The sequence below is a fragment of the Capricornis sumatraensis genome, chromosome 21 (assembly GCF_032405125.1).
Source record: "Capricornis sumatraensis isolate serow.1 chromosome 21, serow.2, whole genome shotgun sequence".
Classification (NCBI taxonomy): Eukaryota; Metazoa; Chordata; class Mammalia; order Artiodactyla; family Bovidae; genus Capricornis; species Capricornis sumatraensis.
This window is the reverse complement of record NC_091089.1, coordinates 64,132,825-64,275,568: the sequence shown is the minus strand read 5'-3', so window position 1 is coordinate 64,275,568 and position 142,744 is coordinate 64,132,825. Positions and strand designations below refer to the sequence as shown.

At 47.6% G+C, this 142,744-nt stretch overlaps 3 protein-coding genes across 3 annotated transcripts in view; 2 read left to right on the top strand and 1 right to left on the bottom strand.

The window, feature by feature from the left end:
* The window catches only part of SERPINB5 (serpin family B member 5), a 14,815-nt gene extending 10,461 nt beyond the window's left edge, over nucleotides 1–4,354 (bottom strand). The window contains exons 1-2 of the mRNA XM_068993961.1: nucleotides 4,187–4,354; nucleotides 2,008–2,145 (exon numbers count right to left, since the gene is read on the bottom strand). Coding sequence (XP_068850062.1) covers nucleotides 2,008–2,145; nucleotides 4,187–4,354 — 306 coding nt within the window. The remainder of the gene's footprint in view (nucleotides 1–2,007; nucleotides 2,146–4,186) is intronic.
* Nucleotides 4,355–50,279: 45,925 nt separating this feature from the next.
* Nucleotides 50,280–82,152, top strand: VPS4B (vacuolar protein sorting 4 homolog B). Its single transcript, XM_068993644.1, has 11 exons — nucleotides 50,280–50,498; nucleotides 61,921–62,032; nucleotides 63,278–63,434; nucleotides 65,922–65,989; nucleotides 70,927–71,046; nucleotides 73,435–73,591; nucleotides 74,004–74,152; nucleotides 74,531–74,612; nucleotides 75,099–75,318; nucleotides 78,798–78,938; nucleotides 80,507–82,152. The coding sequence occupies exons 1-11, from the start codon at nucleotides 50,472–50,474 to the stop codon at nucleotides 80,606–80,608; spliced, it is 1,335 nt and encodes a 444-aa protein (XP_068849745.1). The 5' UTR covers nucleotides 50,280–50,471; the 3' UTR covers nucleotides 80,609–82,152.
* Nucleotides 82,153–102,162: 20,010 nt separating this feature from the next.
* KDSR (3-ketodihydrosphingosine reductase) lies at nucleotides 102,163–140,029 on the top strand. Its single transcript, XM_068993778.1, has 10 exons — nucleotides 102,163–102,273; nucleotides 108,321–108,410; nucleotides 110,452–110,508; nucleotides 114,816–114,881; nucleotides 115,073–115,168; nucleotides 121,011–121,202; nucleotides 129,040–129,123; nucleotides 131,988–132,071; nucleotides 135,496–135,597; nucleotides 139,103–140,029. The coding sequence occupies exons 1-10, from the start codon at nucleotides 102,166–102,168 to the stop codon at nucleotides 139,220–139,222; spliced, it is 999 nt and encodes a 332-aa protein (XP_068849879.1). The 5' UTR covers nucleotides 102,163–102,165; the 3' UTR covers nucleotides 139,223–140,029.
* The last annotated feature ends 2,715 nt before the right edge of the window (nucleotides 140,030–142,744 follow it).

The window sequence follows — 142,744 nt, the reverse complement described above, 5'->3', positions numbered from 1 at the left end:
CCATCAGTTTCTTTCTTTGGGGAGAAAAGAAACATTACGGTCAAGGCGCACAGCAATTATATGAATTCCAATTTCAGAAACGCAAAGGTGAACATTTATATATGATGCTTTAGAATGGAAGAAATGCACGGAAAAGGGAACTCTATGAGAAGAAAAACCTAACCCACACTGAAATAAAGATTGTAAAGATGCTTGCTACTCAAAGTCTGGTCCAAGGACCAAGATGGGCAACGTCACCTGGGGCCTTGTTAAAAGCGCAGAATCTCAGGACTTCCCCAGTGGTCCAGCAGCTAAGACTCCACGCTCCCCGTGCAGAGGGTCTGGGTTCAGTCCCTGGTCAGGGAACTGGGCTGACATGCAGCAACTAAAGCCCAGCGCAGCCAAGTAAATTTTTAAATATTTAGGGAAAAAGGCAGAATCTCAGGCCCCACCCTAGACCTACTGAATCAGAATCTGAATTTTTAACAAGATTCCCAGATGACTCACCTGCACATTAAAGTCTGAAACAGTGTTGCAAAGAACAGAGCAGTGTTTCTAATTACAATGCTTCTTAAAGATGCAAAAGCTTAAACCCCATCCCTGCTGATCTTGATTCAAGTGACCCAAAGCCGAGGATACACATTTTCAACACCAGGCAGTTGTGACGCAATTGGCCCTCCACAGACCACACTTGTGTGTACTGTTACTAGTAAATCTGTAGATGACATACAACCCGCAGAAGCAATGGAAAGCACTCTTTTAAAAAATTGCTTGCAACTCCTGGTTTGAAATAATTCGAAACGTTGAATGGAAGTTCAACCAAACTAAACACAGACTGATTAAATGCCATGTCACTTCACTTCTGAGTACAGGACTTCCTGGATTTTTTCCAGAGCAGTCAGAGCCTTAGCCAGTTGGATTCTGTTCATTGCAACCCAACCCTGGGACTAAGAGTTACCATTTACTGACAGAGCTTAGAACATTCCAGAGACCTTGGGAGAGGAAGGGCCTCCACTGTCTTCGCTGCCAGCAGCAGAATGTGTTTAAGCATCCTGAAGGACCAGGGAGGTTTTAAATGTTTTCATTCTTGGGCCTCAACTCACATCTCAATATCTCTTTAATTCTCCCAGGTTATTTTGGGAGAAGGCTGTGTGTGTGTGTCTTTAAGCAACAAAAAGAAACTCTCAACAGTATCTAGCGATCTACATCCTCAGAAGATCCTTGCCAGAATAACAAACCCTTACCTGAAGACAGGAAAACTAGGGCAAAATATTTAACTGGGAGTCAAGAGTCAGAAAGCTTGAAATTCTGACCATCCAAACACAAACTGAACTCGATATTACTAAAGTAGAGAATGAGCATCTCTGTAGTTGAGGAAGTTGGCTACGTGTTTCAAGTGGAGACTTTTAAAATATTATGATACACTCTGGATCAAATTTAAGGATATTTCAGTGTTCTTTATATGATTCCTCCAAGAAACAGCTAGAATTACCACCACAGCCTTGTATGGACACCCACCTGACCAGCCTGGTAAAACAAACAAAGCTAGTCCATGGCTGATGAAAACTGTCACTTCACACAATCATTATTTTTCTTACTGACTTTGGGAAACATCAGAAGAACACTGTGTGCATGAACAAGCAAGGTAAAGAGCCTAAAATCTCCCCAGGTCACCTGCCCTGACGCTGAAGGAGAAAGAGGTTTAAATTACGGGCTGTCTTACATCTACAGAGATGCATTTGTTAGAGAGTTAATAACCCCATTTTCCACCTCTCTCAGTGAGGAAGCTAAGCCAAAGGGTAGGGTGTGTCGGTGTTTGAGAGGGAAAAGGAAGCTCATGGCTCCTCTGTATTGTAAGTTAAAATATGTGACTGCAATTGATTCCCACTGTATTCAACCTCTCCCCTGGGATTAATTTATTTTAAATAAACCATAAATGAGCATCTAGAAAAAGTCGTTGGTCTAACCATGAGAAAATGTTACCCCTGGTAAACAGCTGAATCTTACTAATTCCATTGAGCCACTTACTGTAGAAAGATTCAGAGATTTTTCTACGTAGAGCCGTTTGATTAATTTCAGGGAGTAAAAGGAACTCAGCTTGTTGACATCCGATGTTACTGTTTGAAATCCAAAGGGCACATCTTTGACATTTTCAAAATGAAGAACCTGTGAAGAAAAAAATCCCCATCACCCATGAAGCGCTGCCTGCTCCCTGGCAGTGGACACACGGTGATGGCCAGCCTCCTGGGGATGGGGCCTGACCGTCTGACACAGACCACGTGCTCTGTAGTTCCCAGAAGGCACGGCTGCTCAACCTTAGCGCTGCTGGCAGTTCAGACGGGGTAATTCTAGGGGGAGGGGCGCAGGGGGCAGTGCTAGGGCACCCCGACACCCCGGACGCCAGTAGCATGCCTTCTTCCACCGTGGCAACAGAGGTGCCCCCGGTCATTGCTGAGTGTCCCTGAGAGGGTGAGAGGGAACGGGCAGACTGTCCCCAGGTGAGAAACACCGGCATAAAGGTACTCGTCTCTTGCTTTAACTACAAGGAAAATTTGCCCTTTCTTCAGAATGATGCCTCTATGCTTTTCTCCAAACTTGGAAAAGATGAAAGTAGGTTAAAATTTCTACCCAATTCAAAGACAAGAAGAGAGACATTAATGCCAAGAGACAATCACTAGGCAAGTGTCAGATTCCAGGGTACAGGTGTCTCCAGAGTTCCTTCGGTGTCCTAACTAGTGCCAAATGTGCTGATGTCATTTAAGGTAGGCAGCTCCGTGCCATCTACGGCCTACGGTTTAGTAGTCTGGCCTTTCATCCCAGCCTGTACCTACTAGAAATGTCTTGCCCAACTCTCAGAACTTCACTCTCTGCTCTGCAAAATGGGCTGACAACACCTAGCTGTCTAAATGGCTGTGAGGGTTACAGACACTATCTGTAAAACATCTAAAATATTATATGGATTCAAAATGTTAACAGTTATTTTTATAGTAATAAGCCACTTAAAACCAGGATGCTATTTCCTGGAAGGCTTAAAGCCTTTTATTTTATCCCTAACTTTTTGGTTCCAACCAATAACCCAGCATCTTCTCGGCTCCATGGTGCCCAAAACATGACATCAGGATAAAGTGCTTCTCTCCCCATCCTGACCTGATGCCACACTTCGGGTGACATCACTTATGGGCACGCTGCACCCATGAGTCACACAGCCTCAGCCCTGCAGGGTCGAAGTGGCTGGTCCAAAGTGGTACATGACTGTCATGCCTACTGAACAGCAAACAGATCAGAAAGCTAAAGAACCCAGGTAACCGCTGTAGGAGCACAACAGCAAGCGCAGAAAGGGCCTTTACTCTCACCCAGGAGCAGGCGCAGGACCAGAAGTGCTCTCTTCCGTCTCTTCTCTAATGGTAGGTGAGGGATGAGGAGAGGGAGGTGGGGTAAGGGTGGTGCGGTGGGAGAAAGAGAGATGAAGAGATGAAGCTCCTCTCCCCACAAAGGAAGTTTCCTCTTCAAGTCCCACTCAATCTCAAGCGTAAAATCCCCATTGAAAGAAGCATGGATACATGCTATCTATCCAGTAGGGACATAGAATAGGGCGGAATAAACTCTAAGATACAGTGGAGCCTGCGTGCTAATATAAAGCACGAGGCTCTAAATAAAGTCTGTGCCTAAGACAGAGGGTACAGGCATACGCCCTTCCTGGTCGGGTATCTGCAGCGGAGCATTAACAAAATTGCAGTGGAACATTAACAAAAATCCTTTTGATTGACACTTACATTCTAACAGGTAGAAAGATGTCACATGACTTGTCAAAGGCCACTTGCTAGTGGAAATGCTTTGATTGTCTAGTTAATCCCTGGGTTCTCCTCACAACACAGTGCCTGTTCTAAACGTGGGTTGCAGGCCAGACTAATGAGCTTTCACATTTAGAAAGTAAATTGCTGCTAAGTAGCTTTAGCCGTGTCCGACTCTGTGCAACCCCAGAGACAGCAGCCCACCAGGCTCCCCCGTCCCTGGGATTCTCCAGGCAAGAACACTGGAGTGGGCTGCCATGTCCTTCTCCAAAAGCAAACTGAGAGAGTACTAAAAGTGGGAAAACACTCAGCCCTGAGCAAACCTGACCACAGAGCCTCAGTGCCTTTCCCCAGGCACTGCCGGTGCGTCTTATTACTCTTTCCTACTCAAAGCAGAGGCAAGCTACGGGCCTTACCTGTCCAATTTCATCTGCTGTGTCCCCTTTGGCACCGACTTGAGCAAGTGACAGAGAGGTGGACAGACAGATAGGAGAGAAGAGGATGTTGTCCGCCGGCTCCTTTTCACACAGCTGTTTGTACAGGTCAACTGCAAAAGCAGAATTCGCCAGTCGCAGGGCCTCCATTGTGGGCCTGGAACAAAGGACAAGAGAGAGGTTATTTCCAAAGCATCTTTCGAGTGTCCTCGACTGCATCCGGGCAACGCAGTAAGAATTCAAGTCAAAGCCACGGGCTAGGGCGGAAGAGAGGCAAGGGCCTCCGGTAAACGCGAACCTAAAGCCAGCGGTGACGAAGCTCCTGCCTGCACGGCCTGAGGTCTGAGTGTCCAGATGCGAGGCCCTCTCTCGGGACAGCTCTGCCCTGAACCTCTGAATCCAGGCCCACTCGGCTACAATGACCACTGTCAGGAGTGGGATCAGTGTAACTGATTAGATTAACTGTCAGTCGGGACACCTCTTCTCTGCATGTAGTCAGGACAATCGGCAACACTGAGGAAAATCAGTTTATTTATCTATATTGTTTCCATTAGGATTTAGGTTAAACCATATAAAATTGAATTTTTTGTAGATTTCCAAAACAGTCAAGTCACAGCAGTTCTGTGTGATTTCAGTTAAAGAGAGAGAAGGCAGCTTCAGCTAAAAATATGGAGCCCAGGGCTCAGTGGTAAAGAATCTGCCTGCAGTGAAGCAGACCCAGTTCAGTCCCTGGGTTGGGAAGATCCCCTGGAGAAGGGGATGGCAACCCTCTCCAGTGTTCTTGCCTGGAGAATCCCATGGACAGAGGAGCCTGATGGGCTGCCGTCCACGGGGTCTCCGAAAGAGTCAGACACGACTGAGAGACTCAGTGACAGAAATGGGGACCGCAGCAGTGGCCTCCTTGGTCTCGCCTGAGAACCTCATTGCTCTGAAGCTGAGCTTCCCCACAGATCCCCTGGCAGCCCGAAGGTCCTTTCACGGGGTCCATGAGGTTGAAACTATTTTCATAATAGTGCTTAGACACCACTTCCTCTCACTGTTAATCTCTCACAAATGCACAGTGGAGTTTTCCAGAGACTTTGGTGGTGGTGGTGGTGGTATAGTCGCTCAGTCGTTTATGAAGCCAAATGTTAAAGAGATTTGCAGAAATGAAAAATGATGCTACTCTTCTCTTTGTATTATTTCACTTTAGAAAAGTTATTTTTCATAAACGTATGTTATCCATGGTACTATGTAATGGTTCCATTATTGTTAATGAGTTTTTCAGAATTTTTTCAGCTTTAATTTCTAACATATCAATAGATATAAGCAACATTTAAAAAAAAAAACTCTTTGGGATTCTCAGTTATTTTTAGGAGTGTAAAGAGATCTGGAGGTTAAAGTTTGACAACCGCTGTGCTACTGAAAGGTCTGTCTGTCTAGTCCTAGAGCAGCAGATATTGCCTGATGAAGCCTGAAGGCTCCCGGGTAAATCCAGCGGTCAGGGCATAGTCCCTTCTAGAAGCCAAGCTGAGCTGCATGAGCCCCTCAGCTCTGCCTGACCCCAGGATGGCACGTAAGGGGCATCATTACCCGTGGATGACCATCCCACGGGTCGAGGTTTGAAGCATTCCCCCAAGGCACTCGAGCACTGTGCAGCCGTGTATTCAGACAGCAAGAGCGAACACGACATTGACGGTCCTCGGGTAGGAAGCGCTCCCTGGCCTCAGACGAAGCATCGCCGCTCGAGACAGAGGGCTTCCGTCAGTCAGGAGCCAAGGACGCGTTAGAGTCGAATGCATGAACAGGATCTCAACTGTGTACCTTATCCCTGAGCAGAATTTCAAAATGCCAAGGCAAGAGACTAAGATCAAGGAGCGTGCCCCGGGTCTCCACACAGTCCTTCAGAATTCTCCCTTTTATGAGACATGTGGCTTGTGTATAGGGCAGACCTCAAAAGATCATAATGAATCTCAGTTATAAGTTTATTAGCAAAAAGAAACACTTTTCTGTTCCCCCGTTCATGCTCACTGATCTTCTCCAGTGACTGCTTTCTCCCATGTCCGATAAGCACAGCCAAGCGACCTCAGCGTTTCCATTATGAACCTATGATAAGGTAACTGGGGCTTCCCTGGAGATCCAGGGACTAAGATTCCGAGCTCCCAGCGCAGGGGCCCGGGTTTGGTCTCTGGTCAGGGATTTAGATCCCACGTGTGGCAAGTGAGACCAACCGCAGCCAAATAAATAAATAAAAATAGACATTAAAAACATTAAAAAAAAAAAAAAAGGTAACCTGAAGTCAGGCCAGGGACCTTATATTTCTTTAAGGCCTAGTACCTTACTCTCTCTCCTCTGGGGAGGGCGGGGGCCGTGAAAAGAGAGTGAACTCTCGGGGGAAGAGGACCCCCGGGAGGAGGGCAGAGGGCAGTGAGACGCACAGAAGCACACGTCCCTCACAGGGAAATTTAAAGGTCTGGGGAATCCCAAACTTTCAGGACAAGAAGCCCGGCTTTTTCCAACAGCGAATTTAACAATAATACTGAGCTTATCTGTGACTAAAATTCAACAGGAGCTATTTCTCTCCAAATAGAAAAGGCTATTTCTTCACCCAGTAGAGAAACCTAAACCCAAATGCCTGCAAACTTCTCAAACAACGGAAGCCCTAACCACACAATACGAAAACACACCAACTACTTGTGTTTGTTAAAACATGCCTGTTTCTTCCAGGCATATATTTCCAACCAGCTAAGAGAAGAAAGCCGAATAATTTTGCATCGTTTGTAACAAACTTTAAAGCGTGATGTCCTTTGTGTGCTTAAAGCCTTGGAGTAACCTGCTGAGGAGGTGTGACTGCAGACATCTAAGTGCGGATCCCACAAGTGGATCAAAGGGTGAGGAAGCATCTTTCATTCATCCATTAAGGCGTTATGAGAGTGTTTCATCCAAATGGCTCTAAGTGAATATAAGGTCATGGTGGCTTTAAGCACAGTTAATTACACAACATAGTTAACACTGTGTTGCAATCCAAGGCTTAGATTCAGTCCCTGTTGGAGAATGTAAATCAGGACACACTTAACATCTAAGTTGGCCACAGAGACAAGTAATCAGTCAAGTGGTGCCTGGTAAATCTGATCAGTTGCTTGGTAATTAGCTCAAAGTGACCTAAAAACACTGTAAAGCTTCCTGGTCTGAGATAGTTCAAGGGAAGAATTTGGTCACAGACAATGGCTACCTCCTTGTGCTGCAAGTTGAAGCGTTTCAACAAATCTCGGCAACTTTAGCAAAGCATGCACGAGAAAATGGGTCCGGTTCCTAAGCAGACCATCTTGCAAGAGCAAATGCTGTGAAAATTAGAACTACCGTACGGCCCAGCAATCACAGTACTGGGCATATACCCTGAGAAAACCATAATTCAAAAATGGACATGTACTCCAATGTCCGTTGCAGCACTATTTATTAATACAATAGCCAGGACATGGAAGCAACTTAAGCGTCTATCAACAGATGAATGGGTAAAGAAGATGTGGTGCACCATGGAATATCACTCAGCCACGAAAAGGAGCAAAACTGAATCACTTTAGACGTGTGGATGGACCCAGAGTCTGCCATGCAGAGTGAAGCAAGTCAGAAAGAGAAAAACAAGTATCGTATATTAACGCATGTGTGTGAAATCATGATGGTGAAATCTAGATTCATCTGGTACAAACCAATCTAGTTCCAGGCGGGAATAGACATACAAATGGAGAACAATGTGTGGACCAGGGTGCTGCGGGGCAGGCAGGACGAGCTGGGAGATTAAGCTTGATGCAGGCACACTACCGTGGATAAAACGGATAGGTCAGAACCTGCTGAATCACACTGGGAGCTCAGCCTGGGGCTCTGAGGGATCCAGAGGGCTGGGACTGGGGGAGAGGGATGGGAGGGAGGCCCAAGAGGGAGGCGATATGCACAGCAGAAACTTATACAACTTTGTAAAGCAACTATACTCCAGAAAAAAATAAATAAAAACATCAAACCAAAAAGAAAATTATGGATACAAGAATAGAGATTAGCAATTCCTACACGGTAAATTTACATATCGAATGACCTGGTCAGAGTGCTAAAGTCTCTGCAGAGTCTTCATTTTGTTATTCCATTATTACAGAGCTAATGTCTTTCATTTTCATGAAAACCTAATGATTAGAACAAGGAGAATTTCATTCACAGTTTCAACATGGAAGACACGACATCCTCTAGTCACTTAAAAGTTTAAAAGACACTTATTTTAATCAGAGAAGCGTGAGAGAGGAGTTAAAGTAGTAATGCAAATACAATAAGCAACAGAAAGCTCTAGGAGCATCATTGTGAAGCTGCTGTTTTGTTTTTATTATTTGCAATACGTCCTAAAGTCATAGACGTTTAAAGGCAGACAAGGTCCTGGTTTGGATTTAATCTGGCCCCACCTCTTCATTTTAAAGGTGAGGGAAGGGAGGGACACAGAGATAAAGTGATTCTCCCAGGCCACCCACGCAGGGAGTGAGAGTGGTCAGACCAGACCCGGCACTTACTTCTGAGCTCCTGGTTCCCAACCACACCTATCACCTTCCTTCTCAGTAATTGCGTCTTTGCTGGCTCGCTCAGGAGCCTTTAGAGTTCCAAAAACCCTCCATGTCTTGGATTACCCACATCAAGATACCTTACATGTTTTCTTCTTCTTTTTTTTTACTTACATGATTTCTTTCTTTTTTATCAAAACAAAAGTCCTCCTCCCCCCCGATTTTCCAACTGGAAGAAACTCTTGTTCTCTACCATTAGTGTTGAAACTATCGACATTACAGTGCTTTCATTTAATAAGTTTCAACGGAGCACCTAGCAGGGTGTGTCAGCACAGCGCTAGACATGAGTAATTCAGGTTTCTGCCTCTGAAGAGCTGACACCTAATGACATGATGCATCTGCAGGCACAATGGGTGTTTTGACAGGGGGCACAAGTTACCATGCAGCTCTTAGGCGAGACGGTGCACTCCTAGTAGAAATCTCAGCGAGGCCTCCTCAGAGACAGCAACATCTGATAAGGCACTCTAACGGGGGGTCCTGAGGAGCAAGGAGGAGCGAGCCATGCTCCCAGGCGGATCAGAGAGAACTGAGTTCAGAGACGGCAGTGAAAGGGGTCCTGAACCAACGGAGACGCGCGCACTGGGGAGTGAGGACAGGCAGGGGACTCGCTCCTCAGACTCACAGCTGCTCATCGGCCCCTGCACGATTTCTAACACTTCTGATGCATCTAAGCCAATATTCCCCCAGACTTCTCATCTGTAGACCATCTGGGTGAGATAAAGGTCCTTTGGTGGAGACAGGCCTTAGGCAAAGCTTGAGAAATTTTGCCTGTTGGAACAACTATAATGGAATGTCTAGAAACACAGTATCAGGACTTCCCTGGTCCCATGGTTAAGACTCCGAGCTCCCAAGGCAGGGACACAGGTTCGGTCCCCGCGCGGGGAACTAAGATCCCATATGCCGCACAGTGTGGCTAAAAAATACATAAAAAATAAAAACATGGTCTCTGCTTTTTGCTTTCCAACCTCACAAGGAAAGAAGTTAGAGAAAGAAAACTAAGAAAACAGGAGGTCTCACAGCTTCTTCCATGTGAAAGAATAGTGTGAGTCTGGATGAAACGAGTAAGTAACCTGACAAGCGCTTGTTAGCGGGAAAGAACGTGACTCTCAGTGGTAAGGTCGAATGCTTGATTTCCGATGGAGAGGAGCCTCTGCTTGTCACAGATATCCTGAACCATCACATTTGCTCCCACCTGTTTAGAAGCCTGATCTTTACCGTCAAGCCATCTGTCTGCTGCCTAACCATAAACTAGAGCCAGACTCTCCACATCAGGACGACCAAGACTGCCGAGACTTCACACCCTCACACTGAACCCGCAGACCAGAAGGACCGAAGTGGCAGAGCTCGGGTGCTAGGAAGCAAAGGTATAAACTTGCCAACTCATATGGAGAATCCTTTCTTCAGACAAGCTTCCGTCTCTAGGCCCAGCCAGGAACCTATCAAACACTTACATATACTGGCGGGACCAAGGTTTGGAGGCACCCAGCTCTACTCAAACCCTCTTCCGTGATGTGGGGGTGGCAGAGCTGTTAAGAAAACTCCTGGTGGGACCTCCCCGGCTGCCCAGTGGTTAAGACTCTGCACTTTCAATACAAGGGCCATGGGTTCAACCCTGCTCTGAAAACGAAAATCCCACACGCCAAAGGGCGCGGCCAAAAAATGAAAAGAAAATTCATGGTGACCTGGAAGAGACCACGAGCTGTGAGTCTGACGGCTTGGATTCCACTTCGTCCTGCCCTGTATCGGCAGAGGGACCCACAAGACAGGGGATGGGGACCCGAAGGGTGTGTCAGAGCCCCCAGTTCTGTTCATCTGAGCCTGACCTGATTAGGAGCCTAGAGAACAGCCTGGCCTGTTAACCGCTCTTTAGTGTGAGTGACAGGCTTGAAGAAAACCATCAACACAGTAGCTTCCCTGAGGAAGAAACTATGAGCCAACCTGTTCGAAAAGTCGCCCAGGAACACACGCTGGAAATATGTGATTCGCTTCAAGTATCTTGAAACCCAGATAAGGAGAGAGACTACTTCCAGCCCTGAAGAACGCAGGTGCAAATAAACGGACAGCAACTGCATGCTTTAAAATGCGCAGAAGAGCGATTCCGAAGTCTGAACCTCCCCGCTCAGCGCCAGCCAGGAAGGCGCCCCGACGCTCCCGTGCGTCTCCGCTTCCTCAGGTTAGGGCGCCACACCCTCTCTGGAACCCGCGCCGCAAAACATTCTGAGCTCCAAAGCAGGGCTGAGAACGTCCTCAGAAATAACTCTCCCTCGTAGATCACTCTTTCCCGCCCGCTCCCCTCCCCATATACACCAAACCTCCCGGCCCTGCCGTTTCTCCATATTCTGACCTTGTACGCGGCATGCCTGGCTCCCAAAGGACAGGGCGCAGCAAACGCTGCCCTTGCAGGGATGATGGCCACGCGCAGCCGACAGCCCACCCGCGAAAAGACGCGGTGCTGCCCCCTCTGCACCATTGCAAATCATCTCAAAATGCTACTTTCTTGTAAGACTTGCCCAAAACAGGGACACCACCAAGCCCTGCTACCTGCGCTTTGCTTACCTGAAGTTACAGCACGGTCGGGAAAAGGAAAGCCAGATGCAGACAGACCCGGGCGTGAGAGGAGCTCTGCGGGGCAGGAGCGGCTCACCTGAACTCGCCCGCGGCCACGCCCACCGGGCCCCGCCCCGCCCCTGGGGCCCCGCCCACCGGGCCCCGCCCCGCCCCCTGGGGCCACGCCACGCCTTTGGGGCCCGCCCACTTCTGCGCCTGCTCTTCTGGCTCCCGCCTCTTGGCAGCTTGTCCACGATTGAAAAGAATGATTCAGACTGAAGTTGCTGTTGTCTGCACAGCTTCTGAAGGCCTCCAACGTGCTCAGGCAGGACGGGACTGTCGGTGGATCCTCCCTGAGGCTAACATGCATACTCACAGAAGGGCTACCCTAGCAGGCCACGTGGGGCCGGAAGGTGACATTACATAAAACAGAAGGAATATGTGATGGTCGTGACAGTTCATACTCTTCAAATACGGTGGTGCCGCAGAAAGTACTCTCACCTCCATAGCTCATTCTGCTAGATGCCAGAAAAGAGAAAAGCGATCGCATACAAAACAGACTCTGTGAATACATGCTACTCAGCAAAATTTGTAAGACCGGATTGGGAGAAATGGTTGACGGGCCTCCCGATGAAATACGGCGATTAGGAGTACCCAGCTTTGCTCGAAAATCTCTTTATGTTTTCCAGAGTTTTCTTGCTTTCCGGCCGCTCCTTCTTTTGCTGGGAGCTACTCCCTTCCTAACTGAATCTGTTCTCAGGAAAGGACCTAAATCTGAGCCAATTACTTATCTGCTATGCTCATTTGATGTTCTCTGTTGCTCATTTACCACGTTATCTCATAATCATCTATTTTATTGTACGATCTCCTCTATCTCACTATGAGAATCTTGAAGTAAGGACCAAGCCTCATTCATTTTTGTAATGCCAGCACTTGGTATGGTCTTGATAGCTGTGCAGCCAACTAATGCTTGTCGCCTATATGAATGAGAGTGACTAAGAGTGACTAATAGCTTCCCTTCTCCCCATGCCTTGGGTGTTTTATTATGAACCAGGTCAAAGTCATAAACTAAATGAGTTGAACTCTGAAAGTAGAATTTCAGGCATCAGGGGAACTAGTAGAGGCAAGAAGGTCATTAGAGAGTGATGTTGGCCAGCTACCCCTGGAAAATGACACCGTTGAGCTGTAGTGGGGAAATGTGGGTTTAAGAGTCAAATCATAAATTTGGAAAATGACTCTACCTTACCATTCATTGTCTGAGAAACCTTAGGGAAAGTGCTTAATCTCGTTAGCCTCAGTTTCCTCATCTGTAAAATGAGACACATGGCACATGAACAGACGGTAAATAAGAAGTGTCTGGCGCAGAGCTGGTGATCATAGCTGGTGATCAGCGCTGGTGATCAGCACTTTGCCTATTTATTAGTCAGGCTCAGTATCGGGGAATAATCATAATGACCACAAGGCTGGTGCAGGATATTCACAGTTAGGCTACTGCGGCAATTTACCAAAAGCACCTGCAGCCTGCTTGCTCTGTTGTTGTTCTTTAGTCGCTCAGTCGTGTCCAGCTGTATGTGACCCCATGAACTGTAGCCCACCAGGCTCCTCTGTCCATGGGATTTCCCAGGGAAGAATACTGGAGTGAGTTGCCATTCCCTTCTCCAGGGGATCTTCCCAACCCAGGGATCAAACCCATGTCTCCTTCATTGGCAGGCATGTTCTTCATCACTGAACCACCAGGGAAACCCCCCTGCTTGCTACTGTGACCCAAAGGTTTCAAGAGACTTGCATTTAAATCAGAAATCTTTGTCCACTCTCTCTTTTCAAGTCTAAATTATCTCTACAACACTCCTGTTTGGGGCTTGTCTAACCTCGGCAGAAACTCTTCCAGAGACAGGAATTCAGCAATACCTAGGGAAACCCAAATATAACTCTAATTCTTGGAAATAAATGTTTCTTTAAAAATATTTAGTGGGAAGTTAGATACCCCTGTTTGTGGGGGAAAGTGTTTGTTTTATAACTCCAAAAAGAATCTATAATTTTTTTTTTACTGGCCATACCATACGGCATGAGGGATCAAACCTGTGCCCCCTGCAGTGGAAGAATAGAGTCTTAGCCACTGGACCACCAGAGACATCCCAGTGATCTATAACTTTCTTTACTCTCTTTGATTTGCCACAAAAACCTTGTTGTTGACTTTGTATTTAAAAGAGTAGATGTTAGTGGGGGGTGGAGGGAAGAAATACAGCTTAAAGAAATACCGCATCCATTCATTGTACAATTTTATTGAGCAATAGTTTCCTCTAGCTCAACAAAAATAGTCATCAGCTCAAATATTTAATAACCTAGGAGACTGTTTTGTTGGTGCTTTTTCTTACCTGCAGGTTGAATCATTGCAAGTATTATGAGTTGATTACTCAGCATTCTGTCTGGGGAAAGCCTGCCACACCCAGCCGCTCCCAGAACAGCTCAAAGGAGCTTTGTTACAGCACGCTGAGAATCTCTTTCTCCCTCTTTCGCTTCTCTTCCAAGAAGATGAATTTCAGTCACACATTCTTGAACACTCTCCCCAAATACCTACAGATCATCAAGTGTTGTTTTTTCAAACCGGTCAGTGTGATTTTCACCAATGCCTACGACAGCTCCCCTGTCCAACAGAGGAATAACTTGAGCCTTACCTGCTTCCAAAAGCAAAGCAATCTCACAGAAGTCTTCCCTAGCCACTGAGGACTGATTTCACACAAGGAGAAACTGAGTCAAGGAAGATAAGGCAACTTTACCTCAGAGTTTCTGACTGGAACACACAAAAAGTTTCCAAAAACGCCAGATATACAGTCTTTAACCCTATGTCCATTTCAAGAACTGAATAGCTTAATATGGCTTCATGCTGTTTGTACTGTCATCTTCCAGTGTTTGAGAAACCTAAAATTCCATCTAGGAGAAATTTTATATGAAATGATAACCTGTTTTGAAAAATAATCTACATGAATTCTAATTTATACAAATTTGAGTGAAATTCTTCTAAGAGGCGAACATAAGGGAGGGGGAAAAAAAAAGCTAAGTGAAAAACGATCAGGACTCCAGAGATAAATCACAGATAACCAGGTGGCATAAGCGGCAGATCTGCCTTTGAAATCCATAATATTATGTGGGAGGCATAATCCAAACAGAAATTCAATATCAAACCCCTAGATTTGGTTGATGGATTCAAGAAAACAGAGGAGACAGTGTGGGAAAAAATCCACCTTGGAGCTGATTCTGAGCCGCACTACGCTGCTCACTGGGTATTAATCACTGGCAAAAATTTACCTTCCCTGGACCTCAGAATCCTTTCCAGTAAAGTGGAGAGAGGGGTTGAACCATGGTCACTGTGTTCGTTTTGCATGTAAAGGTCAGAGTGAAAGCCTCCCTTTACCCAACTGAAAAGAGCACAATTACTCTTGAAAATGGGTGGTCTGGAATACATTCAGATGTGACATAAAAGCGAAAAAAAAAAAAATAATCGTCTTAGTTCGTTAGTGACTGGATTTGAACTCCTTAGGGAACAGAGCTGCGTGATCCGCTGGCTTCACACTCAGTAGTTCAGATATCTGTGTATATAAAAGTCTGCGTTTTCTTTTCTTGTATAATCCTTATAGGACAAAAGAAGCAAATGTAAGAATTAAAATGCAACTTTTCCAAGCTATCTAGTAAAAACTAGAATTTCAACACAACTGATAGCAGTGTAGATTGGCCAACTCTTCTGGGAAATAATTTAGCAATATGTTACTTTTTTAATATTCCTCTCATTCAACCCAGTAATATAGCTTTTAGAAATCTTTCTTAAGGAAATAATTACAGATAAGGTCAGTGATTAGTATACAGAAATGTCTATGGTAGAATCCCAGGGATGGGGGAGCCTGGTGGGCTGCCGTCTATGGGGTCGCACAGAGTCGGACATGACTGGAGTGACTTAGCAACAGCAGTATTATTTATAACAGGAAAACTAGAAGCTACCTGAATGTCCGTCAATAGGGAAGTAACGAAATTTTTCCAAGAGTAATGCAAGATCAAGGTGCCCTGTTGTTGTTTAGTCACTAAGTCGTGTCTGACTCTCTGCGACCCCATGGACTGCAGCCCACCAGCTTCCTCTGTCTGTGCAGTTTAGCAGGCTGGAATACTAGAGTGGGTTGCCACTTCCTTCTCCAGGGGAGCTTCTCTACCCAGAGATCGAACCTGAATCTCCTGCTTATCAGGCAGATTCTTTATGACTCTGCCACCAAGGAAGCCCTCAAGTTGTCTAAGAGTAGGTAATATATGTATATATATGCATTTATATATTTGGAAACTTTTTCTTTGTGCTGTAATGCACTTAAGGTTATATGATTTGTATTAAGAGATTACATGAGTGTGTATATGTGTGTTCTTAGAAGACAAAATGCATAAAATAATTTTAGCAATAGTTTAATGAAATTAAAGAGGATTTTTCTTTGTATAGTTTCCTATATCTTCCAAATTTCCTACAGTCGTTGTATATCATTTCTTATGATTAAAGAGTTATGTTTCTTGACAACTTACTTTCCAAAAACTGTCACAACAGGGCCTTTGCATAATAAATCTCCCATCAACCACTACTCTGTTGTGCAAACAGATAGTGTCCATTTTAGTTGTTAATAAAGGGACACCCAGGTTTTTAAAAAAAGAAGAAGCTGTGCTCCTTAAGAAGTTAGAAATTCCTGAGTTTCCCTTGATGACACCTTGGACCACATCACAGACCAGCAGGCTGCCCTGAGCCCTTGAGACGAGCCGGGCCAGGCAGGGCGGGAGCCCGAGGGGCTGCGGCACTGGGGCTCCTCCCACGGGACCCCCGCCCCGGAGGGAGCACGCGTGGGGACGCGCCTAACCCTCTTTCTCCTTCTCCCTCCTCCCGGGCAGCACCGCCCGCGCTGACCCAGCGGCCTCGCTACCGGATGCAACAGAGCCTTCAAGGGGAAGGGGTGCTCCGAAGGAAGTCTGGCCGTGCCCAAGTCCAGATCTCTTGTCTCCACGCGGCCGAAACTAGGCCCACAGTGTTAGATATGCGCAGTGTTCAAAGTGACTGGAGACTTCCCCGGTGGTCCAGGGCCTGGGACTCCAGCTCCCCAGGCAGGGGCGCCTGTTAGATCTGTGGACTAAGGCGCTGAGATCCCTGCACGCTGCTCAGCCAAAACATTAAAAAAAAAAAAAAAGAGTGGTGTAAGGACTTCCCTTCTATTCTGATACTTTGCAGTTCATAGGCTTTTATTGCGTATCCAGCCTTTTCCCCACAGAAATTTCATGTATATTATCTCTCTCAAAGTCAATCATGTACCATGATTCCAATTTTACAAGTGAGGAAAGTGACATTAGAATTTAAGTGAATGCTGATTAGAAACGGAGTGCACCTCACACCCACGTAGACTCCAGAATGTGAGCCTGTTCAAATGCTAAGCCTCCCTCCATTACTAAAAACAATTTTTTTAAATAGACTGGGGTGGGGGGGATGGAATGAATGAAACAAGGAAAATACTTATACATTTATTATCAGCTTCCTTTTCAAAAGCGATTTTGAAGGGGAAGCCCAAAGATTCACGGCAGACACTTGGGTGTTAACACCGTCAAGCCCAATCCCGCCCCTCTCTGCTCAGGGCCGGTCACTGGCGGGGGGTCGCGCCTCGCTCTGTGCTGCCGTCACTCTCCTCGTGGAACATCATGCGTCCTTCCTAGGAGTTTTAGGTCTGCTCTTTTCAAGCTGTTAGCATTCCGGATTGGATGCACATCCTAGCCTTGACCCACTGTTACCAGTCATGACGTCACAGGAAGAGAAGGCGGAGCCTGAGGAGAAGCGGGCCTTTGAGTAGATTTGCGGAAGAAGGCTGTATGAATGGCAAGATCCTTCCCCGTTACCTGCCCATAGCATGGCTTTCAGAGATGAGAAGCCATAACAGCAAGGCTAGCTTTCAGTTAGAAGATAGAAAAGCTAAAAAGGAATGCAGTTCCTTTTACCAAAAAAAACACAAAACAATAAATTCCCCAGGAAAGAATGCTGGAGTGAGTAGCCATTCCCTTCTCCAGGGGATCTTCCCAACTCAGGGATCGAACCCAGGTCTCCTGCATTGTAGGCGGATTCTTTACCATCTGAGCCACCGGGGAAGCCTATTGGCGTATGAGTTGAGAATTAAATAGAAGAAACACGGGGTGTGAATTAAGCTGAGATTTCTTATCCGATAAATGAAATCTGTAGCATCTGTTTCCTGAATAAAAAGTCGGGCCTTCCCTGGGGGCCCAGTGGTTAAGAATCTGCCTTCCAACTCAGGGGGTGCAGGTTCGAAGCCTGGCTGGGGGCCTAAGATCCCATCCCACGTGTCTCCCGCCAAAAAACAAAACAAAAGAGAAAGCAATATTGTAGCAAAGTCAATAAAGGCTTCTAAGAAAAAGGAAAGTCTACAGTCCACAGCCGTGTTAGTGGTTCCTTTGAAGGAGGAGCTAAGTTACCAAGTCGTCATAAAGCTCATTTAGATGGGTTTTAGCTTCAGTTCAGTTCAGTCGCTCAGTCGTGTCCGACTCTTTGCGACCCCATGAATCGCAGCACACCAGGCTCCCCTGTCCATCACCAACTCCTGGAGTTCACCCAAACTTATGTCCATCAAGTTGGTGTTGCCATCCAGTCATCTCATCCTCGGTCGTCCCCTTCTCCTCCTGCCCTCAGTCCCTCCCAGCATCAGAGTCTTTTCCAATGAGTCAACTCTTCGCATGAGGTGGCCAAAGTATTGTAGTTTCAGCTTTAGCATCAGTCCTTTCCATGAACACCCAGGACTGATCTCCTTTAGAATGGACTGGTTGGATCTCCTTGCAGTCCAAGGGACTCTCAAAAGTCTTCTCCAACACGACAGTTCAAAAGCATCAATTCTGTGGTGCTCAGCTTTCTTGCTTAGGAGACTAATAAGACATGTCTAATGTCAGAAAGAAATTTCTGGGTTTCTTCCTTTTGAAAAACATCTTACGTTCTTTTATTCACTCTCTTCCACCATAGACAGCGGTGTTTGCACTAATGAGGCTGTCTAACCCAAGGTCTAAGCAATTATATAGTCTGTTGAGACAGTTAATCTGGGTGGAGAACACAAATTTTGTGTGTTCCAGCTCCAAAGTGTGGGGATTATTATTTTAACTTCAACATCTATACCATGAAAAATCTAAGCACCAACCCCGGCATGAAGAAGACTATTCTGGAGAACTAAATTACATCATCTTTTGCTTGATGGAGTCTCACAATTGCATGTGATCTGTCAACAAGAATAGAGCATATTCAAGTCTAATGAAAACACTATCTTTGCTTAATACAAGAAGTAATCACACACACTAAATACTTCTAAGCCAGAGGGGGAAAAAAGAGGCTCCCTAGGTGGTTCAGTGGCAAAGAATCTGCCTGCAGTGCAGAAGACTCTGGTTCGACCCCTGGGTTGGGAAGATCCCTTGGAGGAGGGAATGGCAACCCGCTCCAGTATTCTTGCCTGGAAAATTCCATGGACAGAGGAGCCGGGTGGGGTAAAATCCAGGATGTCACACACAATTGAACATGACTGAGTGACTGAGCACAGCACAGAGGGAAAAAAAATGATTCACATATCCCAGCCACCAGGATACATCACTGAGGGTCAGCATCTGGCGGAAAGGTTTTGCTCTTGTCGTACTATAGGGATATCCATAGGGGCGAAGTGTGGCAAAGCATTTGTTCTCAGTCATCTGACAAATATTTGCTCATCACCGACTATTCATCAGACTAAAATATCAAATGTTTCGTTGATAATCCCCACGACCCAGACAATTTCCAGTTCTCCACACACCGCACAACTTGTTGTGTCAGGACTGAGTCAGTAGTCTCAGCTCCCCTTTCCTGTGGCTCTCCATGTATCTCTCTTCCTTGGCGTAAAATTTTAAATTAAACCAAACACAAATTATATTCACATCTTTCATGGTGACACCATCTTCGCTGGGAGCAAACTGCTCTCATCGCTTCTTCAAGTTTTCATTTTCTTATCTTTAAAATGAAGTTAATAACACCTACTTCTTGGGGGGGGGTGGGAGAAATAATTAGTGCTGAAATGCTTTGAAGATGAAAATTACCACATTATTCTTTGTGCTTGTTATCTGGCAGAAGATGCTGAATTTTCCCTTTGCTTTGGCATGTTTTTAGGAAAACCAAAGATGAGACTGTACTTAAAGTCTGTATAGTTAATTCTAAACAAGTGAACAAATATATTCTATAGTTGCATTCTTCTGCTGTCTAATAGGATACACTCTCCTAAGCAACTGTTTTGAAAACAGATGAAGGAAGAAGGAACTCAACATTTATTTTTGCTTTTTCTATGCAAATCTCAGATAACCAAATAGTTGGTCATTTTCTCTTTATAGACGTATTCTAGCTAATGAATAAAGAAATTATAAGATTGGAACACCATTTTATAGCCTCTAATAAACGAATACATCCAGGCTATGAGCATCTGTGATTGATTCCATCACGAAAGAGATTTAATCGGGCAGTGTGTATTTCTGGATGGAAGTTTACAGCATTACCTTTGAAGTAGTCTAACCAAAACAAGTAGAACTTGAACATGATCAAGCATCTAAATTTAACTACAAATTTCAGGAAATATAAGAAATAAAGGAGAATTCTGTACCCTAGAGATTCCACCAGCAAAATCCAGGCTCTAAGAAATTCTACAAGCATCTCAACAACTAAACTGCGAGCACAAAGAGTTCAAAGGGGAATCTGTAATGTTATAAATAAATTTGTGAGGTATCAGAAAATCACAATTATTTGAAACATGCTTCACACACATTGTAAATAATGAACATATGAGAAAATTGAGATTTGAAGACTCATCAGATACCAAAGATACTCTTTCAAAACCAATATAATTTCTTCAGGTGTGATTGTTATAGCAGGGTTACAACTTTTTAAAATTCTTCTCAGTCAGAGATACCTACTCATATTTTTACAGATGAAATGAAGGCTCATTATAGTATTTTTCTACTTATGAATATATTTGAAGCACAGTATTCCTTACTAAAGTTTTAAAAAGAAAGAGAGAGGAAGAGTTTAAGAAATACACAGCCTCTAGACACGAGAAGCCCAGGAAACTACCAGATAGAATGAGACAGGCCACTTTGCCAATTAAGGAAAGATTTCAGGTCAAGTAGCATCGGAGTGATCAGCAGAAGTGACAAGAAGAGAGACCAATACTTCTCCCTTTCAGGCAGACTTTCTGGATAAAAACTCACAGGTTATAACTGCTAATTGTGGTTTTAGTCAAAATTATATCTGGTTGTGTTACAACAATGGGAAAAGTCACATGAACACAAACTTACAGGAGGCCTTTATGCACAGAAAGAGTTTTCTAGAATTCTCTGAGACAAATGATTATATACGATGATGAACACAGAGGGAAAACAAAATCTAGGTCTCATCTTGACAATGCTACAGTTAAAATGTTTACCAGTTATAATAGAGCAATTGATGCCATAAACCTATTAATTGCATTATAAACATATGTATGGAAAGATGTAGGCGCAGTGATTACTCGTGAATTCTCAGTATCTTTTCTGATCTAGAGTACATTTGTCAACCTCTAAAATTCTGTCTGTATAAGCTGCGATTTCCTAAGGTATGTGGTACCTTTGGATAATCCTACCTGTAGTCAACATGTCCAGTACTTCATAGTACTAGAAAATGTTCAAATGTGAAAGAAAACTTTAGGATGACGAAGAAGAGCATGCCATAGATTCATAAATATTATACATATTATACATGGTGATGGTGGTGGTGCTTTAGTCGCTCATTCTTTACCCCTGAGCCACCAAGGAGGCCCATCACTCTTCAGTTCAGTCATTCAGTTGTGTCCAACTCTTTGTGACCCCGTGGACCGCAGCACGCCAGGCCTCCCTGTCCATCACCAACTCCTGGAGTTTTACCCAAACTCATGTCCGTTGAGTCGGTGATGCTATCCAATCATCTCATCCTGTGTCGTCCCCTTCTCCTCCTGCCTTCAATCTTTCCCAGCATTGGGGTTTTTTCAAATGAGTCAGCTCTTCGAATCAGGTGGCCAAAGTATTGGAGTTTCAGCTTCAGCATCAGTCCTTCCAATGAACACCCAGGACTGATCTCCTTTAGGATGGACTGGTTTTATCTCCTTGCAGTTCAAGGGACTCTCAAGAGTCTTCTCCAACACCACAGTTCAAAAGCATCAATTCTTTGGCGCTCAGCTTTCTTCATAGTCCGATTCTCACATCCATACATAATTACTGGAAAAACCATAGCCTTGACTAGATGGACCTTTGTTGGCAAAGTAATGTCTCTGCTTTTTGATATGCTATCTAGGTTGGTCATAACTTTTCTTCCAAGGAGTAAGTCTCTTTTGATTTCATGGCTGCAGTCATCATCTGCAGTGATTTTGGAGCCCAAAAAAATAAACTCTGACACTGTTTCCACTGTTTCTCCATCTATTTCCCATGAAGTGATGGGACCAGATGCCATGATCTTCGTTTTCTGAATGTTGAGCTTTAAGCCAACTTTTTCACTCTCCTCTTTCACTTTATCAAGAGACTCTTTAGTTCTTCTTCACTTTCTGCCATAAGGGTGGTGTCATCTGCATATCTGAGGTTATTGAATATTTCTCCCAGCAGTCTTGATTCCAGCTTGTGCTTCTTCCAGCCCAGTGTTTCTCGTGATGTACTCTACATATAAGTTAAATAAGCACGGTGACAATATACAGCCTTGACATACTCCTTTTCCTATTTGGAACCAGTCTGTTGTTCCATGTCCAGTTCTAACTGTTGCTTCCTGACCTGCATACAGGTTTCTCAAGAGGCAGGTCAGGTGGTCTGGTATTCCCAATTCTTTCAGAATTTTCCACAGTTTATTGTGATCCACACAGTCAAACGCTTTGGCATAGTCAATAAAGCAGAAATAGATGTTTTTCTGGAACTCTCTTGCTTTTTCAACGATTCAGCAGATGTTGGCAATTTGATCTCTGGTTCCTCTGCCTTTTCTAAAACCACCTTGAACATCTGGAAGTTCATGGTTCACGTATTGCTGAAGCCTGGCTTGGAGAATTTTGAGCGTTACTTTACTAGTGTGTGAGATGAGTGCAATTGTGCAGTAGTTTGAGCATTCTTTGGCATTTCCTTTCTTTGGGATTGGAATGCAAACTGACCATTTCCAGTCCTGTGGCCACTGCTGAGTTTTCCAAATTTGCTGGCATATTAAGTGCAGCACTTTCACAGCATCATCTTTTAGAATTTGAAATAGCTCAACTGGAATTCTATCACCTCCACTAGCTTTGTTCATAGTGATGCTTTCTAAGGCCCACTTGACTTCACATTCCAGGATGTCTGGCTCTAGGTGAGTGATCACACCATCGTGATTACCTGGGTCATGAAGATCTTTTTTGTACAGTTCTTCTGTGTATTCTTACCACCTCTTCTTAATATTTTCTACTTCTGTTAGGTCCATACCATTTCCGTCTTTTATTGAGCCCATCTTTGCGTGAAATGTTCCCTTGGTATCTCTAATTTTCTTGAAGAGATCTCTAGTCTTTCCCATTCTATTGTTTTCCTCTATCTCTTTGCACTGATCACTGAAGAAGGCTTTCTTATCTCTCCTTGCTATTCTTTGGAACTCTGCATTCAAATGGGTATCTTTCCTTTTCTCCATTGCTTTTCACTTCACTTCTTTTCACAGCTATTTGTAAGGCCTCCTCAGACAGCCATTTTGTTTTTTTGCATTTCTTTTTCTTGGGGATGGTCTTGATCCCTGCCTCCTATACAATGTCATGAACCTCTATCCACAGTTCATCAGGCACTCGTCTATCAGATCTAGGCCCTTAAATCTATTTGTCACTTCCACTGTATAATCATAAGGGATTTAATTTAGGTCGTACCTGAATGGTCTGTATGGATGTGAGAGTTGAACTATAAAGAAAGCTGAGCACTGAAGAACTGATGCTTTTGAACTGTGGTGTTGGAGAAGACTCTTGAGAGTCCTTTGGACTGCAAGGAGATAAAACCAGTCCATCCTAAAGGAGATCAGTCCTGGGTGTTCATTGGAAGGACTGATGTTGAAGCTGAAACTCCAGTACTTTGGCCACCTGATTCGAAGAGCTGACTCATTTGAAAAGACCCTGATGCTGGTAAAGATTGAGGGCAGGAGGAGAAGGGGACAACAGAGGATAAAATAGTTGGATGGCATCACCGATTCAATGGACATTGGTTTGGGTGGACTCCGGGAGTTGGTGATGGACAGGGAGGCCTGGCATGCTGCGGTTCCATGGGGTCATAGAAAGTTGGACACGAATGAGTGGCTGAACTGAACTGAACTGAACTGAATGGTCTAGTGGTTTTCCCTACTTTCTTCAATTTAAGTCTGAATTTGGCAATAAGGAATTCATGATCTGAGCCACAGTCAGCTCCTGGTCTTGATTTTGCTGACTGTAGAGAGCTTCTCCATCTTTGGCTGCAAAGAATATAATCAATCTGATTTTGGTGTTGGCCATCTGGTGATGTCCATGTGTCGAGTCTTCTCTTGTGTTGTTGGAAGCGGGTGTTTGCTGTGACCAGTGTGTTCTCATGGAAAAACTCTATTAGCCTTTGCCCTGCTTCATTCTGTACTCCAAGGCCAAATTTGCCTGTTACTCCAGGTGTTTCTTGACTTCCTGCTTTTGCATTCCAGTCCCCTATAATGAAAAGGACATCTTTTTGGGGGTGTTAGTTCTAAAAAGTCTTGTAGGTCTTCATAGAACCGTTCAACTTCAGCATCTTCAGAGTTACTGCTGGGGCTTAGACTTGGATTATCGTGATATTGAATGGTTTGTCTTGAAAACAAACAAGAGATTATTCTGTTGTTTTTGAGAGTGCATCCAAGTATTGCATTTCGGACTCTTTTGTTGACCATGATGGCTACTCCATTTCTTCTAAGAGGTTCTTGCCCACAGTAGTAGAAATAATGGCCATCTGAGTTAAATTCACCCATCCCAGTCCATTTTAGTTCGCTGATTCCTAAAGTGTCAACGTTCACTCTTGCCATCTCCTTTCTGACCACTTCCAGTTTGCCTTGATTTGTGGACCTGATATTCCAGGTTCCTGTGCAGTTTGCTCCTTACAGCTTCAGACCTTGCTTCTGTCTCCAGTCAGAAGCAACAGCTGGGTGTTGTGGATGTGACTCCGTGCCTGCATTCTCTCTGGAGTCATTTCTCCACTGATCTCCAGTAGCATATTGGGCACCTACCGACCTGGGGAGTTCCTCTTTCAGTGTCCTATCATTTTGCTTTTTCATACTGCTCATGGGGCTCTCAAGGCAAGAATACTGAAGTGGTTTGCCATTCCCTTCTCCAGTGGACCCCATTCTGTCACCTCTCCACCGTGACTCGTCCGTCTTGGGTGTCCCTACATGGCATGGCTTAGTTTCACTGAGTTAGACCAGGCTGTGGTTCGTGTGATCAGATTGGCTAGTTTTCTGTGTCTGTGGTTTCAGTCTGTCTGCCCTCTGATGCCCTCTCTCAGCACCTGTCTTACTGGGATTTCTCTTAAACCTCGGACGTGGTGTACCTCCTCATGGCCACTGCTCCTGACCTTTGACGTGGGGTATCTCCTCTCGGCCGCTCGCCCTTCAGCGCTGCGCATATTATGTATATAGGGTGGCCCATATGATGTATATATACATATACTAATATATAGCCAGAATTGTCTGCCACACAGAGAAGCAGGTGGGCAGAAGGGGCTGCGGTTCACCTGCAGGTTGAGGTTGTCGCTTCAGACCACAGGAAGGGAGAGAGAGGAATTCACACAGGGCATACAGACATCAGTGGGTGACTCAGGTTGCAATTATGCATCACACAAAAGTAGCACTACTCAGTAGCGTTCTAGCGATCATTCAGAGCACGACTGAACAACTTAGAACCTGAAACATTCCCAGTGTTTGGAATAACCCTCATCCCTCTTTCAAACTCAAAGTCTACATTCAAAACCAAAGTTTTTGTGTTATGATCTGGTAACAAAAATGTACCTGTTCAAAACTTATGTGAGTACAGAAAATATACAAGTCCTACATTTAACTGAAAGAGACACAGTGAAGTCACTCAGCCGTGTCCAACTCTTTGTGACCCCGTGGACTGTAGCCTGCCAGGCTCCTCCATCCATGGGATTCTCCAGGCAAGAATACTGGAGTGCTTTGCCATTTCCTTCTCCAGGGGATCTTCCTGACCCAGCGATCAAACCCGGGTCTCCTGCATTGCAGGCAGACACTTTTCCATCTGAGCCCAGGCAAGCCCAGAAGCGCTATATACTGTCCCTCCCCTTACAGGTGAGTCAAGGGAACCATGGGTGGGGCAGTTAATGACAGTGTCCAGAAACTTCAGGCTACTGGGAGCTCTGGGTGAGTCAGCATGAATCTGCCCCAATCAAGGCCAAGTCTCATGAGTGAGGCAGCCACTGACATCACAGGCAAGGCAGAGGCTGGATGACAGCTGTGGTCACACCCCTCAAATTTTGTGCCCGACAAGCTGCGAAACACCACAAAAAAAGGGGACAAGAGATTAAGTATTCTCCCTCAATTTTTATACATGAATTAATGTTCCGCTGAGATTCAGAGCAACTCTGGACCAGAGAAAGCAAGCAGTAACTGTTCCAGACGGCCCCTGCCTGAGATGAGCTGACTGGTGTTCTCAGAAGGGGGTCTCCAGCAAAAGTCACTAGTATGTCTGTGGGGCATCCATACCTCACTCCACATGGTCAAGATGCCCATAAGTTAGCAGCTGACAAGACTGTCCCACTGGTCAGTCACTCATCACATTACATGCACATGACCCACTTAAGCTCGTAATACATTATACATGTCTTATGTGGAAGGACTGATGCTGAAGCTGAAGCTCGAATACTTTGGACACCTGATGCGAAGAGCTGACTCATTGGAAAAGACCCTGATGCTGGGAAAGATTGAAGGCAAGAGGAGAAGGAGACGACAGAGGATGAGATGGTTGGATGGCATCACCGACTCAATGGACAACTTGAGCAAACTCTGGCAGTTGGTGAAGGACGGGGAAGCTCTGGCTGCAGTCCATGGGTTCACAAAGAGTCGGACACAACTTAGTGACTGAACAACATACCTTATATAAAGAATTTGGGTCATCAGTTCATTTTAATTCCAAAATTAAATTTAAAAACTTGTTTTCATTTTTCCACAGCACCTCTCAATGAAAGAAGACTGTAAGATGTATTTCAAGAGATCTTTGAGCTCAGAATCCAGTGCTGGTTTCAAAACTCGTGAGATGCATGATCTTGAATTAATTATACAGCTTTTCTGAACCTTGAACTGAGAACTGAGTATGTGAACCGAGAACTTCCAGATGTTCGATCTGGATTTAAAAAAGGCAGAGGAACCAGAGATCAAATTGCCAACATCTGCTGGATCATAGAAAAAGCATGAATATTCCAGAAAAACACCTACTTCTGCTTCATTGACTAGGCTAAAGTCAAGATTCCTTGAATGTGTGGATCACAACAAACTGTGGAAAATTCTTAAAGAGATGAGAATACCAGACCACCTTACCTGCCTCCTGAGAAATCTGTATGCAGGTCAAGAAGCAACAGTTCAGTTCAGTTCAGTCGCTCGGTCATGTCTGACTCTTTGAGACCCCATGAATTGCAGCACGCCAGACCTCCCTGTCCATCACCAACTCCCGGAGTTCACCCAAACTCATGTCCATCGAGTCAGTGATGCCATCCAACCATCTCATCCTCTGTTGTCCCCTTCTCCTCCTGCCCCAAATCCCTCCTGAGAAATATGTATGCAGGTCAAGAAGCAACAGTTAGAACTGGACATAAAACAAGGGACTGGTTCCAAATTGGGAAACGAGTATGTCAAGGCTGTATATTGTCAGCCTGATTATTTAATTTATATGCAGAGTACGTCATGAGAACTGCTGGCTCAATGAATCGAAAGCTGAAATCAAGATTGCCAAGAGAAATATCAACCTCAGATATGAAGATGACTCCACACTTATGGCAGAAAGTGAAGAGAAACTAAAGCGCCTCTTGTTGAAAGTGAAAGAGGAAAGTGAAAAAGCTGGCTTAAAACTCAACATTCAAAAAACGAAGATCATGGCATCTGGTCCCATCACTTCATACCAAATAGATGAAGAAACAATGGAAACAGTGAGAAACTTTATTTGTTTGGCTCCAAAATCACTGCAGCCATGAAATTAAAAGACACTTGCTCCTTGGAAGAAAAGCTATGACCAACCTAGACAACACATTAAAAAGCAGACCTTACTTTGCCGACAAAGGTCCATCTAGTCAAAGCTGTGGTTTTTCCAGTAGTCATGAATGGATGTGATAGTTGGATTATAAAAAAACTGAGTGCCAAAGAATTGATGCTTTTGAACTGTGGTGTTGGAGAATCTCTCCAAGTATACAATCAAATGCCAACCTCACCACAGACATCCCTTGTTTAACTAGGATCCTCCTCATTCAAGCTACATGTTAGAATTACCTGGGAGCATTTAACAAAGTCAGTTTCCTAGTTATAGTCCCTGAAAATCTGATGTAATTGGTCTGGGGGTGGGGCCCTCGTGTCTACTTTTTAAAAGTTCCCAGAATTATATCTCTTTGTGAACTAGGAGTCAGTGTTAACAGAATCACCAGGTTTGACTGTAAAATGAGGTTTCCAGGGTGGGGCCCTACCCTATGCCTACTGAGTCAGAATTTTGGGAGGAGTCCCCAAATCTCCATCTTTAACAACTTCCCTAGTTAATTAGAATGTCTGAAATTCAAGATCAGAAAGATTGAGATGGAACCAGAGTTTCCCAAATCTGGTTGAATAAAAAACAGCTGTCTGAGCCTCATCCCTAAAAAGATGAATTTTGTATTTTCTCAAGTGTCCTGAGGTTTGGGGATCACTCATCTAGACGTTCAGCACTTCTATCATTCAGATAGAAAAGACCAACTGAGTGACAGTTGACCAAAATCTCTATTCAGGAGGAAGACCTTCCTAGCCCAATTTACCTGTCACATTTCCACGTGAGAGAACAGGCAGGAGACGGTGGCGACTCGGGGAGGGAACGTGGCTCCTCACCTGTGGAGATCCCCACCTTCCCTCTCCTCCTTTGAACGTCTGCCTCTCCAGGTCAAGAAGAGAAAAGACACAAAGGTAATATGTTTATTCAAAAAGAATACATTCACCAGTTTATCCGTGTGAATGCACATGCATGTACATGTATGTGTGTGTGTGTGTGTGTGTGTGTGTGTGTGTACATATTACTTTTGTGTCTCCTGCATGGATTCTTTACCACTGAGTCATCAGGGAAGCCCATTTCACTCTCATGGATAGTTTTTCCTGAGTTGTCAAGTTTCCCCATACTTCATATTCAGTCTTGAGGACTACTGCTTTTTCAGCAGGATAATGCTTTTGTTTCATTATTAAAAATTTAGTGGAACTGCACACATTAGAACAACTGTAAGAAAAATAGTGACAACTCCAAATGCTGATGAGGATGGGGAAAAGCAGATCTCAGACAGTGCTAACAGGAAAGTGAGATGGTACAGCCGCTCTGGAGGATAGTTCGGTCGTTACCTTAAACACTGAAATTACACTTACCATATGAGTTGGCACTCTTGCTATCTGAATCTGTTCCCAATAACGTATGTTCTTACAGATCTTTGCATTCAAATTGTTTCATTGGAAAGGGGAACACCCCTTCAAATGTCTTTTCCAAGAACTTTGAGAAGTTGTTATTTTAATTATTAAGCAATAGTTACTTTAATATTAGTAATAAGACAATGAGCTATTGTCTTATTACTAATATTAAATATATCATATAGGACTAAAAAAGTTCATCTCTTCATTTGGTTGCCTGATAACCATAGGCATTTTAGTTTATATATATATATATATATATATATATATATATATATATATTTCAAAACATTAAATTATGTTTCAAGCCTTCTATAATTCAGAATTTTCCCTATCCAAAGTCAATTTTTTCTTAATAATTCTGAACCTGTGAGGATCTGCTTCTCTCTTTCTCCAAGTCTCCTTCATCTCTCTTACCCCGGTCAGACCACCCCGTCTTAGGCTCCCATAAAGAGTCTAGGACGACTCATTCATTTCCCGGTAAGACAGGATATTCAGCTTTGGGATGCAAATGTGAGCAGGTTCTTTTCCCCGGGACCGGGCACAGTTCCCAGGGAGGCTTGCTCCAGTAAAGGACTGCCCCAACAAGCCCCTGCAAGAGAATTCCAGTTTCCAGGGATGAATGCATTTCTGTTCCACATTCAAGAAGCACGTTTCATCCGGGCGTGGGGCAAGCCCTGCCTGTATTGAATCTTGGCTCAACACAAGGCACTCACACTCTGAATACGGGCAGGGAAGGAGTCAGGGGATAGATTCTTTAAAACATCACATTTCAGGTCCCCGGCCCCGAGGAGTGAAGGCCCGACACTGCACCTTCGAGGAAGGCGAGCGGAGCGCAGGCCGTCAGGACAGCCGCTCGGCCTCAGGGGCGCGTCTCTACCTGCTGATGAGGAATAACGCACGTCGGTATTCATTTCCAGAGACACATTTACATCAGGAACCAGAAGCGGACAGCGTGTTTCCCTGGGGACTCGTTTTCCTAACTTCCGGTCAGACTCAATGATGGCGCCCGTGAGCTCGCTGCCAATGAGTGACGTCACCGCCGCGGCGCTCCTACCGCACGTATTGAAGAGACTTTCCCTCGGCGTGACCTGCTCAGACTTCCAGGGGTTGTGTGCAAACGTGTGGTGTGTGTGTGTGTGTGTGAGAGAGAGAATAATTTTATAAGCTACTAATGCATTTAATTTATTGCCTTTTCAAATATCTAGGCAGTTACTCAGGCTTAAAGGAAAATACGCCTTAATGCCCAAGAAATAATAAGCAATCCCTTTCCAACCACGACACGTTTGAAATAAATCAGTGGGGGAAAAATGAAGAAGAAACTTTTAGAGCCGTGATACAAATGCCTCATAAACATAGGATAAGTTCTGTCCGCTGTGAGTTCCTCCACCTCCATACCAGACACATCCCTTTAAATTCCCCTCAAGTCCAGTATCTGCCTCCGCTGATGGTGCAAACCTCTGCCCACTTCTTCCCGGACTCGCCTCTCTGTCCGGCCTACTGTAGTGCTCCCCTGAGACCCGCGTCCCCCTACCCAGCCCCTGCTACACAGCCCCCTTCAGAATCTCTGCTGTTTGTGAGCAGAGAGGGAGCTTTGTGAGATGTCATTGCTTGGGGCTCCCACCTTCATGATTCCCAGGTGGCTCAGGGGTAAAGAACCCGCCTGCCAAAGCAGGATGTCCCTGGGTGAGAAGATCCCCTGGAGGAGGGCATGGCAACCCACTCCAGTTTTCTTGCCTGGGAAATCCCATGGACAGAGGAGCCTGGCAGGCTATGGTCCATGGGGTCTCAAAAGAGCTGGACACGACTTAGCGACTAAATAAGGACAACAGCCACCCACCCTCATATGCATCTTTCACGTACACTCTCAGGCCCTCCCACCAGCCCCAGCCTGGCCAGAATTAGCGCACAAAGGTGTTGAAAGGAGTAAGGCAGAAAAGATGTGAAAAGAGGACTCACAGAGCAGACCCAGCTCCCGGAGGCCCCACTCCACCCCACCCCCAATAAGGGCTTCAGGCGGCTCAGTGGTAAAGAATCCCCCTGCCAACGCAGGAGACACGGTCGGATCCCTGGGTCGGGAAGACCGCTTGGAGGAGGACATGGCAACACACTCCGGGATTCTTGCTGGAGAATCCCATGGACAGAGGGGCCTTGCGGGCTGCAGCCCATGGGTTCGCAAAGAGTCGGACATGACTGAGTGACTCCAATAAAATAAAAGTCCCTCCCATTTGGGATGGAGGAGGAAGGGGGCCTGGAAAGGAAGCAAGCAGGAAGTGCTCAGTGTGGGAGCCCACCAGCCGACTCTCCCTTGGCAGGTCCTTTGGAGGTGGAGGGAGCTGACATCTTCTGTGAAATTTGAATCCAGGGTCAGGCGGGGCCTGGGCCTCAAACCCGGAGGAGGCCCGGGGACAGCATACTCCGCAGAGAGGCTCTCCCTGAGGTCACCAGGCCCGAGAGAGGAAGGGGCAGGCTGAGAGTGTGTGTGGGCACAGGCGGGCCTCTGAAGTGGTCACCCTCTCCCGGGGCCCCATGCAGCTGGGATACAAAGCCACCGCATCCTAACATGCATCCCAGGGGAAGGAAAGTGGAAGTGTTAGTCGCTCAGTCGTGTCCGACTCTGTGAGACCCCATGGGCTGTGGCCCGCCAGGCTCCTCTGTCCGTGGGATTCTCCAGGCAGAGTCCTGGAGCGGGCTGCGTCTCCAGCAGATCCTCTCTAGTAGAGACCTCCTTCTTCTCAAGGAGATCTTCCCGACCCAGGGATCGAACCCGGGTCTCCTGCATTGCAGGCAGATTCTTTACCATCTGAACCATACAAAACCATCACACCCTAATATCCATCCTGGGGGAAGACAGTGTGCTTGCAAAGATTCTCCTTCACGCAACTGAGTTTGATCTGAATATGACAAAGTTTTACAGTAATGCTTCCTCCAGACTATTGAATGTATTAATAGCTGAATTGATTAATAAGATGCCAGACTATTTTCTTTTCTCTGTATTAGAACTAAATTCAGTTGTCAAAACTGTTAGTTTTAATGCCTGATTTTTGAAAATTCATTGAGTTACGTGACTACTTAACCCCATATCTTCAGCAATTTCCTGGTATGCCTGTTCCAGCTCCACACATTAAATTTCTTGGAATTTTACTTTTCCCCCCCGATACCCCATCCCTTACAGTCTTCTCTAGTGAAAGGTGAATTTCACCTAGTCTGCCTTTTGGGAAGAAGGAAGATGGAAGGAAATGGGTGGGGGAGCGGCTGAAGCTTTTCATAACCATTCAAAACTTGGATATCACTGAGAAAACCAAAACCAAACATAAACTGGAAAAACATTCATTGAAACCTTACTTTGAAAGCTGCACAATATCCATTATATGGAAATATAATTAAGTAATTATTGTTAAGTAATCGCATATTGTTGAATAAATTCCCTCCCTTTTTTCCTAATAGCATCAGGCAGTTGAACAGTTTCATCCAAGCTCCTGGTCTGCAACTCCGACACTTTCCTAGGGCAAAACCCTGTTCTGGGGCCGAGGAAGTGGGCCCTGTTGGGAAAGTCGTGCTCTTCCACTGCAAGCTGTGGCTGCTTCTAATTAGACCCACCAAAAATGCCCCTGAGGACAAAGACTTTTATAATCAATAGTACATTTCATGAGCTTAATTATATGCTTATTTTAATTAGTTAAATTATATGCATTAATTCATTAATTTTATACATGCATCTTACATTTAACTAGCCATCCAGGCTCAGATCCCACAAGAAGAGTAAGGAAAGCCTGCCAAGAAAGTGCTGATGAGCTGTCTCTAGGCTCTTCCCGTGAGTCTGGGCTAGACCTCTGCCACTGACAGCTGCATCACCCTGAGAGCCCACAGAGGTGCTCCAGGTGGAAGGACGGAGAGCCATGCTGCTGTCAAACGGGAGCTCGATGCTGCCCACCTGAGACACAGCCATGTTTAAGCTTTAAAACACTTCTAGCCATGGCCTAGAAGCTGAGCGTTATACTTTACTCAGCGGAAATTTTTAAGACTGGTCCATCTAGTCAAGGCTATGATTTTTCCAGTGGTCATGTATGGATGTGAGTGTTGGACTATAAAGAAAGCTGAGCGCAGAGAATTGATGCTTTTGAACTGTGGTGTTGGAGAAGACTCTTGAGAGTCCCTTGGACTGCAAGGAGATCCAACCAGTCCATCCTGAAGTAAATCAGTCCTGAATATTCATTGGAAGGCTTGATGCCAAAGCTGAAACTCCAATACTTTGGCCACCTGATGCGAAGAGCTGACTCATTGGAAAGAACCCCGATGCTGGGAGGGATTGGGGGCAGGAGGAAAAGGGGACGACAGAGGATGAGATGGTTGGATGGCATCACCGACTCAATGGACACGAGTTTGGGTGCACTCTGGGGGTTGGTGATGGACAGGTCACGGGGTTGCCAGAGTCGGACACAACTGAGCGACTGACCAGCAACAAACCCGGGAGGCAGCACCTCAAGTAAGGCTCCAGGAGGTGAGGGGCGGAGCAGGTTATATGGAGGTTTTGCAACAAAAGGCAGGTAGGCTGAACGTCAAGAGAGCATTATTAATTAAAGAGAGCCGGGTGCCCCAAGTTGAGGAATTTAGCACGCGTGTGGGAGGATGCAGCCGTCTGGGCTCCCTGAATTCATTCCTTCCGTGTGCACCTCCACCGTGCAGGCCAGTTGCCTGTGTTTTTCCACATCTCGAGCTCCCGTGGGGCTCTCTGGAGGGCTGGCTGCAGCCTGAGGAGCGTCCTTCCTGAGTGTCCTTAGGGCTCCCTGGCTCACGTTGGAGGGCTGCAATACCAGTGTGGTGACGTCCTTGTTCACTGATGTGGCGGGAAGTCCTCCATTTCTCAGTACCCAGAGCCAGCCTGTGCTCAGACCCTGCTGCTCCGGTTCCCACAGTGTAAGTTCGGGACGTTTGAAAGCTCTGGATGCGTGCTGTCAAATCACTCTCCAGAGCCTTGTACAGAGCATCATCAACAATGTTCTTGACGGCCAATTTATTCATCTTTGACAGTCCTTTTCTAAACAGCTTTTGGAAAAATTGTGAGATGCCACCCTGAGCTATGAATTATAAATTATGAGACAGCTAATGTCATATCTGTTGTGTTCCTGTCCTTGCTGTTGGAGTTTCTCTGCTCCCACGATGTCTAATTAACAACCCTTAGCCCCACGGGGCTACCGAGCCCCTGAAGTGTGGCTAGGCCAAACTGGGCCGTACCACTAGTGAGAAGACAGTCCAGACTTCAGAGGCTTAGGCTCAGTGAAGGGTAGCTAATCAATTTCTTATATGGATTGCATGCTGAAGTGATAGCGTTTGGGATATATTGGGTTGAACAGGAAATGCATAATTAAAATAAATTTTACTTGTTTGGCTTTACTTTTTTAAAAAATATGGCCACTAGGAAATTTAAAATTAATACTTGGCTCACATTTGTGGATTTTGCATTTTTTCTACTGAACAAACGTTCTTCTGGAATGCATTTTTCATTTGAATTCAGAGAGCGGTAGGCCAAGATTCCTTCACAGCTGATTTCTTTTCTTGTTCCTACCCTGAGGCTACTACCTCAGACAATTTTCAAGGGGGTTACAGTAAAACTGCTTCTTGCTTTTGAAGCCCTGTTTCACAGCTCGCGGAGAAGGAAACGGCGACGCACTCCAGTAGGCCTGCCTGGAGAGTCCCGCGGACGAGCCTGGGGGGCTACAGCCCAGGGGGTCCCAAAGGGTCAAGTGCCGCTGACTAGAGAAAGGAAGAAAGTCGCTCAGAGCCGTGTCCGTCGTGTCCGACTCTTCGGGACCCCCTGGACTGTAGCCCCCCAGGCTCATCCGTGGGAATCCCCAGGCAAGAGCGCTGGAGTGGGTTGCCATTTCCGTCTCCAGGGATCGAACCTGCGCCTCCGGCACTGCGGGCGGATCTTCACCATCCGAGCCCCCGGGGAAGACCACGTGACGCTTTTTTCGCTTCCTTTGCCGCCTCGCGAGTGGAGAGCGGGCAGTTTCTGTGCGTCGCCAGTAGAGGGCGCGCCTGCCACACTTAGACTGGGACCGCGCACAGCCGGGAGCCGCGGTTACTTTGAAAGTGAAAGTGAAGTCGCTCAGTCGTGTCCGACTCTTTGCCACCCCATGGACACCAGGCTCCTCCGTCCATGGGATTTTCTAGGCAAGAGTACTGGAGTGGGTTGCCTTTTCCTTCTCCAACGGCTGGTTAATTGCTTTACAGATACGTTGGTTGAAGCAAGAAAATTAATTCATACTGAACGGGAGAATTTCCTTAAATTTGCAGATGGTCCTGCACTGGGGACTGCTCCAACAGCCAGAAAAATTATTAAAAGGAATAATACTAGTTGAACTCCTTTTATTTTTCTCATAAAGCTTTGAATTTCAATTTTAAAAATAATTTGAATTTCCCTTTCAGACCTCTAGATACTGAAGAGCAAAGTCTGAAATTTTCTGATGTAACTACTTTATTTATAAAGTAGCTTTATCCTTTGTCATTTGTATAAAATATTTACAACAAAAGGATAACTTGGTAGTCAATATTTAATGTCCTGCCATAATGTTCTTAATGGAAGTTACTCTCCTGAAGCTAATTGTCCTCGGGTTCTGCTGCCCCTTGGAACCTCCTGGAAATGTTTGGATAATAAATTACTTTAATATGGTATTGCCATTACTCAGAGTTCTTGCTTGAGAACAACAGCAGCAACAACAACAAAAATCAGACTTTTTGTATTTAAGACGAAGGAGAGGGAATTAGGTGGAAGGGTACTTGGACCAGGAGGGAACTGAAGGGAAGCCCAGAGAATCCAGCTCAGGAATTAAGCAGGAACCAAAGGAGACCAGGGCGTCCCTGGCGGCTCAGATGGTAAAGAACCTGCCTGCAGTGCAGGAGACCGGGGTTCGATCCCTGGATCCGGAAGATCCCCTGGAGAAGGGGTACGCACTACGCACTCCAGTTTTCTCGCCCGGAGAATCCCATGGATGGAGGAGCCTGGTGGGCTGCAGTCCCTGGGGTCACAAAGAGTGGAACATCACTGAAGCAACTTAGCACGCGCACGCACACACACATCTTGTGTGCCAGATACTAATATAATGTTACATGTCAATATATCTCAGTTTTTTAAAAATTCAGAAGAAGTCTTACTGGATTAGCGGGCCCCTAAATCCAAGGTGGGTGGTGTCTTTAGAAGGAAAGGAAAATTTGAGGACAGAGGTTCAGACGTGAAGAGACCACGATGTGAGGCAGAGGCAGAGACTGGAGCGGTTGGTTTGTCCACCAACCGAGGAGCGCCCAGGGGCTTGGACACCCAGACACCTGGAGAGGGGAGAAAGCACCCGCCCCAGGAGCCTTCAGAGGCAGCGTGCTCTGCCAGCACTTAAGATTCTTTTTCTTTTTGATGTGGACCATTTTAAAAGTCTTTATTGAATTTGTTGCAATATTGCTGCTATTTTACGTTTTGAGTTTTTGCCTGCAAGGCATGTGGGATCTTAGCTCTCCGCCCAGGGATCTAACCTGCGCTCCCTGCACTGGAAGGTAAAGTCTTAACCGCTGGACCACCAGGAAGTCCCATCTGCCAGTACCTTGATTGGGGACCTCCAGCCTTCCAGCGCTGTGTTAGCCATCCAGTCGTGTCCAACTCTTTTCAATCCCTAGGACAGTAGCCCACCGGGTTCCTCTGTCCATGGGCTTCTCCAGGCAAGAGTACTGGAGTGGGTAGCCACTCCCTTCTCCAGGAGATCTTCCTGATCCACGGATTTAACCCAGGTCTCCTGCATTGCAGGCAGATTTTTTACCATCTGAGCCACCAGGGAAGCACCCCTCCCACCCCCCACCCCCACCCCCCGCCGCCAGCCTTCCTGGTGCGAGGATAAAATCTGTTGCTTGAAGCCACAAAGTCTGTCCTGTTTTGTCACAGCAGCACACGAAAACACTTAGAAACAAAGGGTGACTTTGGAGCTGGTCCACCAAAAGCCCCGGCCACAGTCTTCTGCTTTGTGCGCTTAGACTTTTGATAAGGTGTCTTTTGAATTATTGATTAATGTCTTTCCATCCATCACAGAAATATCCCAGACATAACAGAGAACCAGGAAGTCTGCAGACTGACTACGTTTGGATTTATTCACGGAAATATGTGAATTAATTTGTGAATAAACTCTTACGTACAATGAGTAAACTCTGGAGATAAACATGACATGACGGCACCGTATACATACCAAACGTGTGTGGACGTGGGGCAGAGGGAGACGGACACCTCACGGGTCCCCGGGGGCTGCCTTCTGCCACGAACATGTTCCACCTAGCACCAACCCAGCTGGCTGTGACTGTCGAGAAAACTGAACTTTACGTGGACACATTATCCAGCCAAGCTCACACATCCAGTATACGACACCCACTTTTCTTCCCTGTGTTAGGCTGAGAAACGTCCATGGCAGAAAGGAGCTCATGGACTGATTGTGCAGTAAGAATCCTCTGTGTAATTTCTGTGCACAGACCACGTGGTTGGCACCGTCCGGTCCCACGCCTGGCCTGAGCTTCCCTTCCTTCGCTGCCGAGGGCCAGCTCGAGAGCCCGTGCCCATCAGGAGGCAGCCTGGCCCAGCCGGGAGCAACCTCTTCTCCCTCCTGCAGCATCTGCTGACGGTAACACTCAGCTCACACTTGTCTCCAGGGACTGTCCACCCCGATCCCTCATGAGAGGAATGGACGATAGACTCTGAGAACAGGAAGCGTGCTTTATGCAAGGAGAGGCCGGGAAAGCCATCGCAGCAAATACGAATCAGTGCTCACTTGTGAGAATCCACAGGAAGTCCCGGGCTCAAGGACAGAGAATGGCAGATGCCCAAAAGTGGGATGAGTGAGCTCACTCGGAGTTGACTCCCGAATCCAACATTGCTGTGTAAAATGTAAAGGGCTTCTAATTTTGCACCTCACGAGATCACTGTTGCTCCAAACAAGATGAAGCAAAGAGGTGAGGTTGCCGGAAAGCTGCCTGCTGTTCTGTTTGTCCCAGAAAGAGGAAGCTGCGTCCGGCAGCACCCAGGGGAGGCGAAAAAGCAGAAGCACAGTGCAAAGGGCAGGCGCCCTGCCGGGGCAGCGCGCAGAGGGGCCTGGGAGGAGAGGTGGGGAGCAGCGCCACGGAGGGGAGAGCCGTCCAGTCCGCACTGCAGCCCTGCAGGTGATTCCGGGGCCTGCTGGAGCCGCCCTAACAGGCATCGAGTGTCAGAAGCAACCGTAAGATCTGAGTGAAGATACCTCAGAGGTGACATCCAATGCTTTGTAAAGTAGTGGGCTCCTCCTGAATCATTTTCCTAAAATTTCATACCTGATCACCATCTCTATTACAAAAGAGAGCGTTATGCTGTCTACCACAGAAACTGTAGGCTGTTATGAAGTCTGTTTTATTTTCCCCAAGGAGTCACGCTACACTTCGGCATCAAGTGGTTCACGGAGGCAAAGGGGAAACACTGCCGTCTGTCGAATGCCCACAGTGGGCCTTAGACATTAGAGGCCCTTATCTCGCTCCTTCGCGGAAACCTCGAGAAGCAGGAATATTAGTCCAGTCTTACAGGTAGGAAAAGGCCAGCTTGGGCCTCCCTGGTGGCTCAGACGGCAAAGCGTCTGCCTGCAGAGCAGGAGACCCGAGTTCCATCCCTGGCTCGGGAAGATCCCCTCCAGGACTCTTGCCTGGAAAATCCCATGGATGGAGGAGCCTAGTAGGCTGCAGTCATGGGATCGCAAAGAGTCGGACACGACGAAGCGACTTCACTTTCACTTTCACTTAAAGGTAAGAAAACTAGGTTTCAGAGCAGTTAAGGGCCTGTCCTCGGGTCTCACCTCAAAACCTCTAATACTTAATGTTACGCCACGGTGCCTCAACAATCTGGCAAGAAACAAAGGTCCATCTGCGAACCGCAGTCATTTCAAGTACGGTATATTTACGCGATGCTTTGAGGGATTGGTTTAAGGCGACAAGAGATTTCAGAGATGGCCTAGCTGACCGTCATCACCATCAAACAAACTAAAAATAACAGAAACAAATAACGGCTCTCCTGGAGCCAGAAAGCAACGGAGGGGCAGAGCTGAGCGCACAGCCGGGGTCTCCTGATGAGATCACACCGAGTCTCATTTCAGCTCCTCTCTTAATGCTAAGAAACGCTAGGAAGCTGTTGAGTGGGAGAGTTGGGGTTAGAACCTCGGGAGTCAAAGCTTAATGCCCAGAGGGAGCTCTTTCTACCACACAATGGTGTGCTGAGACCACAGTAAAAATTACAGCATCTGTTTGGCATTTCTCAAACATATTTGTGTTGTAATACCCATTACTTAGACATCAATGCACAATGCTCACTTTTTTCATTCGGAAAATTTAGAAGGAGCTTGGAGGGTGAGATGCCTTTCAGGTAATAGTCAGCTCAATTTAGATTTGTTGATTCACATATTGTCCACTTGGATCGATTCCATGATACTTTGCACTCTGGGGTCTTTGGAGAAAGCCAATTTCCAAACAAGTTCATGCCTCCATCTCTGTCCAAGGCATGTATTTTCCCTGAGCTGAATCTACTCCTTAGGGGCTGTCACAATACCCCTCTTCTGGAATTGCTCACTGGCACCATGAAGCCACTTTGTTTGGGGTGCATTCCTTGCCTCAGCAGGAGCATATACTTTCTCTTTTAGGGGGAACCTGAGCTTCTCACTTCCACAAAGTCCCGCCGTAAAACAGGTCCTCAAAGGGGAGGAGTGAAAGCTGGACTTGTCAGTCTTTCCGCATCGTCACTTGCTTTAGCACGCACGCTAGCTTGACGTCTCTACCGTAGTGTCAGTAACAACCAGCAAATGCTGACCATCCCACTGTGCGGAAGGCCCTTGTCATCAGCACCCAACCTGCAGCTCTCTCCCATGACTCTCATCGGCCTAAGTGGTCTCGTTGCAGAATCGGTCACAAAATCGCTTCTCAGGTTGCTGCTGCCGCTCAGTTGCTCGGTCGAGTCCAGCTCTTGTGGCCCTGTGGGGGGTAGGCCAGCAGCCTCCTCTGTCCATGGGCTTTTTCAGGCAAGCATACTGGAGTGGGCCGCCATTTCCTTCTCCAGGGCATCTTCCTGACCCAGGGATCGAACCCACATCTCTTTACATCTCCTGCACTGCAGGCAGGTTCTTTACCGGGTGAGCCGAGGGGAGAGACTGCCATTAGCTGTCATTTGTGTGTTACTGACCGTGTTTTACACTGATGAAGGCAAGGCCCTGTTGCACTAGGTTGGGTAAGCCCAGGAACCCTTCAAGGATACCAGGGGTGAAGGATGGAATTTTCTAGTGAAAAACAGCCATTTTGCAACTTCAAAAGCATCACTGGCCAGCAGTTGCCCTTGGGAGTAGATTGTCTGGCACAGAAACCCTCATTTTCCCAGCATGACCTTAGGATGTAACTCGGTAATGAGATCATCTGGCAACCTTGAGCTTTAATACAGTGGAATTAAATAATTGAATTGGCTGTGGATTTTAACCTATCCTCATTCTTCCAAGGTGGAATTTGGCCAACATTATGAATAAATGCTTGAGCTTTCAAGACTCCCACTTTGTAATTATACTTTGAATAATGTTGAAGGACAACTCCCCTCAGTAGCACAAAGCGTATTTTATGAACAAATGTAAATTCCTTCGTCACGTCTAAACTCCCCTCTCCTGGCACAGTTCAGACCAGGAATGATCATGGCAGACAGTCAGCACTTCTCACCACTTGTTTTTAACGCATGACACCTACGTTGTATTTAGGATTCATTTTTCCCTGTGAAGATTGCTCTCTGTTTGTTAACGACTCTGTTTTTCAAACTATACCAGAAGTTTTGGGGAGAAAGGGCCAGGTTTGACTTTTCCTTTGGGTTTATTTCAGCACCAAACCCAGGCCTGCCTGCATAGCGGGAGCGCAGTCGGCAGCAGTTGGTCGGGGGCTGGAAAGCATTGGGGTCAGGGTTAGGTATGCCGCCAACTCTATTGCCTCCTCATTGAGTCTCAGTGAAAAGTGGAGTGGAAGTGTTAGTCACCCAGCTGTATCCAACTCTTTGTGGCCCCACGGACCCACCATGGAATTCTCCAGGCAAGAAGACTGAGCTGAGTAGCCATTCCCTTGTCCAGGGGATCCTCCAGACCCAGGGAGAGAACCTGGGTCTCCTGCGCTGCAGGCTTTCCCTTTACTGTCTGAGCCACCAGGGAAGGCTTTAAAGTCCCAGGGTTCACCTCGGTTGGGTCTTCCCGGATGGCGTTAGTGGTAAAGAACCCGCCTGCCAGTGCAGCAGACTCGGGTCCCATCCCTGGGCCGGGAAGATGCCCTGGAGGAGGAAATGGCACCCTACTCTCGTATTCTTGCCTGGGAAATCCCGTGGGCAGAAGAGCCTGGTGGGCTACAGTCCATGGGGCCGCAAAAAGTCGGACACGCCTGGGCATACGTGTTGCACACGTGCGCTGTATCTATGTCCCACGCATGTAAATAAGCATTCCACCCCGCATGCTCTGGTTCCAAACACCTGCACAATTGCAAGTGGAATTTAACACGAGTGTGAAATGTCTTATCTAGTTAAGGTATGGACCTCAAGAGGCATTGATACAGCAGCTCCCAATAAAGAATTTTTTAGGTTTGACAATTCTTAGTTTTTCATCTCACCATTGAAATGTATCATTCTTGAACCCCTTCTTTAAAATGGATAAATCACAAAGAAGAAAGTCACAAAGAAGCTAACTTTCAATCAAGTTGACCTTTACTCAGGGCTCCCCACTCTCCGCCCAGAATATCCCCCTCACTCAGCGTCCAGACGTCTACCACAGGGCCGCGTGTCGTTCAGCTGGCGATTGAGTCACGCCACAGACACGGGACCACGGCCGATCCCTCTTTCCTGACAGGATGATCTCCCTTCAAACACGCACACAGGTGCAGCATGGGCGCCTTGAAAAGGGAAATGGAGACGGCGCTCAAGGCCCAAACAGGCTTGCTAAAACTGAAAATGATGGGCTTCTGAAAGAGTGAAGAGAGAATGACACCGTTTCCAGCAGCAGAAGGAAAAGAGGCACCACTAAGTGGGCATCATATTGGAACCCTCGCCCATGAAACTTACAATCGCTACTCTAAGAGCGCACCCACTTTCTTTCGCTTCATCCTGTGGCAGAGTTGGTTTGATTTAGCAGTCATGTAGGGCAATGGACAACTAAGTTAGCCCGTAGTTCTTGGGAAATATTGGCGTAGAGAACAAAACGCAGAATCCTTTGCTCATCTAGACAGTCATTCCTTGATGACGGCATTCTTGCTACCTGGAAGTTGGTGCCAGCCGGCGCTGGGTGTTAGGCAAGCTAGTACCTAAATTCTTCTCCTAAAACTAGTCCATGAGAAATAAATGGAAGTTTATTTTTGAACTAAAAATGATTCCACCCCAACAATCTCAGATGGGTGTGTGTTAGTTTGGCAATAGCAAACCTGAGAGATTTTACCTGCTCAAAAGACAACAGGGATGAGTCATGCTGGAGAAGGAGCTCTCAGTGGACAGCAAAAGCTTCTATGTGTAAATCAATTTTGCTGCTAGAATATGTATTGGTCTGCATATTTCTAAGATACAGAGAAGTTGTTCCTTTTTCTAAACCAGATGCTTCCACTCCACACAATTTTCCAAGGCAGTGATCTTTCATGAAGTCTTTCTTTCTAAGCATCCGTCGTTATTCATTCCATCTTTTTTCTTTTTGGTGAGGCATAGTTGATTTACAATATTATATTAGTTTCAGATGCACAGCATAGTGGTTCAGAGGGTTTGCAGGTTATACTCCATTTAAAGTCATTATAAAATAGTGGCCAGACCCACTGTGCTGTGCAGTAGACCCCTGTAGTTTTTTTATGCAGAGCAATTTGCACTTTGGGAACCACTAATTTGTTCTCTGTGTCTGTGTGTGCATGCGTGTGTGCGTCTCTGTGTGTGCATGTGTGCGTGCGTGTGTGCGTGTGCATGCGTGTGTGCGTGTGCATGTATGCGCGTGAGCGTGTGCGTGTGCATGCATGTGTGTGCATGTGTGTGTGTGTGTGTGTTTTCTTGGCTTTGGTAAAGAAAGCTACCATGAGTTTGGCGCAACTGCAGGAAGCTTAAAAGCAGTGTGCATGTGTGCTTACTTGCTCAGTTGTGTCTGACTCTTTGTGACCCCATGGACTGCAGCCCACCAGGCTCATCTGTCCATGAGATACTCCAGGCAAGAGCACTGGAGTGGGCTGCCATCTTCTCCTCCAGGGATCTTCCTGACCAGGGATTGAACCCACATCTCTTACATCTCCTACATTAGCAGCTGGGTTCTTTACTGCAGACGCCGCCTGGGAAGCCCATCTGAGTGCCCACCGTCTGGAGAAGGATCATCCAGCTTGGCCCCTCACCTTTCCTCCTGAGCAGATGCCTTAGAGCACATCCACTGTAGACCAGCCACAGTGAAGAACGGACGCCACCATCCATACGTCCATCCTCAGAGGGCTGACTGACGTTGATGGGCTGGTTCCTAACCCCACTAACAGTGCAGAACCCTCTGTAGCTTCATATGAATAAAACGAACAACAGTCAGTGGGCAGGGGCTGGGCCTCCAGGTGACCAGCACGTTCAGAAAGGTATGCTGCCTGATCCAGCCCGGGAACCCCGATGAGTCACTCCCTTCACGTGGTCAGCTGGTGGCGCCTGTGTCCGGGTCAGGGAGGGAGCAGGTGACTCAGCAGGCAGAAACCCGATCGGGGTGGACGTGAAGAGCGGCCCTCCTCATGCTGTAACAGCTTCAAGCTGTGCTTCCTTTAGGGAGCCCGAGGGAGACGGGTTGTTCCTGGACAGGTTGATGGTGAGAACCTGCAGAAGGGTGAGTCCGTAGATGCCAACTGCCAACCAACCAACCTCCCAAATCGCCAAAGATCATTCACAAGGAGACTTCACTTCATTCAACACACCCTGGCTATGGGCTTCCCCGGGGGGCGCTAGTGATAAAGAACCCGCCGGCCAGTGAAGGAGACATAAAGACAGGCCTTCCATCCCTGGGTCGGGAAGATCCCCTGGAGGAGGGCACGGCAGCCCACTCCAGTATCCTTGCCTGGAGAATCCCATGGACAGAGGAGCCTGGAGGGCTACAGCCCATAGCGTCGCAAAGAGTCGGACACGACTAAAGTGACCTAGCACGCATGCACAGCGATTTGAGCAAATGTTGTGTGTGTGTGGGGGGATCAAGGGCACAGGGCCAGCTCAGTTCAGTCGCTCAGTCGTGTCCAACTCTGTCAGAGGAGGAGGTTATAAAATGAGTAAGGTGATGTCTTAGCGCTTACTGCCCTTACAGTCTAGGAAGGAGGAACACTGTGAAGCCGTCTCGTGGGCAACAATTTTTGAGAATCTGTTATGCTCCAGACACTGTATCCAGCACTTAGCCTCATTACCCGAGGACAATTCAAGGTCCCAAAGTTATGAAAGTTTAAAGAGTTTTTGAAGGTGTCCTGAGCAAGAGACATTGAAACAGGTCCTTTGAATAGGTACGATTTCAACAGGCTGAATGGGTGAAGGCTATCGAGGGACAGAGGGTGTGCTAATCAAAGTCCAAATTAGAGCTGTGCTTCAGGAATGTGGAGTCGCCGTTTGGCTTTGCAGATCCTGTTTCCTGAAACGTCAGGCTGTCGAAGCAGCCTCGTGCTTGGCCTTCCTGTCTCCTCTCTCTCCCTGGTCCCTCCTACAAATACATTTTCATAAAATCAATACAGGTCTCCCCTGCTTTTTGAAAAGTTGTTCTGCACCACTTTGCTTTCATAAAAGATCTGCATTGGTACCTGTTTTTGCTAACTGAAAGAAATCTGAAGAGGAGTTTTACTTTTATGAAAAAAATCAGGGGAAAAAAATACCGTTTACAGTTTGTTTTGCAGTGTATTGTAGAGGTAAGCAGGCTTCCCTTGTGGCTCAAATGGTAAAGAATCTGCCTCCATACAGGAGACCCAGTGTTCAATCCTTGTGTCGGGAAGATCCCCATGGAGAAGGGCATGGCAATCCACTCCAACATTCTTGCCTGGAAAATTCCATGGACAAAGAAGCCTGGCGGGCTACAGCCCATGGGGTCGTAAAGAGCTGGACACAACTGAAGAGACTTAGCACAGCAGCACAGCACATACCGTAATTCTCTTACGTACTCAGTTCAGTTCAGTTCAGTCTCTCAGGTGTGTCTGACTCTTTGCAACCCCATGGACTGCAGCACACCAGGCCTCCCTGTCCCCAGCCAACTCCCAGAGCTTACTCAAACTCATGTCCTTGAGTAGGTGATGCCATCCAACCATCTCATTCTCTGTCGTCCCCTTCTCCTGCCCTCAATCTTTCCCAGCATTGGGGTCTTTTCAAATGAGTCCGTTATTTGCATCAGGTGGCCAAAGTACTGGAGTTTCAGTTTCAGCATCAGACCTTCCAATGAATATTCAAGACTGATCTCCTTTAGGGTGGACTGGTTGGATCTCCTTGCAGCCAAGGGACTCTCAAGAGTCTTCTCCAACACCACAGTTGAAAAGCATCAACTCTTCAGCGCTCAGCTTTCTTTCTAGTCCAGCTCTCACATCCATACACGACCACTGGAGAAACCACAGCCTTGACTAGACGGACCTTTGTTGGGAAAGTCATGTCTCTGCTTTTTAATTCACTGTCTAGATGGGTCATGACTCTTCTTCCAAAGAGCAGGCGTCTTTAATTTCATGGCTGAGGTCACCATCTGCAGGGATTTTAGAGCCCCCCAGAATAAAGCCTATCACTGTTTCCACTGTTTTCCCATCTATTTGCCATGAAGTGATGGGACCAGATGCCATGATCTTTGTTTTCTGAATGTAGAGTTTAAGACGTTTCTTAAGGACATTTCGTATGAACTTCTGGTCATCAAATCTGTGAAGACTTTTCCTCATACCCAGCAACTTTCAACATGAGCTGAGTGTCTTAAAATTTAATTCAGTTCTGACACTGGAGACAGTGTCAGACCCACACATGGAGAGCTCAGCCCCGCAAGACTGCCTTCCTGCGCCGCCCTCTGGCACACACCCTCCTCAGGTGCCAGTCACAAGCCTGGGATGCTACCTGCGCTGCTGGCTGTAGGTCAGATTACAATGACCTCCCTCCTCAGGGTTGATTACTTGCAAAGCAGCTCACAGGACTGAGAAAGACATTTAACTCATTTTCATCAGTTTACTAGAAAAGGTTTGGATAAAGGATACAGCTGAACATCCGGACAGACGAGGTGCACAGGGCAGGGAGTGCGGGAACAAAGGGCAGGGAGTGCGGGAACGGGCGTGGAGGTCCCGAGCCCATCATAGCCCACCACCCTCCCAGCACCTCCACGCGCTCACCAAGCCAGAAGCTCTCTGAAGCCCGTACTTTGGGGATTTTTACGGATGACTCCCCACATCACATGGACATGAGCAATCATTAATTCCACCTTCAGCCCTTCTGCCTTCTTAAGAGAATGGCGGGTGGGGCTGAAATTCCCAAGCTTCGAATCATGGCTTGTACTTCCTGGTGACCAGTCCTCATCCAGGAGCCTACCCAGGGTCACCTCATTGGAACAAAAGACATTTCCATCACCCAGAAAAGTCCAAGGGCTCAGGAGCTCTGTGTCAGGAACAAGGGCACAGTTCAATATGTGTTTTCTATTTATCTCACACATGTAAAAGGAAAAAAGTTTCTATTTTACTAGAAGGTAAGCCCCAAAGAGCAGGACTTTGTAAGGAAACATTTTATCTTAAAATAATATTTACAAGAGAGTTTCAAAACTGAAGAGAATTCCCATGCACGCTTCACTCTATATCTCCTACTGTTAACATCTTAAACAACCGTGGTATTCTCATCAAAACTAAGAAATTAGCACCATTATAACACTATTATCTAAAAGACGTATTTTCATCAATTTTTCCACCGTCTTTTCTGTTTTATAATTTAATCCAGAACCCCATACTGCATTTAGTGGCCAGTCTCCTGAGTCTCACTTCCCAGGTGGCTCAGACGTAAAGAACCCGCCCACCGACGCAGGAGCCGCAGGAGACTTGCACTTGACCCTTGGGGACTTGGACTTGACCCTTGGGCTGGGGAGGCCCCTGGAGGAGGAGATGGGAGCCCACTCCAGCATTCTTGCTTGGAAAATCCCGTGGATAGAGGAGCCTGGCGGACTACTGTCCTTGACATTGCAAAGATTCAGACATGACTGAACGGCTGAGCACACACGCACAGACACAATCCTAAAATCTGTGATGAGTTTCTCACTCTTTCCTTATTTTTTAAGACTTTCACATTTTTGAAGCACACAGGTATTTTGTAAAAGTGTTTTTTTTAAAGAAAAAAAAACCCAAAACTTTGTGTTTTTATGGTACTTTCTCATGATGAGACTGAAGTTTTTAAATATCATAGGTGACACTTTTCTCATTACACATTAGGGAGTACATGGTATCCAAGAGAAATTACTGACTCTTTGGTTCATATCCAGCACATAAAACAGCCTGGCACGTAGTGATACTCAATTGTGGTACTCAAATAAATTCTCTTTTCATTATCACATGTCTGTCCCTTCCACTAAATTGTAAGATCCTAAATGGCAAACACCACATCTTATTCATATTCATAGGTTCCTAACACGCAGTAGACTTGTCTTTAGTGGGAATTTGGTAAACATTGAGGGATTGAATTGAAAGGTAAATTGGAGTCTGGTTGTATCTTTAGGCAAAATCAAGCTTGAAAGCCATTAAGGAACCAGAGGTTGTTCTACGCAGCTCAGTTAAATAGTTTAGTATTTACTAAATGTCTAGGAGGTGCTGCCATTCTAAGGACTGGGTTCGCTATAGTATTTAATCAGTGACTGGAAGGGCACAGAAGGGTGGGAAGAACTGGCAGTCACAGGCAGAGAGGAGTCTTCAGCTTTGAGCCTGGATGATGGAGAGCTGGTGATATTTATTTTGAGGAGCAAACAGAGATGGAAGTTTGGAGTATACGATCAATTTGACTTTTACTGCACTGGATTTTTCCTGTGGGAAAATCCCACAGCTTTTGGAGCTCTCTGGGAGGTAGCTGTCAGTGATGGACAGAGGACAGGGAGGCCTAGAGATTTAAATTTGAAGCCATTTCTATTCTATTTCATCTAGAACCCAGCAAGGAGGTGAGATGCGCAAAGCTTGAGTAGTGAGAGAGAAGAGGGTGTCAGGCTCTGCGGGAACTCTGCCCTTAAGAGTGAGGGGGGAGGAAGTGGAGAGGATAAAGGACATTGGCGCGCTACCCAGAAGGGATTTCAAGAACTGGGTAGTTGCCAGTACTAAATATGAGGCAGGAGGGAAGATCTTTATTTAGGAGACGCCAGATGTTCAGAAAGAACTAGGGAATGAGTGGGAAAGGAAACGCTGCAGTGATTAAACATCTATTTCGCTTTCCTTTGAGAAGCTAGAAAAGGAAGGGGGACAAAAGAAAGAATCGTGACTGCAAACAACAGAATGCTCGGGAAAATTCTTATTTTAGTTCTGCCACTCATCCCTGATTTCCATCGTCCCACGTAAAGCACTTGGCTGCTCAAGCCGTTAACCTTCCCTGTCACAAAAACCGGAATAAATACCATCTGCTCTGACAGCCTCATGGCTTCCAGGGGGCAGGTAAAGAGCATACTCCCAGTGCGGGAGACATAGGGGACGTGGGTTCCATCCCTGGGTCAGGAAGAGCCCCTGGAGGAGGACACAACCCACTCCAGTGTTCTTGCCTGGAGAATCCCATGGACAGAGGAGCCTCGTGGGCTACAGTTCATAAGGTCACAAAGAGCCGGACACGATGGAAGCGACTCAGCAGCAGCAAACAGTTTCACAGGATTTGTTCAGGTGCCACATCCCCACCAATCTACTGGAAACTCCTTGAAAGGAGGGCCTGACACAATTTTCATTAAAATTCTCAGGGCTTCGTCGAGCCATGACAATAACCATTTGGGAAAATGTTTGTTGGATGAAATGTAAAGTGTGAATATTCAGTGCTAACACACCGAGACCTTCCTGTTCACTCATCACTGCGAAATGCGCCTAGGCACGCAGCACTAGCATTGCCCACAATCCTGAGATAGGTGCCATAACTATCCCATTTTGCAGAGGAGCAAATGGTAACCATGACACCACCTTATATCAGAAAGCAAAAAGGAACTAAAGAGCCTCTTGATGAAAGTGAAATTAGAGTGAAAAATCTGGCTTTAAACTCAATATTCACAAAACTAAGATCATGGGATCTTGTCCCTTCACTTCATGGCAACTAAATGGGGCAACAAACAGTGAAAACAATGACGGACTTAATTTTGGGGGGGCTCCAAAATCACTGCAGATAGTGACTACAGCCATGAAATTAAAAGACGCTTGCTCTTTGGAAGAAAAGCTATGACCAACCTAGATAGCATACTAAAAAGCAGAGACATTACTTTGCCAACAAAGGTCCGTCTAGTCAAAGCTACGGTTTTTCCAGATGTATGGGTGAGAATTGGACTATAAAGAAAGCTGAGCACCAAAGAATTGATGCTTCTCAACTGTGGTGTTGGAGAGACTCTTGAGAGTCCCTTGGACTGCAAGGAGATCCAACCAGGCCATCGTAAAGGAAATCAGTCCTGAGTGTTCAACGGAAGGACTGATGCTGAAGCTCAAACTCCAATACTTTGGCCACCTGATGCGAAGAGCTGACTCACTGGAAAAGACCCAGATGCTGGTAAAGACTGAAGGCGAGAGAAGGGGACGACAGAGGATGAGATGGCTGGATGGCATCACCGACTCGATGGACGTGAGTTTGGGTGAACTCCGGGAGTTGGCGATGGACAGGGAGGCCTGGCGTGCTGCAGTCCATGGGGTCGCAGAGTCTGACACAACTAAGCGACTGAACTGGTAACCGGCCCAAAGCCCCCACCAGTGGCTCTTGGAGCTCGGGTGACAGAGCGACAGAGCACGCCCCACGTTCAGTCACGTGAGAGGCGCCAGAGTCAGTAACTCGTCTCAAACTATACCACAGCGGCAAAAGACAGAAGCAGGAACAGCCCTGCACCGCCAGCGGCCCCACTGGCTCAGCGGAGCCGTAGTGCGCCTGCGCGCAGGCTGACTTCCGCCAGGCCTCCGCCGGGTTCAGAGACCCGCGTCCCGGCCTCGCGAGGCCCCGGGCGAGGGCGAGACCGCGACAGTCGGGGACGGGGTGGGGCGCGTGCTGATGACGAAAGCGGAAGTTCTGCGGCAGAGGCGGGGCGCGAGCCCGGCGCGGGGGGCTGGGATCGCGGAAGCCCCGTGGGGAGGGTCGGGCGCTGTCTGAGTGCCGGGTGGTTTCCGAACTAGTTCCCGAGGGAGGCAGCCGCGAGGTTCCAAGGCGCTGGCCTGCGTGCGTTCGGGCCGCTCCGGGTGTGAGTCGACGTCGCTCTGTTGCCTGCCTCCGCCCCAGGCCCTCCCCGGGGAGCCGCCTCGGGTCTCCACCATGGCGTCCACCTCGACCAACCTGCAGGTATCCCCGGCGCGAGAGGGTGGTGGGCAGGGAGGGCGGCCGCGGCCGCGCCCCTCGCGGGGCGGGGAGGGCGATGCCCGCGCCCCGAGCCCGGGGGAGGAGGCCGGCTTTCCGCCTGCTCCCGGGCTCGCCGGAGCTCCCCGCGCTGTAGGACTCCTGACTTTTGTTGAGGCTTTTCTGCCGTGTGTATGTGTGGTCTTTTTCCCTTTTCAAACCAGCCGAGTTTGAACCGAACTGGTTGAAGCTTGAAGGAGAGGCATAGACCCCATCGGTGTAAGGGAGAGAGGAAAGAACGGGACGCACGCAGTGCACTGCCCTGGATCAGATGGAAATAGGAAGGTTGGAGTCCTCTCCTGGTTTCTCAGGCTGCTGTAGCACATCCTTTCTTTCGAGCTGTCAGATGGGTAGAGTCGTGAGCTCAGAATCTGGGGAGTCCGCGAGTTCCTGGACTCTGCGTTCACCTGCGCCGTGATGGCTCCCCAAGTGTGGCATGTAAATAAGATCGTGGAGTAGTTTTTAGCTCCTTTGTTACTTCACCTTTCCACCCCTACTGCAGTGAGTTCCGTGTTTTATTCGTAAAGCACGTGATCCTAATATTTTAGACAGTTGTTCAACCTCTGTGGAATGCAATTCTTTGAGATGAGACATTTTTTAAACAGTGCCTCCAATCCTGGGGTTTCAGTTCAGTCGCTCAGTCGTGTCCGACTCTGTGTGACCCCATGGACTGCAGCACGCCAGGCCTCCCTGTCCATCACCAACTATCCGAGTTTACTCAGACTCATGTCCATTGAGTCGGTGATGCCATCCAACCATCTCATCCTCTGTCGTCCCCTTCTCTCTCCTTCAGTCTTTCCCAGCATTAGGGTCTTTTGCAGTAAGTTGGCTCTTCGCATCAGGTGGCCAAAGTATTGGAGTTTCAGCTTCAACATCAGTCCTTCCAAAGAATATTCAGGACTGATTTCCTTAGGATGGACTGGTTGGATCTCCTTGCAGTCCAAGGGACTCTCGAGAGTCTTCTCCAACACCACACACACAGTTGAGAAGCACCAATATTTCCGCGCTCTTCTTTCTTTATAGTCCAACTCTCACATCCATACATGACTACTGGAAAAACCATAGCTTTGACTAGACGGACCTTTGTTGGCAAAGTAATGTCTCTGCTTTTTAATATGCTGTCTAGGTTGGTCATACCTTTTCTTCCAAGGATCAAGCATCTTTTAATTTTATGGATGCAGTCACCATCTGCAGTGATTTGGAGCCCCCCAAAATAAAGTCTCTCACTGTTTCCATTGTTTCCCCATCTAGTTGCCATGAAGAGATGGGACTGGATGTCATGATCTTCGTTTTGTGAATGTTGAGTTTTAAGCCAACTTTTTCACTCTACTCTTTCACTTTCATCAAGAGGCTCTTTAGTTCCTCTTCACTTTCTGCCATAAGGGTGGTGTCTTCTGCATATCTGAGGTTATTGATATTTCTCCCAGCAATCTTAATTCCAGCTTGGAATTTTGCATGATGTACTCTGAATGTAAGTTAAATAAGCAGGGCGACAATATACAGCTTTGACATACTCCTTTCCCAATTTGGAACCAGTCCGTTTTTCCCTGTCCAGTTCTAAGTGGGGTTTAGAATGTGACTTAACCTCAAGGGCCAGTAGGTAAGTTTGGGACAAAAGAGGGGTATGAATACCTGTATTGAATCCTCCTCTTGGTTTAACAGCTGGAAAGGCATCTGTTGAGTACAGGCACCTAGGATAATTAGCAGAGGGTCTGCTTAGCCCAGAATGGTTGATCCTGAAGAAAGATCACTGAAAGTAGACCAATTTAAATCGAAATCAAATTTTCACCGGAAAGGGGGTGGAGTGCTTGCTTGGGACTTTTATGTTGAAAATCGACCAAAAAGATTATGAAAATAAATGTTTTGTTTCACAAAATATAATTGCAACTGTGACTTATTTCTTAGAGAATGTCATGTGTTGATTTTTATATGTGCATTTTTATCAAGATTTCCTTAAACTAAGATGCAACAATAATGTAACCCCATTCAGAAGGGGTCTTTTTGATAAATGTACTTGGCAAAAGTATTGGTCATTTGATAAAAGTATTGTTCCCTTGAGTGTCAAAGGTGGTTTCTTTTGAAGTGCCCATCTTGTCTTCATCCTTCTTGGTTTGTCAGTTACCTGCATAGTTTTATTCCACCATCTGTAAAACATGTTTTTATTGAAGTTCGTTGCTGTACAGTTTTATACTGGTTTCAGTTGTACACATAGTGATTCCTTTTTCTACAGATTATGCACCACCAAGAGTGTTTACAGGATAACAGCCATGACTTCCTGTGCCCGGCTGTTTCCCTGTTGCTCATCCACCTTATGCATAGTCCACCAGCGTTTCATTTGTCAAGAATCTGCATGTGATTTGGGCTTCCTGCAATATAATCTGCATCTATTTATCCGTGTTTTTTCTTTTGCAAGATTGCAATTTCATTCTATAATTGTTTGCATTATGTTGGAATTAGGCTATGAATGTTCTTCAGTAAATCAGTTTGAGATTGGCCTGTCTTAAAGGCATAGTTGCTGGTGCTAAACAGGAAGAGAGAATGAGCTGTATTTTTACCAGTGGTTGGGTCAGGTGCACATTCTCATTCAACCTTTTCAATCTTCTAATGTAGGAAATTTGGGTGAAGAATATTTAACTGACAAATAATTTTCCGATCAAACAAGGCAAAAGTCCCCATGCTGCTGCTGCTGCTAAGTCGCTTCAGTCGTGTCCGACTCTGTGCAACCCCATAGACGGCAGCCCACCAGCCTCCCCCCGTCCCTGGGATTCTCCAGGCAAGAACACTGGAGTGGCTTGCCATTTCCTTCTCCAGTGCATGAAAGTGAAAGTGAAGTCACTCAGTCGTGTCCGACCCTCAGTGACCCCATGGACTGCAGCCTTCCAGGCTCCTTCATCCATGGGATTTTCCAGGCAAGAGTACTGGAGTGGGGTGCCATTGCCTTCTCCAGAAGTCCCCATAGCCAGATGCTTATAATCAAATGGAGGAATGCAGATAACTAAAGATCAAAATAAAATAATGTAATGATCCTCTAGTGAGGGAGGGCAGAAAGGAAGGGCTTGTGTAACTCTCTGAGGATAAATGAGAACGGTCCCACAGAGGAGGTGACGGTGAGCTTAGATCAAGCGAGATACTGACACTGTCTGCCCGGTGTTTGGTGGGATCTCACTTAGTCCTCAGAACAGCTCTTCAAGGAGAGTATTACTTCAGTTTCTCAGTATAAGAATCCAGGGCTTATTAAGGTTATGATTTACCCAGAGACATACAGTTAGTTTGTTGAAGGTAGTTTTGAATCCAGGCCTATCTGCTTATATGTTGGTGCTTTTTCACGATAAAATCATGCTTTCTTGGACAGGAGAGTAGGAGGCATTCCAGGTAGAGAAAATGAACTTATGCCTTAGTCTAGAGGTGTAATAGACCTCGGAGAGAGTCGGTAGAAACTGCAAGTTCATTGTGCATAGAACTCACGTTTCCTCAGTCCGGAATGTTTGTTTGTTTTTAAGAGTGTCTACATGTTGGGGCATCATAAAAGAAATATATCATCCTTGATTTCCAAGGGCTTATATGCTGATGTGAAAACAGACATAAAGTGACTTGGGGTATTTTGTGACCTTTAGAAGCATGTGCAGGGGGCAGTGGAAATTTAGAGCACACATGGTTAGGTCTCCTAGGCTTGCTGGGGAGGGCTTCCAGCAGGACCACAGTGACTGTGCTGAGTCCTGGAGAAGCTGGAGTTTTACAGGGAGACGCTGGGCACGGTGTCCCGGGTGGGCCGCAGGCTGCACACGCAGGCGCGGAGCCTGAGCCACCTGGGTTGGCCCAGTAGCTTGGCGTGACGGGACCGGAGTGTGCAGGAAGAGGTCGCCCTAGGTCGGCCACGTCCCGAGCAGCAGTGCGCACGCGGGTGACCGGCCCCGTCCTGCTCCACACAGGGAGTCAAGAGAAGCAGGAAGCTCCCGCTTTTGTTCTAGAACAAAACCACTGTGTGTGTACAGGGGCAGCTTGACAGGTGGCAGGCCTGGAAGCACTGAAACCAGCTAGGAGGCAGGCTCTGTCTCTGCGATGGGAGGTGGCGAGGGCCAGACTGGTGCAGTAGCTGTGAGAATCGGGGCAGGCCTGGCGAGAGACCAACCGAAGGGGAAGGGGAGTTGGGCGTGGCTCTCCACTTAACCAGCGAGCTTCTCCCAGATTCCTTGTTGGGGGTCTGAGTGGGTTGGTTCTGGGATTACTGGAAGACGGGGCATCTTTGGGGCCAGACGGGTCCTGAACTTTTGGGGCTTGAAGTGCTTGTGGGGACAGTCGGGTGGAGATGTCCACTGAGCAGTTGGGTTCGTGTGTGTAGAACTTAGACTGGTTGGGGATAAGGATTTGGGGGTTCCTAGCACACAGATGGTAACAGAGGTTGGGGCAGCTTGGAGTTTATGGAATGAGGGGAACAGGAACCAAGGCACAAACCGAGTGGAATAGCAGCGTTAGGAGAGAGAAGGGAGCCCGAGAAGGAGTGGTGACATAGCCGAGAGTGCCACCTGGGAGGACAGAGGAGGCCGCCTCGGGGGTCTGTCTGACGAGGGCTCACCTGGTCACCCGGAACCCGGCGAGTGAGAGCTCGGCCCGTCAGGGAGCAGGAAGACGACAGTGGGAGGAACCGGGAAACCGAGATGCACGCAGGGTCCTCCTTGGGACTTGGCTGTGGAGGTGAAGAGACAGGTAAGTTGTTAGTTACATGGAACCTTAGAATTAGGGAGAGGTGGTGTGTTTTGTTGGTGTTTTGTAGCTGTGAGTCTAAGATAGGACTTACGTACATTTTTATGCTAAGGATTGCTCCCTTTAAAAGGGGGAAAGTTAGGTTGGGGAGGACAGTTGCGCTGATATAATTGAGGGGAATAACTGTCAGAGGCCGAAGCTGGGGTAGGTTCCAGAGCACTGGGGAAAAATCAGTCTTGAAAGACGGGGGCTGGGCCAACTTTCCTCTTGAGAAGGTGGTTCTGGAATTTTCCCAGGGTTGTCTCGCATGCGCGTGTTGTGGTCTCCTACCTTGAAAAGGACGGTCCCAGGAGTCCCCGGCCTCTGTAGCTCCACGTCGATGACTGGATCCGGGCTGACCCCAGCGTCCAGTCAGTCTCCCGCTAGGCTCCGGAAAATAAAAGAGCCGTTGCCACTGATGTGACTCCTGTCCTCGGGAAGCTTGTGTTCTGGGAGGAGAGGACAGGCCAATACCAAACCGACCTGCACAGAAAGAAGCTGCTGGGAGCGTTTTAAACAGAAGAGTGCTGTGTTTGCAAATTGAATTAATTTGGGAATCATTAGCCTAAAGATAATCAGTTTTAATCATTGAGAACAGCTCACTCAGGGAGGTAGTAAGCAAAAGCCCCACCCAAGCCCAGAGGAACCTTAATATCTTTCAGTGTCAAGAAGACGACAGTGTTACAAGAAGAATCAGCAAAGGAAACTGAGCAGGTCTGTCAGAGAGGTAGGAGGACAGCGTAATATTCTCTTGTAGAACATTGTCGAGGGGTCACGATGAAGACAGAGCTGGCCTTTGGATCTGGCTTCACAGAGAACCTTGATATGAGCAGTTTTATTGATGAGATAAGGGACAGGAGCCCAGATAGCCGAAGGGTATGCAGCAAGAAGGAACTGGAGAGAGTAGAGGCTGCTTTGGTGAAGTTTGGGTTCTAAACAGTAGCAGAGAAACTGCCAAGCTGAAGGGGGTATTAGTGTCAGGGCTCTCTAAAGGAGGCTTGTTTGCAGGCACACGGAAATATCTGGTGGAGAGAAGATGTCAGAGATGACAGGTGGAAGCCCCCGTCCTGGTGGAGGTTCTCCATATGGAAGGAGACGGTCAGTGAGTGAGTGTGCCAGGGTGTGAAGGAATAAGCGCAGGACAGGTGGAGAGCTAAGCGTGAGGATGGGGTGCAGCCTTTGAATGGAGCCTCCCTGAGGACGGGCTTCCCTGGTGGTTCAGCTGGTAAAGAATCCGCCTGCAGTGCGTGAGACCTGGGTTTGATCCCTGGGTTAGGAAGATGCCCTGGAGAAGGGACAGGCTCCCCACTCCAGTATTCTGGCCTGGAGAATTCCATGGACTGTATAGTCCATGGGGTCTCTAAGAGTTGGGCACGACTGAGTGACTTTCACTTTCTCTGGGAACTGGTATTTGAACTACGACCTGAGGGAAGAGCGTCCTCAGCAGATGGGCCCGGGTGCACAGGGACCACAGGGTTTCAGCTGAGACCCAGACAGAGCCAGGCCGGCACAGAGCACGACCCAGCACTGGAGACTGATTGTCTCCAGGGGAAACAGCCAAAAGGTGCCCCTCCCTGGTGCTGTACGGGCTTCAGCATCACGTGTAGAGCAGGCTGACCGCTAAGAGGAGGCTAGGCAGTAAGTCTGACAAAAGCGGTAGAGGACCGAGCTAGCGTGGCAGCGATTTTAACTTTGTCTCAAACGCAAAGTGCTAGCAGGGATGAGGATGCAGTGAGGCGCTCAGCAGGAGCAACAGAGGCGCGACCTCAGATCATCTCTGAGTGAAAGTGAGACCCTTGCTGTCCAATGTGGCTGCTGCCTGTGGCAATTCACATGTCACTTAAATTTAAAACTCACTTTTCAGTCACATTAGCCAAAAGTTTCAAGAGCTATATTTTCCTGTACTGGACGATGCAAATACAGAGGTGTACCTCATCAGAAAAAGTTACCATATATGGAACTAGATAATTAAGTCCTGACTATGCAGGCTTCAGCTGGTGTCATTCTGGCCCTAAAAGAGGGCTGACTGATGCGTCCACCCTTTATATCCTGCTGGGCTGACCAGACTTGCAAATTAAGCTTCGAGTTCAACAATCTGAACTTTGAAGCATGTACTGCTGCTCCTAAGTCACTTCAGTCGTGTCCGACTCTGTGCAACCCCACAGACGGCAGCCCAGCAGGCTCTTCCATCCCTGGGATTCTCCAGGCAAGAACACCGGAGTGGGGTGCCATTTCCTCCAATGCATGAAAGTGAAAAGTGAAAGTGAAGCCGCTCAGTCGTGTCTGACGGTTAGCGGCCCCATGGACTGCAGCCCGCCAGGCTCCTCCGTCCCTGGGATTCTCCAGGCAAGAGTACTGGAGTGGGGTGCCATTTCCTCCAATGCATGAAAGTGAAAAGTGAAAGTGAAGCCGCTCAGTCGTGTCTGACGGTTAGCGGCCCCATGGACTGCAGCCCGCCAGGCTCCTCCGTCCCTGGGATTCTCCAGGCAAGAGTACTGGAGTGGGGTGCCATTTCCTCCAATGCATGAAAGTGAAAAGTGAAAGTGAAGCCGCTCAGTCGTGTCTGACGGTTAGCGGCCCCATGGACTGCAGCCCGCCAGGCTCCTCCGTCCCTGGGATTCTCCAGGCGAGAGCACTGGAGTGGGGTGCCATTTCCTCCAATGCATGAAAGTGAAAAGTGAAAGTGAAGCCGCTCAGTCGTGTCTGACGGTTAGCGGCCCCATGGACTGCAGCCCGCCAGGCTCCTCCGTCCATGGGATTCTCCAGGCGAGAGCACGGGAGTGGGTGCCACTGCCTTCTCCGCTACGTGTAGTGCTACGTTTGACCAACTCTGAAACACAGCATTTGTTTTTCTTCCCTCCTGCTACAGCAGCTGGAAGGCCTGTCCCTCCCATTTCTCCCGCCTATATGCAGTCCATGAGCGACTGCTTCCAAACATACTATTTATAGCACATGGTTCGTTTCGGCATTATATGGATGCTTTCTTAGTTGTATCCTCATTTTCGGTGTAGCATGACCATGATCACTTTTTCTGTTGGCTCTTATTTCTGTTGAATGCAGTTTTCCTATCTAAGTTAATCCAGGCGGAATGTCTCAGTGAGCATGCTTTTCTTTATCTGTATGTGTGTGGGCATAGTTTAGAATATTAAAGGTAGCTTTCTTGGTGGAAGCCTCACTCTCAGATGATCATAGACCCACGTGCAGCTGCGAGGAAGAGGAGAGCCTGTGTAGCCGTCTCCCCGTGCCCCCAGTAGCCTGGGTGTTGGCCTCGGCACATTCCACTGTGTTACTCAGATTTCCCCAGTTTTACTTTGTGTGTCTGTCAGAGTTCTGACACACGAGTTACTTCTTGAATCCCCATCCCACAGTCGTGATACCGAAGAGTTCTATCCACAGGGGTCTCTCCTGCTGCCCTTTTATAGCCACAGCCCCTCCTCTTTCTCTTCTCCCTGCATCCCTGCCTCCTGACGATGCTTCCCTGGTTTTGTCATTTGAGGTTACATGAATGGAATCGTGCAGTAGGTAACCTTTCGGGATTGGTTCTTTTCACTTAGCGTACTTGTTCCAAGATTCATCCAAGCAGTGTATATCAGTAGTCCATTCCTTTTTGTTACTGAGCAGTACTTACTCCCTGCTGTGGACGTACCAGAGCTTAGCCATGCAGCCTTTGAAGGACATCCAGAACGTTCAAGTACAATTTTTTGTGTGAACATAGTCTTCCTCTCTCCAGGATTACCGTCCCGGAGTGCAGTTGCTGGTTCATATGGTAGTTACCTGTTTAAATTTGTAAAGAATAAAACCCTCTATTTCTCAGAGCGACTGCACCGTTTTACGTCCCAGCAGTGTAGAAGCGACTCCCTTTGCGTGCTCATTGCCGTGTGGCGGTGTCGCCGCTGTTTCTTTCAGCCGTTCTGGCGCGCGCTCCGTGCTGCCGCCCCGTGGCGTTCAGTCCGCATGTCCCTCGCGGCTGGCGGTGTTGAGCGCCTCTCATGCGCTTAGTCGCCGCCTGTGTGTCCTCTGTGGTGAGACGTCTGTATAGGTCTCCAGCTTGTTTGCTACTTCGGCTGTTTTTACTGTTGGTTTCTGAGAGTTCTTTCTATATTCTGAGTACTGGTCCTTTCCCTAATATGTGGTTTGCAAACCTCTCCCAGTCTAACTTGTCATTTCATCCTTTTAATAGGATATTTTGTAAACCAAAGGTTTTTGATGAGGCCCAGTTTATGATTCCCCCCGCCCTTCGAGGTGTGATTGGTGGATGGCGTGGTATTAGCGTTTCCACCCCCTCCCCCGCCCCGCCCCCGCCTTGAGGTGTGATTGGTGGATGGTGTGGTATTAGCCTCCCGCTCCCTTGAGGTATGATTGGTGGATGGTGTGGTATTAGCGTTCCCCACCACCCCCACCTTGAGGTGTGATTGGTGGATGGCGTTGTGTTAGCGTCCTGCTCCTTGAGGTGTGATTGGTGGATGGCATGGTATTAGGTGTAATTGGTGTATGATGTGGTATTAGCGTCCCGCCCCTTGAGGTGTGATTGGTGGGTGGCATGGTATTAGCGTTTCCCCCGCCCCCGCCTTGAGGTGTGATTGGTGGATGGCGTTGCGTTAGCGTCCCGCCCCTTGAGGTGTGATTGGTGGATGGCGTGGTATTAGCGTTAGCGTCAGGTGTGCGGCGTGGTTCGCTGTTTGTGTGCGCTGTGAGAGGGTCCCCACCGCGAGTCTAGTTAGCATCTGCCACCACATTCCAGAATGTTTTCCCCGGGGTAGGAGCTCTCTGGTAATAGCCATTCAGACGGCTGTGAGGTGACATCCGGCCGTCTTGATCCACGTTTCCCTGACGATCGGCACTCGAGTGCGCCTCTGCATGTACCTGCTGGCCATCTGTATGTTTCTTTGGAACAATGTCTGTTCAGATCCTCTGCCCCTTTTTTTGGTCAAATTGTTTTGATTTTCGCTATTGGTTTGCCGTCCTGACACTAACCCCTTGTCAGACATACGTGGTTTGTAAGTATTTTCTCCCTTTCAGTTGGTCACCTGTTCCTGTTCTTTCTGTTGATTAGTTTCTTTGCTGTTCAGAGCTTTTTTTGGTTGATGTAGTCGCCCTTACTTAGTTTTGCTTTTGTTGCCTTTATGGTGTCAAATCCAAAATATCGTCACCAAGACCAGTGCCAGGGAGCTTCTCACTTGTGTTTTCTTCTGGGAGATGTGTGGTTTTAGGTCTTATGTTCGGATCTTTAATACATTTTGAGCTAATACCTGTATATGGTATAAGATAATGCTTATTTTCATTCTTTTGCATATGACTGTCCAGTTTTCCCAGCATCATTTATTGGAGAGACTATCCTTCCCCTCCCGTGTGTGTTTTGCTTCCTTACAGTAAATTAATTGGCAGTGTATGTGTTGGTTGATGCCTGGTCTCTCTCTTCTGGTCCGTTGATCTGTGCGTCTGTTTTTATTTTTTTCTTTTCATACATTGTGTTTCAGTGTCAAGTCTGAGAACCCTTTGCCTAGCCCTTGAGGGTGAAGATAGCTTTGTTTTGTCTGAAGATTTTATGGTTTAAGTCCATGATCCATTTTGAGTTAGTTTTTGTACAAAGTGCAGGGTTTGGTTTGCGATTTCTCCTCTCTCTCTTTTATTTCGGCTCATGGATGTTCAGTTGCTCTGTAGCCGGTTCTGAGGCCTGTCTCTCTGCCCTTAGCCTGCCTTTCTGTGTCTTGTCAGAGTTCAGTTAGAGGTGTTGGTATGGATCTAATTCCAGTAGTTGTTTGTTGTTTTTTTAATGCTACACAAAGTTGCCTGTTTCATTATAGAATTTCTAAAGTTTCCAGGTCTTGTTTTATTTGTTAAGATTTCCCTGGTTACTCTTTGCTCACTGAACCTTTGAGTTAGTTACAGAGTTAAAAGATTTGGGTACTTTTCAGACTCTTGGTATTTCATTGCTCTGTTGCTTCTGAAGGGCTTTTCCCCCCATTTAAATTTTACTACTGTCATATGCTTTAGACATAAGAGCATTTGATTTTTGAGAATTTCTGTCAATGCTTTTAAGTTGAGTTTTCATCTTACTCTATTATTCCTTACTAGCCCTGAGCTTGACTTTTGTTGAGTGAAAAATTAGGAGATCAGCCCTGGGATTTCTTTGGAAGGAATGATGCTAAAGCTGAAACTCCAGTACTTTGGCCACCTCATGTGAAGAGTTGACTCGTTGGAAAAGACTCTAATGCTGGGAGGGATTTGGGGGCAGGAGGAGAAGGGGACGACCGAGGATGAGATGGCTGGATGGCATCACTGACTTGATGGACCTGAGTCTGAGTGAACTCCGGGAGTTGGTGATGGACAGGGAGGCCCCGTGTGCTGCAATTCATGGGGTCGCAAAGACTCAGACACGACTGAGTGACGGAACTGAACTGAACTGAACTGAAAGTAGTGTTCAGACATCGTTTACCTGTGTAACAAACATAACTTGCATTTTATAAATAGTTACCATTTATAACGTAATGCAGTTGTAATTTAGGGAAAAAAAGATGTGCCTTAAATTTGCTTTTATTTTTAAAGAAAGCTTTCAGTATGATGATTGACTTCTGAGTTATCCTGTGCTTTGATTTTGATGGTGTGGTTTTTGTCTCCCTTCACACAGAAAGCCATAGATCTTGCTAGCAAAGCAGCCCAGGAAGATAAGGCCGGAAACTACGAGGAAGCCCTTCAGCTCTACCAACATGCTGTGCAGTATTTTCTCCACGTGGTGAAATGTAAGGCCGTCGTTTGTTTTGTTATTTTAAAACCAATAAAATAGAAAAGATTATTCATTTCTGTTCCAAGAAACAGAAAAGATTATCCTATTTCATTTATACACATTGAAATACAATCGTAGAAGATTATAAAACATCAATCTGCAAAGAAGTCCCTCCAGCCTCTTGGTAGTTCCTGAGTCCCCAGCCAGCAAGTGTGTTTAACTGCCGCACTCAACACTGTGAGCACCTGAACACACTAAAGTGCCGTCAGCCGATGAGGAAGGGCTTATCTTGCTGCTAATGCACCCAGGTCTGTAATCTGGACTTACTCATTTTCTAAACGTCTCTTTGAAAATAATGTTTTAAAAAGAGGTTGGGAGACGTTTTATTTGTGTAGGTCCAAATTTGTGTTCAGTGTTAACACCGCCGCCAACACCCCACGCCCCCCACCCCCCACCCCCACCCCCGCCAGTCCCCAGCACTGTTCTAGACGGTGGGATAACAGCAGTAAGGAAGAAACAGAGAAAAGAAAAACCTTTGAAACCTAATGCTGAACGTATGTGAAATAAGAAGTTAAAAAAGTGTCTTTCTGTCTGTTACTGTTTTAAATCAAAATTTTAGCAGTTGGGTAATTAAGGATTTTCTTCTGAGCTTCCCTCTTTAATTCTGAGGTTTTTCTGTCAAATTAAAGTGAAACTAAGAATGAGTCATAACCTGATAAGATGGATAGGGCTAATCCCATGAACTGCATATATTGCTGAAGTCTCCTTTCAAACAGCCCTCACTGGGGCCTTTTTGTAATAAAATTACTGTATTGGTGGTACATATAATATCTGGGATTTCTGTCACTGTTTATATTCTGAAATAAAGCTTACGTAGGCGTCAGTGGAAATGGTTAATATTGCTTCACTTTTGTCTTATAATTGGTTTTGTGTGAGATAAGCAGCTTTCAACTGTCTGCAAAGAATGTAAGGGAAGAGTGTGAGTCCCACAGGATATTACAGGATTTCTGCTTATTCTTTAACATAAACCTAAAGTATACTAGTGTCTCGCTCAGAACTTTTTCTGACTCGTACTCACTGTTGAACCCTGCCGGAGGAAGAATCAGAAGAGACTGATCATCATTTGATTACGATGAACCAGAGATGATCTTTTCTCTCTCCTCCAATATAGGTTTTCCTTGTTTGGAAAGTGTGTCTAAGAGTTTAAACCTGTCTGCAAAGAATACTAAAGGAAAGAATCTCTTGCGTTTCCCTTCACTAGATGAAGCACAAGGTGATAGAGCCAAGCAAAGTATCAGGGCCAAGTGTACGGAGTATCTTGACAGAGCGGAGAAGCTGAAGGAGTTCCTGAAGAAGAGAGAGAAGAGGCCCCAGAAGCCGGTGAAGGAGGGGCAGCCGGCCCCCGCCGACGAGAAGGGGTATGCGTCTCAGAGCGAGTCCCGAGAGTGCGGGGGTCTGCGAAGGGAATGGCTGTAGGCTTTAGGAAAGGGTGGCTCCTGGGCCAGGCCTGACCCACCGCCCGCTGTCGAACGCTGTGTGGGGAGGCGGCCCCCTCCCCTCAGTCTCCTGCTGCCTGTGCCTCCTTTTGTGTCAGCGCTGCAGAGCTGAGCGGCTGCGACGAAGGACCGCGTGGCCCACAGAGCCTGAGATGCCGACGGTCTGACTCTTCACAGAAAAACGTTTTCGAGCCCCCAGTTTGCCAAGCTCAGGAGGTGATAGCCGTCAAATCGCCTCCTTGACTGGCTGGTAGCAGAAGCGCTTAGCAGGGATGCTGCCAGTTCTTTCCCTCTGGCCATCGTGTCATGAGGCTTAAAATTGTCAGAGTGGAGCACAGGCTCCTGAGATCATCCCTGTGATCACCAGGGGTCCCTCGAAGGCAGTGCCTGGGGGCCTGCGGCTACTCCCATAGGCAACTGTAAGATCTGAGAGTTGACAGGCTCCTTCGGACTACGTGGGAGAGTTGGAAGAAACTTTTAGTAGACTCAGGATTTTTATATTCTCTGTTCAAGACGTGGTCAGAGAACCAGGAGCTCCTGTGACATCCTAAGAATATTTTATCTTCTCACAGCTCTAGCATTGGCAGGACAAAAATGAGACCCTCGCTGACCTCATAGCTTACCGAATTTCAAAATCAGTTGAACTTCACTGATTTTCTTATGTGAAAATCAGGGCATCTCTTGTAAGTTGAAATGAAACTGCTGGGAAGGATCAGTTGACCTCAGGTCGGTGGGCCCTCAGATCTCACCGAGGCCCCCTTGGCAGCAGAAGCGCCCCCTCCCCTGTGGGCTGAGGCCCTCCTGCTCACGCTTGGAGAGCCTGTGGTGTCCCTGCTGAGGTGACACCCTGGTTCTGTAGTGGATGGCAGGACCCGCTTTAAACTGAGACGGGGTAAAGCAGAGAAGCCATTACTTCCTGGTAACAGAGGTACAGAATGCACGGAGATGAAGGACAGAGGCTCACGGCCCCCGGTCCCCACTGCGGTGTCTCGGGGCTGAGAGGCTGGTGTGCTTCCCGGAGGGAGCGCTCACTGCGCGGGGTCTCGCTGCCTCTGGAAGAGCTCGCTGCAAAACCGGCGCTGAAGGCTGTTTTTGTTGTTTGCCTTTCCTCGTAAAAGCAGCAGTCCTCTTTGGCTGTCTTGCAGTTAGTGAAAACAGGCACTGATATAGGTCTTTTGTGGAAGCACGGTGTCATGAAGCACCTTTGGGAGACCTGTAGCGCGTTCCCTGACAGAATCCGAGGGCCAGGGAGACAAGTTTGGATTCCATATGGCTAGGGGCCTAGGAATGGCGGGTTTTCTTTAACCGAGTACTGTCTGTTGTACAAGAAAGCGTGGTAGAAAGAGGTTAGAGAGTTGGTAGACCCCCAACTCTAAAGTCAAGGTGAGTCAGTTTGGAGTCTCTCCCTCATCCATAAATAACCGCACGATCCTGTGAGAACCACACAGTCCTGTTTTGAGATGAAACCTGCCAAGTTTTTATGTAGTGACATTTTTTTTTAATATTGTAAAAAATGTGTCTTAAAGGCATATTTTTTGCTTTAAAGATTGCAGCGTGTTCTATATGCTAATCCTTATAGTTGAAAGTACATTGTTACTGATTTTTTTCCCTACTGTCAACAACATGGGTGTGATTATCCTTGCAGTCAAATCCCTGAACTCATCTTAAATTATGTCCTCAGAATAAATCCCTAGATATGAAATGTCTGGATTGATCTTGTTCTTAGGGGTCAGTTCATTTTCATCAGAAGTCATCCATCCTTTGGAACCCCCAGACTAAGGTTATCGATCTTTGTACCTTAAATAGTATTCTGGGTTTTTTCTTTCCTAATTAGGGCTTCTTGGTCTGATATGTAGTTGGCCTGGTCCTGATTTTTTAAATTGTTGTTGTTTACCACACTCTTGTAATTCATCTTAAATCTTTTGTGGAAGGAAGTATGGGTCATGCATTTATGAGTTAATATGTGCATAGGTATGTCACGGGAATTTGGAGCTGGTTCCTGACTGCATTCTGGTCTTTGTCTCCATTTTCTGTTCACGATTCCATTCTGATAGGTAATAGGCCGGCTTCCCGCCAATGCATGTTCATCCCTGGGTGGGGAAGATCCCCTGGAGAAGGGAATGGCAGCCCACTGCAGTGTCCTTGCCTGGAGAAGCCCATGGACAGAGGGGCCTGGTGGGCTGCAGTCCATGGGGTTGCAAAGAGCCAGACATGACATCACAGCTAAACAACAACAAATGCCTGCTTCCTGTTTTGTTTAGTATGTTCTTAAAAGTAATAAAATGAGCTAAACTTTTAGTGACTGTCTTATTTTGCTACTTTCATTACAGATATTTCTTTTCCTTCATTTTTAGCCGTATTTTGATAGCAATGAGTGACCATTTGAATGTATTGAATTCTTTTTATTAGGAATGACAGTGACGGGGAAGGAGAATCTGATGATCCCGAAAAAAAGAAACTGCAGAATCAACTTCAAGGTCGCTTTAGATTTCATTTTTAAATTTACTTATTTTTTAAAAATCACAGTGAATTGTCTGTTTGAGTTGGTTTTTCTTTCCCACCTGTACTTAAATGAGGCCCAAGAACTGGCTTTGGCCCCAGTGATCACGTGCTGGCTGTGTTTGAAACCGTTTTTGTAAGATCTCCTCTCTAGGTTCTCATATTGGTTGGTTTTTTCCTAGGCTATTGTTTCATGTTATATCTGCCTTAAAAAGTTTACTCTCTTTCATTTTGTCTTACTCGCCCCGTTATAGAGAGTGTAGCAGTTACAGTGTTAACATACTATGAAATCTGATGGTATTGGAGTTTCCTGTCAGAGGAGCGGATGAATTGAGACTCACACGTGGCTCTCACTGCTGCTGCTGCCGCTGGCCCACTGGCGCTGTCCGTTTCATGGTCCCGCCTGCTCTTCCTCATACATTCCTACCCGGTTTCAGTGTCCCTGTTTCCGCTGCTCTTTCCCCTTAATTTTCACGCCCTCCGCACGGTGAAAGCCCTCTCTCCCTGCTGTAGGGAATGGGATGATGGGAGGGTCTAGACTGTGGCTCCGTTCACATCTGGACTCCACTCCAGGCTGTGCTGGGCTGAAGTCTTAGAGCCTGAGACCCCCCAGTTCTAAAATGCAAGTTAAAAATGCTCTCAGGGCTCTGAAAGGGTTAACGACAGTGTAAAACTACCTAGTATTGCATCTGACCAACACCAGGGACGCAGTAAGCAGCCCCTGTAGAAGGGAGTGGCCGCCCGCTCCCGTGTTCTTGCCTCGAGAATCCCGTGGACGGAGGAGCCTGGTGGGCTACAGTTCACAGGGTCACAAAGAGTCGAGCGCGACCGAGGTGACTTAGCACGCAGAGGAAATAGTAGCTCTATGTATCTAAAAAGGCATCTCATTAATTACTGACTTCTTTAATTCCTGAGGTTTGATTGTTCTTTGATATATTAGAAATGGTTTTTCAAGTTGAGTTTTATGCTCAGTCACTGGTAGCCTGGATTTTATTCACTTGAATCTTGCCAGGCAGAACGTGGGAGAAGGCAGTGGCACCCCACTCCAGTACTCTTGCCTGGAAAATCCCGTGGACGGGGGAGCCTGGTGGGCTGCCGTCTGTGGGGTCGCACAGAGTTGGACACGACTGAAGTGACTTAGCAGCAGCAGGCAGAACGCGTTGTATCTGGGGAGGACAGCCATCCCACAGGGCCAGCCTCAGGGACTGGGGGGGCATTCCTAGCTTGGACACAGCATTAGCCTTGCGGTTCTAGTCTCTCCATTCTGTTAGAGTTTCTGTCTTCCCGACCCCACCGGGATGGATAGGGGAATCCTGTAAGGATAATATTTTAGAAACCCTGCAGTTATCGAGGATGTTTTTATGTGCCAAGATCATCAGCGGTGGGTGTACTCCAAGGGCGGTAACGAGTCCCCACTGCCTCGAGCACAGTGGGCCTGCTTCGTCCTCAGTTAGCTCTCTCGGGCTGCCCCGTGGGCCATGCCAGGTGGCTTTGTTTTACTGGTAAGGCAGAAAGCCTTTTCCTCTCCATTCTTCTGGTTTTGTTCCCCATGTCGCTGGCTCTGCCCCACTGAAGGAAAAATTGGAATTTTTAATATCTTTAATTTTGGAAAAGATACAACCTGGTTTTTAATAAGAAATTTTTTTCTACATTTCCTATCAGTGATGATAAGGCCCAGGGATGTATAAAAATACAGATGCTTAAAACATTTCAATGAGGAAATTTATTTGGAATTTCAGGATGAAATAGAATATAGAGAGAATCCTAGTTTTTCTTATCTGAGAGTCCTTTTTTCCCCATCTTTTAGTTTCATGGTTTGCTGATGGATTTCACTGTAAAACAATCCTTTTTTGAAATCTTTTCTCACTTTTCCTGAAATAGTTTTCCAAATCTTTTACTTCTGTTTTAGGTCATGATATTAAGTGTAATATTTAATTGTTAAAATTAGTGATTTGAGTCTTCTGTTAATTCTGATACTCAATGACTTTGAGGTTAAATAACATGTTAATCTCTGGAGGAGGAAATGGCAGCCCACTCCAGTATTCTTACCTGGGAAATTCCATGAACAGAGGAGCCTGGTGGGCTACAGTCCATGAGCTTACAAGCATTCCGACATGACTGAACAGTTGAGCGTGCACATTCAGAGCATGTTAGTGTGATAGGCAATACCAGAGACGGGACAGATTCGTTCAGTTGGGGATAATCAAATTGTTTGGGTTTTATTTTCTAATAATCCTTCCCTTTTAATTTTAAAAATCATTAATCCATGTCTAGTTCTTAATATTACTTTTATCTAGATGTTTTTTTTAATCACTGGACATTCCAAAGTCACCTAGTTTAAACTTTAAGGAGAAAAGAAGATAAATTATGACATACTTAGAAACTTCATAGCAAAACATTTTAGTTGACAAGATAATGCTTATGTATAAATCTATTTTTGTTTAATAGACACAAAATCCTGTCAGATGACATAATGTTTTTCTCATATAGGGTTACTAATCAGTGGAACATAGAAAAGAAAAAGTGAATTGGGTTTTCCCTTCAGTTGAGTCGCTCAGTCACGTCTCACTTACTTGGAACTCCATGGACTCCAGCACTCCAGGCCTCCCTGTCCATCACCAGTTCCCGGAGCTTGCTCAGACTCCTGTCCATCGAGTCGGTGATGCCATCCAGCCATCTCCTCCTCTGTCATCCCCTTTCTCCTCCCACCTTCAGTCTTTCCCCACATCGTGGTCTTTTCCAATGAGTCAGTTCTTCACATCAGGTGGCCAAAGTATTGGTACTTCAAACTCAGCATCAGTCCTTCCAATGAATATTCAGGACTGATTTCCTTTAGGATGGACTGGTTGGATCTCCTTGCAGTCGAAGAGACTCTCAAGAGTCTTCTCCAGCACCACAGTTCAAAAGCATCAGTTCTTTGGCGCTCAGCTTTCTTTATAGTTCAACTCTCACATCCATACACGAATACTGGAAAAACCATAGCTTTGCCCAGACGGACCTTTTTTTGGCAAAGTAATGTCTCTGCCTTTTGATATGGTATCTAGGCTGGTCATAGTTGTTCTTCCAAGGAGCGAGCATCCTTTAATTTCATGGCTGCAGTCACCATCTGCAGTGATTTTGGATTCAAAACCATAGTCTCCCACTGTTTCCACTGTTTCTGTATCCATTTGCCATGAAGTGATGTGACCGGATGCCACGATCTTAGTTTTCTGAATGTTGAGGTTTAAGCCAACTTTTTCACTCTCCTCTTTCACTTTATCAAGAGGCTCTTTAGTTCTTCACTTTCTAACATAAGGGTGGTGTCATCTGCACCCCACTCCAGTACTCTTGCCTGGAAAATCCCATGGACGGAGGAGCCTGGTAGGCTGCAGTCCAGGGGGTCGCGAAGAATCGGACACAACTGAGAGACTTCCCTTTCACTTTGACTTTCATGCATTGGAGAAGGAAATGGCAACCCACTCCAGTGTTCTTGCCTGGAGAATCCCATGGTCGGAGGAGCCTGGTGGGCTGGCGTCTATGGGGTCGCACAGAGTGGGACACGACTGAAGCGACTTAGCGGCAGCAGCAGCAGCAGCATCTGCATATCAGAGGTGATTGATATTTCTCCCAGCAATCTTGATTCCAGCTTGTGCTTCCTCCAGCCCAGCATTTCTCGTGGTGTACTCTACATATAAGTTAAATAAGCAGGGTGACAGTATACAGCCTTGACGTACTCCTTTCCTGATTTGGAACCAGTCTGTTGTTCCATGTCCAGTTCTAACGACATATTATGTTGTTTCTTGACCTGTAAACAGATTTCTCAGGAGGCAGGTAAATTTTCCCCTTAATTTATACTTAGTCTGAACTTTCAGAATGCGAAAAGAGTTCATAGGTTTATTTCATGTTAGTGTATAGCTAAAGAGGTTTGTAATTTAGGGAAGTTGCCAAGTATAAGCATTCTTTAACAGATGACCTTTCAAAGCAAGAAAAAATACCCATAAAGTAATATCATAGGTAATGAGTAGACTGTGTGAGTGGTGATGCTACGCTTAACAACACTTACACATCATCTTAGGACAGGCTCCTTCATGGTTGAGCCGTTTCTATAGACTAGAAGATTGGGAAAGCTTTCGATAAAAGATTTGTTGAAAGATCCAGCAGTAAGCTACAGTAAAAGAAATGTCTTGTGGACTGTTACTGATTTTTACTTGTTCTTACTGTGACAGTTTGCTATGACTTTTGAATATATGATGTTCAAAAACTAAATCATTTAAATAACTTTGTTAATGCACAGAAACTGTAAATAGATCTATTTAGAAGTCGAATGGAAACTGTGGCAAATCTTGGGAAATACTGCGGGTCTGTAAGAGCACACCTCCTGTCTCCATCATCCCCTTTTCACCCTCCTCTTCCCCTCCCTCTGTCCGTCCGTCTCTCTGCCTGTCTGTCTTCAGGTAAAGTGGTTAAATGTGTTTTATTTCTGTGGTTAAGGGAGCATTAGATCACTGATTCTTTTGGCTAAAAGGAGAAATGGGAGGTATTCCAGAATCGGTGTGGCCAAGCACCATAAATACTTTACGCACCGTTCGGTGCTCTTCCAGGCACTCTGGTGTTATTACGTCGTTTGATCTTGGCACTCACCTGTCTGTAGTAGTCTGGCCAGATGATGCTATTTCTATTTCACAGCGAGGTAGTGGAGATAGAGCAGTTGAATGGCTTTATGCTGGATTATCCAGCTACCCACCCCAGGTCCCAGCTCCTCCTCACTGCCCGCTAACAACCACTTTCTTGTCACCCCCTTCTAGAACTGTCTTTAATACATAAAACTTTTCCAGACAAATTTATAAGGCATTTCTTTAATTTCATCATTTCATGTTGTTGTCTAAATTGGCTGGAATGGCCCTCTTCGATTGAAAGACGGTTTAATTCTCTGTAGGTGCCATTGTTATAGAGCGACCCAATGTGAAGTGGAGCGACGTCGCTGGTCTGGAAGGCGCTAAAGAAGCTCTGAAAGAGGCCGTGATATTGCCTATCAAGTTTCCTCATCTCTTTACAGGTGAGATGGCTTCTAACTAATTTTTTTTATGATTTTTTAAAAAACACACTGATGACTGAGGTAGTGTGAACTCTCGTCACTGTATCGTGAATTGTTACTTTAAATGCTCTTATAAGGCAGTGGTATACCCTCACCCAGACACTTACTTCATATGCATATACGTATTTGTAATGCATATATATTTCAGAGCAACCGGCACGTCAGGCGGCAGGGCGTGAGGAGAGTCAGGGAGATAGAGAGGAGTGCCGTGCGCTCACTAGAGTGCAGCGTGCCGTCCGCGGTATAGTCCACCTGTGTTGTCAAGCTCAGAAAGCAAGCTACACAGTTTGTATCCAATTACTTAACAGTTTCAGATGAAGCGTGTATCCTCTAGAAGCTCATGATCACTGCAGGGAGAATGCTGCCAGCCCACCTTCTGGGTCAAGTTGGAGATACAGCTCCGCAGGAGGTGGTTTGTCCGTGCTGAACCATCCTTGTCCTTGTCCCTTTGGTGACCCACAGCCTGTGTTCGTGATACGGCTATACCCACAGTCTTAACAGTGAAACAGAGGTTTTTCCTGTTAAAAACAAGCTGGTTTATATAGAGAGCAAATCTGGGATACTGGCCTCAAACTGCGCAGGCCCAGCAGTGTCCTGTAGAGCAGTGACGAGGAGCGAGAGCCCGCTGTCTGCCCAGCTCCGAGCTGCGACTCGGAACCTCACTTCAGGAATATGAATCTAGCAGTGTGAAAGTTGTCATCGGAATCCTATAGAGGTCCAAAAATGTGATAGAACTTACGTTACTTATACCAGTGTTTCCCAAACATGACTCCTGTATGTCATCTGCGTGAATTTTTCCATATACGTGTACTATTATTTTTTTAATCTTCTTCTTTGAATCACTTTTAGAGAAACTTACTAAACTGGAGTATAAATATACAGAGACATGGAGGAACCCATGTGCGTTCAGCCTCATAAATTATCACAGACAGTAGTAATCCCCCAGATAAGAAATCAACGTGAGGGACTTAGAAGTCCATCCCTGTGTCTTCCCTCAAGAGAGGGAACCTCTCTCTTGGCTTCTGGCGTCACAGCTTGTTCTGCCCACATTTGAACCTCTGAGTCATCTAATCTGGTTTGCTTAATGACTCTGCTATAGAGTAATGACCTGGGGATCTGCCCTGGCGGTCCAATGGTTAAGATTCCGCTTCCAGTGCAGGGGCGGCAGGTTTAGCCACTGGTTCGGGAACTGAGATCCCATACGCTGTGCGATGTGGCCACAAACATTTTTTTTAAGTAATAAAAGACGTCTTTGTGTCTTTGTAGATGAGTAGTGTTTTCATAGAATGCATTGTAAAAAATTATTCAAACGGAAAGTGTTTTGACACCACCTGAAAGCATTTCATCAGCCACACTGGTATATGGGCCACACTTAAGGGGACGCTGACTCACAGTTGCAGACATTTGAACTAGGCGAACAGAATTCAAGTGAAAGCTGAGGCTTCCCTAACAGCAAACATAGTGCTTGGTGTTGCTGCCTGGCGCCTGCCTGTCACTCTTCACAGACCCCTTGTGTCACCCACAGTCTACACCCAGCAGCTGTTAGGTTGTTTTAATGTGTGTTTGCTATTTTATTGCCACTTGTAACCCAGCCTGGTTTATGTAAGGCAACGTTATAATTTCTCAGTAGAATTGAGGTTCAAAGAACTGATTTTGTTTACTTGTTACTACATTTTGGCAAAACTAGAATTTAAGGTGGAGTCCCCCTGTTGTTCTCCAGTCATCAGAATGGAAATGTACCACCTGAAATAATAATATGTGCTTCCTGTGGAATCAGGAATTGAGTGTAAGGTTGCGAGCCATGCAGACTGTGTTAGTCTCACCCCTGCAAACGTTGTGAATGTAAAGGAAACACTCGCAGCTGCCTCCCCCTGTGGGGTCTCACCCCTGCAAATGTCGTGAATGGTAAAGGAAACACTTGGCGGCTGCCTCCCCCTGTGGGTACGGCCTCCTACAGCATTCTGAATTGAGCAGTGCGCATACGGATGGTCAGCAGCTGCCTTTTACCTGAATCTTCTCCCTTAAGAGACTGGACGGCCTCGGAGGCGGAGATCCTTGCCCCGCAGCCCTCTGTCTGCACAGGGGCTTCAGTACAGAGAGGTCGGATGGGTGAGCATGCGGACGAGCCGCCTGTTAGGGTTATAGCTGTATAAACACAGTTTTGACAAAGTGGTCCCTAAAAAGGAAACAAAGCGCATTAAGATGTCCTTACCACAGACTGATTCATTTAAGTTGTGTTTCATCCTCTTGCCAGCTTTAGAGCGGAGACGTCGTCACGGTGGGCTTCACGGTGGATGACGAAGTTAACAGTCTTGAAGTTCTCATGTTGTTTTTTAATGCACATTTTAGGCAAGAGAACACCTTGGAGGGGAATCCTGTTATTTGGGCCACCTGGAACAGGAAAATCCTATTTAGCCAAAGCTGTAGCCACAGAAGCAAATAACTCAACGTTTTTCTCAATATCTTCCTCTGACCTGGTCTCCAAGTGGCTAGGTGAGAGTGAAAAGTAAGTAGTAAGCTGATTTTTTTTTAAGTTTTTCTTTGCTTGGTAGTCATCATATCAGTCTATAAAGTAACAGGTTTCTTAAATCATTAATAGGCCTTTCAAAAAGTGCTGTAATACAGGTGGTATTAATTTCTCTGTCACACTGTTCCCTAGCTCAAAATTTATTTCATAGGGAAAAGAGAGCATATATGGCACACGTATGGAGAAGGAAATGGCAGCCCCTCCAGCACTGTTGCCTGGGAAATCCCATGGACAGGGGAGCCTGATGGGCTGCAGTCCGTGGGGTCGCAAAGGGTTGGGCACAACGGAACACTATTAGAGTTCCTACTGATACATTGTTTTATTTTAATGTTTTCATTGTCATGTGTCATTGGCTAATTTTTAGGAATTGAAACTTTTAATTTATTTTTAGGCTAGTTAAGAACTTATTCCAACTTGCCAGAGAGAATAAACCTTCGATTATCTTCATTGATGAAATCGATTCTCTGTGTGGTTCAAGAAGTGAAAATGAAAGTGAAGCTGCAAGAAGAATCAAGACAGAATTCCTAGTCCAGATGCAAGGTAGTGCTCAGCTGATTCAACCTCTGCCCAGTTGCAACCAGCTCGGTATAAGGAGTGAAGAGACTTATTTATATGTTCACTTATACAAGAAACAATATAAATAGAAGGAAAAAGTAGACTTCAAATTTAAATCTTTTGAGAAATATTTTGAAAACAATATTAATAGTATTTTCCCACAGTTTAGGAGATTCTACTGTTGGGAATATTTATATCATATTCTAGTAGTATGAAATATGGTTAAATACAGTTTTTTCAGAGAGAGACTCTCAAGGAGAGGCATTTTTAACAAAGAAATACCACATTCATAAGAGAAGATGCAGATGAGGTTTAAAGAACACTGAAATGACAAATTACCTGAAACCATCTATTTTGCTATAGGGGTTGGCGTGGACAATGATGGAATTTTGGTTCTGGGAGCTACAAATATACCCTGGGTTCTGGATTCTGCCATTAGGCGAAGGTATGGCAACACAGGGAACACCTTATTTCTGATCACAGTGCACTCAGTGCACATTACCTCCCCTTCTGTCAGCAACGAGGCGTTCTGATAACCTTAGAATGTTCTCCAGTGTGCCTAAACCCTGCTGACCCCTGACTTGGACAGGAGAGGCAGTGTACTCAGTGGATATTAACTCCCCTTCTGTCAGCAAGGAGGCATTCTGATCACTTTAGAATGTTCTCCAGTGTGCTTCAACCCTGCTGACCCCTGACTTGGACAGGAGAGGCAGGCATTTGTTGTTAATGTGCTCTGGGTATTTTCCCTTTATTACCCTAAATATATATGTTTAATTATTGTGGATATGGGCCCATTTAATGTATTCAGCTTAGCTCTGTATAAAAGAGAATATCTAAATATCTTGCTTAGTTCTTGGAAAAGCAATTTTTAACAGAAATTAAATATTATCGTATGGTAATATTCTTGATGTAATTTTTCTTTGACTTTAAGGTTTGAGAAACGAATTTACATCCCTTTGCCTGAGGCCCATGCCCGAGCAGCAATGTTCAGACTGCACTTGGGGACCACTCAGAACAGTCTGACAGAAGCAGACTTCCGGGACCTTGGAAAGAAAACGGAGGGTTATTCAGGGGCAGACATAAGTGTCATTGTGCGGGACGCACTCATGCAGCCAGTCAGGAAAGTGCAGTCAGCCACTCATTTTAAAAAGGTAAGCAGCGCTCGTCTGTCTTTCCATATATTTTTAAAATCAAGTTTTGAGGCCACCGTTGACTTGTCTTTGAAGAATTTTATGAAGATTTCAGTTTTGCGTAATAAATAAGTGGATTTACATAATGGACATGTGGCCGTTCCACTGAAATAAATTCTCCCAATGTGTTTTAAAACTACTTGGTACGAGTGCTTTGGAAGCATGTTACCCATACATTTATACCTCCTTATCAAAGTGAAAATAATGATAGCTAACTATCGTTCAAATGAATTCACGTGCTTGGCACTGAGGTCCCAACCACTCTCCCCTCGCACTCCTCCCCTGCACTGCATGGTCTACTGAGTGACATGACCATATAGGGTTTGAGAGGGAATTTTGTGCGGTCTTGCCGCTGCTGCTGTTAAGTCGCTTCAGTTGTGTCCCACTCTGTGCGACCCCATAGACAGCAGCCCACCAGGCTCCCCTGTCCCTGGGATTCTCCAGGCAAGAACACTGGAGTGGGTTGCCATTTCCTTCTCCAATGAATGAAAGTGAAAAGGGAAAGTGAAGTTGCTCAGTCGTGTCCAACTCTCTGCGACCCCATGGACAGAAGCCCACCAGGCTCCGCCATCCACAGAATTCTCTAGGTAGGAGTACTGGAGTGGGTTGCCATTTCCTTCTCCGTGCAGTCTTGGGAGACAATTTAAGTAACTGTACACTAGGTAATTTGGACCTACACTCTTGCAGAGAATAGCAATCGCCAATATGTTCATGAAGGTAGATGTGAAAATCCCAAAACACTGTCAGCAAACCTAATCCATCAGTACATGACAAACTAATACGTCACAACTCTGATAAACATACGTGTGTCTATTGTATACCATATGTTCAGTTCAGTTCAGTTCAGTCGCTCAGTTGTGTCCGACTCTTTGCGACACCATGAATCACAGCACGCCAGGCCTCTCTGTCCATCACCATCTCCCGGAGTTGACTCAGACTCACGTCCATCGAGTCAGTGATGCCATCCAGCCATCTCATCCTCTGTCGTCCCCTTCTCCTCCTGTCCCTAATCCCTCCCAGCATCAGAGTCTTCCAATAAGTCAACTCTTCGCATGAGGAGGCCAAAGTACTGGAGTTTCAGCTTTAGCATCATTCCTTGCAAAGAACACCCAGGGCTGATTTGCTTCAGAATTGACTGGTTGGATCTCCTTGCAGTCCAAGGGACTCTCAAGAGTCTCCTCCAACACCACAGTTCAAAAGCATCAATTCTTCAGCGCTCAGCCTTCTTCACAGTCCAACTCTCACATCCATACATGACCACTGGAAAAACCATAGCCTTGACTAGATGGACCTTAGTTGGCAAAGTAATGTCTCTGCTTTTGAATATGCTATCTAGGTTGGTCATAACTTTTCTTCCAAGGAGTAAGCGTCTTTTTAATTTCATGGCTGCAGTCATCATCTGCAGTGATTTTGGAGCCCAAAAAAAGAAAGTCTGACACTGTTTCCACTGTTTCCCCATCAATTTGCCATGAAGTGATGGGACCGGATGCCATGATCTTCGTTTTCTGAATGTTGAGCTTTAAGCCAATGTTTTCTCTTTCCTCTTTTACTTTCATCAAGAGACTTTTTAGCACCTCTTCACTTTCTGCCATAAGGGTGGTGTCATCTGCATATCTGAGGCTATTGATATTTCTCCCGGCAATCTTGATTCCAGCTTGTGTTTCTTCCAGTCCAGTGTTTCTCATGATGCACTCTGCATAGAAGTTAAATAAGCAGGGTGACAATATATAGCCTTGACGTACTCCTTTTTCTGTTTGGAACCAGTCTGTTGTTCCATGTCCAGTTCTAAGTGTTGCTTCCTGGCCTGCATACAGATTACCATGGTAAATAATTTCTTTTAAAAAATGAGGAGCTTGAATTAAAACCTGAATTTGAAGCCTGACTCCACAATTTACTCACTTTATCTGCTTGACCAAATTGTGTTACCTTGTAAGCCTTTTTTTCGGTCATCTCTTAAGTAAGCATGGTAGCACTGCTCTGAAATGCTCGTATGAGGATGAAAAGAGGAAGATCCGTAACGCAGCGGTCACGGCACCTGGACAGTCCAGTAGATGTTGCCATCTCTCCTTCCGTCATCATCACTGAGAGAAGCGCGTTAGCTCGGGACCAGGTTTTACGCCACAGCCGCTGTGTTTCTCCTTAACATTCTCTTTGCCATTTAGAAGGAGCTCAGTCCTTCCCCGCTAAGAACTTTCCGGTCAGTTCTCTGTAGTTCTGTTGGGGGCAGCTTATACAACCCCAAAGCCAGGCCCTTGTTAGAAGGATGAAGGTGAAGCAGCCAGATCTCTCACCGTCAGGCCTTCCGTATCCCCAGTCCAGCAGACCTCTATGGCTCCGTCTTCTCTTGCGCTTTCCGATTAGTAAGAACAAGTTTGCCTGTGATTTTATTTATTAAATGTATCAGTGCTAGTCTGGGCCGAGAGGTAAGTCAGGTAGTACAGAGGTCGAAAAACACAAAAATCCCTGCCACTGAAATTTTTGTGAGAGAAGACACACGATAAAATACGTAACAAGTGAAGTGAAATGTTTAATTCTCTGCCCCTACCCAATCCTAAGGCAGTGTTTGAGACCAATGGTTTAAAACAAGTGCAAGGACGAAGCAGCCTCTGAGTTGATATGTGTGTGGTACAAGCTGAAAATTATGTCACTATCACAGAGGTTCTTTTTTGGATATTACGAAAATTCTTTACTTTAAATCAGTTATCAGGTAAGTTCAGCTAGCACTTAAATTACACTCAGCATTTAATTTTGTACTTATATTTGAAGGAGTTTTTGTTGGAGAAACAGTTAATTTCACAATAATAAACCTCCCAAAGATCACAGAAATTTCTTACTATGGAAAATAGAGTAACTTAAAGGAATTTTTAAGTAGATCTATTTTTTATTAATTTTTATCGATACATTGGGGTATAGTTGCTTAACAGTGTTGTGTTAATTTCAGATGTACAGCAAAGTAATTCAGTTATACGTACACATGGATCCGTTCTTTTTCAAATGTTCTTCCCATTTCGGTTATTACAGAACACTGAGCTCTTTCCCTGTGTTATACGACAGGGCCTTGTTGATTTTCTGGTTTAAATGTAGCAGCGTGCTGTGCAGGTCTGTCCTTGGTGTCCAGGATTATCACCACTGAATTGCCCTTAGAAAAGAAAAAAGGTATTTTTAGGCACAGGGGATTTTTACTTATTTTCTCCCTATGATCATGTAAGTAATTTATAAAATTTCAAATATATCATCCAGAAAAACATTAAAATCAAACATAATCTACCCCATCACCTGGAGATAATGCACTTTTTGTTGTATATTCTGTTTATTTTCAAGAACTAAGCATTTTAATAAAACATGATAATAGTACATGTTCAAATTTCCTGATAATGGCTTAAATCTTAATATTTATTCAATTTGTTCAAATAAAGATCTCAAATGACTGTTTATTGCAGGTTCGTGGACCTTCGAGAGCTGATCCTAACAACATAGTAGATGACCTGCTCACGCCCTGCTCTCCTGGTGACCCTGGTGCCATTGAGATGACGTGGATGGATGTCCCTGGGGATAAACTTTTGGAGCCAGTTGTTTGCATGGTTTGACGTTTTGTTTGCTTTTAAAAAAAATTAATTTATTTTATTTTTTTTTTTTTAAATATATTTTTTTTTATTAAATTTTAAAATCTTTAATTCTTACATGTGTTCAAAAAAATTAATTTAACATTATATTTTATAATTTGTCAAATAAAATTTTCAGTTTTATAAAATTTAGTTTAAAAACGTTAGCATGATCAGACATGTTTAATAGTAATACTTCAAAGGTTATAGAGATTAATAGAATCTAAAGTATCAAATAATTATCTTTAAATGTTTTTTTGAGCTTCAAGGAAAATTTAATTATAAGTGAAGAAGCTGTTTTTTAAAACATACAGGTTTCTGGCGTAGGTCTCACAGTAATGTTGTGAAAATGTTTCTCCTCGAACCTCTGATCGAGTAAAACTTCCAGAAACACTGTTGTGTGACTCACGGCATTCATAGCAGCACTTTCCTGTCTTACTTCTCAAGGCGCCACAGAAAGTTTAAATAACGCAGTGCTTTTTAAAGGCTCTGAAAACAACATGTTTATTGTAAGAAGTTGCATTTCTGTAGTTTATATTGAAGGAGTTAAAATGTTCATAAAATATTGCATTTTTATAGTTTCTATTGAGGAAATGAAATAATCTGTAAGACTGCAGGGGGCACAGGTTTGATCCCTGGTGAGGGAACTAAAATCCCACACAGCATGCTGCCGAAAAAAAAAGAAAAGATACGTATTTATTATGAGCCTTCAGTTTTTTCCCCAAAACTTTAAACTTTTTGTTTTGTATTGAGGTGTAGCCAGTATGAACATTGAGTTTTAAAATCTTCTCTTAGTTAAGGATTTTTCAGATCTATGTCAAAATTAACAGTAGCTTCCACATGATATGCAGACCTAGGTTTATAGACATGCGTATATAAGCTTGTGTGTATGTGTATATCATAATAGATCTGTAGACATCTAGAAATATTTGTGTTAATTAACCACTGCTTATCTGAGAAATTATTTAGAAATCCTTTATTTTTTAAAGCTTTTATTCTTTTGATCATTTTTCCATACTATTTTACGGGAGACATGGTCTAAAAGTTAATTTTTTAATAAATTTTTTATGTTGATATATTTTCTTAGCATTTTATGATTTTAGCTGATAGTTAAGCTTTTTGATAAGTTGGTTTTGATTAAATCGTATTACTCTGTTTCACATATGTGAATGAATATATCCCTTCTGAGTTGCATTTTGACAGCTGCTTTCTTCAAAAGTAAACATACAGCCAGAAAAAGGATCGGGGTTTAATTCTGGAGGCCTTGGTCCTTGGGTGAAGAGGACTATTCTTCCTTGGGTGCCAAGGAGCCTTTGAAGGTTATGATCAGGACGGGGCAAGCAACTGAAAGTTTGTAAGCAGAGGAATGGCATAGTCGAAGTTGCTCTTTGCAAAGAAAGGAAACAGGAGAGTTATCAGTAGTCCGTGACACAGTGCGGATGTCCAGATTTAACCTTAGGCGAAAGCTAGTGATGATAATGCTATGGATGAAATGGTTTTATTCGGTTAGATCGGTGACTAATCCTCCCCGTTCTTTCTCCTGACAGTCGGACATGTTACGGTCACTGTCGAGCACGAAGCCCACAGTCAACGAGCACGACCTGTTGAAACTAAAGAAGTTCACAGAGGATTTTGGCCAAGAAGGCTAGACCAGAGACAGCAGGATGGCGCTCACCACGCGTGTTCTCTCTTTCACAGGCAGTTTTGCTTTTTCTGGATGGCAGTCAGATTATTTCCGGTAAAACCCTTTTACCACAGAGAAACAGAGATCTCACTTCAGCGTTCCTTCAAGTTTTATATGTACTTTTGCTCCATTACCAATAAAATCCTCCTGTTAACAAAAATTATAAAATAATGGGCCATAATAAAATGAGTGATAAACAAAAACAGGAAAAAAAAGAAAATGAGTGATATATAAATAGCAGAAAAATAGAAATTACCCAGTGAAAAGAAAATTAAAATTGATTGACATACAAATATTTTAAATTGTTGGGAATAATGGTCTTTGCAAGGAGCATTCTTTTTTTTTTTCCAACTAAAATGAAATGGGACTTTTTCATATTTTGAAAAAAAAAATCTTAAGCATCATTCTCATCAAAATAAAATTCATTTGCTTTACTAAAAAAAATTTTAAATGCTTTACTCTCAGGGATGGGCAGTAAGACAGCAGAGAGCACTGTGGTCAGGCTTGGAAGGCCCTGGACTGCGTTGTAGCCAAGGGGCTGGCTCACTTTTGATAGGGTGGCTTGTTTCTTCATGTTGATTTAAATAGTTTCTATAAAAGCTGCAAGCTTTTTTATATTTAACTAAGTAATACCTTTCACTGTGCAATCTTTAGAGAAAGACTCTCTTAAGTTAGGCGTTGTCTTTGTTTTGAAGAAGAAAATTGTCTCTCAGTGTCTTTTTGTAGTAAGATTGACCAAAACAGGTGGTGAATAAATATGTACTTTTTAAATAATTCTGTCATGAAATACTGTATGGGAACCTTCACTTAAAGGAACACACGGCCTCCCTTTGGATTATGGAAAGTTTCTTGTATGTGATATCGGGGTGTGTGTGTGTATATATATATATATATAAATTTTTTTAATATAGGATAGCTAGAGTCTTGTCTTTGACCTTGTAAGTTCAGGGAACAGCTTGTCCTGACCACACATATGTTATCAATGTAATGTTTCATGACGCTTTAGAAATGAGCTGATAGTCTCCTTAAATAATAAAATGCAGACATGATTTTATGTTATTTTAATACCCTCAAAAAAATAATCTGAGGGGGTGTGTTACACACTTCAGCACCAACACTAAGTTGTGCCTTGTCCGTTTGCATTGGCCTCTCCATGCAAAGTCTTACTAAGTCAGCTAGAATGAGGTAGATTTCCTTAATTTACTATGAAGTTCTGCCTTGCAAACGCTATAGAATGACTTGCATCTTAAAGTCTGTTTGCACATTTTACATATTATGCTATATGGTTGCCTTGGGGTTTTCTGTACAGATTGTTTTTGTTGATATTAAATGGAAATCATAGGCCCAAAATACGCTGTTCTTACGTGAAGTAAATTGATATAACCTACTGTTGGCTATATTCTGTGTATGCTTCTTTATTTCGGGATCTTCTGTATAGGAGAAAATATATCTAAATTGATTAGATACAAGAGATTATTAAAGATTATTAATTAAAGATGTATCCATGAAAATTCTACTTTAGCCGCCTCAGAATCATACAGTATTGCTATTAAAATCTTGTCATTAAGAGAATTAGTATAACTGTATTCTTATAAACTATATAATAATTGAACCCAGAATTCTCTGTGAATCCAAAATCTGTTTTGAGGGAGTATTTTACCTCAGTCCACCAAGCAGTGTGCAGGTGCAGCATTGATGACAAGTGAAGGGTCCATCACTTAATTCTTCTGTGTGCTCAGCATCTGTGTCACTTTTAGCCATTTTCCACATTTCTGGTTTTGAAACTGTTTCTAGAATCTATTAATTTTAAACTTATGGTAGAATGGTGGAGCATAGACCATTTCCATGTGCTCTTTCTGGGCAGATAACTACTCAGGAGGAAACTGAATGTTCAGGCTCTCTCTGCCTGGATGTTGACCATTACGATTTTTGCTGTTGTTGAGTTGCTCAGTCCTGTCCAACTCTTTGCAACCTATGGAGTGCAGCACACCAGGCTTCCTTGTCCTTCACCATCTTCCAGAGTTTGCACAAACCCATGTCCATTGAGTTGGTGATGCCATCCAACCACCTCATCCTCTCTCGTCCCCTTCTCCTCCCGCCTCAGTCTTTCCCAGCATCAGGGTCTTTTCCAGGGAGTCAGTTCTTCTCATCAGGTGGCCAAGTATTGGTGCTTTAGCTTCAGCGTCAGTCCTTCCATTGAACATTCAGGGTTGATTTCCTTGAGGGTGGACTGGTTGGATCTCCTTGCAGTCCAAGGGACTCTCTAGTCTTCTGAGCCAACTAGTAGAGTTGACTCTCCTTTGTAGTAGCATGGTGCTTGACACTGTTTATTATTTCAAGCTTTTACTTAATAAAGGCTTGGAAAAATTAAGGGAGTTATATCCATATTTATCAACTTCCTAGATTATCTTTGAGAGTTTTCATAAAAGATAATTTGAGCTTGCTTTGTTCCTGCTGGTCTCCTGCTGTGGTGGTGAATGTCAGTCTTGGTTCTTGGAGCTGAAATCAGAGGTGTGCCAGAGCTGGCTGGCTCCTCTTAGCCCCAAGATCCAGGTTTTCTTCTTCCTGACCGCCTGTGGTCGCTGCCTGGGCAGCTTGAAACCCGTCACGGTGGCTGTGATCTTCACCGCAGAATCCAGCAAGTTTCCATTTACATGGCGTGGCACAAAGCAAGAACCGTAGTTTTAAACAGAAAAGTTTGTATTTACTGTGTTTACAGAAATAAAGGAGAAACGTTATGTCTCTGAAAAGTCATAAAAAGCATTTAATAAAATTCCAGCACCATTTGTGATTTTTTTTCAACTTTATAAACTAGGGATTGAAGAGAACATCTTATTTTAATAAAGAACATCTACCAAAGAAAGAAAAACTCTGACAAAGACCGTACTTTATTGTGAGTTATTGAGAACTTGGCTCCCCAGGCATCAGGAAGAAGACCACGGTGCCTGCTGCCACCTCTCCTTTTCAGTTCTGTGCAGGAGATTCTACATAGTTGTAGGAAAATGAAAGTTCAGGGTTAAAAAGAAAGAAACTCCATGTCATCCTCAGGTGGCATGACCATATGTGTAGAAAATCCAAAGTAACAGAATCTGACTTTAACACGATTAGAAGATACAGGTTAGTAAGTAAAAACTGTGTTTCCATATTGTAGCCACGATTAGAAACGGAAATGAAAACAAGCCCCACCCTGCTTTATTTTTCTCCGTACTTAGCATCGTCTCACATAGTGTGTAATATACTGTTTCTCTTATTTGTGATTTCGCCTCCTCACGTTTGTTCCAGGAAAGCTGGGGTTTTCTTGTCTGTTTTTCTCCTCTGCTGTCCCTTCAGTATCTGGAACAGTACTAGTGCCCGATGGGTGCTCAATAAATATTTACTGAGTGAATGAATCTTTGTATTTTTCGTAAGTCTGAACACTTTACAAAGGATGTGTATAATTTTTGCCCCTCTTTCTCTCCCTGCAACCCTACAAGTTTTACTTGTGAAAGAAGAAAATTAGGGATGAAAACACATCAAGAATTTGGTGGTTTAGTTGCCAAGTTGTGTCCAACTCTTGTGACCTCATGGACTGTAGCCCACCAGGCTCCTCCATCCGTGGGATTCTCCAAGCAGGAATACTGGACCGGGTTGCCATTCCCTTCTCCAGGGGATCTTCCCAACCCAGGGATCAAAGCCAGGTCTCCTGCATTGCAGGTGGATTCTTTACCACTGAGCCACCAGGCAAGCCCACATCAGTAACAATGGCTAAATCTGTGTGATAGAAATATGGATACTTATTCTTTTCTTTGTTTTTATCTTTACATATGTTAATTTCCCCAAATTAATAGTCTTTAAGAAAGAATTGCAGTCAACTTGTCAGCTAGTGACAGGAATTTGTCTCCTCTGGAACCTGATGAAATAACAAAAGGAAAGATTTTAAGGAAAAAGGGACAGGAAGGATATTCACCAGACGTACTTTGGGGGAGTGTTCATCCCCATTGCCTACAGGGTTGTGGGGACGCCCCGCCTCTGGATCCAGGGACCACAGTGAGGACGCCCTCCTCTCCTCCTCAGGTGGCGGACCCCACCCGGGCCCCGATCCAGGGAGCACAGTGAGGAGGTCCTCCTTGGGTGGCGGACCCCACCTGCGCCCCCGATCCAGGGAGCATGGTGAGGAAGTCCTCCTCTCCTCAGGTGGTGGACCCCGCCCGGCCCCCGATCCAGGGAGCACCGTGAGGAGGTCCTCTCCTCAGGTGGTGGACCCTGCCCGGGCCCCCGATCCAGGGAGCACCGTGAAGAGGTTCTCCTCTCCTCAGGTGGCGGACCCCGCCTGGGCCCCGATCCAGGGAGCATGGTGAGGAGGTCCTCCTTGGGTGGTGGACCCCGCCTGGGCCCCGATCCAGGGAGCACGGTGAGGAGGTCCTCCTTGGGTGGCGGACCCCGCCCAGGCCCCGATCCAGGGAGCACGGTGAGGAGGTTCTCCTTGGGTGGCGGACCCCACCTGGACCCCCGATCCAGGGAGCACAGTGAGGAGGTCCTCCTCTCCTCAGGTGGTGGACCCTGCCCGGGCCCCCGATCCAGGGAGCACCGTGAGGAGGTCCTCCTCTCCTCAGGTGGCAGACCCCGCCTGGGCCCCTGATCCAGGGAGCACAGTAAGGAGGTCCTCCTTGCATGCCGGGCCCCGATCCAGGGAGCACGGTGAGGAGGTCCTCCTTGGGTGGTGGACCCCACCCGGCCCCGATCCAGGGAGCACAGTGAGGAGGTCGTCCTCTCCTCAGGTGGTGGACCCCGCCCGGGCCCCTGACCAGCTTTGGCTTTTCAGGCTCTGCTGCGCAGTCCTTGAGTCTTGAGCACCGCAGAGATGGCAGGACTTTAAAAACAAGGTCACAGCAGCGTCAACAGCATCTAAGTAAGTGGATGGGACTCTGGTAGCTAATTATTGTCTGTGACCTTATGGAATGAAGTGCCCAGTGAGGGGAAGACATTGAGAAACTGCAGGAGACGGAGGTTCCATCCCTGGATCAAGAAGACCCTCTAGAGGAGGCAGTGGCTCCCTACTCAAGTCCTCTTGCCTGGAGAATCCCACAGACAGGAGCCCGGCGGGGCTACAGTCCATGGCGTCACAGAGAGTCGGACACGACAGCACCTAAACAACGATAGTACTAAACAAAGTGAAGGCATAAGAGCTTTGAAGGCTGCTAACTGGAGACCGGGGCCCTCCATGGCTGTGCCGAAAGAGACAGCCGTAGCCACAGCACTGAAGTTATCAAAAGCAAAAGTCAGTATTTGATCCTGCAGGCTGCCAAATGATATGCTGGAATACACAGATTTCATCAAGATTTTTTATGTGACGGTAAAGAAATTGACTCGATGGACGTGAGTCTGAGTGAACTCCGGGAGTTGGTGATGGACAGGGAGGCCTGGTGTGCTGCGATTCACGGGGTTGCTGAGTCGGACACAACTGAGCGACTGAACTGAACTGAACTGAAGGAAATTTAGTCGAGTAGGAGCCATACTATTGAAATACTTAGATTTGTGAGGCTTTGGAAGATCCTGAGTATCAGGCAACATGTGGAGGGCTGTGTGGGAATGGATGATGTCGGTGATGAGCCAAGAGTCTGGATGGGGAGCTTGTAGCTAATTACTGAATTTATCAGTATGGGTTCAGTTAACACATTCAGGATTTAGAATTTTGGTTTGAGCAGCTGAGAGTGATTTCAGTTGTTTGCTAGCCTCGTTGAAGAAACTGAACTTGACCGTCAACTGCTCTGAACTCCAGTAAGGTGATCCCTGAGTTGGGAAGATCCCCTCAAGAAGGGAAAGGTTACCCACTCCAGTATCACAACTGAGCAACTTTCAAAAAAAAAAAAATGTAAAAGAAAAAATCCCATATCTAGGAAACAGGAGTGCTGGAGTAGATTCATCATGTGAGAACCACTCACAAAACCACACGTTCCTGGAAGAGACCCAGAACCCAGCCCCTTAAGCAGGCCACTGATAGGTGAAAGGTGTGCATTCCAGAGTGTTTCCAGGGCCTTCACTTTCATCGGAGCTGGAGCAGTCTCTCGGTTGCAGAAGTCAAGTAGTAGCAGTTAGCACAAGCCGGGGGGGACTTGGTCACCACATTAAGCAGAAGGGCTGAAGTGATAATCAGACTGGACTTTCCTGCAGAGATCGTGACCAGTGATTCAGTGATGGCAGGGTCCTTAAGACCATCACTAAGGTGCTGCAGCAATAGTATAAACGAAAAACTCCTAGCCTGGTGAGCAGAGGTCTGGCCTTCGTAATTTCCAGACCTGAATCAGGTCATAGAATCTGTGCCACTTGAAAGAAGTGGAGACTGTGTCTTCTGAGTCTTCTGCCAGAACATCTCAGGTTCAGTGGGAGCTTTGCCTTCAGCCTTCCCCAAAGGGTGTGGGGCTGCTTCAGGCTGTTGTGAAATAAAGAAGGAATACTCGGGTTATTGGACCGTGACTCTGAGCTAATATTCTTTCTTTCTTTTTTTTTTTTTTTTAGTGTTACAGCTCTATTTTATTTAGAAGATAGCAGGAAAGTCCATCTTCAAGGCATGAGGGCAGGTCGATCCAAAGATGCGAAGAGAAGAGCGCCCCAACACATGGGAGAGGGAGAGGGCGCTAGCTTTGGCTCCTCTTTATATGTTCCCCCACCCCCCACCCCGGGCCTGTCCTTTGCAAATTGGGCCAGCCGGGAGTGTTGTTTTACCTGAGGTCCTCACTCCGGTCCTCGGGCCTTCCTTTGTTCTATTTTCTTGGGCTTTTCCCTTCCTTGTCTTTTGTGAAGTTGCTCAGTCATTCCCGACCCTTTACGACCCCATGGACAGTAGCCTGCACCAAGCTCCTCTGTCCATGGGATTTTCAAGGCAAGAGTACTGGAGTGGGTTGCCATTTCCTTCTCCAAAGCTAATATTCTTTACTGGAGAATCAGGAAGCCCTTGTGGTCCACTGTTCAAGAGAGAACTTACGGGGAGCAAGTGATAAGTGCAGTGGAGTTTTGACCGGACGCTGCACCATAGCAGGCCCAGGGGGACTCTGAACAAGTCAGCCATGGTCAGGGTCATCTTGGCCGTTCGCTGATCCAGGGAGTGAAGGTTACTGGAAAAAGAAGGGCCCCTGGCACTCCACCCTCCTGAGAAAACAGCAGAGTAGTATTTACAGCCCTAGGAGAAATCCCACAAATTCGTGCCACCGTTCAGGACAGGAAGCAAGCTGGTGTGGTGGTGTCCAGCGGGGCCCATTTAACTCCTCGGGGTGGACAGTGCAGAAAAGGAGCGAGCTTTATAGAACATCAGGGCCTACCTGCTTACATGCTCTTCTGCTTGCCTAATGTATCATTAAGATGTATCTGAGATGGTTGAGAATTGAAAGAGGTGTGTTAAAAAGAGTACAAACGCATGTTCCTTGGTGGTCCAGTGGTTAAGATTGGTGCTTTCACTGCCAAGGGCACAGGTTCAATCCTTGGTCAGGGAGCCAAGATCCCACAACGTGATGTGGCCCCCACAAAATAATAAACTATTCAAAAAATAAAAATCCTTAAAGGGATACAGGTGTTATATAAGCTTAATCTTACAAAATGGGTAGTAATGCCAGGTTTCAAAAATTGATGGAACAAGAAATAGAGATTTTTACAATGGTGAGAGTTTCAAATGTAACCAACAAGAATTCTAAATGGTGATATTTACTATGAAAAATTGGGAGGGAAAAGAGAAAGGTTAATGTAAGTGAGCTAAAACATCTATCAAAACAGGAAACAATGATGTCTAAGGTCAACAAATCAGGATATAATACAATAAGCAGATATGGTAATAACCTCCCCCCCCCCCCCCGACAGACTTCAGTTCTCTATTACTGCATTAGGCATTCCAAAACCTCATGGCTTGAAACACGACTTTCTCTCTCGGTGGGTCAAGAGCCCCGGGGAGCTTGGCTGAGCAGCTCTGGTCAGGAGCCTCTTGCACAGCTGGGGCCAGTGGCTGGAGCTGGGAGCATGTCTGGGACAGTGGGTACCTCTCTCCAAGTCTCAGGTTCTCTCCAAGCGATGGGTGCAACACCAAACACACTCAGGAATTGTTCCCACCGGAAGTGGTAATCTGAACCCAGCCAAACCATAGACCTGACTGCTGGTCACAGGAAATTCAGGGGAGAGTGAAATAAAGCACATCATGGGGAACCAGTCTGGCCAAAGAGCCTGTAGGATGTCTGCTAGACAGCTGGCCCGGCCTCCAAACAGTCAGTGTCACTACCAAATGGAAGGCTGAGGGGATTTTCTAGGTTAAAAGGGTCCTCTAGGCCAGAATACTGGAGTGGGGAGCCTTTCCCTTCTCCAGGGGATATTCCCAACCCAGGGATCAAACCCAGGTCTCCTGCATTGCAGGCAGATTCTTTACCAGCTGAGCCACAAGGGAAGCCCCAGGTCAAAAGAAATTGAGGACAACCCAGAACCTAATGCTCGGTAAGAACATTGATTTGAATCCTGGTTTGAGGGAAAAACAGCTGTAAAAGACACTGGAGGTAATTGAAGAAATCTGACTACAAACTAGATATCAGGTACTGTGGAATTACTATCGTCTTGGATGTGATTGTGATATTGTGATCACGTTGGTGTTTGTGGGGCCCTTGTTTTCAGGGGACACACCTGAATGCTGCACACACAGAGATGGGGAGGGAAGCCCATGATGTCTGCAACTGCTTTAAAGCTGTGCCTACCCACATTCACACCCCACACAGCAAATGTGACTGAGTAAATAAACAGGACGGAAGGGTGAAGGATCATTTCTGAAGGAGATGAAATTGAAGAACTTAACACAGACCCAGGACTTCCCTGTAAACAAAGTCAGGAGCTGTCCTGGTTGTATACGACTGAGCACAATCCCGGTTGAAATGGTGAGGTACTTGAGTATAGGTACTCCTTGATATGGGAATAGTTGTGTCCTAGAATGCTGTCAAAACTCTAAGACTTATATCCTACTTTTCCAAAGACTTCTATAAAATTGCCAGTGGCTTCTTGAAAGATTTATGGCCTAAGACACCCTGTGTTGCAACATTAAAAGGCTTTCCTGTACTGGTGAAAGAAATCAAAGAGGACACTAATAGATGGAGAAATATACCATGTTCATGGATTGGAAGAATCAATATAGTGAAAATGAGTATACTACCCAAAGCAATCTACAGATTCAATGCAATTCCTATCAAGCTACCAGCGGTATTTTTCACAGAGCTACAACAAATTATTTCAAGATTTTTATGGAAATACAAAAAACCTCGAATAGCCAAAGCAATCTTGAGAAAGAAGAATGGAACTGGAGGAATCAACCTGCCTGACTTCAGGCTCTACTACAAAGCCACAGTCATCAAGACAGTATGGTACTGGCACAAAGACAGAAATATAGATCAATGGAACAAAATAGAAAGCCCAGAGATAAATCCACACACATATGGACACCTTATCTTCGACAAAGGAGGCAAGAATATACAATGGATTAAAGACAGTCTCTTTAACAAGTGGTGCTGGGAAAACTGGTCAACCACTTGTAAAAGAATGAAACTAGAACACTTTCTAACACCATACACAAAAATAAACTCAAAATGGATTAAAGATCTAAATGTAAGACCAGAAACTATAAAACTCCTAGAGGAGAACATAGGCAAAACACTCTCCGACATAAATCACAGCGGGGTCCTCTATGATCCACCTCCCAGAATACTGGAAATAACAGCAAAAATAAACAAATGGGATCTAATTAAAATTAGAAGCTTCTGCACAACAAAGGAAACTATAAGCAAGGTGAAAAGACAGCCTTCAGAATGGGAGAAAATAATAGCAAATGAAGCAACTGACAAACAACTAATCTCAAAAATATACAAGCAACTCATGCAGCTCAATTCCAGAAAAATAAACGACCCAATCAAAAAATGGGCCAAAGAACTAAACAGACATTTCTCCAAAGAAGACATACAGATAGCTAACAAACACATGAAAAGATGCTCAACATCACTCATTATCAGAGAAATGCAAATCAAGACCACAATGAGGTACCATTTCACACCAGTCAGAATGGCTGCAATCCAAAAGTCTACAAGCAATAAATGCTGGAGAGGGTGTGGAGAAAAGGGAACCCTCTTACACTGTTGGTGGGAATGCAAACTAGTACAGCCACTACGGAGAACAGTGTGGAGAGTCCTTAAAAAACTGGAAATAGAACTGCCTTATGACCTAGCAATCCCACTGCTGGGCATACACACCAAGGAAACTAGAATTGAAAGAGACACATGTACCCCAATGTTCATTGCAGTACTGTTTATAATAGCCAGGACATGGAAGCAACCTAGATATCCATCAGCAGATGAATGGATAAGAAAGCTGTGGTACATACACACAATGGAGTATTACTCAGCCATCAAAAAGGATACATTTGAATCAGTTCTAATGAGGTGGATGAAACTGGAGCTGATTATATAGAGTGAAGTAAGCCAGAAAGAAAAACACCAATACAGTATACTAACGCATATATATGGAATTTAGAAAGATGGTAACAATAACCCTGTATGCGAGACAGCAAAAGAGACGCAGATGTACAGAACAGTCTTTTGGACTCTGTGGGAGAGGGAGAGGGTGGGATGATTTGGGAGAATGGCATTGAAACATGCATAATATCATATAAGAAATGAATCGCCAGTCTAGGTTCGATGCAGGATACAGGATGCTTGGGGCTGGTGCACTGGGATGACCCAGAGGGATGGTATGGGGAGGGAGGCGGGAGGGGGCTTCAGGATTGGGAACACGTGTACACCCGTGGTGGATTCATGTTGATGTATGGCAAAACCAATACAGTATTGTAAAGTAAAAAAATAAAATAAAATAATCAATAAAAATGAAATGGCAGTGAAAAAAATAAAAAATACAAAAATAAAAGGCTTCCCTGTATTTAATTGCAAGGTATGTTATCTTAGGCCATAAATAATTCCTTTAATAATTCACTGACAATTTTATAGAAACCTTTAAACATTCCATATTAAAAAGTAGTAACAAAGTATCACAGGAGTTCTAGGTTATTAAATAAAACCTTTGAAAATGGGAGAAATTGGTGGCAGCCAAAGGTAAGTGAGGGTTTCCCTGGTGGCTCAGACAGTAAAGAATCTGCCTGCAATGCTAGACCTGGGTTTGATCCCTGGGTTCGGAAGATCCCCTGGAGAAGGGAAAGGCCACCCACTCTATTCTGGCCTGGAGAATTCCATGGACTGTATAGACCATGTGGTCCCAGAGTCAGACAGGATCGAACGACTTTCACTTCACTTCACTTCCCAGGAAAGTGGGAAGGATGATGTTAAAAGTGTTAAACATCAGGGATACTGTGGGCACAGCACTGGCCAATCAGAATAGCCGTCTGTTCTCAGCACGGTCAGTCTCCAAGGTGACAGGTCTAGAATCTTCGTAAAAGTACACACACACACCTTTCCAATAAGAGGTAGAACCTGTGTTCTCACAGATTCCTTCTGCACAGGTTTGACTACAGAGTAGAGAAAACCCTTTGACAATTTTTTCTATTTCTTTAGGGGATGCTGAAATTATGGGAGCTCACTAACAGAAAGTCTAAATTTCAGTTCACAGACTCCAGACAGAAGCATCATATTTCTACACTATCAGTAAGTCAAACCCAAATCTGCTGTGCTGTCTGGAAAATCACTGTTGGTCTTCACTAGGCCGCTTCCTCCAGGGATCACACTGAAGTTCTCTGGAGCAGGAAGTAGACCTCTAGTCCAGGACCGCTGCGGCCGTTTTCATTCCTCAGGTTCGCTGATGCCCCTCCGCTCTGGTTTCCGCAGCAGCAGGAGGCCGAGGATCTGCTCAGGCGGGAACCCCGCGCCGCCCGGTGTGAGGTCCGGCCCTGGGGCAGGAGGTAGGCCAGCCCCAGGTCTCTGGGCAGAGGAACCCCCCTCTCCCGCCCGCCTGGAGCCTGCAAAATCTCTTTCTCCTGTTGCCCCCGAGGGTATTTAGCTTTACCTCCTGAGTGACGTGAGGTTAGGGTCTCTTGGTGGGGGAGCCAGAAGGAAGGAGAAAATTGCACAAGGTACTGTGTTTCTGCCTGTTTGCTCGACGTGAAGGAAGCCTGCCATCTTCAGACACCATGGGAGGAGAAAATAGAAAAAATAGTAACCCTGCCACACAGGATTAGGTCATCCCAGGAAGGTGTCTCCAGGAAAGTCTGGAGCTAAGAACAGCTCCCTTTGAACTGTGGAATTGCTAATTAAACATTTTTCTTTGTGCTCTTATTTTCTAAGTTTTATGACGGGAGCATTTTTCTATTGAGGTAAAATATGCATAATGGAAAATTTACCATTTTTAATACTTTTAAGTGTAATGCAGTTCAGTGACATGAAGTACATTCAGTGTTGTGGAACCATCAGCACTATTTCCAGAACTTTCGACCCAAGTAGAAACTCTCAGCCTCACCTCCCCTTTCTCCCTTCCCTCCAGCCCCTGAGAACCACTATTCTGCTTTCTTCCTCTGTGAATTTGCTTATTCTAGGTACCTCATATAAATGGAATCTATAGCATCTTCCCTTTGTATCTGGTTTATGAATGCAGCATGTATTAAAACAAAACATTCAAATAGTTTCAGTAAAGATTATCCCTTATGAGTTACACTGTTGGTAACTCAACCTACATTAGATAAATTAAGGAGAAAGGATCAAGCTCATGCCTCACAATAAAAATGCTACATAGTGTAATTATAGGCATATAATGAAAGATTGAAGGCAGGAGAAGGGGAAGACAGAGGATGAGATGATTGGATGGTATAACTGAATAACAATATGAGTCATTGCTAGTTCACTCATAATTTTGTTATGAAAACAAAATAACAGAAAGCCGTCAGTGTAATTGTCTTTCATTCACTGTTGTTCAGGCACTCAGTCGTGTCCAACTCTGTGTGACCCCATGAACCACAGCACGCCAGGCCTCCCTGTCCATCACCAACTCCTGGAGTTCACCCAAACTCATGTCCATCAAGGCGGTGATGCCATCCAATCATCTCATCCTCTGTCGTCCCCTTCTCCTCCTGCCCTCAATCCTTTCCAACATCGGGGTCTTTTTTAATGAGTTGGCTCTTTGCATCAGGTGGCCAACAGTTATTACGAACTGTTGCTTCATAATAACTCCAAAATTCAATGGCTCGAAACAATTTATTTTGCTCATGAAACAATTTATTTGACGACTATTTATTTTGCTCATGAAACTGCCAAGTGTATGGGCTCCATGCGCTGTCCCTGTGGGCAGAGGATGCTCTTTGAAAATGGCTTATTCACACAGCTGGCAAGTTGGTGTCGGCTACTGACTGGGAGTCCAGTGGGACTGCAGGCTGGAGGCCTCAGCTCTTCTTCGAATGGACCTCCCCATACACAGGCTGACCTCACTCAAAGGACAGTGGATCACTGCAAGGGCGAGTGCTCCAAGAGAACCAGGGAGAAGCTGCGGGGCCTTTTCCAGGTTGTCACTACAAGCCCCGCCATGTCACTTTGGCCACAGTCCTTTAAAGGTCAAGGCAGTCACAAAGGGCCACCCGCGTTCATAGACCCCACCTCTCAGTGGTGGTCACATTGAAAGAACATCTGGGATTGGAGAGATTGTGGCCGCCATCCTTGGAAAATATAGTTTGTTGCAAAAATAATTCTCTGTATTCACCACTTTTATGCATACTTTCCATGAACAGCCCGTACAATTGTGTCCTTTTCCTTCTCAATGATTGTTCAGATTACATTTATTAAAACGCATTTTTAAGTCTGTGGACTCTAATACTAAATCATTAAAGGCTGTATTTTGCAAGTCTTTGTTTTGGTTTGGTTTCATTTTTCTAATTGGTTGGCCACAGAAAGGAAATCAAAAAGGAAACTGGACGTGCAACACAATTGAGAAGCGCTGGTCTCGTTGAAGCGTGGAAAGGGCAGTGCTGCCTGGGGGTCGCCCGTGAGACCTGCAGAATGCGGGGACACTGGGGACTCGGAGGCAGCACGTGCGGGGAGAGGCAGCTGCAGAGGCGCGCCGTGAAGGGGGCTGGTGCTGCCCTCCCTCCACCTTCTGATTTCTCTGTTTCTCTTTGGCTGTGTGGGGGTCTTCCCCGATGCGCAGGCTCTTCTGCAGCCGCAGTCCCCAGCTCCTCTCTGCAGCGCGTCCCTGCTGTGGGGCACAGGCTCCAGGCTCATGGGCTTCATAAGTGGCAGCTCTGGGGTGGGCTCGCGAGGGCTTAGTTGCCCCATGGCCTGTGGAATCTTCCCTGATCAGGGATCAAACCTGTGTTCCCTGCGTTGGCAGGAGGATTATTTACCACTGAGCCACCAGGGAAGCCCCTCTCTGCCTTCTTTTTATAACCTCTCGTTAGCATAGTTTGTGGTAGTGCTATTCGCCTGTATAATTACACCTCATTTAGCCCTGGATGCACTTCCTTTGATGGGATCTGTGAGTCTTTACCATAAACAGTGATAAAGTTTGCATACTTCTTTTGAGTCGATAATATGTTTCTGTTTTTACTTATTTGGCTGTGTCAGGTCTTAGTTGCAGAACTCTCTGTGTCCTCTCTGGCTGTGGAGCTGGCTTAGTTCCCCCGAGGTCTGTGGGATCTTAGTTCCGAAACCAGAGGTCGCATGTGTGTCCCCAGCATTGCAAGGCAGCTGCTTAACCACTGGCCACCAAGGAAGCCCCAATAATATAATTCTTAATGTTTATGGTGGTAAACATGTATCTTTCTGTGACTTGATTCGTCAACTTTAACCAGTATCGTTGGGCATCAGGTTCAAATGAGATGGTTAATAAAGTCATCCTACTTTCCAAGTGTTTTCCTTCTTCCCCTCCCCAAACGTTCCATTATTTCTACCTTGTTAAGGTATAACACTCATATAACGTCTTTACCCTAGACGCTACATTTGTTTTAATCTTCGTTATACAGTTCAACTTATTTCATTTGCCAAATTCTCAAAGGACACTCCTTTCACTCTACTCTGCTCAGTCACCTTGTGACTGGCTGAAGGTTCTGCTGGAAACTGAATGTCTGTGTGCCCCAGACTCACATGTGAAACCCTAATAATACCCAAGGTGATGGTATCGGAAGGTGCAGGCAAGAGAGGTGGTTTTGGCCTCACGAACACGATCAGCAGCCTCATTAAAGAGAGAGAGCTCCCTGCCCTTTCCAAGTGAGGCCACAGTGAAACCATGGCCTCCGGGGACCAGGAAGTGAACTCTTACCCAACACCCAACCTACCGGTCCCGGGGTCCTGGACTTTCAGCCTCTACAATGGAGATAAATGGATTTCTGTTGTTTATAAGCCACCCAGTCTATGGTCTTCTGTTATAGCTGCCCAGACAGACTAATATAATAACCTTAATGCTTTTCTCAAGAGGCACTCATGGGAAAAGTATTGATCATTACATGTTCAAGGGTGAAATACAGATTAGCTGGATAGAAAACTTTGGCTCAACATTTCCTTCCTGGAGAATCTTATAGACATATCATTGTTCTCACACATTGAATGTCATTGTGGAGAAATCTGAAACTAGCTGGATTTTTTTTTTAACAAGTGACCTGATGTTCTTTTTGTTTGTTTTTTGGCCTGATTGGCCAAAGTTTTCCTTCTTTTAAACCCAATGTGGTTTTTTCCCCTATATTTTTACATGTTAGCCCATGATCCATTCTGTATTAGATTTCTCCAGAAAACCAGAACTAACAGAAGATATGAACATACATGTGCATGAAATATAAGATATTGGCTCCCATGATTATGGAGGCTGGCATATTCCAGGATCTGCAGGGTGAGCTGGCAGGCTGCAGACTTAAGAAGAGCTGATATTTCAACTCAAGTCCAAAGGCAAGAAAAATGGGCAGTGTCCCAGTTAAAAGTTCATCAGGCAGGAATAATGATCTCTTCCTCGGAGGAAGGTCAGCCTTTTGGTTCTTTCCAGGCTTTCAGCTGATTGGATGAGACCCACCCACACTGGGAAGGCTAACCTGCTTTACTCAGCCTCCTGACTGAAATGTTTTGCCTCATGAGATACACTCTCACAGAAATACCTGGAGTAAGTTTTGACCAAAGAGCTGGGTAGCAAGTGGTCCAGTCAACTTGACACATAAAATTAACCATCATATTATGAGTCAATTTTGCAGAAGGTGTGAAGTTGAGGTTGGGTTTCCTGTTTTGGTCAGTGGATGTCCAATTTTCCCAGCATTATTTCTTGAAAAGGCTCCCTTTCCTCCATCAAACTGCTTTCGCAACTTTGTCAAAAGTCTGCGGCATGCGTCGTGGGTTCTGGGTTCTGCGGGGCTCTGCTCTCTCTGTGGCTGCCGCACTGTCTTTGTTATTGCAGCCATGTAGTAAGTCTTGAAATCACGTAGACGGATAACTCCCTCTTTTCCCGCATGTTTTAGATATTCTGGTTCCTTTGCCTTTACATATGAATTCTAGAATAATCTTGGCTATAGCTACAAAAAAATCTTGCTAAGATTTTGATTGGGAAAACACACTTTATAATAAAATAAACTTTAAAAATTGAAAAAATAACAGCAAAAAAGTAAAACTAAGCCCATGACGTCCAACAATGGGCAAGCAGCTATCCCAGAAGGGGGCTGTCTCACGCGGCATTTCGTCCTCAGAGTAAAGGTCTCAGAGAACTGGAATGGGGATTGGAACGGCTGTGATGGGGAGTGAGGCAGGCTCACACGCCGTCCCGAGTGTGTGCGGACGTGAGCGTGAGGAAGACCAAGAAAGGGGCCACGAGATAGACTTCTCCCCTTTTCTGGGGGTTCTGGAAGAGAAGGGGTGCGAGAGAACGCTGCCGAGATTACGCAGCTCTTCTCGTGGAAAGAAGACGGCGATGCGACTATGGTTTACTCTTTTTGCCTCACAGTGCCTCAACTTTCCCATTTTTCCACCTGACGCAGTATTCCCAAGGACCAGTGCTTCAGGTGTGGGTGCCGAGTCAGGGATCACGCCTAAGCGAGGGACTGTGGCTCTACCTTGAAACCGTTACAGCGGAATCCCTAAGAGGCTTATGGGCGGATAACACCTTCACTTTGCCTGGCACACTCACGAACTGGTCCACCTGACTGACCGTGAATGCAGACACACAGCCTACGCTGTGTTGTGCGCCATGCTTAGTCCCTCCGGTTTGTCCAACTCTTGGCAACCCCATGGACTGCAGCCTCCAGGCGTCTCTGTCCACGGGGTGCTCCAGGCAAGAGTACTGGAGTGGGCAGCCATTCTCTTCTCCCGGGGATCTTGCGGACCCAGGGGTCAGACTCGGGTCTCCTGCATTGCAGGCAGATTCTTTACTGTCTGAGCCACCAGGGAAGCTTAGTGGTGGCCAAAAGCCCACTAGCGGTATGCCTGCATCACTCTACCATATACAAATCAGAGTGGACTGAGAGGGGGTTTTTTCTAGATTAATATATGCACCAGCAATCTGGAAAAGCAGAATACTAGGCTGAACACAGGGTCCCTTCCAATGTGTTCAGTACTAGGTTGAACAGTGTCCCTCAAGCACAATGATTTGAGTAAAAGCAAATCATAAATCGGAGAAGTGGTAACCAGAGAAAATGAATCAATGGGTTATGTGACAAGGGAAAGCCAGCGCTCACGAATTCCTTGAGGGAAGCTTGAGCCCAAGATGACTGTCTCTGACGCCCGCAACCCTGAGCGGTGCGCTTCGGGAGACATTTTGGTCAAACGACGTGTTGTAAGCTGGACCAAGGGTTGATAATCGAGCGACGCTCTAGCAAACGTGGCACCATCTTTTTAAAGCTGGGGCAGAGCTGCTTTACGACGCGTTGTCAGTTTCTCTTGCACAATGAAATGGATCAGCGATGTGTATATACACAGCCTTTCACTCTTGGACCTCCCTCCTACCCAACCCCATCCCACCCCGCCTGGCCACCTCCTACCCAACCCCATGCCACCCCGCTAGGCCACCTCCTACCCAACCCCATCCCACCCTGCTAGGCCACCACAGAGCACCAAGCTGAGCTCCTTGTCCTATACAGGGGGCTGCGTGCCCACTAGCTGTCTATTTCACACACGGTAGTGTACGTATGTCAGTCCCAACCTCTCGATTCGTCACTCTCCTTTCCCCTCCCAGGCCCACACGTCTGTTCTCTATATCTGCGTATCTGTTCCTGCCTGGAAATAGCTTCATCTGGACCATTCTTCTACAGTCCACATATATGCATTAACACACAATATTTGGTTTTCTCCTTCTGACTTACTTCACTGTGTCTGACAGTCTCTAGGTCCGTCCACATCTCTACAAATGATTCAGCTCCACTCCTTGTCATGGCGGAGTAAGATTCCACTGTGTATACATCTTCTTTATCCATTCCCATGTCAGTGGACCGCTAGGCTGCTTCTGAGTCCTGGCCATTACAAATAGTGCTGCAACGAACATTGGCGTGCATATGTTTTTTGAATTACGGTTTTCTCAGGGTATATGCCCAATAGTGGAGTTGCTGGGTCACGTGGTAGTTTCATTTTTAGTTTTTTAAAGAACCTCCATACTGTTCTCCCTAGTCATTGTATCAGTTTACATTCCCACCAGCAGTGACAGAGGGTTCCCTTCTCTCCAGACCCTCTCCAGCGTTGATTATTTGTAGACTTTTTGAGGATGGCCATTCTGACCCGTGCTTTGGTTTGCATTTCTCTGATAATTGGTGATGTGCCGCTTGGTCCTCGGTATGTTTTCCTTGGAGAACTGTCTGTTTAGGTCTTCAGTCCGTTTCGTTGTTCTTTTTCAGGCTATGTCTGCCACTCACACCCAGATAGGGCTTCCCAGGGGACTCACCGGTCAGGAGCCCACCTGCCAATGCAGTAGACACAGGTTCGCTCCCCGGGTCGGGTAGATCCCCTGAAGGAAAAGGCAGCCCACTCCAGCATTCTTGCTGCAGGATCCCATGGACAGAGAAGCCTGGCAGGCTACAGTTCATGGGGTCACAAAGAGTTGGACAGGCCTTAGCAACTAAATAACAACAAGAAACACACCTGGATATGATGTAACACTGGCATCATCTCAGCAGCAAGATTGCAATATGGATACCGGTAGTTAAATCTGTTGTGAAATTGAATTAAGAGCCTCCTACTTCACATCGCCTCCTCCAAATACTAGGCATATGTTTGTTCTGTTGTAGAAGGGCACTGGATGGCCTGGACCCCAGAGAAGTTCTTGCCGTTTCCTTTGGCTTCTTGGAGGTGTTCTCTCTCAGATCTGATGGAAGCGTCCTTGCTCAGATGAGGGCTGGCGAAACTGGACTTTAGGGTGGGGCCTGCCCATTCCAGAAAGACCGGTCACGTGATTTAGGTGGGAGTTCTCTGTTATCTGCTAACCTGGAGACTGCCTTCAGCCACAAAGGCAATCAGTCAATTCTATTATGAATGAAGCCCCTATTAGTAATGAAGCCCCAGTATAAACTCTGGTTACCAGAGGAGCTTCCTTGGTTGACCTGCCCTAGTTGGCAACTCTCCATGGGAACTGTCACACCCTTCAGGTCTGACTCTTTCTGTGACCCCATGGATTGTGGCCTGCCAGGCTCCTCTGTCCATGGAATTGCCCAGCAAGAATACTGGACACTTCTCCGGAGGATCTTTCAGACCCAGGGACTGAACCTGCAGCTAAGCGTCTCTTGCATTAGCAGGCATATTCTTTACCACTGAGACACCAAGGAAGCCCAGACTTCGCCCTATGTACAACTTCTCTTGGCTGACCCTCATAAAGCATAATCATGAGTGTAACAGCTTTTACTGAGCTCTCTGAGTCCTTCTAGCAAATAATCAAACCTGAGGGTGGCTTGGGAACCCCTCCTCCAAACATTCAGTTGATGTCAGAAGTCTTGGGGACTCAAAGCTGCAGTTTTGCTAATTCTGGGCAATAAATTAAGAAGAAAAACTCAAGATCAATTCCTCTGTTTCTGAGCTCTCTAGTATTTCTAAGAATAACTTCAAAAAAGTAAAGCACATAAGTGAACAAAAAATATGTGCCTTTTGCAAACTAAAACCCTAACAAAATGTCACCTCACACCCACAGTGGAGGCTGTAATCAAAAAGACGGATAAAAACAAGTCTTGGTGAAGATGCGGAGAAACTGGTATCCTTATACACTGCTGGTAGGGACTGTAAAATTGGGCAGCTGCTTTGGAAAATGCTCTGGCAGTTCTGGTTGAACAGTTATTATAAGATCCAGCAATTCCACTCCTAGGTATACAACCAAGAGAAATGAAAAACTTCTGCATGAATACTCACAGCAGCATTGTTCATAATAGTCCCAAAGTAGAAACAACCTAATGTCCATCAATTGATGAATGGATAACTGAAATATGGTTTCTCCACACAATGGAATTTGGTCATAAAAAACACGAATTACTGATACACTGAACCACATGGATGAACCTTGAAAACGTTATGCTGACTGAAAGAAGGCAGCTACAAAACGCTGCCTACTCTACAATTCCATTTACATGAAATATCCAGAATAGGTAAATTCATGGAGACAGAAAGATTAGTGATTACTTAGAGCCCGAGGGGGTGGGAGGGAATGGGGAGTGACTGTTACCGTGTAGGGATTTGTGTGTGTGTTTTCGGGGTGCAGCTAAATGACGGTGGTGATATTTGCACAACTCTGACTATATAACGCACGTTAAACAGGTGCATTATATGGTAAGGGAATTAGATCTCAGTGAAGCGTTTGGCTTTCTTAAACCCTGCCCTTAAAAGGTGAACTCTGAACTCAAGGAAGCTGAATGACCTGAGCGATTCTAGAACTCCCTGTCTAGGCCTTCCCGGTCCTCGGCAAGCGAAAGTGCGCTGTGACCATTTTCTAAGCACGAAAGAAAATACGAAATGGAGCCCGGGATTCGCGGGCCTGATGCCGGGCCTCCCGCGCTGGAGCGACGCCGGGAGGTCCGGACCGGCGCGTAGACAGCCCCGGGCCGCCGCCTCCGACACGGGGAGGCTCGGCGTCCGGCCCCGCGGCCCTAAGAAGGCCCCGCCTCCCCGGCGGAGGGTGCTGGGCCGGTCTGGGCGCCGGGGACGTGGGGAGCCCAGAATACTCCCGCCTCCGCGCCCCGCCCCGCGCACGGAGCCGACGCCCGCCTGCTCCGCCACCGGCCGCGCCCGGGGCCAAACGCAGGCTAAGGCTCCGCCCCCTACCCGCCCCTGCCCCGCCTCACCCAGGCCCCGCCCCCGGCCCCGCCCCACGCGCCGCCGAGAGCCCACCTCGACCTGTTTCGCCGCCGGCCCCGCCCGGCGCCAAACACCGGCTTAGGCCCCGCCCCACGCGCCGCCGAACCCCGGCCCCGTCCCGCCCCGCCCACGCCCCCAGCCCCCGCCCCGCGCGCCGCCGAGCCCCGCCCCGCCCCGCGGAACCCCGGCTCCGCCCCGCCCCGACCACGCCCCCAGCCCCCGCCCCGCGCGCCGCCGAGCCCCGCCCCGCCCCGGCCCGGCCCCGCCGCGCGTGCCCGCCGAGCCTGCGCCCAGCTGCGCCCAGGCCGCCGGCCGCGCGATGCTGCTGCTGGCCGCCGCGTCGCTCGTGGCCTTCGTGCTGCTGCTCTACATGGTGTCCCCGCTCATCAGCCCCAAGCCCCTCGCCCTGTCCGGGGCGCACGTAGTGGTGAGTGGCCCCCGAGGCCGCGGCGGCGCCGTCCCCGGAGCGCGGGCCCCAGGCCGCCCCGCCGCCCCGCGCCGTCTCCTCCGCGGCCCCTGCTCCCCCGGGGCCGGCGCGGGCTCGGGGGGCGCGCGTCCGCGCCCGGGGCATCTCCGGGGTCCGAGGGTTTGGGGGTTTTTGTGCTCGGGCTCCCCGATGAGTCTGCCGAGGGGCAGAGGGGCTGCGGGACTCCGCCGGGACCCCGCGGTCGCTGGCGGCCCGCGCGCGGCCCTGGCCGGGGCCCGGGGCTCCGCCGGGGCGGCCCCCGGATGGCGGCCTGCGCAAGTGACAGCGGGCAGAGTCTCTCCGGCGGAGCGGCAGCCCTCGCCAGCGGCGTTGGGGCCCTTCTGCCCGGTCTGCACGGCCTGTCCCTGCTGGACCTGGCCTGGGGTCGGCGGGTGCCGCCCCGGTTCAGAGTCAGACGGTTGAGCCAGAGAACCTGGCTTGTGCGTTGGGAATGAAGGGGTCTGTGGGTTGGTTTGTTTCTTACCAGAAACTCCTGTTTTCGGCGATCCCTTTTCTGCAGGTAGACCACCTCACTTAAACAGAAAGCCTTCTTTTCTGCGCCCAGTATGCTACCATTTACTGTGGCTTTCTGGGCCCTTTTCTTACTTGAATTTTTTTACAAGCCCGAGGCACGTAGAGACGGGAGCTTATGAATAAGAAAAGTTAGTTACTAAGCAGTTATCGCAAATCCTCCTGGTGTGGGAGGTGACATTTGGGTGTCCTGGCTAAGATCCGAGCATCACTGAGATGAGATGGAATGGGATGGTCGTTGCTTTTAGCGTGTCTGACGTCCCGTGGAGAGTTCGTGAATGGAAACACATATTTTGTTTAATTTCTCTCGTCAAACTATTTAGTGTACTTCCACCTCCTGCCATTCCTGATGCAGAAGATAGATACGGAGGTGACTCGCTAGTTCATCAGCAGGGAAGAGAGGAGCACAATTTTACAATCATGTTACCTTCTGAAGGGGTCACATCTGCAAGAGAACTTATGCCTCACAAACTGTGGCTTTAAAACTTGGGTTTTTTAGCAGTGATGTTTGCAGAGCATACCTTGTAGTGTCTGTAAGGGACTCTCACTAAATGGTGACTCTGGTCCTACCAGCCCCATCATGCTTCTGCAGGCCGTGGATAAGATAACAAACATGTCTGCTGGGGTAGGTCCCACAGAATTTCTTACTCTCACCATCTCATTTGGCTGTGCCACTGTAAATAATGTGAGGACGACATGAATAGTTGACATGATGTCACCATCTGTCTTCTTTTTTTAATGACATAAAAAGAGTAAAACTGTAATTGTTTTCCTCGCGTTTTGTTAGGACCAGACCCAGTCGTGTCAGGAAGGGGGCCAGTGTTCAGAATGTCTTGCTGATGGGGAAGCATGAGCAGGCTTAGGTCAGAACTAGTTATTCGTTTGTTTTTAAAACAATTCTGATTGACCAGTGTTAGCTCTCTAATTACAGTGGTAAAGCTGTGCAGCACGTCTTACACAGTGTGTGTGTGTGTACACACGCACGTGCAAACACTTGGTCACTCAGTCGTGTCCCACTCTTCGTGACCCCATGGACTGTAGCCCACCAGGCTCCTCTGTCCACGGGATTTCCCAGCAAGAATACTGGAGTGGGGTGCCATTTCCTTCTCCAGAGGATCTTCCCGACCCAGAGATCAAACCCAGGTCTCCTGCCTCGCAGGCAGACTCTACCATCTGAGCCACCAGGGAACCCCTCTTACACAGTATACACTTATTTAAATCAGCTGTTTTTTAAACAAAACTGTTAAACTGACTTGGTGAGAACTAGAAAATCAAACCCACCCTTTTGGAGAGATGGATGGAGAAGCTGTTCTGACTGCAGAGCGCCCTCTCTTGCCCTTGATAAGAGGTGTGTGGAGCAGTGGAAGAGATACTAACATTTAAAACAGTAGTGGCAAAGAACAGTCAGCTCGAGTGATACAGAAAGGCATTAAACTGTTATCTTCAGGGTCTCATGTCTCAAGTTACCAGTGGTCAGGCAACTCAGTGCATATTTACGGTTTTCTCAGCCATTAAGAAAATCTCTTAAGCTTTCTTATACCACTCAAGGGTAACGTAGCCTGGATTGACTTACGCCTGTTCTTAGGCACCTTCTATGAATTAGCTGCCTTGGACTGGAAGGTCAGTTTCCCATGAACCATGACTCAGAAGCTGAAGTCCTATTCTTGTTTTTATGGACAAATCTTACAAAATTACACCCTGCTCTTTGCTGTGCAGCAGTTTGACACAACTTGCTTGCCTGTTTCAGTCTAGAAACAGCACGGTAACAATCATAGTGTCTACAGAGTGCTTGAGAGCATATACATTTTCTCAGTCACCTCATTACTTCAGCTTCCATGTAGTCATGGAATAACAGGGAATTTTTACTTACAGGCTTTTTTGGCTTTTTTTTTTTTTTTTTTCACAGAAATGGCATCATACGCCACTTTGCAAATTCATGGTAGGCAAGTACTTATTTAGCAACTGTTTATGCAGAGTACTGTGCTAGGAATGAGGATAGTAGCTCAGACTTGACACTCCTCCTCAGTGAACCTAGAGTCTGACCTGGAAGCTCAGGCAGGCACAGAAGGAGCTGCAGAGGTGCAAAAGTGACAGAGAGGACAGAGGACGGAGTCCAGAAAGGCTTCTTGGAGGAGGAGCTGTTGGGGCCTGCCTCTGCAGGTTCCATGGGATTTGGAAATGCAGGTGTGTGGGAGATGTTAGGTGAAGGGACCTGTAGGCAGCAGTGACAGCCAGGGACGTTTTCAATGATCTTGCTAATTGGAATGATAAATAATAAGCCAAAACCACCTGTGAAATATATATATTTTAAATATTTATCTGCATTGACTCAATGGACATGAGTTAAAGCAAACTCAGGGAGATGGTGAAAGACAGGGAAGCCTGGCGTGCTGCAGTTCATGGGATCGCAAAGAGTCGGACACAACTGAGCAACCGAACCACAACATTTATTTACATGGATGGTCTGGGTCTTCATTGCGGCAGCCACATTGTTTCCTTGTGGCAGGTGAACCCTTAGTTGCAGCAGGTGGGGTCCAGTTCTCTGACCAGGGATAGAGCCCAGGCCCCTTGTGCTGGGAGTCTTAGCTGCTGGACCACCGGGGAAGCCCCCCACAACATATTTCATAGCAAAGAGCTCTTCAGAGGTGACTCTGAGGCGGGATAGCAGATGTACCTTAACAGTAACTGGTAGATAATTGGTTAATTAACCCAAAGAAATCCCTTCATTAGTGAGAAGCTGAGGCTCAGGAGAAACTGGGGAGTTGCATGGAGATAGGTACATTGTGTAGGAAGGAGTCTTGATGACCTTTAAAGTCATGAGATTCGATCAGAGATACTCTTTACAGCAAGATTTATATCTAAATAAAATATTCAAAACAATCTAGATGTCTGACTATAGGGGAATGTTAACTAAGTTTTGAGATAGCTATCTAAGGCAATATTGTGTGTCCTTTTAGTTTTTCGACTATACTTTTTTTTTTTAAAGGTAGGATACAAAAATGTGTGAGGGCAGCTGCCTGTCTGACTCGTCTCTTCCTCCTTCATCTGCTCCCCTGGCCTGTGTTATATAATGTGTGTAGGAAAAATGAAGAGAAAGACAATGTTACATTTGTATCATTAAGTTAAGTATATTTTGAGCCCTTTCTATATGCCAGGCGTTATACTGAGGGCTGGGAGTATCGTGTGAGTGTTAGTCGCTCAGTCATGTCCAACTCTTTGCGACCCCATGGACTGTAGCCTGCCACACTCCTCTGCAGGAGGAGAATTCTGCAGGCAAGAAGACTGGCATGGGTTGCCATTTCCTTCTCCAGGGGATCTTCCTGACCCAGGGATCGACCCCAAGTCTCCTGCATTGTAGGCAGAGTCTTTACCATCTGAGCCACCAGGGAAGTCCAGGATATAGTGGGGAGCCAAATGGAATTGGTACTTTTAGGGAGAAGGCGACGGCGCCCACTCCAGCGCTCTCGCCTGGAGAATCCCAGGGACGGCGGAGCCTGGTGGGCCGCAGTCCATGGGGTCGCTGAGAGTTGGACACGACTCAGTGACTTCACTTTCACTTTTCACTTTCATGCATTGGAGAAGGCGATGGCACCCCACTCTAGTGTTTTTGCCTGGAGAATCCCTGGGACGGCGGAGCCTGTGGGCTGCCGTCTGTGGGGTCGCACAGAGTGGGACACGACTGAAGCGACTCAGCAGCAGCAGCAGGGAGTCTGTAGAGATGATTGGGAATCCGACCGTCACACAGGTAAATGCGCGGCTGTGTGGCTGTGGAGTGATAGAAAAGCAAGGGGAGAAAGGCTGCCGTGCTGAAAAGCGGGCTGGGGCAGGGAGGTGGCGCCGAGGGCAGCCTGTGAGGCCTTCCCAAGGTTGTGATCATTTGAGCTGAGATTTACTGGGTGAATAGATGCCAGTTAGATGAAAAGAGGGGAGGAGAGCGTTTCTGGCAGGGAAAATAGAATGTGCAAAGGCCCGGTGGCTGGAGAAGGCATGACTGGGAGCCAGCCAGTATGCTGAGCTGTGGACGGTGAAGACGAGAATCGTGCCAGAAGAAAACCTTCACTGCTTAGTGTTTCTACGTGATCATGTATTACTTTATAATAAGAGTCATTTAAAAGATCATAAGATATAGGCTGGTGATTATTCTTTTCATCTCCTGTAGAACTGGTCATTCATAGAAGATATATAGAAAGACTGTTCATTTGGACGCAAAGCCAAAGTAATGTGTTTATTTTTATTTTTTAATTTATTGAAGTACGGTTGATTTACAATGTGTTAACTTCTGCGGCATAGCAAAGTGATTCAGTTATATATTGTATATAATATATACATATGCGTCCTTTTTCGCAACGGTTTACCACAGGTTGGATGTGATTCCCTGGGCTGTGCAGTAGGCCCTTCTTGTTCGTTCATTTTGCGCATAGTAGTTCGCCTCTGTTAAACCCGAACGCCGAGTCCATTCCTGCCCCCGCCCCGCCGCCACCCTGGAACCGCAAGCCTGTTCTCTGCGTCTGTGGGTCTGTTCCATAGACAGGCTCATTTGTGTCATATATCAGATTCTACGTACGGTGGCATCATGCGATGCTGATACTTGTCTTTCTCTGTATCGTTACTTCACTTGGTACGGTAGCCTCTGGGCCCATCTGTGTCGCTGCAGACAGCACTCTCTCTTACACCCGAGTGGCGTTGCGCCCCAGTCCATGCGTGCGCGCACCCGTCCAGTGCGTCCACACGGCTTATCCGTTCGCGGGCGTTTAGGTGGTTTGCGCGTCTCGGCTGTTGTGACTGGTGCTGCCGTGAACATAGGGGTGCACGGATCTTTTCGGATTATCAGACTGAAATGTGACTCATCAGCTAGATGTATAGGGCTCTTTCCCCGCAGTGGACTCAGAGATATATTACAGGTGTGCAGTGGACAGTTCAGCACTGGAAATAGGCAAACCCGCACGCCCTGCTGTTCTTAAACGCCGTTCATTCGGTCTGGGATGACGATGCTACAGCAGCTGAAGATTTAGTTCCTGTAGGTTAGATTTTGGAGCCCGTCGTAGTTGTTTTATTTGTTTGCGTTGGGTCTCAGTTGCCAGGCACAGGCTTCGTTGTCCCGGGGCGTTTGGGATCTCAGTTCCCCAACCAGGGATCAAACTGCCTCCCCTGCCTTGCAAGGCAGATTCTTTTTTTATTGTTATTATTTACTTACTTTTGATGGAAGGGTGATTGCTTTACAGTATTGTGCTGGCTTCTGCCAAATAGCGTGAGTCAGCCTTAGGGAACCCACTTCCCCGCCCTCTTGACCCCTCCCCCCGTCGGTTGTTCCAGAGCCTGGGTTAGAGGTCCCTGTGTCGGATGGCAAATTCCCGTTGGCTATCTATTATCCATATTACATATGGCGGACCACCGGGGAAGCCCCCTGTCATAGGTTTTAAAAATTTCCCACAGAAGGGAAGTTTCAAGCGCTCAGATCTCTTCCTTTCTGCGTTTAGGTTACAGGAGGCTCTAGTGGCATCGGGAAGTGCATTGCTATCGAGTGCTACAAACAAGGAGCCTTTATAACTCTGGTTGCACGGAATGAGGTAAGTCTTCCGGCTGTGTTCTTAGGTGCTAAGTCAGCATGATGTGAGTCACAGAGGCTGTGCGAGCCTCGCAGTGTCCACCCTCCTCTCTGCTTGGAGCTGTGATTCCTGCACTGTGCTCAGTGGTGTCTGACTCTTCGAAACCCCGTGGACTGTGGCCCGCCAGGCTCCTCTGTCCATGGGATTCCCCTGGCAGGAATACGGGAGTGGGCTGCCATGCCCTCCTCCAGGGCATCTTCCCGACCCAGGGATTGAACCCAGGTCTCCCGCATTGCATGTGGATTCTTTACCATCTGACTGGTTATCTGTGTTCCGGGCAAGAACTCCCTGGTTGGAGTCAGGTTAGCTCCACAGATGTTTATTCAGGGCCAGGAACTCTGAGGCAACATTGCAGAGACTGCAGGCCGGGGAGAAGCAGAGACTCAGGCACACCCCCGGCCGGAGGCAGCCAGCCCCCTGCCCGCAGCCAAGACGGCGGCGGCGCAGGCCGGATCCGAGTCCTGAAAGATGACTGTAGGCGTTCCTCCGTAATTTGCTTCGAGCGTAATCTCCATCTGTAGTGAGACCCAGACTGCGCAGGGGAGTCTCCCTCCTCCCCAGAGTCCCACAAAGCACGGGTTTTTCTGTGCCGCTTCAGCACCAGATCTGGTTCCTTTTCTGCTCAGTGTCTGCTCTCCTTGCCAGAGCCCAAGGTGGGGCTCTCTGTTCTCCCCCAAAGTCCCACGTCCTCCTGCTCCCCGGGTGGGGGGACCACGGCGGGCCTTCTGGCTTGGCCTCGAGCTCGGGTCCCCGTGGGCGCTCGGGACATCTCTGTTGGCTGAAGACAAGGGAGGACGATGGACCGAGGGGCAAATGCAGCGCAGTGTCGTTGATGGGGTTTGCTTCACCGGTGAACAGGGAGGGCGGCGGGTGGTAGCTGCCCTGGGGCGGGGGCCGGGGGTGGCCACAGCTGGGCAGTGCCCCCGGGGGATGGCTGGCCACGGGGGTCCCGGGGGACCGCACAGATCAGGCTCTGGGCACCATCACCTCTTTAAAAATGAAGAAAGGCAGCATCAGCTCCTTTTATTTGCCCCGGGACTCCTCCAACAGTGCATCTGCTGTGGCATCGAAACCACCTTCCGCGACTGAAAACCCGGCGGTGATGAAACGGCGTCCTGTGAGATTTGTCCAGTGCTGAGGCTTGACGGAAGACACAGGAGACGGGAGGCAGGGCCTCCCGTGGTTTCCGTGGCTCCTGGCGCTGCTGGGGGTGAACGAGCCTTCCGGCACCAAGAAGGCCTTCACACTCCAGTGCAATTTTATGCTCTGACTCTGGCAAAGTCAGATGGTGCCCCTCTGTATCAGTAGAATAATATGACTTTATTACAGGCACATTCTTGTTTAGAAAACCTCCGCGTCTTTTGAAAGGACTCCCTTCTCCTTTTGTTCGACTCTGCCGTCATGCTGTATTTAAATTCTAGCATTTATAGCAGATTGAAGCACTGTAAACTGATCTCCATCTTCTTGAAAATGACTAAGACAAGCACCACTGAGACCTTGGGAGAATCAGTCAATTACCGGACAGTTTTGCTTGTCCTCAGAGCATAGGTGTACCTCGTCCATCTCACAAGTGATTTTTACTTTATTTGCTTTTTTGGTGGAGGAAGGACTCTTTAGATGATCTTGCAGGAAATCACTATGCCATGAAATCACCACACCCTTCAGTTTGGGAATATGTTCCCTGTCTCCGTAATGACAATGGAAACATTTATGAGAGTTGATGGGAGACCCTTAGCAATCAATACTGGTGATTGGGACTTTGAGGTTCGTTAGTTTCTTAAATTGTCTTTCTCTGCAGTGAATGTAAAACCTCACTGTCCCTCAGTCACAGCTCAGCCTACTTCACAGCTGTGTGGTCCATAGCTCTGCACACACAGGTGATGTCCTGTGTGCTTTCTGGCAGTTAATAATCCTTGTACAAAAACTGCTTTTTCTCTCCTTTTAAACAGACAAGTGGACAAATAGACCATCACCAGAACTAACTGTTCTCTGTTGCTTTCAGGACAAGCTGTTGCAGGCAAAGAAAGAAATCGAAAAACACTCTATTAATGATAAACAGGTAAAGTCACTGTGCTCGTGATGTATTTTCTGCCTAATCAGCACAGGTGTGCAAAGGAAGAGACCATGACTTCATCTGTGAATAATTCGCTGAAAGCACGCCAACTGATCCTAATTACATTGTTTCTAAAATCGTGAAATTGTTTGAATTATCTTGGATTTCAGGTTGTTACCTAAGCAATGCATAGACTCTAACACACACACACACACTCGAGTGATCCAGTAACAGGATGCTTTCCTAGAAAATGATTTCATTTCAGTTTTTTATTCAAATTAACATAAAGGGAAAGAGGTATTAAAAATATTTTTTGATTATGCAATTTTTTGATAAATGCAATGGTATGTGTGTTATACAGTATATATTTTAGGCTAAAACATAATGATAAATTAATAGCCACACACTCATCACCCAACTTAATAAATGGCATTTTCTGGGGCCCTTGAAATCTCCTCTTTTTGCCCACATCAGCCTTATCCTTCTGTCTCATTCCTAGAGGTAGCCCCCAACTTGATTTTTATAGTTTTTTCTTTTGCTTTTTAGTGTTTTAGCTGTGCCACACTCATGTAGAACTTTAGTTCCCTGGCCAGGGATGGACCCCCCGCCCCTGCATTGAAAGTTGCAACCACCAGACCTCCAGGGAGTTCCCTTCCACTGTTTTTTAAGTGATTGGACCATGAGTGCACGTCACCCCAAGAAGAGTGTTTGCTTCTGCTGCCTTTTGAACTTCATGGCATCATTCTTACTTTGACAGCTTTGTTGAGATAGAATTTCACATACTGTTTAGCTCAGTGATTTAAGGTGTGCAGTTCAGTGGGTTTTAGCATATCCACAGAGTTGCAGTTATCGCCAGATTCAGTTATGGAACACTTTCATCCTCCCGTAAAGGAGGTCCGTGTTCCTTAGCAGTCAGTCCTTGTTCTCTTCCACACACTCCTGGCCCTGGGAAATCGCTAGCCTGTTTTCTCTTCAGTTTACACAACATCATTCTTTGTGTATTCTTCACCTGATATTGTTGTTAAAATCCCTCAGTTGCTGCATGAAGTAACCGTTCTTTTTTCTTTTTTTTTTGCGGCTGTCTAGAGTTCTCTTGTCTGTGTAGACTCTCGTCCGTCCATCAGCTCTCTGTCGAGGGTTTTCTAGTCTGTGTAGACACTCCTCCGTCCATCAGCTCTCTGTCTAGGGTTTTCTAGTCTGTGTAGACACTCCTCCGTCCATCAGCTCTCTGTCGAGGGTTTTCTAGTCTGTGTAGACTCTCCTCCGTCCATCAGCTCTCTGTCGAGGGTTTTCTAGTCTGTGTAGACTCTCCTCCGTCCATCAGCTCTCTGTCGAGAGTTTTCTAGTCTGTGTAGACTCTCCTCCGTCCATCAGCTCTCTGTCGAGGGTTTTCTAGTCTGTGTAGACTCTCCTCCGTCCATCAGCTCTCTGTCGAGGGTTTTCTAGTCTGTGTAGACTCTCCTCCATCCATCAGCTCTCTGTCGAGAGTTTTCTAGTCTGTGTAGACTCTCCTCTGTCCATCAGCTCTCTGTCGAGGGTTTTCTAGTCTGTGTAGACTCCTCCGTCCATCAGCTCTCTGTCGAGAGTTTTCTAGTCTGTGTAGACTCTCCTCCGTCCATCAGCTCTCTGTCGCGGGTTTTCTAGTCTGTGTAGACTCTCCTCCGTCCATCAGCTCTCTGTCGAGGGTTTTCTAGTCTGTGTAGACTCCTCCGTCCATCAGCTCTCTGTCGAGGGTTTTCTAGTCTGTGTAGACACTCCTCCGTCCATCAGCTCTCTGTCGAGGGTTTTCTAGTCTGTGTAGACTCTCCTCCGTCCATCAGCTCTCTGTCGCGGGTTTTCTAGTCTGTGTAGACTCTCCTCCGTCCATCAGCTCTCTGTCGAGGGTTTTCTAGTCTGTGTAGACTCTCCTCCGTCCATCAGCTCTCTGTCGAGGGTTTTCTAGTCTGTGTAGACTCTCCTCCGTCCATCAGCTCTCTGTCGAGAGTCTCTTGTCTGTGTAGACTCTCCTCCGTCCATCAGCTCTCTGTCTAGGGTTTTCTAGTCTGTGTAGACTCTCCTCCATCCATCAGCTCTCTGTCAAGAGTTTTCTAGTCTGTGTAGACACTCCTCCGTCCATCAGCTCTCTGTCGAGGGTTTTCTAGTCTGTGTAGACTCTCCTCCATCCATCAGCTCTCTGTCAAGAGTTTTCTAGTCTGTGTAGACACTCCTCCGTCCATCAGCTCTCTGTCAAGAGTTTTCTAGTCTGTGTAGACACTCCTCCGTCCATCAGCTCTCTGTCTAGGGTTTTCTAGTCTGTGTAGACTCTCCTCCGTCCATCAGCTCTCTGTCTAGGGTTTTCTAGTCTGTGTAGACACTCCTCCGTCCATCAGCTCTCTGTCGAGGGTTTTCTAGTCTGTGTAGACTCTCCTCCGTCCATCAGCTCTCTGTCGAGGGTTTTCTAGTCTGTGTAGACTCTCCTCCGTCCATCAGCTCTCTGTCGAGAGTTTTCTAGTCTGTGTAGACTCTCCTCCGTCCATCAGCTCTCTGTCGAGGGTTTTCTAGTCTGTGTAGACTCTCCTCCGTCCATCAGCTCTCTGTCGAGAGTTTTCTAGTCTGTGTAGACTCTCCTCCGTCCATCAGCTCTCTGTCGAGGGTTTTCTAGTCTGTGTAGACTCTCCTCCGTCCATCAGCTCTCTGTCGAGGGTTTTCTAGTCTGTGTAGACTCTCCTCCGTCCATCAGCTCTCTGTCGAGGGTTTTCTAGTCTGTGTAGACTCTCCTCCGTCCATCAGCTTTCTGTCGAGAGTCTCTTGTCTGTGTAGACTCCTCCGTCAGCTCTACTGTGGGTGGGTATTTAGGGTGTCTCCATTTTTTCTTTCAGTTTGCTCTCCTTGCTATTGCTAAGGTTTGTCTCTGTGCACGTTGTACAAGGATGGAATACACCTAGAAATGAAACTGTTGAGTGCATGCTTCACCAAAAAGGTTATACTCCTGCCAGTAGTGACTCCTTGCCAATACTCGGTATTAACAGACTTTCCAAGTCTTGCTTTTCTGATGGGTTTTAAATGGTGTTTCACTGTGGTTTCAATCGCCTCATTTTTTCCCTCCAGAAATTCATTAGAGAGCTCTGTTGTCTTTTTTGTTGTTAAGTCGCTAAGTCATGTCCGACTCTTTGCGACCCCATGGACTGCTGGACTGCAGCATGCCAGGCTTCCCGGTCCTTATCATCTTCCAGAGTTTGCTCGGACTCATGTCCATTGAGTCGGTGCTGTTAAGATGCCAGGGCAGTGAAGCAGAGAGAACGTTTCATGTCAGTCGGACCAGCCTGCTTCGTCTCTTAAACGGCTGCGGCGTGACCCTGGGCGCCCCAGCGTTCCTTGGATCAGCTCTCTTTTACTGGCTGTCCGCATTTTCCTTCTCTGCAGTCTGTGCTGCAAGCAGACGTCCTCATCCACCTCTCTTTGTGTGTGTGTGTGGGGGGGTTTCTCTAGTACTGGGGCCTCTGTCTCTACCCCCTTCTCTGAAGCCCGCAGACATTGGAAAGCACCAGCTCGGCGGGCCCCCCAGCATTGCTGCTTCAGCTCGACGGGTCCCCCAGTTTCGTTGCTTTGTTTCCCTGTCCCTCTGAGCTCTGGTAGAGAAGGGGCGTCGTCTAGAACACGGATCTGGAGCGTCCTGGTGAAGGCCAGTCTCGCTGACGCCGCGGCCGCTCCCTCTCCCCCTGGTTAGCCCTGCTCTTCACCCAGCAGAAGCCTCAGGCCGTGTGAATAGTCCTTGACTTGCACGTCCAGGAAGGGGAAGGTCCTCAGGGCTGGGGCGTGCACGAGGGGCCAGGGCGGCCTCCTGTCCCAGAGCTGGCGCGTTTCTCTGCGTAGCATAAGCAGGGCCCTGGCGACGTGTTTTCCCTGGTAGTTTGTTAGCAGCTTTTCCCCCCACCCCTGCCAAAAATTGCCCGTGTATGCAGGCTGAGTTGCTTCAGCTGTGTCTGACTCTGTGCAGCCCACCAGGCTCCCCCGTCCCTGGGATTCTCCAGGCAAGAACACTGGAGCGGGTTGCCGTGCCCTCCTCCAGGGGGTCTTCCAGACCCAGGGATCCAACCCCCATCTCCTGCATCCCCTGCCTTGTGGGCCGTGTCGTTCGCCTCCGAACCCCTGGAAGAGCTGCCCGCCCATCCCCCATCGGCCTCCTAGTTGCATCGTCAGTGGCTTCAACCCTGGAATTGGAGCATCCAAACTGGGTTCCTTATCTGCTGGAAAAAATTGCCTTTAATTCTTAAAGACAGTTCTTTTAAAGCCCTGCATTTAAAGCTTTGATCATTTTTTTCTCTTTCTAACAGGTGGTGCTTTGTATATCAGTCGATGTCTCTCAAGACTATGGCCAAGTAGAGAACGTCATAAAGCAAGTAAGAGGTTGGGTCCGTTGAAGGCAACCCACTCGCCTTTTGATTGGTCCTTGCCGTTTTGATGTGTGGCCTGCAGGTGGCATACCTTCCCTGTAGGTCTAATCGTTTCATGGATTTTGTTTATCAACTTGATTGGCTGCTAATGGGTTCTTTGTTTCTCTTCCTTGATGCCCAATTTGATGAACTTCCAGGCACAGGAGAAGTTGGGCCCGGTGGACATGCTTGTGAACTGTGCAGGAACGTCACTTGCAGGAAAATTTGAAGATCTTGAAGTTAGTACTTTTGAAGTAAGTAAAAATTTGCTTATTTTCTCACTGTGGTAGCCCATACACTAAAAGGGAGAACTGCTGCTGCTGCTGCGAAGTCGCTTCAGTCGTGTCTGACTCTGTGCGACCCCATAGACGGCAGCCCACCAGGCTCCCCCGTCCCTGGGATTCTCCAGGCAAGAGCACTGGAGTGGGTTGCCATTTCCTTCTCCAGTGTGTGAAAGTGAAAAGTGAAAGTGAAGTCGCTCAGTCGTGTCCGACTCTTCGGGACCCCATGGACTGCAGCCCACCAGGCTCCTCTGTCCAGGCAAGAGCACTGGAGTGGGCTGGAGGGAGAACTAGTTTTTGGCTAAAAGCTTCATGAATGAAATAGGTGAAATGCATTCCAGTTTAACAGAAGCTTCAGCAAACTAGAGGAAGGCTGGACAGGGTTTTAGTCCCACTGACCATCCAGCCTTAGAAGTTTACGCAAACCGCTGGACCTTGGCTTCCTCAGCTGTAAGATGGGAATGCAACCTCCAGCCTGACACAGATTAGTATTGACTTACTGAGGTCGTATTATCAATAGAGCTCTTTGTAAGCCAAGAGATGCTGGATTGTCTTGTCAAGTATCCGTGTTTTTAACAATGAAAACCCAAAGAAGCTGGAGAGCAGACTCTGGCATTCTCAAGCCCAGAGAGGAAGGCAGCACGCCACAGCGTGTCATGGTTTTGAAGTGTCGGCCGCAGAAGCGCACAGCAGCCTTGAAGTCCTTCCGTGCACAGCGTGCTTTTCTTCACTTGCTGTCGCGTCAGCTGTCTCTCTCTTCCTGGTCTCTAGAGCCTTCATGGTGGTGATGGGCTTTGGGTGATCTTCTCAGTGACGTTAGAGTGCACCCGCTGTTATGGAAGAGGAGCCTCCCAGAGCAGCAGTTCGGACGTCCTGCTCTGACAGGCTGGGGGAAAGCACTGTGAGCTCTGCGATTTCAAGTCAAGCTGGGCAAGGCCAGCAGAGGCAGGCGCAGGGTGCTGCGCAGAATCTGCTGGATTCTGGTGTTGTGAGGCTCAGCAGAAAAGATAGCTGTTGGGTCAGGACTTCCTGGTGTCCAGTGGTTACAACTCTGCCTTCTGAGGCAGGGGCTGTGGGTTCAATCCCTGGTCTGGGATCTATCATTCTACATGCCACTCAGCACAGCCAAAGGGGAGGGGAATCAAGAGATAGATGTCTTGACCTATATGCTTTTATCTCTAGGTACTGGCAGGGAGATTTTGAAGATTATGTCCACGGCTGTGTAAAGAATTAGTTGCAGGAAGTAGCTGTAGTCTAGGCATGAACGGATGAGGGGAAAGACTTCAGAGGTGGCCGGTGAGAGAGAAGTGTGAGTTGTGTGCCTGTGTGTGGAAGATGGTATGAAGGGAGGTCGGCAGACTCCTCGGTCGACCGTGGACGGTGAAGAGGACCAGTGTGCAAGGGGCCGTGTGGTTGCAGCACGTAAACGCAGAGCTGTGCAGCCGGGCGCCGGGGAGCAGGGTCTGTGCAGGGCAGAGGGGGAGGGCACCCGCATCTGTGTCTAACGGAGGCCTGGAGCTCAGAGTCAGAGATGTGTGGGGGTCATGACTGAGTAAGAGGAGCAGGAGCTAAGCACATGAGACCGGGTGACTGTGCGGGCCTGCCCTGGCAGTCCTGGTCAAGGCTCCGTGCTCCTGCCGCAGGGCTTACGGGTTCAGGCCCGCCAGGGGACTAAGATGCTGCCTGCCGTGTGGTGTGGCATTAAAAAAAAGTTCAGGCAGCTGCGGGTGGGTGTCAGTGGCAAGGAGAAAATATGAAACGGGTGAGATGAAGGAAGAAATGAAACGCATGTATACAATATGAAGTATGCGGCAATATTTTAAAAATGCATGAATCTAATCCTTTTAAAAAACTCATTTATTCTCAGCCCGTCTCCCATCACACTGTCTCCTTCCTCTGTCTCTCTCACTTTGCTTGAAAAAGCAGTCACAGTCCATTTCTTTTGCATGCCCCCCGCCGAGCCCCGCACCATCTCCACACCAGCACCTGCCCTGCCCAGCCCCGCACCATCTCCACACCAGCACCCGCCTGCCCAGCCCCGCACCATCTCCACACCAGCACCCGCCCTGCCCAGCCCCGCACCATCTCCACACCAGCACCCGCCCTGCCCAGCCCCGCACCATCTCCCCGCCCAGCCCCGCACCATCTCCTCGCCCAGCCCCGCACCATCTCCCCGCCCAGCCCCGCACCATCTCCACACCAGCACCCGCCTGCCCAGCCCCGCACCATCTCCACACCAGCACCCGCCCTGCCCAGCCCCATACCATCTCCACACCAGCACCCGCCCTGCCCAGCCCCGCACCATCTCCACACCAGCACCCACCCTGCCCAGCCCCGCACCATCTCCCCGCCCAGCCCCGCACCATCTCCTCGCCCAGCCCCGCACCATCTCCCCGCCCAGCCCCGCACCATCTCCACACCAGCACCTGCCTGCCCAGCCCCGCACCATCTCTACACCAGCACCTGCCTGCCCAGCCCCGCACCATCTCCACACCAGCACCCGCCTGCCCAGCCCCGCACCATCTCCACACCAGCACCCGCCCTGCCCAGCCCCGCACCATCTCCCCGCCCAGCCCCGCACCATCTCCACACCAGCACCCGCCCTGCCCAGCCCCGCACCATCTCCCCGCCCAGCCCCGCACCATCTCCACACCAGCACCCGCCCTGCCCAGCCCCGCACCATCTCCCCGCCCAGCCCCGCACCATCTCCACACCAGCACCTCTGCACTCGGACCGCTCGTCACTCTGTCCCAGCAGTGGTGTCGTGCGTGAGGCGCGTGGGCTCAGGCACTTCACACCATGTGGGATCTTAATTCCCTGAGCAGGGATCAAACCCACGTCCCTGCATCGCAAGGCGGGTTCTTAACCATTGGAACACCAGGGAAGCCCCAGTTCATCTTGATTGGGATTTTGCACTGACATCATAGATACATGTGAGGGAAACTGACATCTTAACGATATTTGGTCTTCTGACCCATATAACCCGAGAAGGCGACGGCACCCCACTCCAGCACTCTTGCCTGGAAAATCCCATGGACGGAAGAGCCTGGTGGGCCACAGTCCATGGGGTCGCTAAGAGTCGGACACAACTGAGTGACTTCACTTTCACTTCTCACTTTCATGCATTGGAGAAGGAAATGGCAACCCACTCCAGTGTTCTTGCCTGGAGAATCCCAGGGAGGGGGGAGCCTGGTGGGCTGCCGTCTATGGGGTCGCACAGAGTTGGACACGACTGAAGCGACTTAGCAGCAGCAGCAGCAGCAACCCATATAACATAATATATATCTCCATTTATTTAAGTTTTTAAACAAAATTATCTCAGTCGTGTTTCATAATTTTCAGTGTGTGGAGCTTGCATGTTGTTTTTCAGTATTTTATATTTTTTGATGTTTGTGTAAGTGGTTTTTTTATTTCAATTTCTTGAGTTTTCGTTGCTCATGTAGAAAAAACTACAGTTGATTTTTGTGTATCGATTGTGCAGTATTGCTGAACTCAACTATTAATTCTAGTGTTCACTGGACTTTCTACAGCCAAGATCAGGTCATCTGCAAGTCTTAGGTCTCCCACTGCCATCTAGATACGCGTATTCCGTGGGCTGGAACTTCCAGTGCCGTGCTGACTACAGGTGGCCAAAGTAGGCGTTTCTGTCTCGCTCCTGACTTGAGGGAGGAAGCAGTTGGCCTTTTACTCTTAAGCCTGATGTTAGCTGCAGCTTTGTTTGTTTATTTTTGGTAGACGCCCTTTATCGAGTTCAGCAGTTTTTCCTAATTTGCTGAGAGTTTTTTGTGGAATGGATGTTTAATTTGGTCAGGCGCTCTTTCTGCCTCTACCGGGCTGACCATCATGTCCTTTTCACCATCAAATAGTGAGTTAATGTGGTGAATCACACTGATGAGTTTCCAGATGCTTCCAGCCTTGTGTTCCTGAGATAAGCCTCCTTTGGTCAGGATGTGTTATCCTTTCTATGTTCTTGAGGGATATTAGCTGTGGCGTTTTGTAATGTTACTTTTTGGTTTTGTGTTACTTTTTGGCCTCATAACATCAGTAGAGGAATAGTCCCTCCTTTTCAGTTTTCTGGAAGAATTTGTGTAGGATTGATTTATTTTCCTTAAATGCTTGGTAGAATTCACCAGTGAAGCCTGAGATTTTCTTTGTGGGAAGGTTTTAACTTTAATTTCTTTAATAGATGTAGTGTGTGCCTGCTAAGTTGCTTCAGTCACATCTGACTCTTCACGACCCCACGGACTGGAGCCCGCCAGGCTCCTCTGTCCATGGGCTTCTCCCGGCAGGAGTACTGGAGTGGGCTCCCATGCCCTCCTCCCGGGATCCTCCCGGCCCAGGGATGGAACCGCGTCTCCTGGTCTCCTGGTCTCCTGCCTTGCGGGCGGGCGCTTCACCTCTAGCGCCACCTGGAGGCTCCCCTGATAGCTCAGCGGGACACGCAGGAGGCCTGGGTTCCACCTGGGAGCCTCTGTTATTTTTTCTGTTTTATATTGTACATGGTGATAGACCTAGTTTTTGATAAGACTTTCTAATGTAGAAGCATTGTGATACAGTGTCATGAGACTTTCAGGTTGAAAATTTTAAAGTTTTAAGAGTTCCCAGGACGAGGGGAAAGGAGACCCTTGGTACCTGTGCCTGTCCTCCCCGTCACGAGAACCCACACGCGCTGGGTGGTTGCTGCGGTGGGGCGGGAGGGCGCTTACCTTCTGCTTCCTCTTTCAGTCCTTGCCGCAGGCCTGTGAGATCGCACTGTGTGAACCCACTTTTCGCGGAGGAATTACGTAGAGTGTCCAGCTTTTTCATCAAATAGGCGTGAATGGTAGAGCCCAGCCCCGCAGTCCACGCTCTGAACTCCTGTCCTGGCCTCTCTGTCACTTAGAACTAACAGGGCAGGAACTGTTTAGAAGCTCTTTGCTCAGACTGTCTCTCAAAAGGATTGCCTGCACCGTGCAGTGTACTTTTTCTAAGGAGAAGACTAATTTTGTCCAGGCTTCAGCAAAGGCCTGAGTGCTGTCATGAGAACGTGAGGTTAGAGTGAAACCGGAGATTGAAATAGGCTCTCACAGGCGGACACGGGGGAGGGGGGTGAACTGGGAGGTTGAGACTGATGTTTACCGCACCGCCCTGCGTAAACAGGGCGTGGCAGGCTGTAGGCCAGGCAGTGAGCTCGGCGCTCTGTGATGACCCAGAGGGGCGGGGTGTGCGTTTGCACGGAGCTGATTCCCTCTCTTGTACAGTAGAAACTAGTGACATTGTGAAGCAACTGTATGGCAGCAAAGAAGAGGGAGAGAGAAAGAAAAGAAACGGGCCCCCAGCGGGGAGCCCTGTGTGTCACAGTCACTTCTGGGACCCTTTAGTTCCGGTTTGTTCAGCAGCTCCACTGAGCGCCCAGTGACTCGGGCTCTGGCTCAGGGTGGGTGCCCGTGGGGCGCTGAGCGCCCAGTGACCCGGGCTCTGGCTCGGGGTGGGTGCCCGTGGGGCGCTGAGCGCCCAGTGACCCGGGCTCTGGCTCGGGGTGGGTGCCCGTGGGGCGCACCGGTGACTCAGGCTCCGGCTTGGGGCGGGTGCCCGTGGGGTGCACCGGTGACCCGGGCTCTGGCTCGGGGCAGGTGCCCGTGGGGCGCACCGGTGACCCAGGCTCCGGCTCGGGGCGGGCGCCCGTGGGGCGCACTGGTGACCTGGGGCGGGTACCCGAAGGGTGCGCCGGTGACTCGGGGCGGCGTACCGCAGGGGCGCGGGCGCACTGGTGACCCAGGGCGGGTGCCTGTGGCGTGCGCCCTGCTCAGGCTCCAGGCCTGTTTGTTCCCTGCAGAGGCTGATGAGCGTCAACTACCTGGGCAGCGTGTACCCCAGCCGGGCGGTGATCACCACCATGAAGGAGCGCCGCGTGGGCAGGGTCGTCTTCGTGTCCTCCCAGGCCGGGCAGCTGGGCCTCTTCGGTTACACAGCGTACTCTTCATCTAAGTTTGCCATCAGGGGACTGGCAGAGGCTTTGCAGATGGAGGTGAGAGCGTCTTCACTTTTACGTTGTTCCTTTCAGCCTAGGGGAACATGTTCCCCTTTCAGTTCGGTTCAATCACTCAGTTGTGTCCAACTGTTTGCAACCCCATGGACGTGAGATTGAGTAAGCTCTGGGAGTTGGTGATGGACAGGGAGGCCTGGCGTGCTGCAGTCCATGGGGTCGCAAAGAGTCAGACATGACTGAGCAACTGAACCTAACTTAGCAGTACCAACATCTTCATAGTATTATGGGCAGATGGCAGAGCTCTTGTGTTTCAGACATCTGCAGTAGAGAGAGCATCACACTAAAGCGAGTCGCAGGAGCGTTCGGCTTCCCTGTGCACAGGAAGGCTGTGTCTCTGCTGTGCTGTGCTGTGACGTGTGCAAGAACGTTGAAAGAAACAGTGAACATTCTCAATTTAAAAATACTGTGTTGCTCAAAAATGTTAACCATCTTCTGAGCCTTCAGTGAGCCCTTAGTAGTAACATCAAAGGTCACTGATCTCAGATCACCGTAACAGATACAGTCATGACGAAATGCTTGAAATACTGGGAGAATTGCCAAAATGTGCCACAGAGTCATGAAGTGAGCAACTGCTGTTGGAACTCTGATGCCGGTAGACTGGCTCAGTGCGAGGTTGCCACAGACATTCATCAGATAAAACATGCAGTGTCTGTGGATGAGTGTGAGTCACTCCAGTCTTGAGTGACTCTGTGCGACCCCGTGGACTGTAGCCTGCCAGGCTCCTCTGTCCACGGGATTCTCCAGGCAAGAACACTGGAGGGGGTTGCCGTGCCCTCCTCCCGGGGATCGTCCTGACTCAGGGATCGACCCCTCGTCTCTAATGCCTCCTGCATTGGCAGGTAGGTTGTTTACCACCTGGGAAGCTCAAACCTGCAATTAGTAAGAAATGCAGTGTCTACAAAGTGCAGTGAAGTAAAACACGATAAAATAACTGTCAGACTCCCTCGGTTTCTCAGTGGTTGAGGCTCCAAGCTCCCACTGCAGGCAGCACGGGTTCAATCCCTGGTTGGGGAAGTGCCACATGCTTCACAATGCAGCCAAAAAGTAAACAAGAAAGATGCACCTTGATTAAAAAAAAATAATAATCAATAGATAATTTTAAAGATCCCCATAGGCTGTGACTGTATTGACCCGATACCGTGTGAGTATGCGTAAGGCAACCAGATACTTCACCCCTTCTTTGCCATTGTTCTTTGACGTTCTTTAAAGATGTTCCTTTACTGAAAAGATCCCTCCTTTATGCATGTGTACTCAGGTGGTCAGTTGTGTCTGACTCTTTGCGACCCTGTGGACTATAGCCCGCCAGGCTCTGCTGTCCATGGGGATTTCCCAGGCAGGAATGCTGGGGCGGGTGGCCATTTCCTCCTCCAGGGGATCTTCCCAACCCAGGGATCAAATCCAGGTCTCCAGCATTGTGGACAGACGCCTTACCGTCTAAGCCACCAGGGAAGTCCTGACTAATAGAATGAGGATGTGTGTGAGGGAAGAGCTACTGTGTAGCTCTCAGTTTTTAGACAAATCATTTAACTTGATCTCATCATCCTTGTTGGTAAAAATGAGAATAAGACTTGGACTAAAAATTGCACTTGGCTCTCCTGATACTTACGGTTTAATACCCTAAAAAAGACTGATGAATGGGCGTGGTCACGAATCTGCATGGTTACTGAGGGTGTCGTGGCAGGAGGGTGCTTGGGGTCAGCGTCCAGTCGGCGCCTGCCAGGCGGGTGCAGCTCCGTCCTCTGCGCTGCTGCCACCGGGGGTGCTTAGGGAGCACCACGTGGCCCTTTCCCAAACCGTGTACTTTAAGGTGAAATTCCTTCTAATTCTATATATAGTTGCCCTTGAACGTCACGGATTTGAACTGCACGGGTCCACTTGTGAATGGCTTTCTTCCAGTAAAGATGGTAGAGCCACCTGACCTGAGGGTGGTTGGACCCTCAGATGCTGCACCTTGGGTGTGATGGGTGCCTTGGAAAGCTAAATGTGGATTTTAAAATGTGGTCACGCAGGGAGTCAGTGCCTTTGACCTCCATGTTGTTCGGGGGTCAGCTGTGTACTGAAATGTAACACTACCTCATGATGTTAAAAGCCCAGAAGAAAATTAACTGTGGCCGTTTCTCTTACTGGAGAAGGAAATCCACTCCAGTATGCTTGCCTGAGAAATCCCATGGACAGAGGAGCCTGGCGGGCTGCAGTCGCAAAGAGCTGAGCACGACTTAGCGACTGAGCAGCAGCAACCCGCTCACAGTGAGTGTGGCTTCAGGCTCTCATTTCACGGCTTAGAGCAGGAGTGGGCACTTTTTTATTTTTCCCCCCAAAGCACCAGAGTGAATATTTTAGCCTTTGAGGGCTAGATGGTGCCTGTTGCAACTACTCAGATCTCTTAAGATAGCAGGAGAGCAGCCTTGTGAGTGGTTTAAATAAACAGGTACGAATGTGTGCCAATAAATCTTTATTCATAGAAACAGGTAAAGGGCCAGATTTGGTCCTCAGGCCGCAGCTGGCCGACCTCTGATTCAGAAGCCTGCAGAGAGCCCTGGGTGGTGCTGAGCAGAGTGCCACGCTGCCCTAACACTGGAGGAGCTCGTGTGACGCAGACACGTCCCGGGTCAGTGAGAGTCCCCACCAGCCTCTTTGGGACCAGCACTCTGTGCTCATCTCATCCCGCAGGAGTCAGCCGCAGATTTCACTGTCATCGACCTCCTTGATATGCTTAGTTGATAACAGGTCTCTGTAACATATGGTTAGCCAGTGGGGCACATATGGCTGTGAAATTTCCAACAAGAACACCAGTAATTTCTTTTGTAGCTTTCACTTCGATACATCCGTCTATGAATAACCACCTTCTTTTATAACAGTTTCCCGAAATACACGAGGCAGATGGCCTTGTGTAGCTTTCTAGGTAATGAAGCTGAGTTTTCCAAAATTCTGTCCAGTTGCTGAAAGCCGCATCATGACTTTGTAACAGAAATAGTAGCAAAGTCTGTGCCTTTTGGTCCTGCCTTCCCGCTCCCTGTCTGTGCTATGATGTGTCTGTAATTTAGGTCAGGGTTGCCTCAGCTCTTCCTTTTGGCCTCAGAAACACAGCAGAAGGCACGTTTTGGGATTGAAAGGCATGTACGACAGCTTTCTGTCCCTAAGCCTGTCTCGTAGAAGGACTCCAGGAGCCACTCAGGGCACATGCTTGATCTTCGCGGCCTGTTTCCCTTTTGGGTGGAAGGAAGATGCTGATACCTAAGAGGGAAGAGACCGGAGCTGCCCTTCTGGGCGAGTCCCTGACGCCTCTCAGTGACATGTGTGATTCACAGACTGCAAGTGGCCGGTCTGGGCTTGCCAGGTGGCTTAACTTTGCTCCATATTTGGACTCTATTAAAATAAAATGTCCTCATGTAAGCAAAAACTAAAATCAACATGTCCCATGGAAAATCGAGTTGAGGGGAAGTAAGTTCAGTCATCAGAATCGAGCATGTTCATAGCAGAACTGCCGCCGATGCGGTCCCCTCACCAGCTTGCACTGCTGTGTTCTTGTTGGTCTGTTTAGCCGAGGTGGCTTGTGTTTTTTGTGAATGAAACGTTCTGCACTTAAGACTCTGAGTGCCTGTGGTCACTGCTTCTGGTTAATGAGCTCTTCAGTCTCCCTCCACCACACTCTTGCTCCCTAGGCGAGAGCTGGGTCTAGAAGTGCTCTGTGTGCAAGGACTGAATTGGAAGATGCTCTGTTGGCATTTTTGGCTTTCTTTTCTAAACCCAGTCTTTTAGGTATAAAGACATCACTCGAAGACGTTAGGAGTTGTTCTTTTAGGAAAGCAGGCTTTGGCGGAGGGGGTGTAGCCAAAGATACGGCGGCAGAGACCAGATGAAAGAAACCTAGGTGCCCGCTTTGCACGTCCCTGCTCCCGATCACCCCCACCCCTCCCTCAGCTTTTCCTGCTCGGAGAGAAGCTGAAGCTGAGGTTCTGAGCTTCACTGTCAGCAGCTCTAATGCTTCCTCCAGCTCCTCGGTCTTCGTCTTCGCTTTTCTTCTTTAATGGTGGGTTGTTACTTTGTTTGGCTGTGGCGGTTCTTAGTTGTGGCACGAGGGCTCTCTGGTTGGGACCCGCAGGCTCAGTGGTTGCGGCTCAGGCTCATTGCCCCGCGGCACAAGGGATGGCAGTTGCCCGAGCAGGGATGGGCCTGAGACCCTGCGCTGGAGGCAGGGTCTTCACCCCGGACCCCCAGGAAGCTCCTGCCTGCTCTCTGCCCCCTTGTCTTTGCTTTGATGGGATGAGGAACAGCACGCCTTTAGGTGAAATTGGGTAAGAAATTAGGTCCTGAGTAAGTGGGCATCTCTGCGACTGAGGCCAGGTGGAAGGGAGGAAATGATGGTAGGGTGGGACCAGGCAGGCCTGGGGTGGAAGGGAGAGAAGAGTTGGTCAGCGGGACCAGAGAGACGCAGACAGTGGCTAAACCAACAGAGAATCAGTGCGGTCCTGGCTTAAGTTCTTCGCAGAGGTGGTCCTGAGGGGTCAGCACTGTCTTAGCAAGAACCAGTACCCTCATTTCCTTTTCTGCCGGGGCCGGGGGGTTGATGTGTCCCCACACACAAACCTTCAGGCTGTGAACTTTCAGAGACGCAAACGTGTCTTTGGTGCACCCGGTCCGCACGCCGTGAGTGAGGCTGTCCCTGGCCCTCTGTCCCCACCTGCTGACGATCCTTCCGCCCTGCCATCTCCTGCCCCTTCTCCCCTCTCTAGTCAGAGATGCTCCTTGCTGTTCACGCAGTGCCAGCCCCTGCATGCCACTTCAGTACTTTTCAAGGTACTGTACTGTAAGATTTAAAATGTTTTATTTTTTAATGTATAATTTTTGAAGACTATTATATACTTGTTACAGTGCAGCACTGCATAGCTGATTGTGCTGGTTGGGTACCTGGCTAGCATCGTTGGACTTAGGGACAAACTGCACTTCGGCGAACTCGCTTAGAGTGGAGCTCACCCGTATGCAGGGGACTCACCGTAGTTAATTGGATCAAGATGTGGAGTTAATTTTGGGGGCTTCCCTGGTAGCTCAGAGGGTAAAGAATCCTCCTGGAGTGCAGGACACCACCTCCAGCACAGGAGACCTGGGTTTGATTCTGGGTCGGGAAGATCCCTTGGAGGAGGAAATGGCCACCGTCTCCAGTGTTCTTGCCTGGAGAATCCCACGGACAGTGGAGCCTGGTGGGCTACAGTCCAGGGGTGGGCAAAGAGTTGGACACTACTGAGTGACTAAACCACAACCAGAGTCAGCTTATTTAGATTTTTACAGATTATTTAACCAGGAGTTTCCGGAGCCTGTAAGCTCCATGAGGGCATGGGAATAGTGCAGCAACTGCCTGTTGGGTTGCTGCGCTTGTTGACTCGCTCAGTCGTGTCCAGCTCTTGCGACCCCACGGCCGCGATGCGCCAGGGCCTCTTGTCCTCCATCGTCTCCTGGAGTCTGACTCACGTCCGTTGAGTCAGTGATGCTGTGTGACTGTCTCACTTTCCCTTGTTGGATAAATAAATACGGTGGGGACATCCCCGGTGGTCCAGTGGCTAAGACTCAGAGTTCCCAGTGCAGGGAAAGCGTGTTTGTCTCTGTCGGGTCTGACTCTTTGCAACCCCATGGACCCTAGCCCGCCAGGCTCCTTTGCCCGTGGGATTTTCCAGGCAACAACACTAGAGAGAGTCGCCATTCCCTTCTCCAGGGGATCTTCCTGACCAAGTGATCAAACCCACTTGGTCAGGAAGTGGGTCTCCTGTTTTGCAGGCGGATTCTTCACTGTCTGAGTCCCCATGGAATCCCTGAGATTTGGCGCAGCCAAATAAATAAACAGACATTAAAATAAATAAATACAGTGGTTAAGTTTGTAGCCACAGGAGTTATCCAGCCATAGGCTGAGAGGGTCATCTGGCTCCAGGATTATACCGAGGATACCAGTACTCAGAAAGGGGTTGGACTGGTTTCTCCCAACCCCACCCCCGGGAAAAAGCTGTTCTGAAAAGCGGTAAGCTCTTCTGGCAGCTCAGCCGTAACCTTGAGTTGGAGAAACGCCACTCTGACATCCTGCCGTGGAGCTCACAGCCCACCGTCCTGGCCCGTGGCGGGGGACAGGAGCGCTATCCCTGCAGCGGCCTCGTCCGAGCTGCCAGCTTCACGCTTCGGGTGGGCGGTCTGATTCCCACTTACTGACTTTTGTGTTTTGATGGCGGTGGTGTTTTTCTTCTGTCTGTGCCCAGTGAAGGGCAAGGCTGTGGGAGACACTTTCTAAAATTGCTGTCATGAAAACAAGTGGAAGAGAAATTGCTTGCTCATCAGCCTCCCTGCCTGGCCTGAGTCCAGAGCCGTTATGAGCTGGGCCTTGGGGCTGCCTGCCCTGTGACGCTGAGCAAGTGCGTCTCACGCCTGGGTGTCCGGGGCCCAGCCAGTGGGGACCGCGTCCCCTGCTGGTGCCCCTCCCAGGCTGAGTGGTTCGGCGCCCCTGCCCCTGCCGCTCCTTCCTCGGCCTCCAGGGCTGCGCATCACGGAGGGAAGCAGGGGGAGAAAAGACCGGATCAGACAGGACCCTGGAGCGCTCCGAGGTGTCGTGTAACTCACCTGTCGGCCTCCTTGAAACGCGCGGGGCCTCCCTCAGGACCAGTGCCTGTCTGGGTCCCCTCGGTGTTCCCGTGGGACTCAGCAGTGAGCCAGGAGCAGGCAGAGTCGTGGCTGAGGCTCCGAAGGTTTGAATCACCCCCCTTAGCGTCGCTGAGCCACAGGGGTGCGCAGCAGGGGCCCGTGGGGTGCTGCGTCCCAGCTGGGCGGCAGGATGACCTTGGGGGTCATCGGTGTGTTCTGAGTGGAGAGGTTCCAGAGGGGACACGCGGCAGAGAGGGAACCAAGCCTGGGATCCTGTTCGAGATCGGGCAGGGTTGCTGGAAGAGGAGCTGGGGAGGAGTTTCCGTGGTTAGATGAGGGTGAGGTGGTCCTGGTCTGACCTGGGGGAAGCCCCAAGGAGCACCCTGTTTGCTGAAGAAGTGAGCCCTGAGCCCTCCCTGGTGCTGGGCACTCCTGGGCCAGCAGACTCGGGATGGGGTCACTCTCCACCTGGGTCTGGGGCAAAGGGGAGGGATTTGAACGGTCTCAGCCTGTATCGTAGGTGAGGTTAGCAGAGCGGCAGTTTGAGAAGCACCATGAAGGAGAGCAGCTTTGCAGCCGGATGGCCAAGGCACAGACTTTCCCGTGGCTGTGGCCGCCGTGCTGAGCGGTTGGGGTCGGGGTCAGGGGACAAGCGGGCTTCCTTTTAGCGCCATTTGCTGTCCTCACAGCAGCTTCCACGCTCTGGTCAGTGGGAGCGAAAGACTTAGAAGGAGGCGAGTGAACCTCTGTAGCTCAGGGCCCGCTGATTTCTAGAACAGAGGCTCGGGTGAGCTGTTTATTTCTAAATGATCTTCAGGGCCAAGAGTTTCCTGATTCAGCCAGTGGTAGGGACTTCTCTGGGGTCTCAGTGGGGAAAGAACCCGCCTACAATGCAAGAGATGCCAGAGACACAGGTTCAATCCCTGGATCAGAAAGATTCCCTGGAGAAGGGAGTGGCAACCCACTCCAGTTCTCTTGCCTGGAGAACCCCATGGACAGAGGAGCCTGGCGGGCTGCGGTCCATGGGGTCGCGCACACACAGCACTCCTCTACAGAACCAGCCTGTTGGTCTCACCACCTTTTGAGAAAATCAGGGCCGCGTGCAGAATGTCTGCCTGGCAGCCAGTGCGGGTTGATAAGGGAGGGTGCGAAAGTGTCTTGTTTTACTAAAGGGCCCGGTGTTGTCTCTGAAACGCAGGTGAAGCCTTACAATGTATACGTCACAGTTGCCTACCCACCAGACACAGACACCCCTGGGTTTGCCAAAGAAAGCCAGACCAAGGTGAGTAGGCCTCTCTGCCCTGTTTCCAGTCTTGAATGCTGGAAACCCCTTTTCCTGTTTTCTGTCTTTCCGTCCTTCAGCTTGCAGGCATTTTTGTCAGAAAATTGAGCTTCTTTGAACTTATGTGCTTGCAAGAGGCCTCAGAACTTTCTGGAACTTTCACTTGAAATCTTGGGGTCTATAGCCCTATTTTCTTTGTTATTTTTTGGCAGTGGCACACGGCTTGTGGGAATCTTAGTTCCCAAACTAGGGATTGAATCCAGGCCCCTGCAGTGGAAGCGTGGAGTCCTAACCACTGGACCAGGAGGAAAGTCCTGGTGTGACCCTGTTTTCAAAGGCCGTTTTTGCTAAGTCTTCAGGCTTGATGTGATGAATAAAGTGTTTCCTTTCTGATGGCGAGTATAGTTTGTATTTCTAACTAACTTCCCAGGTGACACTAGTGGTAAGAACTGGCTGCCGATGCAGGAGACTTAAGAGGCACGGGTTCGATCCCTGGGTCGGGGAGACTTCCATGGACAGAGGAGCCTGGCGGGCTGCAGTCCACAGGGTCACCGAGAGTCCGCCGTCACTTCCTGACTCAGCATGACACATAGTACTTTTTCAGTGATCTTCTCCTCTGGACTGAATTTCGTTTAAGGACTTGAAGTGGTTGCTGATCCATTGTCTCTGCCTGGAGGTCTAATGGGCGCCTCAGACGTAACATTTCAAAAACAGCACTTTTGACTTCCCTCTCGTTCCCGCTTACTAGTTTCCATCTCATTTCTGGTGCCCCCTATTCCCACAGCTGCTCAGGCTGGAAACCCTGAAGCCAGCCTTGATGCCTCCTCTCACACCACCCTGGGCTCTGCTCTCAGGACCTATCCCCAGTCTGACTTTTTTAAAAAAAACGGCGGGTATCACTACCATCCCAGCAGTGTGAGTCACCGGGTATTTTCTCCTGAACTGTTGTAATGGTCTTCAGCTTGGTCTGCCTGCTCCTAGCTCTTACCCTGCTGGAGTCTCTCATAGCATAGCTAGTGATCCTTTCAAAGGACAAGCCAGCTCTTGTCACTCCCCTGTGCAAACCCCTCTTGTGAGTAAAAGGCCAAAAGGCAAAACTTAAAAAAAAAACCCAAACCACAAAAGATGAAAAACTCTTGTGCAGCATGGTCTGATAGAATGTTCTAGAATGGTGGAAATGGTCTATGTCTGCAACTCTGTGATGCAGGCCCATTGCGGCTTTTAAACACTTGCCAGGCAGCTAGTGGGACCAAGACACGGAACGTCTGATTTTATTTAACCTGAAGTTAGAATTAAATGCCGCATGTTGGTATTGATGGCATTCTGCAGTGTGCGTCTTCCCGGGCTCCCGCACGCTAGGAGTAGAAGCCAGGGGCCTTGAGCCGTTTGGGACCCCGTCTGGACCTCGGCCACCCGCCCTCCGCAGTTGCTCCCCTCCGGGCCTCAGCCGCGCCGGGGCTCCGGCCGCCCCCCCGTGTGGGCTGCACTCTTGCCGCCCTCTCTCTGGCTGTTCAGGTGGGTCTTCCTCGTGTGTTTCTTTTCGTCGCTGTTCAGCCGTCATCCTGGAGAGGACTCCCCTGACTTGCTGTGTCTCAGCGTCCCTCCCGCGGGATGCTCACCGTGCTCTGCCCTGGCCTCATTGTTCTCCGGGGTGTTTTCTCGCCTCTGGACTTTAACAGTAACACAGTGACTGTCAGTCATCCCGAGCTGAAAGCAGGCCCTGTGCTCTGTTCCCGTGAACTTGCCTTGACACACAGTAGGCACTCTCTGAGCAAGCAAAGCGGGGAAGAAAGGGATCAGTCAGCACTTCCCCTCTTGAACTTGGCATTGACTGGTTTTCTTCTCTTTTGTAGTGATTCTCACTAAGTGTGAATCTGTGCCTCATAAAAACTAGCACTGACGCTCCATGGGCTGTATATTTTCAGAAAGATGTCTATGGTTTAGAAGCCTTTCCCCCTATGCATTTCTTTTTGACTCTGCTTCCTAAAATGCCTACTATTTCAAAGAAATAAAGTTAACCTGAAGGCTCTGTTTTAGAATAAGGGAAATCCGCTAAGCAGATTTGCAACATCTGATAAGTGGTCTTTTAGGTAGAAGCAGAGCTGGCAACAGGCGGTGATTTCCCGGCGAAGGTTTGATTCGCTGGTGAACTGCTGTTTGTCTTTCCTTGGCTGGCACGTTGGGCTGACTCCTGCGGGTGGATGGCGTTCAGCCTTGCCCCGTGAGCCCTGTAGAGGGCGCACAGTGCTTCACCTCTGCCGGGGGTCTGGCCACGCGTGGTCGTGTTGGCCTGGGGACGTGGGAGAGTGGTGGCACCTTCAAAAGGACTTTTCTCTTAATTCAGGTTCATCAAGAAACACTTTTATGAGCTCTACACTTTTCTATTTTAAGGAAATGTGTTCTGGTTTTTATTTTATTTTTTCAAGCCCACATGGTAAACAAAGTTTATCATTTCATACCATTTAAGGCTTAAGTTTTGAAACTTCTAACTGAAACTCCCTTCTAAAGAATTTTTGAGCACATGGGTTGCATGTTGCTCCAAAGATTTAAAAATAAAAAAGACAAGGCAGGGTCTTTTTTTTTTTTTTCATATTTTAAGTGAAGTTCTGATGGTTCTCACTGGAATTAGGACTCTCGTCCCACAGAGTAACTGGGGTGCTGAGGGGCTGAATTTTACATGGTAACCAGGTAGAAACTAATCTGGAATCCAGATGGACTTAGTTCTAAAAATAGGAATCTGTTCAAAGGTAGAAAACTAGAATTATGTAAAATTAGGGGAGGAGGACTGTCAAAATTACTTACTATTTATTGCAGTGGGTAGTAATGGTATCGATAATGTCTCTTTTTTTTTTCCATCTTTTTAGCCTTTAGAGACACGTCTTATTTCAGAGACCACATCGGTCTGCAAACCAGAACAAGTGGCCAAACAAATTGTTAAAGACGCCGTAGTAAGTAAAACGCTTGTTCCCTTGTGAATAGTTACAGTGCTCTATTTCCAAAAAGGTGTTTGTCCCAGGGTTTATTTCAAAATATAAAATGACTAGCATTTGTGTGTGTGTGTGCATTAAATTCGTCATATCTAGTAGCATAGACTGTTCTTTTCTTCCCTGGTTAATTCCATGTTAATTAATAAGTTCTGGAAACTCGTTACATCTCTTCTTATTTTTTTTCCACAGTAAAATTTAAATTTATTTATTTTTAATTTTATTTTTACTTTATTTTACTTTACAATACTGTATTGGTTTTGCCATACATCAACATGAATCCGCCACGGGTGTACACGTGTTCCCAGTCCTGAACCCCCCTCCCACCTCCCTCCCCATACCATCCCTCTGGGTCATCCCAGTGCACCAGCCCCAAGCATCCTGTATCTTGCACCGAACTCTTCTTATTTTTGAATCTAACTTTGTGGTTGCACTGGGTCTCTGTTGGTGAGCGCAGGCTTTCCCTGGCTGTGGCGAGTGGAGGCTCGTCTTCCTCGTGCTGCAGAGGCGCCTCACCGCGGCGGCTTCTCTGCTGAGGAGCGTGGATGCGGCAGGCCCCCTGGCTTCTCTCGCTGTGGCCCCCGGCTCTGGAGTCTGGGCTCAGCAGTCGTTGGCACACAGGCTTGGTTGCTCTGCAGCGTGTGGGGTCTTCCCGGACCTGTGTCCCCTGCACTGGCAGCCGGGTTCTTGCTGGACCACCAGGGAGCCCCATGGCTGTGTCTCCTAACCTCAGGAGCAGGTTGAGCAGTCTGAGAGCCTCAGCCCTTTGAGGGGGAGCCGAGGTCTGTCTGTGGCACCACGGCCCGTCTGGCGTGCTGTCATCTCCCTTCTGCGCCGCAGTGTTTTCAGTTCTGGATTATTCCAGGTGTCTCACTGCCACGCTGGTTTAAGGACTTTCCTTTCCCTTTCCTGCTTCCCGGTATAATTTCCCAAATGTTTACCAACAAGAAAATGCTGCCAGCCCCCTCGGCCATCGTCCTGGGGCCCCTCCGCATTCCAGAGTTTATTCAGAGTCCAGAACGGTCTTTCTGGAAACCAGGTGCTGTTCTGTAGGACGGCGTGTGGGCCACAAGCTTTTTGGCAGCATTCCTGTTAACCCACATGCAGAAAAATATACATGTCCAGGGGACATGTAAACATACATGTAATCCTTAGGCCCACATTGGATTTAGGAAACTTGGGGATGATCGGAATGAGAAGTGTCGGCTGGCTGGACCTTGGCCTTCAAGTATCGTCCGTTGCGTGTTCAGGTCGAACCCAGCAGAATACAGGAAGCCTTGAAGACTATTAAAACATCTGCGGAGGTGGGAAGGACTTTGCCCTGATTGTGTTCAAAGGCGTAGGAAGATGGCACCAGTGGATTGGGCGGACTTTGTTTTTCCTGCTTATCTCAAGTCAAAGCAAACACGCTCCATGTTTTTAATGATTCGAAGCAGCTCTTTGTATTTTGGCAGGATTCCTTTAATCTGGAGGTTCTCACGCTTTTTTCATCTCTTGAGCACTTTCCACCCTAAACTTGTCCAGGGCCCCAGAGAACTTTTGGTTCCATGGCTTATCCTTATCAGTATTTGCTGCATCAGAAAGTGAAACTGTATCATTTAAAAAGGATTTATTCATTTAAAATGACAATGATAAATTCAGTGTATTTTACTGTAACATTTTTATAACAAAAAGTATTCTTCAAAACAAAACCTAGGGGGAAGGGGGGCATTGTTTCTCGTCCCCCCAGCCTCTTTAATGTCTGTGCTGATGGAGAGCAGCTGCCCCGTAGCCGCTCCTGCACGCCATCCGTCAGGTCATTCTGCATGAAGGGTGCAAAGTGAGGCTGGCCGCGCAAAGACTGTAGCTGGGAAAGGAAGGGGGACGCTCCAGGCTTTTCAGATGATTGTGGACATTCCTTTTTTTTCGATATAAACCTGAACTAGATGAACAGTAGTTTCTTAAAGGTTAGTTGCAATGTGAAATTGGAAATTCTGGCAGTGAACTCTCTGTTTTCTGTTCTGTGACAGCCCGTGCGTCGGCCTGCACTGCTTTGTACCCATTCATGATTTTGTAACATTTATGTATTCATCCTTGGGAAAATATGGATTCCCTGAGTTACCCCCCAAAATCGCATTCATTCATATCACTGCTGATCTTATGATAGAAGTCTTGCTGTAACTGAGAAGCTGACAGCCTCAAAATGGCAGGCACACGTTTTTCCAATTCTGGCTCAGACTTGCACACGGACTACAGAAGCTGCCCGCCTGCCTTGAAGCGACAGTCGTTCCATTCATTTTCTGCTGGGACTCTTCCAAGTCCCCCCGTCTGAATGACCACAGATCGTCAGTCCTGGTTCTTGCTGCAGAAGCGGTCCGCGGAGCAGCGGGACGCTTCCTGACGCGCACGGCGGGCGCAGGGCTCGCCCGAGAGGCGTCCGTCGCCTCCGCTGGCGCGCAGCGCGAGGGGGCGCCCGTTGCTCCTCTTCGTCGTGCAGAACTGTGAGAAGCCGCGTCCCGAGTGCGCGCGCGGGGCTCCCGAGTGCGTGCACGGGGCTCCCGTTGGTGTTGAGCAGCGTCCTGTGCGTGCACTGGGCTCCCGGTAGCGGTCTCTTGCCTCACCGCAGGGTGCGCACGGCAGTCCTGACGTCCCCGTTGGTCCCACGCCTCGTTTCTCCCGCGGTCGTCTGTGCGTTTGTTCCCTACAGCTGTGTCTCTATTGCTGTAAATAAGTTCATCTACCGTTTTTCTAGATCCCACATACATGCATTAATATGCGATGTTTGTTTTTCTCTTTCTGGCTGAGTTTTCTGCGGGGACCTAGATGGGAGGAAACCCAGGGGAGGAGAGGGCGTGTGCACGCGTGTAGCTGAGGCACTTGGCTGTATAGCAGTTGGCGCTGTAAAGCAACTATACTCCAGTTAAAAAAAAAACAGGAAAAAGATGTCCTCCAGGGTCGTGATTGAACAGAACGATTCATTCTACTGCTTAACAAGTGCAGTGTTAAGCAAAACTGACCTTTAAACCTTGTTTTGGAGATTTGAACAATTCGTTTTCTTCCCGTGTTTACTGATCATTGTAAGCGCTGGGGTGGTCCGCGCTAACCAGACAGCGGCATCTCCCAACAGTGCAGTGCCCCGGGGTGAAACGAGGCGATTCACGTCTTAGTGTTGGCATGACTGCGGGTTTCGGGGAGGGTCTCCCGACACTCAGGGTCCGTGGCTCACATTTTGAGAAGTGTCCGTCCAGCCGCCCCAGCCTGTCTGCCACAGCCACGTTCGTCCCGAGCTCACGCGTGTGCCCGTGACCGCTCCTCTCCCCGCCGTGGACGGACACGGGACACCATTTCTGGCGTGCTGAGCCTGTTCCTTTCCGTGATGCTACCGCTGCCTCTTGCCTTTCTGTTTCAGCAAGGAAATTTCAACAGCTCCATCGGCTCCGACGGGTACATGCTCTCATCACTGACCTGTGGAATGGCTCCAGTAACGTCCATCACGGAAGGGCTCCAGCAGGTGAGCGGTGCCTGGGCCTCAGGACAGACGGACACCCAGACAGACAGCCGGGCCCTTCACTGAGCCTCAGTGGGCAAAGGCTGAGGGGAGACAGGGCAGCTTTGTCTGGGGATGTGAAGAGTTGTTACTGGAGTATCAGCTTGTGTCTTCCTCTACCCGGGAGAAGTAAACAGGAAGCATTTTAAAGTCGTTTAGTCGCTAAGTCACAGCCCGCCGGGTTCCTTTGTCCGCAGGCTTTGTCGCCGCGCCCTCCCCAGGGGATCTTCCTGACCCAGGGATGGAACCCACGTCTCCTGGGTTAGCAGGCAGATTGTTTACCATCTGAGCGCCCAGGGAAGCCAGGTTAAAGATGTGGCGTGAGGAATTTAGACTGGGAAGAAGTCGTCCACGTGGCCTACGGATGTAGAGAGAAGGCGCCTGCTCTGCTATTAGGGCATTAATCTAGTTTTCCTCTGAGAACGCGTCCTCGTCTGGAATTGAAAATTGGAAATCTCTGTCTTTAGGGGGTGCGTGCATGATAAATTGCTTCGGTCATGTCCCACTCTTTGTGACCCTATGGACCATAGCCAGCCAGGCTCCTCTGGGATTGTCCATGGGATGTCCATGGGATTCTCCACGCAGTAATACTGGCGTGGGTTGCCATTTCCTTCTCCAGGGGATCTTCCCCACCCAGCGTTCAAACCTGGGTCTCTTAAGTCTCCTGTACTGGGAAGCAGGTTCTTTACCACTGGCGCCACCTGGGAATCCTGGTAGGTCTCTAGGGGTTAGAGGTGGTCCTGCCTGAAAGTCCCAGGATATTAGACCAGAAACTCTCCAGTGAGTCAGACCACAGGAGCTCAGGGAGGTAAGTCCAGGGTGCGAGGCAGTCCCTGCCCTCACGGAGATGACGGTTCATCCAGAAGAGACATAAAAATCAGCTGCTCCTTGACGAGCCTGGCGCTGTGTCTGCTGCTGGAGAGCCAGAGGTAAGGCGGCAGCCTCTGGACGCCAGGAGGCTTGCGGTCTGGTGGGAGCGGCTGAGGAGGCCGATGCGAGCGTGCAGCGCCGCGTGGTGAGGGCTTCCACAGAGGGACCACTCTGGAAAGACCGAGGCGGGTGATGGAGGGGAGATGGGGCCGGGGCAGCCCCTCAGGGGCGGCTGATGGCAGAGCCTCATTGACCCCAGAAAGTCCCGACGAGTCGGGTGGGGAGAGGCTTCTCTGCTTCTCCCAGGAGGAGATCCTCGGAAGCCCCGGGGGTCCAGTGGTTGAGTCCGCACTGTCGCCGCGGGGCGTGCAGTCAACCCCTGCTCAGGGAACTGAGACCCCGCGTGCCTCAGGGTTTTGCCAACAATAACAAAAAGAGCATCTGAATTTCTTGTAGATGCTTATGGAGAATGTGAGTAGAAGCCCTTGAGTTCCCGCAGACCTGTCTCCACTCCCTCCCGATGCTCCTGCCAGCAACGTCTTGGGCGTCGGTGTGGCTCCGTTACAGCTGAGGAGCTAGTGTCGATGCGTTACTGCCGCCCGAAGTCCACAGTTGGCCTTGGGAGTCATTCATCGCGTCGTCCACCCTATGGCTCTGACGGCCGTAGAGTGACCCCTGCCCAGCATTGAAGTGTCCTACAGATGCTTCACTGGCCTGAATCTTGCACTGTGCATGCTAGGTCACTTCAGTTGTGACCGACTCTTTGTGAACCTGTGGACTGTCGCCCACCAGGCTCCTCTATCCATGGGATTACCCCAGCAAGGACGCTGGAGTGGGCTGCCGGGCCCTCCTCCAGGGGATCCTCCTGACCCAGGGCCTGAGCCCACGTCTCTTACATCTCCCACGTTGGCAGGTGGGCTCTTTACCGCTAGGGCCACCTGGAAGCTCTGAATATTCCCTTGGGGTCACCTGGAAGTTCCGAGTATTCCCTTGGGGCCACCTGTTTCTAAAACTCTCGCAACCGCTGATGTTTTCACTGTCTCCAGAGTTTGCCTTTTCCAGCTCCCCTTTGGTTTTTACACTTTTCAAAATTATCCTTCTGCCTGCTTGAGAGAATGAGGTCATTTTGGAGACTTGATGTGAGACACGGCAGACCCTCACCCGTATCCACTGTCCACCCTTCTCAGAAGTGGTCTTTACCGGCCTTTACCTCCTTATCTCTGGAGCAGACACTTCCATGGAGGCTTTTAGCAGATTTCTTGGTTCTGGATCAGGTTGATATCCTTGCTGAAGGGTGCACGTGGAACTCCCCTTTCTTGCCCTTCTCTCCTTGTTCACACCTACCCCGCCCCGCCTCCACCAACTCTTACCCTCCCTTTTTAGTGATACTGTGATTTTGGTTAGACTGTACTGAGCTAACCATCATTAGGGCTATTTCAATGCTGTTCACGGCTGAGCTGTGTAATACACAACCCATTCTCCTTTCTTCTACAGTCTTTTTTATTCTTCCCTGAAACTAAAGGTTAGCTGGCCTTTTACTAGGTATTATTCATAGTGATTGTGTTCAGCTCCTCTTAGAAATATCAGATAATCTGTCAGTTTCACCTGGAAGGACTTCCTCACGGAGCCTCCTTACCTGCCATCAGGACTGGCTGCCGCCCCCGAGTCTGGGGCTTGGGGTACCCCGGCCCCCTTCACGGTCACCCCAGGGACGCTCCGCCTATTTTCAGTGTCAGGTCCCCTGCTTCTTTATATCACAGAACGTTGCCTTTCTCTGTTGACGCCTTTCTCTTTGGCTGCTTCCCTCTTCTAGTAGCTTCCTGAAAAGCAGGTGCTGCTTGGGAGGCAGGTTTTTTGTGCCATTTCGGCATGGCTTGTGGGATCTTTGTTCCCTGACCAGGGATTGAACCCAGGCCCTCAGCAGTGAAAACATGGGGTCCTAACTACTGGACGACCAGGGAATTCCTGGGAGGCAAATTTTTTGATGCTTTGAATCTTTGAAAATGTTTCTCTTTGTAGTCTCCTGCCTTTTAAAAGTTGCATTTGCAGGTGTTACAGTGGGAGTCCCTTACTGGAAAGGGCAAAAATTAAGGGGTTTGGTTAATCGCTCCCTAACCCTGAGCCAGTAATTGCTGTTCTTCAGTTGGTTCTCTGCCCAGGTCTGGAGCGAGCTGGTGGCGGCTGGCACTAGGCATTCTGAGCGCCTGGCGTAGGGTCTGCCTTTTACGATCAGTACATAAACCTTGAACCAAGAAGCCTTGGTTGTAGTCTGGATACTGGAGATGCTTCTCTGGACCTTCCCTAGCTCGGAGAACCCAAAGGCTACTGAGCATCTCCGTTTTGTTCTTTGTGTAGCTGCATATGTTTCCAGTAGCTGGACGACGACTTGGCGTCGCCTGGCTGCAGGCCCTGTGCTGTCCGGCGGTGCAGAGCCTCTGTGTTCTGCTGGTGCTCACCACGTTGCCATTCTATATCCTTATCCTCGGAGCAGATCAGAAGATGCGTCTCAGGGACTGTGTATCAGAGACGGACCCGAAGAGTCCCTGGACGGGTGAGTGTGCTGCCCCGCCGCGTGAGCTCACAGGCCTCTGTTCCGCAGGTGGTCACCATGGGCCTCTTCCGCACAATCGCGCTGTTCTACCTGGGAAGTTTCGACAGTATCGTGCGTCGCTGCATGACGCAGAAGGCGAAATTGGAAACTGTAGACAAAACTGCCTAATTCTCACCCCTTGGAAAAAGACTGTCTGAATAATTTACCAGCTTGCTGCTAAGTGGGACACAGTTTTGGGCTTGCAGACACTTATGTCTTGCTTTCTAATCTGTGAGATTGGACCAGTGATCTTCAGAAACCTGGCTGCAAGCAAGGGGATTGCCATTCAACTCCAGACTATTATTAATACTATGCAAATACGGAGGAGACCGCTTGATTCTCCGAGGTGGAGAGGTGATGGTAAGGGAACTCACAGCATGTGAGCAGGATTCCAGAAAGATCACTGAAATGTTTCTTCTCTTCTACTTTTTCCCACTAGAAATCATGTCCAGATGGGTTTCTGGGACCTTTTCTTTTTTTCTTGTTCTCCTTCTTAACTTGGTGTGTTTTATTACAGATGCATTTCACACATTGCCGTGGGGTCTGAATGCATAATAGTGTCCCTGACTCACTCTGATGCTGGTGGCCACTTGTGGTTTCTCTCTCTTTGATCCCATAAAACTACGTGGGGGATGGGAGAGGACCATACAGAGGAACGAAGGAGATAAATATTTCCCAGTAGGAAAAAATAATGATTTTTTTTGTCTTCTTCAGGCTCGAATGCTTAGGGCATGTCTCATTTTTCATTCATGGAGAAAGGCAGCCTCCTAAAATATTTTCTGAGGAGAGAAGTAAAACCTTAGAAGCTTAGCGTTTACAGTTTCTTCGATGGCCATAAGGGCCCAAAGCTCACCCATTCCGCTGCAGTTCTTTATTCTTCCCATGCCTGCCTTTCCACTTTTGCTTAGACTGCTATAATATTTTTATAAAAAAAGAAAAGAGAGAGACCAGTTTTTTTCCCCTTGACTTTTAAAATGAATTAATGAGTTTATTAAAGCAAATGAAAAAGTTAGAAAGTGTGATGTTTGTCTCTTTGTAGCATATATGTAGCTTTTAAGAAAGACTGAAAGGGGACTTCGCCAGTAGCCTAGTGGTTAAGACTACCCTTCCAATGCAGGGGCATAGGTTCGATCCCTGGTCGGGGAACTAAGATCCCACATGCCATGTAGCACAGCAGAAAAAAAAAAAACACGCTGACAGCATGGTTCAGCTTGGGGTTTTTCCTGAGACGGTTGTGCGGGTTCTCCCCGTCCGTCGTGGCCGTGTGGGGCCTTACACCGATACATGCTTGTGTCGAACCTTCCTTGCTCGGCAGAGGTAGGCTCCATCTGGCCAAGGTGTGTAATCGTTTTAATATGCAGCTGAAGCAACACTTCCACGGACCCACCTCCTTATAAGTTAGAAAATGCCCCCCCTCCGTTTTCTGCCAGTGTTTGGGGGGGCTCCTGCGGAGGTGCCGGTCGGCGCCCTCGAGGCGCACACTAGCAGCAGCCTCAGCTTACTCCTTAAGAAAAAATCATAGGACGACAGGGCTGCCCGGTGTTGAAGACGCTTCTTTGTGAAATGAAATGATCGCCCTGGTCTTTCCATGACTCCACTGACCTTGAGAACGTCTCCGACCGCGTGTTAGCAAGCCCAGCCGTCGTCGCCGGCACAGCGGAGGCCTGGACACGCTGTTCCTCTCCGGGCGCGGCCTGCTGCCCACGGGCGGAATTCCGCGGCAAGGCCCGCGAGCCGCGCCGCCCGCGGATGCGCTCTGCAGACCTGAGCCTCGAGGGCGGCGCCCTCACTGTACCCAGCCCTGGCCTCTCGCACACGGGTGAGTTTATGCGTCTCCAGATTCCAGCTCCTTTTAGTGAGAAAAGACCACTGCTTTGGAAGAAGGAATTTTTTTCTCTTGTTCAAAAACAGCAGCTGTACAAGAGATTAAAGACCTGAACACTTTGACAAACCTTTTTTACTCTTGAGTTTTTGAACTCTTGACTTTCAAATGACTTAATTTTTACAAAGTAAGGTGTTAAATGGCTTTTATCCAGTGTCTTTTTGAAAGGCATGAGAATGGCATGCGTTCACACACTGACAGCGACAGAAGAGATTGTTGTTTAATATATAAGTTGCTTGGGATGACTTCATTGCAGTCTATCGGGGTGGGTTGAACCCATAAAGTTTTCACGAATCTTTCAGCCTTCAGGAGCCATCATCTGCAAACTCTGTTGAGTCATATTGGGTAGCTTCTAAAAGGGAGTAATGACTGTATTTTCCTCATTGGCAGAAAACAGATACAAAGTAAAAGCTGAATGTTTCTCAGTTTTATTCTTTTCTCGTAAGTGTTTTTTGAATGTGGGTATCTTCTACTGATGCTCTATATTTAAGTCTAGTCCAAAATGGTACATTCTTTAATTAAATTAACTCTTTTACAGTAGTTATTTCAATATACATTTCTCAAGGTAGCCTCAGAGAGAGCTCAGTCATTCCGGGCCACTTACTACCCGAACAAATCTAGGAGCCCCTGTTGCACAACAGGAAGATATCCGCAACTGAGGCGAGGCTCAGGCGTGAGAGCAGGTTCGTGGAAATCGTAGCACCAGGGAATTAGAGCGTGAGGTTCATGGAGATAGAGCCTCTGTCGGAGATGGCAAAGGTCTACAGTTTCGCGACAAAAAGGTTTGGAAACTGAGGTGTTCCTTTGTTCCTTCCTACACTTGGTGCCGTAATTTACTTGATAGCAAAACCTGACTTGAGATTCGTATAGTTTTTCTTTATGTCACACCATGGGCTGTTCACTTATCTGAAGAAATACCAGTGGTTTTGATGACAGGGATTGCCCCAGACTCTGTGGAGATGTTTTTTATAATGTCCAGTGTAGACCTCATATTACCTTTTCAAAATGTTAAAAAAAATTTTTTTTTGGATGGGGGATTGTAGACACTTAAGAAGCATCACACAGTGACCTGGCTTCATCCAAGTTGTGAAACTATTATAGGCAGATTCTATTTTTTATCTTTTTTGGCTCAATTCTTGTTAAACCTTCTATTATACTGATTTCTTTTTCGCTCAGAAAGAAGAGAAAGACTGACTCAGACTGCAGATTGTTAGGGAAACTATCGGCTTTTTTTTTTTAAAGGATCACATTGATTCAACACTTTCTGTTGTACCCAGAAGTGGGTAAGTCTTACTTGTGGCAGAAGAAGTTTAATCATAATTCTGTTGAAAGGTGGATTCTGTGTATGTGACCAACAATAGCTTATTATGTGAGTTTCAGGTCTGATGTGCCTGCCTCTGCTAGGTTGGATTGTATTATTTTATTATAATGTATTTGTGAGTATATTTATTTTAATGCTTAACGTTATTCAGCCATTGAAATTGCAAAGTATGTTCAAGGACCCTATATCATTGAAAAAGGTATAAAAATTCTCATTTTTGCCAGAACAAAGTCAAGAGCGTTGTTCTTTTCTATATATTTTAACATTTAACTGTGACAGCTGAAGAGAGAAGAAATTAAAGTGCTGTTATTGACGTGGCCCCTTTATATGAAATTATATTTGTTTCGTTATAAGGCTCTGTTTGGATCTGGTGAACCATTTATTGTTGATTCTTGGAAGTAAAAATTTGAGAGACCATTTCTAATATTAAATGACAAAACCTTTTTCA

Bases quoted from the DNA above. Each gene is read 5' to 3' on its own strand.
- VPS4B (XM_068993644.1), top strand. From the start codon at position 50,472: ATGGCGTCCACCTCGACCAACCTGCAG. The intron at 63,435-65,921 runs GTATGCGTCTCA...TCTTTTTATTAG, and splicing joins GCCCCCGCCGACGAGAAGGG to GAATGACAGTGACGGGGAAG. The intron at 65,990-70,926 runs GTCGCTTTAGAT...AATTCTCTGTAG, and splicing joins ACTGCAGAATCAACTTCAAG to GTGCCATTGTTATAGAGCGA.
- KDSR (XM_068993778.1), top strand. From the start codon at position 102,166: ATGCTGCTGCTGGCCGCCGCGTCGCTCGTGGCCTTCGTGCTGCTGCTC. The intron at 110,509-114,815 runs GTAAAGTCACTG...TCTTTCTAACAG, and splicing joins ACTCTATTAATGATAAACAG to GTGGTGCTTTGTATATCAGT. The intron at 115,169-121,010 runs GTAAGTAAAAAT...TGTTCCCTGCAG, and splicing joins TTGAAGTTAGTACTTTTGAA to AGGCTGATGAGCGTCAACTA.